Source organism: Anolis carolinensis, chromosome 5 (genome assembly GCF_035594765.1).
Source record: "Anolis carolinensis isolate JA03-04 chromosome 5, rAnoCar3.1.pri, whole genome shotgun sequence".
In the NCBI taxonomy this organism is placed as follows: Eukaryota; Metazoa; Chordata; class Lepidosauria; order Squamata; family Dactyloidae; genus Anolis; species Anolis carolinensis.
The window spans coordinates 104,618,586-104,735,228 of record NC_085845.1 but is presented as its reverse complement, the minus strand read 5'-3'; the positions used below and the strand labels follow the sequence as shown (position 1 = coordinate 104,735,228).

The following is a 116,643-nucleotide window of genomic DNA, read 5'->3' as shown; positions in this document are numbered from 1 at the left end:
TAACAACACTAGATCCTATCTGATCTTGGAAGCTAAGCAGGGTCAGCCGTGATTAGCATGTACATGGGAGACCGCCTGTAAGGCTGTAGGCTCACTTTTGGAGGAAAGAGCTAGCAAAACCACTTTTGAGTATTCCATCCCTAAGAAAACCCTGTGAAGTTCATAGGGCTATTGTATCTCAACAGACAACTTGAATATGTGCACACACATACATAATTCCAATCATAGACTATCTGAAGGCCATAATAGTTCAAATATATAAATATTTCCAGTTGGGAAAATAGCACTCTGCTCAAACAACCCATCCTATAGCCTTCCATTTTCTGTAAACCATTTTGCAAATTGAGTTTTCACATCTATATATATAAAAGACCAATTGTGTTGCCCCCTGCCGCTAAACAACAAAAGTACAAGCCCCAGAATCTAGAAATTTGGCAACACAATTCAGCATCCCTGCCTCTAGGTTCCTACAGCAAAATTAAACATCTGGACCTGAACCAGGACCCACAAAACCCAAAATACAGAAAACAATACTTTGCGCATGCTCCACACAAGGACAGGCGCGCGCCCAACACATCCCACAACCCCTCTCCTCAACCGTCACTCCCGCGCATCCTGTTTTCCCTTACAGGATGCTTACAGACATTTCTGTAGTACATACAATTTATTTGTCTCTGTTTTTATGTAAATATCTCTGCAAATGGTGCAATATGTTAAACATGTTTGTACAATGTAGACTTTGCTGCACTGCTGCAGCTTCCACACTGCCCATGACCATTCCTGAATTATTTTATATTTGCCCCTTCTAACTTAAATTGCCATACAGAAAATATATACAGTAGAGTCTCACTTATCCAACATAAACAGGCCGGCAGAATGTTGGATAAGCGAAAATGTTGGATAATAGGGAGGGCATAAGAAAAAGCCTATTAAACGTCAAATTACAGTATGATTTTACAAATTAAGCACAAAAATATCATGTTTAACAAAAGAAAAGGCAGTTCAATACATGATAATGTTATGTAATAATTACTGTATTTACAAATTTAGCACCAAAACTTCGCAATGTATTGAAAATTTGACTTCAAAAACATTGACTACTAAAAGGCTTATATACATATAAATATATATACAGTAGAGTCTCACTTATCCAACATAAACGGGCCGGCAGAACATTAGATAAGCAAAAATGTTGGATAAAAAGGAGGAATTAAGGAAAAGCCTATTAAACGTAATATTACATTATGATTTTACAAATTAAGCACCAAAACATTATGTTTTACAACAAAGCAACTGAAAAAGCAGTCGAATACATGGTAACATCATGTAGTAATTACTGTATTTACGAATTTAGCACCAAACATTGCAACGTATTAAAAACATTGACTACAAAAACATTGGCTCCTAACAAATTGACTACAAATAAAGATAGAATTACATAAAATGAACTTACAGTAACAATATTGCCGGAAGTTAAATCAATAAAAAGTTCAGTCCTTGCTGCCTAGAGAAACAGCTGCAGATCCGGGTGGAAGGCAAACTGCGTTGGATAATCCAGAATGTTGGATAAGCGAAGGTTGGATAAGCAAGACTCTACTGTATAGCCAATGGTTATAAGAATGGAGGGCTGCTCTACACATTCAGTCTTTCCCCTTCCGTTTTTCCTCTGCAGCCCTTTTGTGCCCTCCCGAGTTTTTTCAGGTGGGTCATGAGCCCTTCAAAGCTGTGGCAGGAACATGGTGGAGGTTGCAACAAAAGTGACAAATCACCTTAATCAGGCAGTAAGAGGAGTGATGGGCCTTCCTCTCCCATCCTGGGATGTTGAACCTATAAGGTTTCATTCAAAATTTAAGGTGATAGAATCATGCATTGCCACCACCATATTGAATGGGGCCAAATGATTGTGATTCTAATATGAACATTAATGGAAATGTCCAAAGTGCTGAACAAAGCCCCAAGTTGATTGATTACCCCATTGGCATGGAACCCATCATCTGCCCATGGCTGATCCCTTACTCTTCTGTTGCTGGAGAGCAAAGTATTGTATTAGTCAGCTCAGATACCAGCAGCTCTTCTCTAGCTCACATTTTATTCCAAGCTGCATAAGGATGTCAGTGTTTGTAAAGGTTGCTTTGCTTTTAAAGGAAAGTACTTTGACAAGCATGCAGTGCTCTGTAGGATGCTTGCCGTTATATAACGTGCAAATAGCTGCTTGTTAATGAGTCAGGATTCCTCGTGAGGTTAAGCAGTATACTGCAAATGAGTCTGCTTTGTAAAACGAAAAGTATATATTCACTGGCCTGCGGAAAATTGAAATGCTTCAGCTTACCCACTAGATGTGACAACCAAGGCATTTGGAATCTTATCAAATTATATTTCAAAATCCATTATCTTCATTAATTGGGCTGAATAATAACTTGTTAGGGCACCCTCAAAAAAGAATGAGAACCTTCCACACAGTGTGCTAGGGCAAGTCAATAATTATAAGTCAGAATTAAAATATTTATTCCTATAACCATGCTATTTTAAATTCTACTGTGCATTGGAGGAAGAGGACAACTCCCATGTTACAGCATCTCCACTGGCTGCCAGTTCGCTTCCAGGCTAAATACAAAGTGCTGGTTATTACCTATAAAGCCTTAAATCAGTGGTTCTCAACCTGTGGGTCCCCAGATGTTTTGGTCGTCAACTCCTAGAAATCCTAACAGCTGGTAAACTGGCTGAGATTTCTGGGAGTTGTAGGCCAAAACACTGCCCTTAATGGTTCGGGCCCAGGCTATCTAGAAAACTGCATTTCCTTGTATAAACCTGCCTGGGTTCTTTGATCAGGCGAGGAGGCCATACTCTCGGTCCCACCCCTGTCTCAAGCATGGCTAGTGGGAACGAGAGAAGGGGCCTTCTCGATGGCCACCCCCATCTTTGGAATGCCTTCCCCACGGAGATCAAAATGGCCTTCCTTACTCGCTTTTAAAAAGTAACGCATGCTCTCAAGCAGGCTGTGGCGCAGGCTGTTGAGCAGCCTGCTGCAATAAATCACTCTGACCATGAGATCATGAGTTCAAGGCCAGCCCGTGGCGGGGTGAGCACCCGTCAATTAAAAATAAAAAATAGCCCCTGCTCGTTGCTGACCTAGCAACCCGAAAGATAGTTGCATCTATCAAGTAGGAAATAAGGTACCACTTATAAAAAGTGGGGAGGCAAGTTTAACTAATTTACGACTTGGAATGAGGAAGTGCCGTCAGAGTGGATGATGAAGCAGCTGCTCCCCCCTGTGGCCAGAATCGAACATCCCCTCAGGAGAAGGTTAAATTGCGTCTGCGTCTGTCTGTCTCTGTTTGATGTGTTTATGGGCATTGAATGTTTGCTGTGTGTGTGTATATAATGTGATCTGCCCTGAGTCCCCTTCGGGGTGAGAAGGGCAGAATATAAATACTGTAAATAAATAAATATGACAAGAAGGAGGAATAGAGCTTACAACACTGATAAATGGAAAGGAAGGAAAAGGATTTGATATTCCACCTTAGCTGGCTTTTAATGGTTTAAATGTTGATTATTTAACTGATAATTATTTAAATTACTTGTTGTAACTTGTGTAATGTATTGTATTGTTTGTTGTTTTGTTTTTTTACTTTGTTTTATGCAGGCATTGAATGTTTGCCTCTTTTATGTTGGAAGCCACCCTGAGTCCCCTAGGGGAGATAAGGTGGGCTACAAATAAAGTATTATTATCATTATCATCATCATCATCATCATCATCATCATCATCCCTGTCCATAAGATGACTCCAACTTGCATTCTAATATCCTTCCTCAGATCAAAGATGCACATGTGTTGTCCAATCTTTGAAGTTTTAGTATCCTCAAAGAACCGAAGTCCCACAACCAGTCACATTATAAGAAAAACAAAAAAAAATTGAAATCAATATATTATGTGTTCTGCAGCAGGGCTGTGCAATTGATTTGACCAAATCCCAAACTAATATCAATCAGCAAAAGTCCCACGTATCTATCATTCCAGAACTGGTAACATTCAAGTCACATATTTCCTAAGCAACAGTGCTAATCTAACCAACAAACTAGAGAGAAAGAATTAGAGTATTAGAATGCTCTTATAACTTGGTATAATACACACACACCCTTTTTACCCCGTAATGTGTTCTGAATAATTCCTCTGCAGAATACATATTTAAAGTAGGCTCCTTATAATTCGCTGACATTGTTACATCTACAGTTGTACATGAAAATGCAGGAACTTGTGCATGAGTCCCAGTATGCTGGACCCCTTGCTTAAATTTAATGCCAGTTTTCTGCATCAGTTACTTAGTACAGTATGATGCACGTGAATGCATGCACATACACAGTGTGTCCTTGGGGTATACATTCCAGGACTTCACATGGATATGCAAAAGTATAGGAAATAGCTAACACCTCTGACCCTTTACGAAGAAAAGTGCTGGCAGCCAGAGCCCATAAAGGATGTTCCCAGGCAGCGGCTGACCTTTCTGGGCCTCCTGAAGAGACCTGCTGACCACCACGGACCACCACTTTTGCACCTCCTACTCACCCACAAAGTGAAAGACTAGGGGGTCATCTGGTTAGGCTAAAACCTTCAGCTCATATCATGTGGTAGTCTTAAATTCATAGGAAACCTCTTGGAGGCTTGACCAGGCTCTGGAGGCATGCCTGTCTTGGCAGAGTAAAAGGATGGAGGCCCCTTGCTCTGATGATACAGATGCAGGCAGCCTGCCAGACCTCTCCCAGTAGAGTAAAGATACAGAAAAGGCAAGTAAGGCCTTTGAATTGAGAGATACTTTCAGATGATGAGATCTCCACTGAGATCAGCCAACCACTGGTGAAGAGCAAAGGAAAACTATGAATAATGCTATGTGTAATGACACAGCTCTACTAACATTGAAAGGATGTTCAGTTCAGACGTAAAGTCCCAGACTGAATAGTACACAAAATAGGAAAATGGAATGTGAGAAGAATGAATTAAGGGGAGCTGGGAATTACAAAACTAGAAATACAATATATAAACATTTTAAAATGTGGAGTGAATGAGTTAAAGTAGTCAGAATGAAATCTTTTCCATTCAATAATTATATAGTGTTTTGCTCTGGAAATGACAACCAAAGAGGAAACAGAGATACGCCAATAGTGTGAGGAGATTTAACAAAAGCAGTTGGGGAACATCTTGCAAATTGTGACAGAATAATATCAATAAAATCTCTGAGAAAAATCTAATGATATAATCCAAATTCATGTTGCTATTTCAGAAGCAGAAGAGAATGAAACTGAAGGATTCTGTGCTGATGTCTAGGAAGAAAGATCACACACCAAAACATAATCAATAGAAAACAGAACAGAATCAAAACTCATCAGGGAATCTGGCTTAGAATCAAGAGATGAAGCAGAAAAGCAGCATTTTTCAGGTCTAACAGATGACTGCATATATAAACATCACTAGATGGATAATACAGTAATAAAATGTTGCACAGAAGATGAAAAAGCTCTATTTTCTGTGAAAAAACAGGATCAGGAGTAAATTGTAGAACTGACCATTAATTGCTAATATCAAATATAGAAAAGCTAAAGAAGTATACTAAATGAATCAGGATATCACAGTCTAAAATATCTTTGTAGAATAGAAAGCACAGGTTTTCAGTATCTCTGATAAAAATGAAAAAGCAGACAAAAAGATTTTGTCTATAGACAAAAATAAAGAGAAAGTCTTATTGCATGACAGACATAATTCTTCAGCTGCTTAAGAACAGAAAAGAAGCAAACATAAAATATGATACCCTGTTTTCCCCAAAATAAGACAGGGTGTTATATTAATTTTAGCTCCAAAAGATACTTTAGAGCTTGTTTTCAGAGGCAGTCTTATTTGTCCACAGTGAGTTTTTAAATGAATTATATCTAGGGCTTATTTTTGAAATAGGGCTTATATTTTGAGCATCCTCAGAAATGCTAAAAAAATCATGACAGGTCTTATTTTCAGGATATGTCTTATTTTTGGGGAAACAGGGTAATAATAAGGTCAGGATTCTGAATGCGACTGTTTGGCAACTTGTGTGCAGAGATAATTGCGTACAATAATAATCATATTATAACAAACAATGCAAAAGAGCCTCTTCAACAAGATCCAAGAAATTAAAGCAATATTTAAATCAAGAGTAGCAATGATTAATGATAAATTGGGGAACACATAATGTAATCAAGACAAAATTAAACAATGATGGAAGCAATACAATGAAGACTATATAAAAGAAAAAATGACAAAAGTACCTTTTAATAGAAAACTCTTAATTTTAAAAAGTGAATTGGAAGTGGCTCTAAATGCACTTACCGTGTTTCCCCGAAAATAAGACAGTGTCTTATATTATTTTTTGCTCCCAAAGATGTGCTAGGTCTTATTTTCAGGGGATGTCTTATTTTTCCATGAAGAAGAATTCACATTTATTGTTGAACAAAAAAATGAACATTTATTATATACTGTACAGTAGTTGTCATCACAAACCAGCATAACCAGACAAACTGTGAATCCTATCAAGAATTTCTTCTTACTACCATTATTTCCATGTACAACTGGTATGTACATTTACCAATCCTGCATGCTCTGATGTTCTGTTTGGCAGGCGCTGGGCATGCTTCCAAACAAAAACTGCTAGGTCTCACTTTCGGGGGAGGCCTTATATTTAGCAATTCAGCAAAACTTCAACTAGGTCTTATTTTTCGGGGATGTCTTATTTTCGGGGAAACAGGGTAGAATAAATAAATAGTTAGGAATGTGTGAGATGCAAATACCATTTTATAAGTTCTTAAAAAATCTATCCATCCAACAAACATCTGCACCAAACATGGAAACAAAACAGTGGGCTTTAGTATCTACCGTGTTTCCCTGAAAATAAGACAGTGTCTTATATTAATTTTTGCTCCCAAAGATGTGCTAGGTCTTATTTTCAGGGGATGTCTTATTTTTCCATGAAGAAGAATTCACATTTATTGTTGAACAAAAAATGAACATTTATTATATACTGTACAGTAGTTGTCATCACAAACCAACATAACCAGACAAACTCTGAATCCTATCAAGAATTTCTAGTTACTACCATTATTTCCATGTACAGCTGGTACGTACATTTACCGATCCTGCATGTTCTGGTGTTCTGTTTGGCGGGCATGCTTCCAAACAAAAACGTTGCTAGGTCTTACTTTTGGGGGAGGCCTTATATTTAGCAATTCAGCAAAACTTCTACTAGGTCTTATTTTTCGGGGATGTCTTATTTTCGGGGAAACAGGGTAAGAATAGAAGTAAGAGGTATTATAGTAACCATTGCATTAGTCTCCCAAGCAAGCAAGGTATGTTCAAGATTTTATAAGAAATGCTCTGTCAGTTTGAATTCGGGTGAGAAATGCAATGCATCGAAGCTGGTTATATAAAACAAAGATGCATTAAAGATCATATGTGACTTTGTGAAAGAATTTCATAAGAAAACTGGCCTGTGCTTTACAGAGCTTTCTAAAGGCTTTATAGGCAATGCCTTCAATTCTGTGAGGTTATAACAAACTATTGATCTCTCTAAAAGAAATATCACATTTGATTGGCCTGTTAAACATATTCTGGAATAAGAGATCATAACAGAAATAACAATCATCATCATCATCTTGTTGTGTAATAATAATAATAATAATAATAATAATAATAATAATAATAATAATAACAACAACAACAACAACAACAACAACACAGACTACAGGCAGAGGCATAATACCATTGCTCAGATGATCCATTGGAACTTGTGCCACAAATACCATCTGCCTGTGACAAAGAATTGGTGGGATCAAATGTTACAGAAAATAAACATGTCAAACTACTCTGGGACTTCTGAATTCAGACTGACAGTGTTTTGGAGCACAACACGATGGGGGGGGGGGGGAACAAAGTATGGATCATCGATGTTGCAATCCCAAGCAACAGCAGAATTGATGAGAAGCAACTGGTAAAGCTGGCATGATATGAGGATTTATAGATAAAATTGCAAAGACTCTGGCACAAGCCAGTAAAGGTGGCCCCAGTGGTGATGGGCACACTGGGTGCAGTGCCTAAAGGCCTTAGCCAGCACTTAAAAACAGTCGGTGCTGACAAAATTACCATCTGTCAGCTGCAAAAGGCTACCCTACTCAGATCTGCACACATTATTTGCCGATACATCACATAGTCCTAGACATTTGGGAAGTGTACAACATGTGATCCAAAACAAAAGCCAGCATAGTGATATTGTTTGCTATGTACTAATCTTGTTGTATATAGAAGAAGAAGAAGAAGAAGAAGAAGAAGAAGAAGAAGAAGAAGAAGAAGAAGAAGAAGAAGAAGAAGAAGAAGAGGAGGAGGAGGAGGAGGAGGAGGAGGAGGAGGAGGAGGAGGAGGAGGAGGAGGAGGAGGACGGGGAGGGGGGGAGAAGACTTTGGATGATGTGTCTTGACATTGGAATGTGTTTTAATTATGTTTTATGTCTGTAACAATTTTAATATAATTTAATTTCATGTTTATGTTTTATGCCCAAGGCACTGCACTAGTGCCATTGTAAGCCACCTTGTCCCCCTTGGGGTAGAGAAAGGTGGGATATAAATATGATTAATAACAGTAATAATAATAATAATAATAATAATAATAATAATAATAATAATAATAATAACAACAACAACAACAACAACAATAATTGATGGTCCCCAATTGTCAAACATGGCTACATTTTATCACTCCATCTGTTCAATTTATATGCAGAACATATCATATAGAAAGTGAAATTAGATTTGGGGAAAGGAAGTATAAAAACAGAGGGGTGGCAATCAATCATTTAAAATCTCCAGTTAACACTATATAATTAGCAGAAAATAACAAAAACAGGAGGATACAACTGATAAAAATTATTGAAAAAGTAAAAAGTCAAGGTTAGAGTTGAATAAACATAAAAAGCGATCATGCATTTAGTCAGTAAAAAAGACACAGAAATAATTAAAATGTTAAAGTTAAAGGGTCTCACCAGCCCTTTTAATAGTAGATGGTTTCCTATACATGGCTCAGTTAATAGCCAAAAATGGAGAATGTGGTCAGATTGGAAAGGCATCCATAAAGGAGCTAGTGTAATTCAGAATCCCCCAGACCATAGTATTAGTGATTTTTATGTATGATTGTGTAAGCTAAACAGTGAACAAAAGGGACAGGAAATGAAAAGAATTCTAAGGATACCACGTACTGCTAAAAAACAAATAAATGGGTTTTCGAGCAATTCAAGCTTGAGCTCTAATTAGAAATGAAGATGACTAAATTGAGATGGTCTTACTTTCAGTATGACTTCAGATATGATTCACTGCAAAATGCTTGGTAAAGTGCAAGACAGTATGCAGAGAGAAACCGAACTACAGATAGATTGATACAACCATTGCAAGACTCACTAATGAGCAGTGCTCTTGGAAATCTCTCATCCATAGAGGAGCCATAAGTCAAATGATGGCAAATAACAACAAAAATTAGTTGGACGTCAGTTACTACAGACACCTCGTTTCTAGGGAATTTATCCCACGCATGTGCTTCTGGTTTTCTCTTGTGATGAAGGTAGTATGTCACCATCTTTTGAGAATGTGTTGCTTTTATAGTGCTGGAAGTACAAAACACTAGAATAAACACCCGTGTATGAAGTAGGACATACAGCATTACTTTAAATGATTAGTGAAGAACTTGTGCCATCATAATGTTGGGTTACAATTCCCATCATCTCCCATTATTCGCTAAGGTGTTAAGAGCTCAACATCTGGAGTCTTATGCTTGATAAGTATCACATCTTGGTATCACTAAAGGTAGACCATTCCACAGAAGTGAAGAATTCTGCTCAAATATTATTTTTTAACTGAAAGCTTGTTACAATTAGATATGCCTAAGGAAACTCAGATCACAACAGTAGTCTTGAAGCTTCAGCATCAAATAGTCATTGAATTAGAGACATGCTATGCTATGCTTTCAAAATGTTCATGTAACAATTTCTGTCGGGGCCAAAATAGGGAACTTTGTGTTTTTGGATGTTACCCCGAAGAGGATATGAAAGTCAAATGTGCCTGTAATGGGAAACTGGTCTGAAGAGACCAAGGCAAAAATATGACGCTGACATGCCAGAAAAGCCTGAGATGGGGGTGGGGGAGAACATTTTAATACCTGGTTTAGTAAACCATTAACACACCGTTTTGATTAAGCCAGGAAATGTGTTTCTACTCTGAACCAATCCAGTGTGTTTCACAATTAAAGTGAGATGTTAGTTGTGTGTTCTGGGTCTCAAGAAGGATGATCAAGAGTCTGAAAATTAAACCCTGTGAGGAGTGTGAGCACATTTAAGTTGGAGAAGAAAAAGTCAAGGACATGATAACCATGTTTAAATATTTCAAGGAATATCTTATGGAAAAGAGAGCAAGCTTGTTTTCTCAAAAACAAACACTGAGCAGTGGATTCAAAATATAGAAAAAGAAATCTTATTTCAACATTAGGAAGAACTTCCTGACAATAAAAGTTGTTTCATCATGGAATACACTGCTGCTTGTAGGGTGGGGTCTCCTAGGACTCAAAAGCAATTGATTCCAATTACAGGAAAGGAGATTCCACCTGAACATTATGAAAAACATGAGAGCTGTTCAACAGTGGAACTCTCTGCCTCAGAATGTGGTGGAAGCTCCTTCTTTAGAAACTTTCAAACAGAGGGTGGATTGTCATCTGTCAGGGGTACTTGGATTGTACTTTCTCTGCATGGCAGAGGATTGTACTAGATGGTCCATGTGGTCTCTTCAAACTCTATTGCTCTATTATTCTATGATTTTTCTGGAGGATTGCTAAAAGCTATTCAGGCTGTATGGCCATGCTCCAGAAGCATTCTCTCCTGACAATTCACCCACATCTATGGCAGGCATACTCAGAGGTTATGAGATTTATTGGAAACCAGGCAAGTGGCATTTATATATCTGTGGAATGTCCAGGGTGGGAGAAAGAACTCTTGTCTGCCTGAGGCCAGTGTGAATGTTGCAATTGATCACCTTGATTAACATTGAATAGCCTTGCAGCTTCAAAGCTTGACTGCATCCTGCCTGGGGGAATCTTTGTTGGGAGGTGATTCGCTGGCCCTGATTGTTTTTTGTCTGGAATTCCTCTGTTTTTGAGTGTTGTTCTTTATTTAGTGTCCTGATTTTTAGAATTTTTAATACTCTAAAACCAATAAAACTGGGCTCTACAGACCAATGGATACTCCACAACAGACCTCAGAAGAGCTGTAAGACCAAGAAAAAGCCACGAGAGTAAAGACAAAGATCCACCCAGAGGAAAAGTGTTCTTACCATACTTCAAGAGAACCACTGACCGCATTGGGAAGCTGATGAAGAAACACAACCTACAAACTATCTACCAACACACTAAGAAAACCCAACAAATACTACATTCAGTGGAAGTATATTGTAATACCATGAAGCTGTGGATAAATCTACATAGGGACCACCAAACGTAGCATTGCCCAAACATAAATCAAGGAACATGAAAGGTACTGCAGAGTAAGTCAACCAGAGAGGTCAGCCATAGTATAGCACTTGATGAACCAACCTGGACACAGAATAATATTTGAAAATACAGAAATGCTGGACCACTCTAACAACCACATCAGGCTACAGAGAGAAGCCATTAAAATCCACAAGCATGTGGACAATTTTAACAGAAAGGAGGAAACCATGAAAATGAACAAAATCTAGCTACGAGTATTTTATTTTAAAAAAAACCTCTAAAATCAGGACAGTAAATAAAGAATAACACTAAAAAAACAGAAGAATTCCAGACAAGAAACAATCAGGGCCAGCCAACATCTCCCAACAAAAGATTCCCCCAGGCAGGAAGCAACCAAGCTTTGAAGCTGCAAGGCTATTTAATGCTAATCAAGGTGATCAATTGCAACATTCACACTGGCCTCAGGCAGACAAGACTTCTTTCTCCCACCCAGGACATTCCACAGATATAAACCCCACTTGCCTATTTTCCAACAGACCTCACAACCTCTGAGGATGCCTGCCATAGATGTGGAAGAAATGTCAGGAGAATGCTTCTGGAACATGGTCACACAGCCCAGATAATTCACAGCAACCCAGTGATTCTGGCCATTAAAGCCTCAACAACATATTTTCTGGAAGTTTTTAAAAAGAGGTTGGTTGGATGGTAGCTGTTGAGAGTGCTTAACTTGGAGCTGGAAGGTATGGCTTTTATAGTTTCTTCCAACTCTATAATTATATAACTTCATTTTTCTTTTAATTGTTTATGGGGAAAAGGTATTCGTTCTGCCCCACTATATGCTGATGCACAGTTATGTTAATATACAGCATGTTTTTAAAATCAAGTAGAGTCAAGAGCAGAAGGAATCTGGGCCAGGAGAAACATTTGTGGAAGTCATAGAGGAGGAACAAAGATAAGACATTTAAATAAGACCCATAGTGGAGGAAGTGGTAGTTCTAGTGTGCATACTCTTGTTAAATCAAGGACTTGTTTAGTCATATTGATCTTTTTTGCTGGGCTAACCACACTGTTCTGGCAATGTGCGTTCCGCATCTGTTCTGACAACCTGGATCTGTCTAGTTATGAAACATTTTCTCCTTATCCTCTGAAATAGATCTTCTGGACCATGCACATGTTTGTAGGTATGTAAGCATGCCTACCTTCTGCTCAAGAAATGCTAAGAAATGTGCCACATATATCACCATCATCATCATCATCATTATTATACCACACACACATTTCAGGTAGCTTATGAGGCACTGCTATTCACACATACTTAAGCTTTCCCAGGGCATTTTGCTGCCTGACACAAAGGGCAGAATTCCATGTTCGCTAGCCACATAAGTGGACTAAGAGATGAAAGTTACCTTTCATATAACTGGACTAGGAGTTGAAGGTAACCTCAGCTAACCCTTCAGCACCTGGTCACCTGAAGTAAAACATGGGAGGATAATGTGCAGGTGCTAAAATGGGTTACTAACCCCCACCCAGGTATGGCAAAGTAGACAACATTCAGGTGAGCCCGACTGTCTGAACTGCCAAAGCCTGCACTCTCCAAGCCAGTGCATTGAAATCAATGCTGTAGCTGCACCAGAATTCAACTGTATCCTTCTTACTTACAATCTCATTCATTTCAAGGAGGGTGTGCAAGGCAAGGACACTTTCATAAAGAAAACATAGGCAACACACATTTAGTTGGCTCAAATATTAGCCCCGATTCTGGGTATGGTTAATTCGCTGATTTCAAAAACAGCACCAGTTTTCCTCTGTCAGCTCAGGATTTTTGAGATACTGAACATATACCATCTACCAGTAGCCATCTGCTCACCCACAGAAAACCATGATAACCATATCTAAGAAACAAGAACTGATGTGTGTTGTTGAAGGCTTTCATGGTCAGAATCACCGGGTTGCTGTGAGTTTTCCAGGCTGTATGGCCATGTTCCAGAAGCATTCTCTCTTGATGTTTCACCCACATCTATGGCAGGCATCCTCTGAGGTTGTGAGATTAGATGGAAACTAGGCAAGTGGGGTGTATATTATTTGAGAACACAGAAATGCTGGACCACTCTATCAACTACCATGCCAGACTACACAGAGAAGCCACTGAAATCCACGAGCATGTGGACGATTTCAACAGAAAGGAGGAAACCATGAAAATGAACAAAATCAGGCTACCAGTATTTTAAAAAACTCTAAAATCAGGACAGTAAATAAAGAACAACACTCAAAAACAGGAGAATTCCATATAGGAAACAATCAGGGCCAGCTAACAAAGGATTCCCCCAGGCAGGAAGCAGCCAAGCTTTGAAGCTAAAAGGCTTTTCAATGCTAATCAAGGTGGCCAACTGCAACATACACACTTGCCTCAAACAGACAAGAGATCTCTCTCTCACCCTGGACATTTCACAGATATATAAACCTCACTTGCCTAGTTTCCAACAGATCTCATAACCTCTGAGGATGCCTGCCATAGATGTGGGTGAAATGTCAGGAGAGAATGCTCCTGGAACATTCTCAGAAAATGTTACAGCCCAGAAAATTCACAGTAACCCAGTAATTCCAGCCATGAAACTAGGCAAGATCTGAAGTGCTCTATTCAACACAATTTTCTGAATCAGTGCCCCAAAGTATCCCAGGAACAGACGCACCAAGACAACAAGATTTAAAAATGTTGCGATGTGAAATCAATCAAAATGTCATGATTTCAAAGACATGCCATAATTCATTTGATCAGCGGAATTTATTGAATCCCCAGGAACGTGATAAGCACAGCAGGAAGAAGATCTCCGTTTCAGAAAACATGAAACACATCACCTGTATTTGGCAGGAGCAGAACAAACAAAGGGAAATAATGCCCTCAAAAACACCTCCTGTGTTTTGATTTTTTTTTTCCTGAGTGAAATCCAACTTTTGCTGCTTACACAGTGAATGTACTGGATTGGGGTTCGTTGGTTTGCTCCTGCCAGTTAGGACAAGCAGTGGAAGCAAAGGCCTGGTTGGGCTTGGAAACATCTCACAGCCTTCTCTGCTTTCTGGCAGTCAGGATTTTCACCAAACCAAGAAGGTCCCAGTGGAACAGCAAAAAGGTTTCCTCTCTCTCTGACCACTGGGAGGCTAAAGTAGGCAGCCAGAGGTACAAGGGGTGGCCTTCAGTTCACAAACTACCTCGGGTGCCCTCTCCAGCTCGGGTGAGATGCAGGGCACCCCATCGAAGAACTCTGGGTCCACGGTACGGGGTCTCTCTGGGGCGAAGGAGAGCAGCTCTCGGCTGGCATTGGCCGTATCTCCAGCAGCGCTGGAGCCCCGTTGGTGGCAGCCCAAGAGGTGAGAAAAGACCCTTCGGAAGTCGGCGTTGAAAGCGTAGATTATAGGGTTGAGGGAGGAGTTGGCCCAGCCGAACCAGACGAAGACATTGAAAGTGGCACCACTGACGCAGGGCAAGTCCGGAGGCCTCTGGCAAAATGGCACCAGGCAGTTGAGCACAAAGAAAGGCAGCCAACAGCAGACAAAGACCCCCATGATAACCGAGAGCGTCTTCAGGACTTTGGCCTCCTTACGGATGGAGGAATGGGGCCGATGGTGGGGATGTTGGAGCGGGTGGTGAGGAAGAGGGGAGGCCGAGCCATGGTGGCTGCGGCAACTCTGAGCATGCTGGGCAGCCCGCTCCAGGGAGGAAATCCGACGTATCTGCACTTGGGCAATGCGGTAGATACGGGTGTAGGTGGCAATCATGATGGCCACGGGGATGTAGAAACTGATCAGCGAGGAAGCGATGGCGTAGGTCCGGTTGAGGCTGGAGTCACAGTGCTCTTTTGCAGGCAACACTTCACTGCCCTCCCCGGGGATCCAAGAAGAGGATGAGGGAGAAGAGATGGTGAAGCTGGGTGCCGAAGGGGTGGCAACAGTCTCCTGGCCCTTGTGCCAGTTGAGTTGGACGGGGACGAAGGACACGAGCAGCGCCAGGGCCCAGGCCAACCCGGCCATGGCCAAAGCCACCTTCGGGGTCATCTTCCTCTCGTAGCGGAAGGGGCTGGCAATGGCCCAGTAGCGGTCCAAGCTGATGACGCAGAGGTTGAGGATGGAAGCGGTGGAGCACATGATGTCGAAGGCCACCCAGATGCTGCAGAAGGCGCCGAAGGGCCAGTAGCCGGCCACCTCGGCCGCCGCCTTCCAGGGCATCACCAGCAGTGCCACCAGAAGGTCCGAGATGGCTAAGGAGACGATGAAGATGTTGGTGACTTTGGCCCGCAGGTGCCGCGAGCCCAGGATGGCAGCGCAGACCAGCGCATTGCCCAGCAGGGTCCACACCACGAGCAGCGACAACAGCCCACCAGCTGCCACCTTCTGCGCCACTGGGGGGCCCGGGGGAGATGCTGGGGCCTCGGAAGCAGGCAAGAGCAGGAGCGTGGGGCGAGGCGTCGAGGGAAGGGAAGGGCTCCAAGACGGTGTGGCGTTTCTGCCCCAAGGCATGGCCCCAGGAGGTGGCGTCGGGGAAGGGGCAGGGCTCTCTTCCTCCTCCTCTTCCTCCTTCTTCTTCCCCTCCCAAGGGGCGCTCCGGACCACAGGGGCGCCTCTCTCCTCCCAGCGACCCACTCTTGGCCCCATTGGTTCTCCAGCCGTCCGATGCCCACCTGCTTCTCCTCCAGAAGCCCGTGAGGCTCCTCCTCGGCGCTTCTCACCACGGAGGCGCCCCCATCCGCCTCTAACAGCTATACCTGGACGAGCAGAAGGGGATGATCCTGCGATGCCGTCGAGGGACGCTTTGCAGGGGCGCTCGCTTTCCCTTCCTCGGAGCCCACAAAGCTCCCGGTGGCGCCCCGCCTTCTGCGTATGACTCCCACTGCTGCTGCCTTCTCCGCCTCTCCTTCAGCTTGCCGGTCTCCCTCCTACTCGAGGTGGCGAAAGGCACGGCCCACGCTCAACCCAAGGCTCCAGCCCCGCCCTGGGCCACGCCTAAGACGAACGCCAGCCTCTAGCGCGGAGAAAGGCAGGCGGTGGGACTCTCTTTTGCCTCTTCCCACCAGGCAGACCTGAGTCGAGGGAGGCAAAAGGGAAGCCAGAAAATAAGGGGCTTCCCACACCGCTACCCGTCCGTTCCTCTCTCCCTCACTCCTCTCCTCCCCAGCAAGGAGCGAGCCTTTCGTGGCCCAAGGCAGCTTGGCGCTACTATTTGAAAAAGAGAGAGGCACAAAAGGTTCCCGAGCCCATGGAGGCGCCGACAATCAATGAAGACATTCACCGCCACAAGTGCATGTACCGCCGCCGTGACTAACAAAGGAACGCACTGAAGCTGCGGCTGGTGGGCGCTGAGAAGAGCCAAGCATGGAAGCAGGACCATAGCCGTAACAAAATTCGGGGGGGGGGGGGGGGACTTTTTTTGGCAAATAATAATGAGTAGACCCATAACTCAATTTAAAAACCAGGCTCCATCGACTTCAACTTCAGTAGACACTCAAGACAGATAAACTTCACTGGACACTCATGAGGATTTGGTTAATCAATTCATGAGTAAACTAGGTTTTTGTTAAACCTGAAAATTTTCGGGGGGGGGTGCGAATCCCTAACCCCTCTCCCCTTGGCTACAGACCCGCATGGAAGAGCTGAGGATCTTCTGAAGATGCCAGCCACAAATGCAGGCAAAACCCCAGGAAAAAAATGCTGCTAGAACACGGCCATACAGCCCCAAAACCAGACAACATCCCAGTCCCTTGCATTTGTTAGAAACTGCACTCATGCCAACTTTGAATCTTGAATTTGTCGTGAGCTGCCCTCAAGTCCACTTAGACTTATTATGGATCCCAGGAATGAGTGATTTCCAAGTCACCCTCCTCTCAAACTGAGCCCCATAAGTCTTGCAGATTCAGGGCTTCCTTGATTCAATCTATCCAGATTTAGAGGTCTGATATAAGACTGGACGCCTCCAGTTTTATATCTGCCTACAAACAAGTTTCCTCTTCTGAAGGTGAGCCCTTTTCATGACACTGTCTACGTAGTCTGTGCGCATTCAGAAGAAGACCTACAAGCCACTCTAAACATCTTTGCAGAAGCATAAGAGGAGCTCGGCCTCTCACTGAACATCGAGAAAACCAAAGGGCTTTTCCAGCAGTCACAGCCAATCTCTGCAATGCCAGGAATACAGGTTAATGGTGTAAAGTTAGAAAATGTTGACCATTTCCACTACCTTGGCAGCCACCTCTCCACAAAAGTCAACATTGACACTGAATTACAACACCGCCTGAGTTCTGCGAGTGCAGCATTTCTCCGAATGAAGCTGAGTGTTTGAAGATTGGGACATCCGTAGGGAAACCAAGGTGCTTGTTTATAAAGCGATTGTCCTCCCAACCCTGTTATACGCCTGTAAAATGTGGATTGTCTACAGACTTCACACTCAACTCCTGGAAAGATTCCATCAGTGTTGCCTCTGAAGAATCCTGCAAGACAGGAAGACAGATAGACAAATGTCAGTGTGCTGGAAGAAGCAAAGACCACCAGCACTGAAGCCATGCTCCTATGCCATGAATTCCACTGGACTGTCCATGTTGTCCAAATTCCCGATCACCGTCTCCCAAAGCAGTTACTATACTCACAACTCAAGAACAGGAAACATAATGTTGGTGGACAGAAAAAGAGATTTAAAGATGGGCTCAAAGGCAACCTTAAAAACTGTGGCATATACGCCGAGAACTGGGAAGGCCTGGCCCTTGAGTGTTGCAAGCTTTGAAGCTACAAGGCTATTCAATGCTAATGAAGGTGATCAATTGCAAGATTCACACGTGCCTCCAACAGACAAGAGTTCTTTCTCCCACCCTGGACATTCCACTGATATATAACCCCCACTTGCCTAGTTTTCAACAAACCTCACAACCTCTCAGGATGCCTGCCATAGATGTGGGTGAAACATCAGGAGAGAATGCTTCTGGAACATGGCCATACAGCTCAGAAAACTCACAGTAATCCACTTGTCTAGTTCCTTCATCGCTATCCTTCCAAGTCCTTCATTTCTTCCGATTTCTTGGTTGCAGTCTGCATTCTGATTAATAGCTGAGCTAAGGTATGGAAAATCTTGACATATTTCATTCTCTTCATCTTCTTCAAATTTATTCAAAGCCTATCTGGTTATTATTTTTGCTGTCTTAATACCCATCTGTAAACCTGCCTTTACACTTACTTTGTTTAATCATTCCAAGACTTTTCTATTTCTGCTATTACCGTATATACTCGAGTATAAGCCGACCCGAATATAAGCCGAGGCACCTAATTTTACCACAAAAAACTGGGAAAACATATTGACTCAAGTATAAGCCGAGGGTGGGAAATGCAGCAGCTACTCATAAATTTCAAAATAAAAATAGATACCAATAAAATTACATTAACTGAGGCATAGGTGGGATAAATGTTTTTTGAATATTTACTGTATTTCAAAGAAAAACAGTAAGCTAACTCTGTAAATGCATAAGTAGGGTCAACAAAAACAATATGGTATCAACAATAACTTTATAATAATCATCATCATTATCATCAACAACAACAACAACAACTTCCTTTGTATCCTGCTCTATCTATCTCCCCATGGGGACTCAGGCCGGCTTCCAACATAGTAACTGTGACGCCCCTGGCTGCGAGAGCACTGGAAACCAATACACCGAGGCCAATAAACAGTCTAATATCTTTATTAAGGAATTAAGAAATTAAAACGAAAACAAGCAGAAAGTATAGTCCATCAATAGACCTTTCAGGAAAGGTCAAATATAGTCCAGTAGTATATTGTCCAATATATAATACTAGCTGTGCCCGGCCACGCGTTGCTGTGGCGAAGAATGGTGGTATGGGAAATAAAGTATTGAGGAATTGGTGGTAGTTAAGGTCAAGGGTAAACGTTTTCCTCGGACATTAAGCCCAGTCATGTATGATTCTGGGGGTTGGTGCTCATCTCCATTTCTAAGCCGAAGAGCCGTCGTTGTCCGTAGACTCCTCCAAGGTCATGTGGGATGACTGCATGGAGCGGCGTTACCTTCCCACTGGAGCAGTACGTATTGATGCACTCACATTTACATGTTTTTGAACTTCTGGGTTGGCAGAAGCTGGGGCTAACAGTGGGGGCTCTGTCAGTTCCCCCAATTCAAACCTGCAGCCTTTCGGTCCAGAAGTTCAGCAGCTCAGCGCTTTCACACGCTGTGCCATCAGGGGACATTATTTCTTAAAGGTTGTGAATATGCAATATTTCTGATTGTTTTTTTTTTTGTCTGTTGGAGGCAAGTATGAATGCTGCAATTAGGAAAAATGATTAGGATGTAATGGCCTTGCAGATTTAAAGCCTAGCTGTTTCCTCCCTGAGTGATTTGTTTGTTGGGAGGTGTTAGCTGGCCCTGATTGTTTCCTGTCTGGAATTACCTTGTTTTCAGAGTGGTGTTGTTTGCGATATTTTATATGCTTCTACTGTCTGTGGCCCTGAGAAAACAGAGGATTGGCCAGACTTTGATGATGGGAATCCTTTGTTGGGAGGTGTTAGCTGGCCCTGATTGTTTTCTGTGTGGAATTCCCCTATTTTCAGAGTGTTGTTCTTTATTTAGTGTTCTGATTTTAGAGATTGTATTGTTCTGTTTTATTATACCACATTAATTTTTTTATATTCTGATTTTAGTGTTTTTGAATACTTGGAGCCAGATTGTATTCATTTTCACGGTTGACCGCAACACAATAATAATAATAATAATAATAATAATAAGGATAGTAATGATAGTAATAATAAGGACTTTGGTAATACATAGTGCTTCACTGCCTTCTCAGCTTCCTTTCTGGAAGAATCCTTTCTTGGGAGGTGTTAGCTGGCCCTGATTGTTTCCTTTGTGGAATTTCCAATTTCCTTGCTTTATTTACTTTCTTTATTTCTTTATTACTGTCCTGGTTTTAGAGATTATATTGTTCTGCATTATTCTATCCTAGAAATTATTTCATATCAAAGTAGAATCTCACTTATCCAACATTCGCTTATACAATGTTCTGGATTATCCAACACAGTCTGCCTTTTCATAATCAATGTTTTTGTAGTCAGTGTTTCAAATTCATTGTGATATTTTACTGGTAAATTTGTAAATACAGTACAGTAGAGTCTCACTTATCCAACATAAGTTGGCTGGCAAAATGTTGGATAACCGAATATGTTGGATAATAAGGAGGCGTTAAGGAAAAGCCTATTAAATATCAAATTAGGTTATGATTTTACAAATGAAACACCAAAACATCATGTTAGACAACAAATTTGGCAGAAAAAGTAGTTCAATACGCAGTAATGCTATGTAGTAATTACTGTATTTATGAATTTAGCACCAAAATATCACGATATATTGAAAACATTGACTACAAAAATGCGTTGGATAATCCAGAACGTTGGATAAGCGAGTGTTGGATAAGTGAGACTCTACTGTAATTACTACATAGCATTACTGCGCATGGAACTACCTTTTCTGTCAAATTTGTTGTATAATATGATGTTTTGGTGCTTAATTTGTATAACGATTACCTAATTTGATGTTTAATCAGCTTTTCCTGAATCCCTTCTTATTATCCAATATATTTACTTATCCTGCCGGCCTGTTTATGTTGGATAAGTGAGAGTCTACTGTATATTTCTAATCTTATATTATCTGCTCAGAACTGGATTATATGAGGCCCTTTCTTCACAGTTGTATAAAATGCACACTGAAGTGGATTATATGGCAGTGTGGAGTCAAGATAATCCAGTGCAAAGCAGATAATATAAGATTATAAATGGGTTATATAGCTGTGTGGAAGGGCCTTGAGTCTACACTGCCATATAATCCAGTGCAAATTAGATAATCTGTGGAAGAAGCCTAAGTGAGGCCTAAATCTGCCTCTCCCCTAACTGAAACCTGGCTGTCCCTTGGTTGCTAGGCAACGAAGTGGGCAGAGATTAGCCCTCTGAACTGGCAGCAATTGGATAAAAACAATTATTGCTCTCCCTCTAATTAGGACTTTATTTTTCTTTTCTTTTTGTTGTATCAACCTAGAGGCGTGGATGATGGGTTGTGTTGTCAAATTTCGAGGTTGGGGGGCCTGTAGTTTTGTTGTTTTGTCCGCTGCCCTGATGCCATCACTCTTTTATATATATAGATTAGAGTTTAAAGTTTGTAATCCAAAAACCGAAACGCACTCAAACTTCCAAGCAGTTTGAGTGGGGAAAACGTCCAAATCTTTCACTAGAGTTCAAAGCAAGTCCAAAGGCAAGGAATCGATGACAAGGATGGATACACGGCACGACTAGGCAAGGCTGGATTCACAGCAAGACAAGACAAGGAACACGGCTAGGCAAGGCACGGCAAGGCTGGAAGGTAGCGGACTTAAACGCAGTCCACACTTGGCTGGAAGCGAAGTTAATCCTCCGATTAGCCAGCGCACAGAACTTTTAAGGAACTTCAAATCTCTTCACAGAGCAGGTGTCCAAATGCTCTTTTCCCAAGGGAAAAGAACTAAAACAACGTCTTCACCAGATGCGAGAAAACCATGAAAATGAACAAAATCTGGCTACCAGTATTAAAAATTCGAAAATCAGGATGGTAAATAACTCAGCACTCAGAAAACAGGGGAATTCCTGATAAAAACAATCAGGGCCAGTTATCACCTTCCAACAAAGGATTCCCCCAGGAAATCAGGAATCAGTCCAGCTTTGAGGCGGATATATAACTTGCCTGGCTTTTAACAGACCTCACAACCACCGAGGATGCCTGCCAGAGATGTGGGTGAAACGTCAGGAGAAAATGCTTCTGGAACATGGCCATACAGCCCAGAAAACTCACAGAAATCCAGTGATTCTGGACATGAAAGCCTTTGACAACACATTATTATTATTATTATTATTATTATTATTATTATTATTATTATTAAAATGTTGAGCATCAGTTTGCTTGCATGGGAGATTATGCAATCATCCTGTGGCTACTGCAATCCCAGTGTCTCCTTTGTCGCGCATATTGAGCATTTTGAATCTATAGACCATTCTTTAGTTTTCCATATTTTTTGCCAGATTTTACTTAGAATTAGTATAGATATTCTCTCTCTAACTTGAAGCAACTCTGTTGGCTCTCATTATAATTTCCATTTCACTTTCTAAAATTGTTAGTTCATTTTTGAATGATTCCACTCTGATTTAATCTTTCATCCTTTCATTTCTTTTATATAATTCCTCAGTGTATTGTTTCCATTGTCCTTTTATTTCTATTTGGTAATGTAAGGCATCCCCATTCTTGGCTTAAGTCTCCCATTGATTTTTTTCAATCTTGCAGAAGAGATATCTTGTTCTTCCTTTTTTGTTGTTATTTTTCATTTTTCTAAGTTGATTATTATCCTACCCGCCCCCAACATAAAGAATTTAGACTTCTACCTCTGTTTTGATTTTTTTCATGTACATAACACACAGGTAAAGGTAAAGGTTTTTATCGTATCTGACTCTGGGCATTGGTGTTCATCTCCATTTCTAACCCGAAGAGCCAGCATTGTCCATAGACACCCCCAAGATCACATGACTGCATGAGCAGTCCCGCCAGAGCAGTACCTATTGATCTATTCACATTTGCATGTTTTCGAACTGCTAGGTTGGCAGAATCTGGGGCTGACAGCGGGAGCTCACCCCGCTGCCCAGATTCAAACCGCTGACCTTTTGGTCAGCAAGTTTAACAGCTCAGAGGTTTTACCAGCTGTGCCACTGGGAGCTCCCTTTACTGTTCTAATGTAGCACAAATCCTATGTAAAGTTATACTATGTATTTTTGATATTAATATCGAAATCTGAAATATATATAGAAAGTCTTATATAGTAGGAGCCCCGGTGGCAAAGTGTGTTAAAGCACTGAGCTGCAGACCAAAAGGTCCCAGGTTCAAGCCCCGGGAGCGGCGGGAGAGACCGTTGTTAGCTCCGGCTCCTGCCAACCTAGCAGTTCGAAAACATGCCAATGTGAGTAGATCAATAGGTACCGCTCCGGCGGGAAGGTAACAGCGCTCCATGCAGTCATGCCGGCCACATGACCTTGGAGGTGTCTATGGACAGCGCCGGCTCTTCGGCTTAGAAATGGAGATGAGCACCACACCCCAGAGTCAGACATGACTGGATTTTATGTCAGGAGAAAACCTTTACCTTTACCTTATATAGTAAGTATATAGAAATATGTACTAAATCTGGAGCCAGGACAGAGCATTTATGGCCAGGTGCACCCAGCTGAATTCACTGTGGCACCACATTGTTTTCATGGTTCAAGCCGTCCAACGCCATATCAGCCTTATCAGACCACCATGTTGCCAACTCTTCTCCCAGCTGGCCATGAGGATCTTTCTGAGTTCCTGGCAGTTGTGATCTCCACAGTCTGATACCAGCAGCAGGGCATGATCCACCCCTTTTGGCACAGACATCCAATCTAGACAGTAGATTAGTCTGAATCAGACTTGATCCCATTGTCCAGACTGCCTCAAAGCTGGGAGATATTCCAGAGTTTCTAGCAAGCTCTTCATGTGTTTTGGACTTGAGTTCCTAAAACTCCTGACCCTTGGACAAGCTGGCTAGGGCTTCTGGGAGTTGGAGCCTTAGCACCTGGAGGAGGGCCACAGGTTGCACTAGAGTATTCCCAACTTTGCCCAAAGCAAAGAAAAGTCAATTTCACCCTTTAAAAATCCTGCAGTACTTGGAATTGGTGAACATTGTGGAGACAGTCATCAGTAATCCAAAATGAATCTGGGGCCTTTACCCTGAGAGGAAGAAGAGCAGCATCATGCCAGCTGTGAACCCAGCAGGCAGAACTTAGTATTTAGTATGTAAGCCAATCTCCTCTCCACCGAAGTGCCTGCTTACAACAAATCAAGGAATATGGAAATTGGAGTGTCCCACACAGCCCTGATATGGCAAGTCTGCAATGTAGGTTTCCCCATAGAACATGAAACACCTGAGAACCCTAGTTGCTGGCTTTAGCCCATAAAACCCTAAACAGTTCCAGTCCAGCTTACCTGTCCAAACACATCTCCCTTTATGAGCCAGTTAGAGAGCTAAGATCAGCTGGGGAGGTCCTGCTCTCGGTCCTGCCGCCTTTGCAGGTGTAATTGATGGGGACGAGAGACAGGGCCTTCTTACCGGTGGCTCCTCAGCTGTAGAACTCCCTCCCCAGTGAGATTAGATCGGCCCCCTCCCTCTTCTCATTCAGAAAACATCTTAAAACTTGGCTATGCAAGCAGGCATTTGATGAAGAATAGCAATACCCAAGCAGCTAAAGGAAAATCATGGGATCGATGCAATGTCTAAATGTGTTAATGTTTTAATGTTTTTAGTTATGTCTGATTGTTTGTATAGTTTAAATTGATCTTAAATTCATAGTTATATATTTTGTTGTTTATATATGCAATGCACTGTTTTATATGGATGTGAGGCATTGAATTTTTGCTATTTATTATGTTGTACATGGCTTTGAGTCCCCCAGGGGATGAAAAAAGTGGTATAGAAATACACTAACTAACTAACTAAATAAATAAATAAATAAAATTTCTTAAAATTAGGAGACTGCTAAACAGAAAGGAAGATGAACGTTCCAGAATACTTGTGGTTTAGTTAAAATATAATAATAGAATTTATACCACTGATATGGAAAAGTATAGTGCTACATAGTGCACATATAGAATCCCAGTGAACATTATTACCATGCCCCCATTTTACCCAATTCAGCACTCAATGCCCTCCCCCTCCCCCCCCCCCCGCATTTTTCCCAATTCAGGACACAATAATGAAAATACGCATGCAAATTCACATATACATATGTGTGTGTTGCTGAAGACAAAGCAACATAGCTACCACATAGGAAATTCCTGTCTCACTATCCAACAAGAATTCATATAATGGTGCCATGGTAAATTTTTAAGAGGCAGCTTGGATATAGCAAAAATCTTGAAAAAGTCATTCAAGATTGAAAAAAAATCCTCTTTTGTTCAGCAACAGCAGAAAGTATAAATAAGTGATAAATTCTGTCAATTCAGTGACATAAACAGTGGCATCTGTAGAGATTCTGTAATTACCATGTTCATTGTGGATGAAAAACACTATGTAAGATGATTTTTGTTCCCGGGTTATAAATTTCCTAATTGCTTCTATCATGAAATCATGGAAAAAGTTTATTAAGTTTATTATTTGTGGGACATCCCGCAGTATATTTTGCTATAGTTTTTCAATGAATATCTCATTGAGATACTGTGACAGCCACAAAAACCAAGTTTCTGGAGTATAACAATTACTTTCAAAGTAAGTACCACACATTAAACGGGAATAACACTTTCAAACCAGACTTTCAAACAGATTTTTTTTCAAATTTTGCTACATAGTGTAGTTAGAAAATATACTACAACAATTCTATGTAATGGATGAAACTAGAATAAGCTGTCGTAGGGAACTGACAGCTGTATTGTATATAACACTACTAGATTATATGAGGGCCCTTCTTCACAGCTGTATATAATGAACACTGGATTATATGGCAGTGTGGAGTCAAGATAATCCAGTGCAAAGCAGATAATATAAGATTATAAATGGGTTATATAGCTGTGTGCAAGGGCCTTGAGTCTACACTGCCATATAATCCAGTGCAAATTAGATAGCCTAAGTCTGCCTGTCCCCTAACTGAACCCTGGCTGTCCCTTGGCTTGCTAGGAGTTGGTTGCTAGGAGACGAAGTGGGCAGAGATTAGCCCTCTAAACTGGCAGCAATTGGATAAAAAAATTATTGCTCTCCCTCTAATTAGGACTTGGTTTTTCTTTTCTTTTTGTTGTATCAACCTGGAGGCATGGATGATGGGTTGTGTTGTCAAATTGCGAGGTTGCGGGGCCTGTACTTTTGTTGTTTTGTGTGTCGCCATGATGCCATCACTCTTATATATATATAGATGTGACTTATGGGTTAGTGATGGGGAGTATAGATCAGGGAATAAAGTGATATAACAAGACAACTATTAGGCAAAATGTTTTGAAATTGGTAAATAAACCTTTTTAAAAATATGTTCATAAACAATTAATGAGTTAGGAGTAAAACAATAAGGTGACAAAGTATTCTGATGACACAAAACTATTTATTTTTGCTTCAAAAGGAGAGGACAGCAAAGGCGCCAAATGATCTCTGAGCTGCGGCAAGAAGTATCAAATTGACACGTGTGCCTCAGGGCCCTTCCAGACAGTCCCTATATCGCAAGATCTGATACTAGGTTTTCTGTTTATCTCAGATTATCTGGCAGTGTGGACTCATATAATCCAGTTTAAAGCAGAAAACCTGGGATCAGATCCTGTCTGGAATAGCCCTCAGTATAAGCAAGTGATGCATGAAAGGGCAAAAAAATCCCATCTTTGTGTATAGCAGATGCTGATATCCTAATATTTAATAGCCGTGACAGTGATGAGGTGCATGCTGAACATCATTAGGAAGGGGATTTACAAAAACATTAAAACCGTCACAATACCTTTTATGCAAATTGGTGGCACAGCGGTTTAAACCGCTGAGCTGTTGAACTTGCTGACCAAAAGGTTGGCAGTTCGAATCCAGAGAGTGGCATGAGTGTCCACTGTTAGCTCCAGCTTCTGCCAACCTAGCAGTTTGAAAACATGCAAATGTAAGTAGATCAATAGGTACCACTCTGGCGGGAAGGTAATGGCGCTCCGTGCAGTCATGTTGGCCACATGACCTTGGAGGTGTCTACAGACAATGCCGGCTCTTTGGCTTAGAAATAGAGATGAGCACCAACCCCTAGAGTTGGACACAACCAGACTTAACATCAGGGAAAACCTTTACCTTTATCTATGACATGAACAATACCTGGAATCTTCATGGGTCTTGATTGCAACATGGCAGTAGAAGTTCTGTGACTAAACAGCACTGAAAATCCTTATACAATGAGCTATTTCTGGAATTTAAAAAGATGCTGGGGGAAAAGACAAACAATCAAGAGATTGAGGAAACCTTTCCCTCAGGAAAAATTACAATGTTCAGGCCTCTTACCTTTGAAAAAGGAGAGTAGGTGGAGGGAAGGTAGTGTACTGCAGTGTAAAAGTAAAGTGTAAAGAAAAACATGTTGAGAGGTACAATTGTTCCTCCACTTTTACAGGTTTCACACATGATTTTGATTGTTTGCAAGTTTATATCAATGCACTCACTTCCTGAAGTTGGGGTTGCCATGTTACCATTCACATGGCATCCCTGTCTTTAGAAAGTGAGGTGGGGGTGTCAGAAGGCAGGTGTGTTATGTGTTTCTGTTTTGCTCAATGCCTTCCTTCCTTTGCTTGGGCAAAACCAATACTTGTGGCATGCAAGAAAATGAACAGGGATCTGCCTTCCTCCTGAGACCACAGCAGGTCGCTGAGGGACTGCAAAGGAGGTGCCCCATTCTCCATCATCCCCATGATATCTATGTTTTTTTCACTTTTGTGGGGGGTGGGTATTGCAAAGCATAATCTATTGGAAAATAACTGTACCCAGACTCTGGGGACATATCCATTTGGAAAATGTGAATTTCCATGAATATGTGGAGACCACCTTTTGAAAACCACTTGACCTTGTTAGACATCAACTCTGAAGAAGTGATATTCACAAGCATTAATGTAATTACACATGGGTAACTCAGCCGTTAAACTGAAGAACCAAGTCTTTAAACTGCCAAATACAAAGACATGCCATTACAAAAATATATGTGGTTAGAAGAGGATGGTTGTTTCTTTGCAGTTGCAGTTTTCTAAAAGATATACACTCCCTTAAAACCTTTTAGTTTAAAATATGCACTCAGATAAAAAAAATCTTCTTGGAAAAATAACATCTTTTATTAATTCACATTTCTTATTGAAGTTCAGTTATAGATAGGATGTAGTTTCTCTCTGTGTTGAGTACACAGGGTATCATTCTTTATCAATAGTCCGTAGTCTTTAGTATAGTTGTACTCATTGAAGTCCAAAATCATACTTCTCTATTGAAGTCTCTAAAGCATACTTCTCTACTGAAGTCCAAACAGCAACATACACCTGCTTGCATTGAAGTCCAAACAGCAACTGAACACAAAATGGAGTCTTGAGTCTGAACATGCTCAGTACAATCACATGTCTGTAACCCCTCCCACAACAAAGAGGTAAATCAAACTGGAAAATCAACATACACATAGAATACAGGTTAGCAAATATATACATTAACAAATAAATAGTGAAAGGCTTGAGAGGTTGCCATTTTCAACAGTGGGGGCTGCAACTCCAACGAGGAACGATTATACACAAATATGCAAGTTATAGCAAAAGTGAAGAAGAAGCTTTTCTCCCCCTCCCATATTACCAGAAGCTTATTCATCCAAAGATAATGATGTAAAAATAAGGCAAGACCAACACAAGAACGTTTTCATACAACACAAAAGCCAAACTGTGGGATTTGCTGTCACAATAATGTATTGATGGCTACCAACTTGGATCTCTTTCAAGGTTGATGACGTATGCATGGAGTCTCTCACTAATTGTTTTTCCCTCATGGACTGAGTATTGAGTGATCCAAAATTATGTAACAGCCAATTACTTCAAAGGCATAAAGATCAATGTGAGTGATTAAAAAAAATCTGAATTGTAATTATTTGATTGTGTTATGAATGGGGGAAAATATGTTGACTGTGGACCTGGAGAGCCGAAGTTTGTCCAGGAGACTATACCTTTGCATTGAGACTATACAGAGGAAGCCAAAAATCCTGAATCTGAGCCCAAACTCTTTTAACAATTGCAAGGGAGAAAATGAAAATAAGTTTTGTGCAACCCCTAAGCAAGCAGCACTGAAAATCTTATGTCCCCCATTGTGTCTTATGTCCCCCATAAGTAATATGATTTTTTTTTAGTGTGTACATAGAGAAAGAGAGATGGGGACAGCATGCTGCAGTGATTTAAGCATTGAACTGTGATTCTTGGACACTAATTGGATTCCCAATCCATCATGGAAACCCAGTAGGTGACCCTGGGATATTCACACTTTCTCGGCCTCAGAGGAAGAAAAGGCACCCCCTTTGAACAAATCCTACCACGGAAACCCCATAAAAGGATCACCTTAAAGTTGCCATAAATTACCTGAAGGCACATCATCAATTATGTGTGTTACTGTGAATTTTCCAGGCTGTATGTTCCAGAAACATTCTCTCCTGACGTTTCACCCACATCTGTGGCAGGCATCCTCAGAGGTTGTGAGGTCAGTTGGAAACTAGGCAAGTGGGGTTTATATATCTGTGGAAGGTCCAGGGTGGGAGAAATAACTCTTGTCTGTTTAAGGCCAGCATGAATGTTGCAATTGATCATCTTGATTAGCATTGAATGGCCTTGCAGCTTCAAAGCCTGGCTGTTTCCTGCCTGGGGGAGTCCTTTGTTGGGAGGTGTTTGCTGGCCCTGGTGGTTTCCTGTCTGGCATTCCCCTGTTTTTTTTAGTGTTGTTCAGTTTACTACAGTTTACAGTATTGATTCTAGAGTTCATTTTGTTCATTTTCATGGTTTCCTCCTTTCTTTTGAAATTGTCGACATGCTTGTGTATTTCAATGGCTTTTCTGCGTAGTCTGGCATGGTGGTACAGTGGTCCAGCATTTCTGTGGTCTCAGATAATATGCTGTGTCCAGGTTGGTTCATCATATGCCATGCTATGGCTGACTTCTCTGGCTGAATTAGTCTGTCCACCCAGAGGATGCTTGCCATAGATGTGGGAGAAGCATCAGAAGAGAATGCTTCTGGAACATAGCCCGGAAAACTCACAGCACCCCAGTGATTCCGTCCATGACAGCCTTTTGACAAAACTATGTGTGTGTTTGTTTCCATACATTCACTATCCAATTTACTATTTTCTGCCATTTACGTAAACCCTGTACCCTAATTTTAATCACAGTTGGTCCAATGATTAATCCAACAAAGGCATTCAACTCCCATCTTAGTTGCTATGGGCTGAAGATACACACTGACATGCTATTCCTGGTCTCCACTAGTAATGATTAAGTGCTCGAGAAGCTAGCTACCCTAAATCTGCCGCCCCTCCCAAATTGGTATGATGCCTCCTGGCTATGTAGAAACATTCTTCCATGTTTTCTGCAGATGGGCAATTTAGAATGGTTGTCGGATTCAATCTTTATAACTGCTTGGATTCTTTCAGTTATCAATTTGATTCTTGAAGGACCTAGAAGTGAAGTCCCAGGTTATGGCCTGAGGAGAGATCATCAGCAAAGTTGCAAGCAGATTCTGATTTGTGTGAACACGGGTGGCTGTCTTGACTCACATGATAAAGAGAACAGAGACACACATGTACTTCCTCATTAAAAGCCTGGAAAGAAGTAAAAGCTATTGATGCACATTGTATTCTAACATATACATTTAAATTTACCTGCTCAATGTTCTTTTATGTTCCTACTGATTTACTTGTATGTTTTGTATGCCCATTATTTCAGTAAACTGAAGCACATCTTTACACTGTGTAGCCTTTTTGTTTATTTTTTGTTCGAAATACTTATTGAAAGGCAAGTCCTGCAGAATAAAATGGAGCATACACTCAAGTAAAGACATGTGTAGCATATAATTCATTTCAATATAAAATAACTATGAGTTGAAACTAGATTTCAATGTGTGTAGCTGGGCTAGTGGAAGGGAGCTTCCTCAATGCTCCTTTCCATAGTAGCCTTGGCAGCCCCCTAAAAACAGGGGAAACATAGGCCCTTCTACACTGCCATATAAAATCCAGATTATCCACTTTGAACTGGATTATATATGTAGACACATATACTGTTGACGAGGAACTGGAAAATATAGATTTTTAGACATATATATTGTATACACATTAGAAGCACTGAAATGTAGAAAAATCATGCTCTCTCTGTACCAGGAACTCAGACACAGGCACAAAGAAGGTGCAAGGGGTCTGTGTAAATGTACAAGCTGGCAGGACAGGGAGAAGCTGGCAGGCTATTCTAGATCCAAAAGACCACTAAAGCTCAGAATAACCCAAGACTGTTTGTTTTAACCAAATGGAGAAAGTTGGCTGATCAGAAAATTCGGACTAGACATTGCTGCTTAGTCCATGCCTGGAAGTGACTAAGTTCAACACACTGTCAGATCTGCGACTGGTGAGGAAAGAAGGCGGAACTAGACCCTACCATGGCTTATCGGAAACAGCCACTCTACGTACGGTCAGATTCCAACAGAATGAAGACTCTGTGAGTGTATTAAGATGTGCATTATTGTTGAGCTTTAGTTAAATAAATGCTTATATCCCTTCAGTCATAGCATTTAAGGGGGTAATTGATGAGGAACTGGAAAATATAGATTTTTATATATATTGTATGCACATTAGAAGCACTGAAATGTAGAAAAATCATGCTCTCTCTGTACCAGGCACTCAGACACAGGCACAAAGAAGGTGCAAGGGGTCAGTGTAAATGTACAAGCTGGCAGGACAGGGAGAAGGGGGGGCTGTTATCTATACATACATTCTAGTGGTACAACTAATGGAGGGAGAGTGGACTTCTCTCTTGACAGGTCAAAAGTAGGCCCCTGATTGATGTATTATAGCTGAGCCATAGTTATCTGTAACTTGCTACAGGCTGGTTAGAGTGCTTAGATAGAAAATGCTGAGGCATGCACATTTATGCCCATGTATGTAAACACGTGAAGTGACGTACTGAGGACAAGATGTATGTAGAAGCATGTTTCTTTGTTTGAAAATGTATAAAAGGCAATGTCAACACCTTTACCCTCGCTCTGGTTTGCTTTTGGAGGAAGTTCCACATTCAGAGTCTTCAGCTGAAAATAAAATCCTTTTCAGCCTCAACGAAAGGGTCATTCTTGGTGTTATCTCTCCTATCATCCACAACACTGTAATCCAGTTCCAAGCTGATAATGTGGATTATCTGCTTTAATAATCTGAATTAAATGGCAGTATAGAAGGTGCCAGAGAGAAAGAGGACCTGCAGAAGAACTGCAAGGTATGGAGTAGGGCTCCTTCTATACTGCCATATAATACACATTATCAAAGCAGATAATCCACATTATCTGCTTTGAATTAGATTATATGAGTCTACACTGCCATATAATCCAGTTCAAAGCAGATAATCTGAATTTAATATGCAGTGTAGAAGGGGCCTACTAAAGAGTACACTTCAAACTGAGTGGAGCCATCTTACATATTGAAGATGGGATAAGGTAAAGGTAAATGTTTTCCCCTGACATTAAGTCTAATCGTTGGTGCTCATCTTCATTTCTGAGACAAAGAGCTGGCGTTGTCTGTAGACACCTTCAAGGTCATGTGGCCAACATGACTGCATGAAGCGCCGTTACCTTCCCGCCGAAACAGTATCTATTGATCTACTCACAGTTGCATGTTATCGAACTGCTAGGTTGGCAGAAGCTGGGGCTAACAGTGGGAACTCACCCTGCTCCCCAGATTTGAACTGGCGACCTTCCAGTCAGCAAGTTCAGTGGCTCAGCTTTTTAATCCGCTGCACCACTAGGGGCTCCCTGAAAATGAAGTAGCCAGGTGTATGCTTTTTCAAATATGATAAAGTCCCCCTACCCTAGGAAATCATCACCTGTATTTGAATCTATACTTTTTTAAATTTGTCATTCACACCTTAAATAAAATACATAACAAATGCCTGATAAAATGGGCTTTTATCACAATATGCAACCTTCTTACCAGTCATTTCACACTGATATAGGATTACAACTATAAGTGTGTTGAATGAATTCACGTTTTCCAAAGAGAAGGTACATGAGCTGATGCCTTAGCTATTGCCAAGGTAATATTTGAAACCACCCTTCAGCTTATATAATGCAGAGGAGGGAAATGCAATGAGCTGGAAAGCCACCTGTGAGTAACTAGAAAAACGCATATCATTCTTGACAGCTGGTACCTGCAAAGATACCGGTTTTTCTTCCTATTTGGCTGCACAGAAAGTTTGCATGGGCAGCTGTATGTGAAGGTGAAAGCTAGATTAGTTTGGTTTCACACATGAATATCATAGTCATCCCTGAAGTCCTGAAAAAGAGACAGTGTGGCGTAGGGTTTTGAGTGTTGGACTAGGAATTTGGAAGACCAGGTTTGAATCCCTGCTGAGCCATGGATGCACAAATCACATCATGTCAGCCTTAGAAAAAGGCAAGGGCAAACCTCCTTGAAGAAAGCTTGCCACAACACCATCAGTTAGAATTACCTTGAAAACAAGTGCAATGTGTTGTTGAAGGCTTTCATGGCTTGGGTCACAGGGTTGTTGTATGTCTTTCAGGCTGTGTGGCCATGTTGCAGAAGTATTCTCTCCTGACGTTTCGCCCACATCTATGGCAGGCATCCTCAGAGGTTGTGAGGCATGGAGGAACTAGGCAAGTACACTTTGTGATACACGTCTGCTGTTTGTGGGAAATCTGCCAGAACATGAAACATGACAGTTTTCCCCATGATGGAGCACAGGCATCAGATATGAGTATGCTTCATATTAACAGTATCTGAAACCTTTGTTGGGCAGATGTGAGGTTGAAAGCAGTGGCCAACAGATTAAACAGCCCTACACTTTACATAAAGATCCCATGCAATTTGGGAGGAATCTGAATTAAATACATGTTGCTTTCTACAAGAACTGCCAAGTGATACAGATGACATCACTTTTCCCATGCCCTATTTCAAGGCATGGAGAAACACCAATTTCCAAGCACATGATTGTCAAACAATAGCAATATTTATTTATTTGCTATATGCTTCGAGTCCAACCTATCTTCAAGACTGCATCTCCTTCTATGAACCAGCACGGCCATTGAGATCTGCTGGGAAGCCCTTCGCTGGATCCCATCAGCATCTCAAATGCCCATTTCAAGGCATGGAGAAGCACCAATTTCCAAGCACATGATTGTCTGTTAAACAATAGCAATATTTATTTATTTGCTATATGCTTCGAGTCCAACCTATCTTCAAGACTGCATCTCCTTCTATGAACCAGCACGGGCATTGAGATCTGCTGGGAAGCCCTTCGCTGGATCCCATCAGCATCTCAAATGCGGTTGGTGGGGATGAGAGAGAGGGCCTTCTTGGTGGTGGCACCCCAGCTCTGGAATGCCCTCCCTAGAGAGATCAGGCTAGCCCCTCACTTCAAGCCTTCCATTCCAGCTTAAAATATGGCTTTTAAAGCAAGCCTTTGATCTTACATAGGTTTTTAAGGCTTAGTTCAAGGACTTGTTGTTGGCATCACGTCGGCAATGGGCTGTGTCAATCGAAACAACTTGTTTTTATCCACAGCTTTGACTGCATTTTATGGATTTTAATGTTTTACATTGGAATTATGTATGTGTGTGATTGTAATTCTATGATTTTTATCGTTTTAGATTTATGCATTGTCTATATGTGGCACTTTGTTGTATTTTGTTAGCCGCCCCGAGTCCCTTTGGGGAGCGAATAAATACTTCATATTAAACAATAAACAAATAGAACACAAACATACAATAAAACCATTAAAACTGTTAAAAACATAACCCTAAAACCAAGGTTGTCTTTCATTCTGCTGCATTCGTGTCTGTTCTGTATTGCACTATTGCTCTATTCCTCAAAGGCCTGGTTCCAGAGCCAGGACTTACCTTGTTCCCTGAACACCAGGAGGTGTTGCTCCCCTAATATCATTGGGGAGCAAGTTCCATACGCGAGGAGCCACCACTGAGGAGGCCCTGTATCTCATTCCCACTAGTAGTGCCTGTGAAGGGTGTGTGACTGAGAGCAGGGCCTCCTTTGCGGATGTTAACACTTTAGCTCGATTGTAGGGAGATATACATTTGGATAGGTAAGTTGGGCTGGATTCATTTAGGGCTTTACAGGCTAAAGCCAGCACTTTGAATTATGCTTGGTAGCAAACTGGCAGCCAGTGGAGCTGACGTAACGGGGGTTGTATACTCCCTGTACGTCGCCCAGGAGAGCAATCTGGCTGCTGCCCGTTGGACTACTTGGAATTTCTGAACAGCCTTCAAAGGTAATCCCATGTAGAGTGTGTTGCAGTAGTCTATTTGAGAGGTAGCAAGAGCATGGACCACCGTGGCCAGGTCTGGCTTCTCAAGGTACGAGCACAACTGGCACAAAAGTTTTAATTGTGCAAAAAGACCCCTAGCTACCGCCAAAACCTGGGGCTCCAAGCTCAGCAATGAATCCAGGAAAAGCCCCAAGCCGCAAACCTGTGTCTTTGGGGGGGGGGAGGTGTAACCCTGTCCAGCACAGGCTATAACCCTATACCCTGTTCAGCCTTATGACTGACCAGGAGTACATCCATGTTGTCTGGATTCAATTTCAATTTGTTTGCCCTCATCCAGATCGTTACAGCTGACAAACATCGGTTCAGGACCTGGACAGTCTCCTTAGCATAGGGGTGACAGAGCTGGACATCATCTGCATACAGATGGCATCAAACTCCCAAACTCCAGATGATCTCTTCCAGCAGCTTCATGTAGATTTTAAGTAACACTGAACCCTGAGGGACCCCACATGACAACGGCTGCGGGGCTAAGCAGGTGTCCCCCAGCAACAGCCCCAGGGCCAGATCAGCTACATCCAAGAGTATTGAAGGAACTAGCTGAGGTTATTTCAGAACCACTGACAATTATCTTCAAGAGTTCTTGGAAAACAGGAGAAGTCCCAGAAGATTGGAGGAGGGCAAATGTGGTCCCTATCTTCAAGAAGGGCAAAAAGAATGACCCAAACAATTACCGTCCGGTCAGCCTCACATCGATACCAGGCAAGATTCTGGAAAAGATCATTAAGGAAGTGGTCTGCAAACACTTAGAAACAAATGCAGTCATTGCTAATAGTCAACACGGATTTACCAAAAACAAGTCATGCCAGACTAATCTGATCTCTTTTTTCGATAGAGTTACAAGTTGGGTCGATACAGGGAATGCCATGGATGTAGCGTACCTAGATTTCAGTAAGGCCTTCGACAAAGTTTCCCACAACCTTCTGGCAAACAAACTAGTAAAATGTGGGCTAGACAAAACTACGGTTAGGTGGATCTGTAATTGGCTAAGCAAACGAACCCAAAGGGTGCTCACCAATGCGTCGTCTTCATCTTGGAAAGAAGTCACGAGTGGAGTGCCGCAGGGCTCCGTCCTGGGCCCGGTTCTGTTCAACATCTTTATTAACGACTTAGACGAAGGGTTAGAAGGCACGATCATCAAGTTTGCAGATGACACCAAACTGGGAGGGATAGCCAACACTCCAGAAGACAGGAGCAGAATTCAAAACGATCTTGACAGACTAGAGAGATGGGCCGAAACTAACAAAATGAAGTTCAACAGGGATAAATGCAAGCTACTTCATTTCAGCAGAAAAAATGGAATGCAAAGATACAGAATGGGGGACCCCTGGCTAGACAGCAGTACATGTGAAAAAGATCTTGGAGTCCTTGTGGACCAGTTAAACATGAGCCAGCAATGTGATGCGGCTGCTAAGAAAGCCAATGGGATTCTGGCCTGCATCAATAGGGGTATAGCGTCTAGATCCAGGGAAGTCATGCTCCCCCTCTGTTTTGCCTTGGTCAGACCACACCTGGAATACTGTGTCCAATTCTGGGCACCGCAGTTGAAGGGAGATGTTGACAAGCTGGAAAGTGTCCAGAGGAGGGCAACTAAAATGATTAAGGGTCTGGAGAACAAGCCCTATGAGGAGAGAACTGGGCATGTTTAGCCTGCAGAAGAGAAGGCTGAGAGGAGACATGATAGCCATGTACAAATATGTGAGGGGAAGTCATAGGGAGGAGGGAGCAAGCTTGTTTTCTGCTGCCCTGCAGACTAGGACACGGAACAATGGCTTCAAACTACAGGAAAGGAGATTCCACCTGAACATCAGGAAGAACTTCCTCACTGTGAGAGCTGTTCAGCAGTGGAACTCTCTCCCCCAGACTGTGGTGGAGGCTCCTTCTCTGGAGGATTTTAAGCAAAGGCTAGATGGCCATCTGTCGGGGGTGCTTTGGATGTGATTTCCTGCTTCTTGGCAGGGGGTTGGACTGGATGGCCCATGGGGTCTCTTCAAACTCTACTATTCTATGATTCTATAACACCTTCTGAGAGTGGCCCTCCAGGAAGGACTGGAGGCACTGCAAAGCAGTGCCTTCAAGTTCCATTCCCGCAAGGTGTCCCAGTATACTGTGGTCTATGGTATCAAAGGCCGCTGAGAGGTCAAAGAGAACCAACAGGGACATGCTTCCTCTGTTACGCTCCCTGCGTAGATCGTCCACTAAGGAGACCAAGCCTGTTTTAAGTTCCATGGCCTGGTCTAAAGCTAGACTGTGACGAATTCAGATAATCAGTTTCTTCCAAGTACACCTGGAGTTGTGGAGAGGAGGGACAGAGAAATAGACCGCCTTAATTCATGTTATCATTAAGGTTACAGAAACTGCTCAGTTGAACAGTTTCGATGTATCTGAGATCCAGGCTGAAATCATGTTGGTCCATTATAGTATAGTTAATTAAATACTACCATCTAGTGGATAAGAAAAACAATGTACACACACTGGCGAATGTAAGAAAATGCAAAAGGCTGAATGGGACAGCATCACTGAGCATAACACAATAAAGTTTACAGGAGTGAACACTGTTCTTCACACAGACAAATGCAACAAATATCACTGAACTGAATCTCCACAAAGATGTTTTTATGTAACACTCACACAGCATTCCAGATCTAGCACTGATATGTCTTAACCCCTTCCAGTTGCTATCATGATGTCAAGCATATTTTCCTCTTTAAGCAGAATCTGTCTCCACTTCTATTCTTTTGTGTAGAAGTTCCCAGTTCCCTGGCACAGATAAATGTGTATAGTTAATCCTTGCTTCTGGGAACATTGGCCCAGTAAACCAAGAAGGATAAGGATTGAGCAATCCTTGTTTCTCCAAAACCACTGAGGCACAGCAAATGAAATGAATAAAATAAGATCACAGACATTGTCATCAAAGTTGTGAATAATTGCATACATACCTAAGAAACTATAGGTGCTTCCAGAAGTGAGCTATCCAGCAGATGGGATGGGAATCTTCAGTCTTAATGCCTATTCCAGCCCATAGAGCTCCCTCATGCATCTTCCAGTGAGACTCATATCCTTCCTGAAAATCCTACTACCTGGAATATGGAACTTTTGCTATGGATCTTCCCAACTCAGAAAACTCTCATGGAAGAATCACTCCACTATTTTGGAGATGACCGCAAGAATTCTCAACACACCATTCAACGTGCTGATTAAGATGGTAAGTGTTGTGCTCAGAAGAATTTCCCCCTTATCTCTGATAATTGATTCTTAACTTTGCCTGAATGGTTTCCAACAAGTCAACATTTTACAAGTCTCAGTAAAATGTGGGGCCAACACAGCCGAAATCCCAATACACATATTATTAAAACATTGCTTTACTTTTGTTCTTGGGAAGTCTTTGCTGTTAAAAAATAACAGAATATAAGGGGTGGAATGAAAAATAACTCCATTATTTATTGATTTTCATCTCATGAACAAATATAAAAATATACAGAACATGTACAAAACAATTCTGATGCCAAGGTTTATCATAATACATACATTTTTGATATCTGATATTTAGTTTTGTAGGTAGGTAGTCTTATGAAATATTAACACTGCTTTCAGTATTTCAAGCATTAAATTAATCATAGGTTGAATCAATATTTAGATTTCTGCATATGATGAAGGCACATTTTAGAGTCCCATTGTTTAATTATTTCCTCTTATAGTCATGGGACTTAAAAGCAATTTAAAACATAATCCTGTATCTACCAACAGGTAAGTAAGTCCCAACACACTAAACTGGACTTACTTTTAAGCCAACATGTATAGGATTGTGCTGACAATGTAGCAGAACCATGCCATACATGTTTCATTGTGGACAACAGAGCTCAACAAACTCAAAGAAAACTGCAATATAAATAAATATCTGGAATATATTTTATAGTGGACTTCAAATGGTTAGTCGATGAAAAGTTCAGTCATGTTTTTGTTAAATAATGTTGCAATCCTATGCACAGGAGTAAACTTCAGTGAACATAATGAAATGCACCTCTGAGTAATCATGGCTAGAACTTTGCTATGAAGACATAAAAAATACAGGGACAGTATTAATGATTGCCTAGTCTATCAAGAGAGTGTGACTGATGAGGTATGACGTGTTCCATGCAATGAATGTCTTTATCGTCTTCATCTTCTATTCATTCAAATGATTGCACACTCTATTTCGATAAGATCTCTATCCTGTCAACTTCTCATCCATCCACAGTATTGTATTCACGGACGTCATGTTTTGCAACTGACCTCAAAAAGGGCGGCTGCTGAGTGCATCCGATAGAAAATCGAAAAGGGCATTGCAAGGTTAACAACAATGATCCAAGGCTCGAATCCAAAAACCATTTCTTCCAATCCATTGTCATATTCAGGGCGGCAGCCAAAAGCGGGAGGAATCCAAAGCTATGAAAGAGAACAAAAGCAACAAAAATGGGTGTAATTGCTTCAATCCCCATGAGATAATAGTGGAAAAGAAATTGTATCAAAACTTTAAAGGTTTATTAGGTATAGGTTTTCATTAACTGCAGCCCACTTTATATTTAGAGAATTCAAATTATATCAGTTCAGGTGTGTCGGCCCCTGGTGGCACAGTGGATTAAAGCCTTGTGAGTTGAAGGTTGGGTTGCTGACCTGAAGGCTGCCAGATTCGAATCCAACCCGGGGAGAGCACAGATGAGCTCCCTCTATCAGTTCTAGCTCCATGCGGGGACATGAGCGATGCCTCCCACAAGGATAGTAAAAACATCAAAACATTCTGGCATCCCCTGGGCAACGTCCTTGCAAACGGCCAATTCTCTCACACCAGAAGTGACTTGCAGCTTCTCAAGTCACTCCTGACACGAAAAAAAAAGGTGTGTCGGCAGGGTGGCCTGAAAGAGTCCCAAGTCACCAGCTAATCGGGACAACCAGGTGCCAATTGCCCTTCTCTTATGTTCCGGTATGGGGAGCTGGAGCTGACAGAGGGAGCTCATCCATACTCTCTCCGGATTCGAACCGCCAACCTTCAAGTCAGCAACCCAACCTTCTGGTCAGCAGTCCTGCCAGCACAAGGGTTTAACCCAATGCGCCACCGGGGATTGGTTCCAATAGCAATTAAAAACAATTGGGCTTCACATTGCTCCTACTTTCTGATCTCTCAACAATATGTGAGCACTTGAATATAGGCCACTATTACTGCCACTATCACTAATGCCTCTCTGATTCCCCCTTTCATGGCTGGATGAGTGTGTTTGTGGGGTCACTAGTTTTGCACAGGCGTCATAAAGACTTCTTGGCAGTAGGAGTGTCTATGTGCTATCATTCAGTTTCATGATCTCATTCTTCTTTAGGTTCCCCACTCGATCGGCCTCTTCTTACACATGGATTCCATTGTTTGGAGGAAAAGCATGGGGTAAAACAAGAAGGCCCCTCATGTTGGATCTTACAAAATGTTGCCCCAACATAGTAATGAACAACACAAATGGTTTCTGGATGTCCTGTGTAGTCATACCACTTTTGAAACATCCAAAGAAAATGAATCTTTCATCTACTATATTAAAGGCCATTGAAATAACCAGATTTATGTTCTTTTTAGGATGAGTTAACAACAAAGCCATGCAGCATCTTTGAAGCTAAGCAACTGAAATGTGGTTGAAGTATACTTAACTTTTTCAAAATTGGGATTCACTGCTGAGGTCAAAGAGTATACCCTATGAATATTTCAAATACATCACATCCGGCCCAATACAGATGACATATGATTGCCTGAGGCCGTTTCTGCACTGCCCTATATGATATCCCAGGATCTGATCTTAGATTATCTGCTTTGAACTGGATTTGAACCGGATTATATGAGTCTCCACTGCCACATAAACCAGTTCAAAGCAGATAATGTGGATTTTATATGGCAGTGTAGAAAGGATCCAAGTTTCAATTAAGTACAACCATTAGTACACATTTCCTAGATACAATAATATTATGTAACAAAATTTAATTTTTTTCTGTTCCTGGTTTGAAAGTGTTAGGTTAAGGTTAAGGTTTTCCCATGACGTTAAGTCCAGTCGTGACCGACTCTGGGGATTGGTGCTCATCTCCATTTCTAAGTCAAAGAGCCGGCGTTGTACGAAGACACCTCCAAGGTCATGTGGCCGGCATGACTGCATGGAGCGCTGTTACCTTCCCGCCAGAGCAGTACCTATTGATCTACTCACATTTGCATGTTTTTGAACTGCTAGGTTGGCAGGAGCTGGGGCTAACAGAGGGTGCTCATTCTGCTTCAGGGATTTGAACCTGGGACCTTTTGGTCCGTAAGTTCAGCAGCTCAGTGCTTTAACACACTGTGCCACCAGAGGCCCCTAGTGTTATTTCCTGTTTAATCATACAGTAGTTACTCTAGAAGTAGTTGTTATACTCCAGAAACTTCGTCTTTGTGGCTGCCACAAAATATGTTGAATTGGTTCAGACTCGAGATATTCATTGAAAAACTATAGTGAAATGTGTGGCAGGAAGTCCCACAAAAACAAAGTTTTTGCAGTTTCATAAACTTTTTCCATGTTTTTTATGATAAGAGCCAATTAGGAAATGACATTTATAAGCCAGGAACAAAAATCATCTTGCATAGTGTAATCAAAAGGCATGATACATATAGCTCAGGCATGGGCAAACTTGGGCCCTTCAGGTGTTTTGGACTTCAACTCCCAGCTGTTAGGAATTGTGGGGGTTGGAGTCCAAAACACTTGGAGGGCCCAAGTTTGCCCATGCCTGATATAGCTTTTTCATCTTTTTCCCCCCTTCATCTTTCTTCTTAGCCTGTAAAAATATTGAAAAACTATAAGGTAGTAAAGGTTTCCCCTGTCATTAAGTCTAGTTGTCTCCGACTCTGGGGATTGATGCTCATCTCAATTTCTAAGCCACAGACACCTCCAAGGTCAAGTGGCCAACATGACTGCATGGAGTGCTGTTACCTTCCTGCCAGAGCAGTACGTATGGATCTACTCACATTTGCATGTTTTCAAACTGCTGGGTTGGCAGAAGCTGGGGCCAACAGCTGGAGCTCACCCCACTCCCCAGATTCAAACCGCTGACCTTATGGTTAGCAAGTTCAGCAGCTCAGTGGTTTAACCCACTGTGCCACCAGGGTTGAAAAACTATAGAACATATTAAAAAGAAATCTTGCCTGGGAATCCCAGAAAATCCCATGAATCAGAAGAATAATGGTATAATACAATCTCTGTTCAATTGAATGGGGTGTTGTGAAGACACAGAGAGGCAGAACTGCTGTACAAAATTGTCACCTTTTCACTTGTTCTCTGTACATAGCTCTGCTTTTAACAGTAGCTTGATATGTATGCTAAATAAATACCTGCAGGATAAACTGCTGTTAAAGGCACAATCAGGGGTTTTGGTTTGTGGTCCACTGGCCACTGTGTGTATTAAGTTAATTGGCATTATTGTTGTAAATTAACTTACTGAGAGATTGCACAATAACAAAAATGCAGCAATATTCATCAGGATGGTCCTTTTGTTGCTGATAGGTCGTTTCTTGCTGTTTAGTGAGAAATCAGAGGTAGAGGGAGTGACTGGCGCACTGGTGTCACTTTTTTCTTCATCTAAAGAACCGCTTCCATTGCTCTCGGGCAGAATACAGTTTCCGTTGACCACTTGTGGTAACTTGCCATTGTCAATGCCACTGGTTCCATTATATATTTCTTTGTAGGAAGGGGCTAGGGACAGAGTGCTTCCATTGGATACCGTAGCAATCCGGAGTGTTTTAATGTCATCGTTGACCTTTTCGTGTTCACGGTGTATGGATTCAATGATGAAGAGGTTCTGAATATATTTCTCAATTATGACAAGAATGGAATAGGGCAGATTGAACCATGTGTAGGCAGGATGGGTTTCAGCAAGGATAATTGCAAGAATGGAACCCCAGGAAAGAAGCCAGGATCCTGAAGCTGTTCCAACCAGTAAGTCTGCATCAAGCTTCCTAGCGGGATTTTTTGAAACATCCAGTGATTTGTTTTCATATCTGTAAATCAGGAGAGCAACTATCCCAGCTACACACATAAGTGTCAGTACGGTGATAGCATACAAATAAAACATCCTAAGTGCTGATTCACTCTTTATTTTCGAACGCCCAATCTGAATCAAATAGACAACAACAATTGCTATAGTTGTAATGAACACAGCTAGTCCCAAAATAGTGCCCATTGTTTTGCCTTGAAACTTAAAAGCCATCTTGTGTTGGTGAACATGTTCAATGTTGCGTCCAATATTCTTCCATAGCACATAGAGCACTGTGGATGCTAAAATGTGATATTCAATATTGAAGGGGTATAAGTAGTATACTCCTTGGGAAAATATGGAACAGAGGCCTTGGATGCTACAATTACAGTTTGGTTCATGATCATCCAATTCTACAAAACAAAAAAAGGAGATAGTGTTATTCAAGTGCATTATAAATATCACTTCCCTGCATCACCATAGCCTTGTGAACCTCCACGACTGGGAGTTTGACACTAAAGTAAATATTTAAAAGGAACAGTAAATCGTTCCATTCTTCAACTATGGCATCACAATAAATGTCCCAAGCTAAAGGTTTCCCTTCGACATTAAGTCTAGACAAATCTGACATTGGGGGTCAGTGCTAATCTCAATTTCTAAGACAAAGAACTGTCTGTTGACACCTTCAAGATCATGTGGCTCCATGAAGTGGTCCTAGTGATCTATTCACATTTACATGTTTTTGAACTGCTAGATTGGCAGAAACTGCAGCTAACAGAGAGAGCTCGCTCCATCCCGTGGATCTGACCGCCAACTTTCCAGTGAGCAAGTTCTGCAGCTTAGCGGTTTAATCTGCTGCGCCCAAAAAAATAAATGTCCTAGCTGATTTTTTTTTACCAAATTTACTTATAATTTTTGCCTATCTAAAATATTATATATATGCAAATTTAAATATTATCAACACATTTAACTTTTAAACTGACACTTATTGCAAATTAATCATTCCTCTATATTCACAACATTCTAAATAATATTTTTGCACAGTAATCTCTATTTGTATTATAATTTACAGCAGATACCATTTTAACCATATACATGGATTATTAATAGCCATAGAAAATAACATGTATGCACTCAGGGGAAAAAAGGATTCAGATTTCCCTAATTCCAGAACATAAAGGCAATTGCACCTATTAGTAACAATATAGTAATACAGTAATCAGAAATATGCAATAGGAGTTGCAGATTGGGAAAACAGCAACAAAGAGCTTCAAGTCAGGAAACTGTTCTATATCAATGGTTCACAACCAGTAGGGTGGAGACTATGAGAGAGTCCTCCTATTGAGAAATCATTATTTGGGTTTGGGCAAATTGGTCTTTCATGGCCTCTCTTTCTCTCTGTATAAAATGAAAAGAACAGTGATAAATTTAACTGCACTATTGTGAGAAAAATATACTAAATATATCTAAATAAATAAAAATGTAATGTGCATTTGTGAGAGACCTCATATCTCCCAAACTACTTCACTTCATGCTACAAAATTTGGTTACAATGTAGCATTTGAACTGGTGAGTGTTTAAAGATATTCACATACCTACTATTACACACTTGTCACACCTGAGACAGGTAAAACCATGCTTTGGGTCACATACAGCACCATCTGCTGGACAAACAAGCAACAGCTGCAGTACTATAAATGATTGTTTAGGAAAGGATGGGAAGGGCACATGGAGACAGTGAGGACTGAGGCAAAACTGGAAGCAGTGGGGGAAAGGGAAGGGAGGAAGGCAGTGGAGGGGAAGAAGGGCTTTTCCTTTTGCCTCGGAAATGGGGCACAATGGGAATTGTCTCCCTGCAAGGAGGCCTGAGGCCTGAGAATGACTAACTGACGGGAAGGGAAGGAAGGCATTAAGGAAGAGCCTTCTTCTGCTTCAGGATGGGGATCTTGCTTCCAAGGCAACAGCCTGAGGCCTGAGGGTGAGTGACTGAGAGAGAAGGGATGAGAGACATTTAGGATGCCCCTCCTTACACTTGAGGGGGACGTCTCTAACAACCCTCTAACAACAATAGCAATAATAAAGCACTGTGGCTCTATTACTGGGGGCATTGGGGTCGCTTTCTGGGAGGGACCTATGGTCTCTCCCAGCAGGAAAATAACATGGGGGCACAGCTCATGAGGAAGCCACACCCCTTGTCATTCTCCCCAAAGGGAGGGCAGAGAAAGAAAGAGATCTATATCCATCCATCCATCTATATTTACATACAGGGGCAATCTTTAGAATGCTGTGGTTTACATCTAGACACAGATTGCTTCTCACATAGATAATAATATGTTGTGTGTTCTAGAGTCGCCAGACTACACAATCTCTATATCTGCACAGACAATGGAACAACCACAAATATTGCCTGCCCACAAGCATTGTGAAATCACATATATCTGAAACCTGCTCTTTCTCTATCCTTTCTTTCCCATTTAACAAGACTAGGCCACAGCAACGCATGGATAGGTACAGCTAGTAATTTATAAATACTCCAAATACAAAGTTTACATAGATAGAAGATGGGAAAGATTAAATCATGGTTCCTTATAGAACTCAGTGGATTCAGTGAGAGAGAGAGATGGATACTTAATGGCTCTAATGAAAATCGAGCTTTACAATTACTAGCTTTAGATAGATGCCTGTATTTAAAATGATTGCTATAACCAACACATGATTTCTTATAAGCTCCACTGTATACAGGAGACTCTCTTTTGTGGAAACATGTATGGTGCCAGCCTTTGAAAATTATACACAGTTGCTAAAGAATTATTCAATGTTGAAGTCATATTGAGCTATCTAGACTCTTCTGGAAGGCACCTTGAATTGAAATCTGAGTTCAAGGAATAGCGTAACCAATTGGATGCCTACAGTCCACCAAGAGCCTTAAAAATGATCACACTTCATGTGGGAGCAAAACAATGAAGCCACTAGAAAAGCAAAAGGACATGAAATAGAAGTCAGTAACAAAATATGGTGTCAACAAAGAGAGGGGAAAGGAAAAGAAGTATGATCATAACAAGTGGAAGAGATCAGATAAACTGAATAATTCAAGGAACAGAGGAAGAGATCTAAAAGAAGAAACAAAATATTTATTCTATAGTTAATATTTTGCTCCCTTCCTACAATATCTAGTTTTTGTTGTTGCACACCTTCATTCTTGTCTTATAGTGACTCTAAGGCAACCCTATCACATTTTTTTCTTGGCAGAGGATATGTTCAGAGGAGAGGCTTGCCTGGAGTGACCCAGTGGGTCTCCAGGACCAAACAAGGATTTGAACCCTGGTCTCCAGAATTGCACCTCTAAGTTCAAACTGCTATATTAGACTAGCTCTCATCAATTTCTTTTTATTGATAACCGTAAAACATAAAAGTATAACTCTAAAAATTAGTAAGATTTTATCTTACCTATTGATATGTTTCTAAATCCAAGAGTAATTAATCTTTCTTTGTGATTATTAAGTTGATGCTTTGATTCTGTTAGTACACCATTTGTCCACAAAAGAAGATTTGTAAACACCGAATGGATCACGCCAAACCTAAAATGTATAGAGAGAAAATACAAACACCTAAAACTCTGGAAACAAGTTATTTTCCATACTATATTTATTTGCTAGTTTGTTATATTCTTTCAATATATAAATTTTATCATACAGTTTTATTGACAAGATTTATTCAGGGGAAGGTTGCCGTTGCCTTCCCTTGAGACTGTGTGACTTGCCCAAAGATGATCAGAGCTTTGAATTCTTGTTTCCCAGATTCCTAATCCAACACTCAAAGACCAACTTCATTGTATTTACTTGTACACAGACTGAAGGGGTTAGGGCTAAGGTAGTAATGGAAAATTACCAGCCAAAGGAGAAAGTTCATACAAGGGGAAAGTTCAAAAGGAAATACCTAGTAACAAGCAGGTGCAGGAGGAGCGATGCAGAAGGGGGAATCAGCTGCTGAGGAAAAGAAGGCACAGGAATATTGTGCTTGGCACCAGAAGGGAACAAAAAGAAGATATAGATGAAGCATGAATCAGAGAAAATAGCCTGTGCACATTTCTTTTGTACTACAAAACTGAGCTGCATCTCAGTTTTGTGTGGCACTTTCCTCTGTTCACTCTGCAGGGTGATTTGATCAAATAAACCTGTTGAATGACCTCCTTGCTTCCAGTGTTTGACTGGATAGAGAAACCCTGGAGGTTTTGGGGCCATTTGGGAATAGAGCCACACGTTAGCATTTCCCAGCATTTTAAAATGTGCTAAATCACATTTGTCTGTCAATTGGAAACCATTCAATTATTTTGTGAAGAAAATCAAATGTTATTTTGAACCCATTTCTTGAAGACCAATCCACTGTTTTTATGACCTGCCCAGTCCACAATCTTGCTAAAATCCTAAAAGCACAGGTTTTCTTCTGAAATTCTTTTAGCAAAATTCTGAAAGTCTGCATATTGATAATAATAATATTTTATTTTTGTATACTTCCACCATCTCCCCAAAGGGACTCAAGGCGGCTTACATACGGCACAAAGTGCCTAACAACAGAGAATAAAATAAAACACAATATAAAATGCAATTAAATAAAATAATAGACATAAAACAACAATTAAAAACTCAAAACAACTCTCATCCAGCGGTAAGCTACTATAAACATGGCCAAGCTGTAGACAATGCGCAAGGGAATAGGTAAGTGCAAAGCTGCAGCCATGGGACAAGGGTATAGGATGTAGTGCAAGAGTATATAACCATTGTGCAGAACAACTAGAGACTAGGCGTTCTCAAAAGCTTGTTTGACCATCCAGGTCTTCAGTGACCCATTCATTATGCAAGAAAACCATGTTTTGGAACTCTTAAGATTTTTTGCTGGGGTGTATGTTAAAATCAGAAAATCTAACAATCTAAATGCAAGGAGGGATTAAAAATATGAGATTATATAGGAGGGAGAAATGGAAAGCTAAAGAAGGCTTTTGCTAGTGTGGATGCGAAAAGAGATTTTCAAAGATGTATGTAGTTAAAACAGGGACAAGTGGAGAACTGATGGGAGTAAAATTATGGCTAGTATTTTTCAGCTTCGTTTTTATTTATTTTTTTACTTACTTATTTAATTTATATCTCGTCTTTTTCCCCAAGATGTCTTACAATATAGTGTACAGTACATTATGGGAAGGGTTTTTTTTGTTGGTATTGTATTTGGGTTTAAATGACAATTTGACATAAACATAATAGTTAAATTCCCCCTCTTCTAGTGTAGGAATTAGATTTCTTAAAGATTGATAATAACTGAATAAACACATTATCAACATCCCGCTAATGTTCTTATCTCTGAACCTACACTTTCCTGATACTACACATGCCGGAAAAGGGTTAATTTTAACACTGGTATTACCCTAAAGGTACCAGATCCCATCTGATCATGGTAGTTAAGCAAGATGAGCCTGGTTAGTACTTAGGTGAGAAGATGCCAATACATATCAGGTGTTGTAGATTATTTCAGAAGAAGGTGGCAAGACCATCTCTGAGGATTCCTTCTCTAAGAAACCTTATTAAATTCACAAGTTTGGCATAAGTTGACAGGACACTTGAAAGCACTTACAAGCAGACAACGCCATTCAGTTGGTGGCGATAGCTGAAAAAATAATGGCAAATCAGGAAATTGCAGAAAATAACAATAAAGGGCACTGCCCCACTAACTCCAGATATCATTACTGTTCAAGGAGCTACAGGGAAGACCTTAGCTCAGCCACTCCTTCAAAACCGTATTTGCAATTTGGGAACTCACCAAGTAACTCATAGGTTCACTTATATGCCTGAATGCCCTGTCTCTCTCACGGGACGTGACCTTTTGTGTAAACTAAGGGCACAATTAGCCTTTGAAGACAATGGGACTGCTGAAATGAGGACCCAATCCCCTCAAAACTTCTTTCAAGAAAGGTTTCTCAATTGGTTCTTGGTCAAAGTACCCCTTCAATGCAAATATGTGGATAAAATCCGCTTTTCGACAGTTTCATAGGATTCTAGCTGAGGGTTGCAATTTTTAAGCTAAAATGTTCTAAACAATTATTAGTAATATAGAAATGTGATGTTAATTTTACCTCTCTAGTGTTTTGAATGATTGGATAATATCCTTGGCATGGCACCATAAGAAGTACACCTGAAAATAAAATGTGAATAAGAAATAATGCATTATGTAAGGGGGAGAGTGGTACTGTGTTTCTTAGCTCAGAAGAATGTGCAAGAGATAATTAAGAGATAAACTAGTCACATGTAAAACATCATAGTAAGCAGTTGGTCAACGGTCAGAAAGTTTTTTAGACAATATTCTAATCTGAAAGTAGTATCTAAAAATAAAAACAAAAATAAAAGTTGTGGGACACATCGAGAACAATAAAGATGAAAAAATGACAACATATAAATCACTAGTGCATCTTACATACATACTTTATTCCACAGAGATAATCAAATATCAATATAACAAAATACAGAAAATTTATAAGTATAGGAGTCTTTGGAAGGCAATAATGCTAGCTGAATGGTTCTGGAAATTGTAGTTCAAAAATAAATTTATCATGTACTGGAAGGACAGTATTTTAAGTATTTTAATTCTTTGAGGAGACTGCCTTCAAGTTCAGTTAAATGGATGCCACTTGAAGTATTAGATACATCTGTCAGGGAAAAAAAAGTTTCCTTAAAGAACAGGGTGGAATTTATGAACTCAACTTATGGGAATGAGGACTCTTCAGTCTCCATACATCTGAAAAAATCTGTTCCTGGGTACATCTACATTGACCACTTAACACAAATGGCTAGCGAATCAGCTCCGTGGCAGTTAAACAATGCTAAGAACTGATCTGGGTTAATGCAGCTTTGAACCACATTAACTAAAGTCACAGTTTGCTCTGAATTCTCCCCCAGAATATGAAACAAACTGTGACTTTGGACCCATGTAAATAGTTCCAAGACAGAACCGTTTGCATGGCTATCCTGTGTTTCCCGGGCTTGGGTGATCTGGGGACACAGGATGGCACTCATACTATTCTTATTGTGATGGCCAGAGAGTTGTGCCAGTTGCTCATCACCTGGTGGGGTGCTGGCAGGGCCGGTTCATCATGGAGGCCGTTGAAGCCACCGCTTGGGGCGCAGCCCTTGGGGGCGCTCTCTAGGCAGCGGCAACGGCGACCATTGGGGAGGAAGTCCTCGCTCTTCTCACGAGATTTTGCGAAATCTTACAAGAAAGCAAGGCCTTCCTGGAGGCCTTCGGTGTTCCATGGCTGGAGAGCACGCTGCCGCTGGTATGTTGGAGAGGGCATAATTTCGGGGGGGGGGGGGGGTGGCGGCCCTAGGTTTGCTTACATAGCAAAAAACCGCCTCTGGGTGCTGGTTAAAGAGATGAGGTGATTAGAGAAGGGAGTGGAAGAGGCAGAGGCGATTCTTCTCCTCCCCCTCTCCCATCACTCTACCATCCCAGCCAATGTCACTCCAGGTGATAAATGGCTGGCATGTCACATCTGCTGGCCACCACAATGAGGAGAATAAAAGGAGATGGTAAGGGTGGTCATCTACTTCAATCAGAATTTCCTCCCACCTCTACACCAGCAGGGGTGTGGTGGAGATTTAAGCCATCCTGAGGCCATTCCACCATTCACCACTCAAGATCAGTCTCAGGATAAATTATTCATGTAGGACCTCCCCTGTAAATTGGAGGGAATAGCATAGATTATGGGGTGGGGACTGCAAATGGCTCATGGGGGGGGGGGGGACTATTTTAACGTCATGTGAATGGAGGCTAGGAAATGATCAATAGATATTCACCCCACCATCTCCCCAAACTGAATAGACCTATCACCTAAGGATGGCAGCCTAAAATTTGTGAAAGCAAGGAGGAGCTTGGTGGGCTCAAGAGCAATGCTTTCTTTTCTTCTTTCTGCTTGCAGGAATTCCCTGAATGATCGACCAGGGCTGCCAGGTTCTTCAAAAGGCACAAAAGGAAAGAATGGGAGTGCCACCAATGACAAGGATTCCTGGCTAAACCCACAGTTGCTATCATAAATGCATTGGACAGAAGAGTGTGCAACCAGGTTCTAAGGACTTCATCACAAAGGCCAGATGAAGCATCCCACTTCACCTGACTTCACCAAAAAAGGAGAAAGGTAGTGGGGAGAATCCGTCACCCCTTATACAGTTCCCTCACATGGGGGAAGTCTTGCCCTCCCTATGCTGGCTCCCGTGTTGTGGGGGAAGTGTCCAGCGACGCTTTCCACCAGTTGGGGGTGGGGCCTCTGCCGGAAATCACACAACATTTTGTAATGGATGGTGTGGGGCTCCATTCATGAGATGGAGTGAAAGCATTCTAAATTCCCCATGTCTGATGAGGTCCTACATCCTGCGCTAAAAGAAAACACAATTTTAATTCAACCACTTCCAGTTACTGTAAGCAGATAGCAGCTGAACTGAAAGATCAAGCACAAGGATTTTTGTTTTTTAAAAAAATGCATTACATGTGACCTTCCTGAGTATTGTGGCTACATTTACTGTATAACCAGATGTGTGCGCACTGGAATGAGTTTTGTTTGATCTGTTAAAAGCTGAGGAAAATAAGCAACAAAAGGCCGAGACTGAAGGGGCATGAGAAGCGGGAGAATTATAGAAAAGGTACTGGAGGAGACTGAAAGCCTTTGTTCAGTTCAAACCTAAAACCAGTAATAGGAGTGTTATTCTCTTTGCCTTAGATTCTTAGATCATGCCCTTCACTGTGATGCTGAAGTATTTGCAAGAGGTGTTTTGTGTGGCAATTATATATGGTTGCAACTTTCCCTTCCTCTGCACAGCTCTACAGTATGTAGAGAGCAGGTTAAGTTACCGCTCTACTTCAAGGTTGACTGCATACAGAAGGAAAGGATATTTCTGTTGTTCTCCTCAAACTGCAAGTACAGAAGGGCTCTGTCTGAAGCAAGGAACCACTCTTACACTCTTTTATTGCTGAGAAAGCTAGCCACTTGATATTTTCTAAAGATTAGTTTGCAAAATTGCTAAAAACTAGTTCATAAAATTAAAGACTACTGAATGTATGCAATATACAATCCCAATATACAGATCAGGAACCCAGGAAACAAACATAGTATTTTATAGTCTTTGTTGACAACAAGGCAGTACCTACTGGGAATGTATCCTCTGCCAGCTCCTCTGAAATGAATAAGAGAACAGCTACATTCTTGTATCACTCCTTGGGATATCATTACTGTTAGCAAAGATGGACTATAAGGAACACATTCTGCATATGTTGGTATTAGAGTTCAGGATCAAAACCTTTTATTTCATCATTAGAGTTGTGCAATCCAAGTAAACCTTGATCCATTTCGTGTTCTGGCTTTCAGTGGGGGCCCTGAACCCTTTTTTGGGAGCTTCTCAAATTCTGTTTTCGCTATAGGATGCCATAAAATCTTTTTTCTATCAAGCCATTATGGGGCGTGAGGGGACTTCCCAGGCTCCCATTCCCGTCATTTTAGGCATTGCAGCTGTTTATACTCTAGAGGAGAGGCACTGCAAGCAGGCACCCATGCTTTCTCTCCCAGGGCTGCATACCACATACACTTTCCAAGGCATTTTAAGGAGGTTTCCCACTTCCAGGTAAGGAAAAGTGATGACCTCCTGGAGCTCCTTATCCGTGTTTCCTTTAAAAATCCCTTTTTTCCTAGCACACTTAAATCTCCTTTCTGCTTGGGTTTAATGCTTCCTTACAGCTGTTTATAAGTGTCTACTCTAGAGGAGAGGTAACTGGTAGTAGTTTTCATGGAATGAGAGTTTTCTTTTTGTTTGCTGGGGGATTAATAAAAAAGATTAAACTGTGATGCCGAAAAGGAGAGGAGGGGCCAAGATTGGCTTCCGCTTGCTTTCATTGCTGGCAGGTTTTCATACTGGGAGGGCCCTTCCCATTTCATGCTCCCGAAGGTACCAGATGTGCCTCAGGTACCGAAGGAAACGGGATCCATGCATAACTCTATTCACCATAGTTTTTATAAAATAATTTATTTCATAGGACAGTATTTCATAACTATAATATGTATATGGGCTTCAAATACAAAAAGAGTGTATGGGTACTGAGCCAATGTGGGAAATTCTGAACATGGATTGAAAGTAAATATAGTTTAAGTGTCTCCCATCTACACAAAAAAACATTAAAGTAACAAGGTGCAACTGAAGATTTCTTTATAGCTTTGATTTTAGCTACATATTTCTTCCATTCAAATGTCTGTGAACTGTTACTGCATTTGTGTGTGTGTGTGTGTGAATGACACATTAGCTCTAGCTGAGTGTGTTCAACCAACATGAAAAGAAGGGAGTGGACTTGCCCTGTGCCTTGCTGCACCCAGTTTAGTGAGCATTTACATTCATGGTATGTAGGGAGGAGGGAGGAGGGAGCAAGCTTGTTTTCTGCTGCCCTGCAGACTAGGACACGGAACAATGGCTTCAAACTACAGGAAAGGAGATTCCACCTGAACATCAGGAAGAACTTCCTCACTGTGAGAGCTGTTCGACAGTGGAACTCTCTCCCCCGGACTGTGGTGGAGGCTCCTTCTTTGGAGGCTTTTAAGCAGAGGCTGGATGGCCATCTGTCGGGGGTGCTATGAATGAGGTTTCCTGCTTCTTGGCAGGGGGTTGGACTGGATGGCCCATGAGGTCTCTTCCAACTCTACTATTCTATGATTCTATGATTCTATGATTCTATGCACGAGTATGAACAGTGAAGCACCTTCTGATTCCAGTGCTTTTGCATACAATCCCTTGTATAGTTGTGCACAGATCCCGTTTTCCTTCATTACATCTATACTTTCATTACATTCACTATCTTCGGTAAACCCCTTCTCAGTACAAAAATCAGCTTGACATGAAAGCAAGTGGGAGCCGATCCCAGCTCCTTGTCTTGGAAAGTGCATGTGGCATGCAGGCCCAGAAGGCATGTGCACCTGCCTGCAGCCAAGCACCTCCTCTAGAGGTAAGAAGCCTACTTAAAACATACACCTGCCTGCAGCTGAGTGCCTCTCCTCTAGAGCAGAGCTTAAATGCCTAAAATGATGGGAAGGGGAGCTTGGGAAGTCACCCCCCCCCCCATAATGGGTCAACAGAAAACGGATCTTTCAGCATCCCAGAGCGAAAACAGTTATCTGTCCTCCCGATTTTGGGAGGCTCCCAAAAAACAGATCGAGGGCACCCACCGAAAGCCAGGACACGAAACCTCTGAGGGATTTGCCAGAACCTCTACCAGCCAAGAACCTGGTTTGTACATAAGGACTTGCAATGTGATAAATTCAAAATGTAATTAGTCTCTAAAATGCAATAGTATTGTCAAATGAACACCAGTCTCAAAGAGTAATACATACACAGAAATAGTCCAAAACAAAATGTTTTTACCTGCAGTAGTGTATGCACTGCATGCGTCACTGGAAAAATACCTTCTGTGACAGATAAGCAATTTGAAAATCCAATGAAGAATCCAATCTTGAAAGAATCCATGATTAACGTAATCAATGCAAATAAGGTAATTGCACCTAAACGAAATTTTAAAAGAAAGGAAAAAGTTAACCAGAAAGCTATAACATTAGATGCTGTAAAAATAAAAAAAATTACTCCAAACATTAAACATGGAAACTGTGTTGCCTTTGAATAGACAACCCTCTAGATAGTTAGCCCCAAATGGGACCAAAAATCTGTCCCCACACTTTATTACTGCTCTTACCTTCATTGCTGCCATATGATCATGCACTTTATTTATTAGCCTATCCTTTATTGCTGCACAAGTCCACTCACCCATGAAGATAACAAAAACTGATTTTGGTTGCTGGTTGATACTTTTTTATCTATTGCTATAATCAGAGCTGGTCCAACAATGAGGTGAATTAAGTGGTCACTTGGGGCGCAAAAATACAGGGGCGCAGTCGAGACTGCTTTTTCTGTTGATTTGTTGTAAAACATGATGTTTTGGTGCTTAATTTGTAAAATCTTAATATAATTTGATGTTTAATAGGCTTTTCCTTAATCCCTCCTTATTATCCAGCATTTTCACTTATCCAACGCTTTTATTTTTCAGTGATTGGTTTGGGGGGGTGGGCGCCAAAATTCTGTTCTCTTACACTTGAAAAATACCTAAGGCCGGCTCTGCCTATAATGTTATTGTTTTATTTTGTTTATATTGTTGAATTGCTTTTTTATGTAATTACATTTTAACTGTATCATTGGGCCTGGCCCCATGTAAGCCGCCCTGAGTCCCTTCGGGGAGATGGAGGCGGGGTACAAAAATAAAGTTGTTGTTGTTGTTGTTATTAAACTAGGGAAAAAATAATACTGGCTTAGAACTAAGAATTCCCTTTCCCAATGCTTCCAAATATCACACTTTTCCCCTTTGGCAGAGATACTAATGCTGATAGTGAATGATATTACTTCATTCACTGAGTAGATATTGTCAGAGTAATTTGCAGCGCAGCAGTAGTTGGATGGAGTCAGTAGAACGCAGAACGAAGAGACACCAGAGACATTGGTAAAACTATATACAAAGTTTTACTGAAAGCAGTAATAAAGACTAATAGACTTGCAGACAAATAAATGGACACAGGACTTGAGCAGACAGCACTCGACACAGAACAGAACTGAACTGATGCAATCAGCAATGCACACACACCTGTATCTGGACACTCCCCAGTTCCAGCCACACATCAAGGACATCACAGCTTCTCAGTAATTAACTCTTTCCAGACTATGTTACACTCTGGATGATGCAATCAGTATGCAATACAGGCAAGACACAAATTTCATTTAAACACTATCAATACACAAATCTCACATTAACAATTCCCCCTCTTTAAATATAATTTTGTCTTCTTAAATATATACATCACTTAAGCACATATGAATCAACTTATTGTATATTCATTATATTCAATTTTTTTTTAATTCTACATGTTTGGCGATTGGCAAAGGCTTCGTCAGAATATCTGACACATTGGACTTGGTAGAAGGTAAAGATAATTTTATTTAGACAGATTTAGCTGTCAAAGGACCTCTTGATGTGGACTTTTAGAAGTGCTTGTTTAATTGGTTTTAATTTTTTTACACTTACAGTAGAGTCTCACTTATCCAACATAAACGGGCCGGCAGAATGTTGGATAAGCGAATATGTTGGATAATAAGGAGGCATTAAGGAAAAGCCTATTAAACATCAAATTGGGTTATTATTTTACAAATTAAGCACCAAAACATCATGTTATACAACAAATTTGACAGAAAAAGTAGTTCAATATGCAGTAATGCTATGTAGTAATTACTGTATTTACGAATTTAACACCAAAATATCATGATGTATTGAAAACATTGACTACAAAAATGCATTGGATAATCCAGAACGTTCGATAAGCGAGTGTTGGATAAGTGAGACTCTACTGTATATAGATTGTTTTAGCAGTATTTTGCTTCAATCTATGCCAATGGTCCTCAGCCTTTGGGTATCCAGATGTTTTGGCCTTCAACTCCCAGAAATCCTAACAGCTGGTAATAATAACAACAACAACAACAACAACAACAACAACAACAACACTTTATATACCACCCTATCTCCCCAAGGGGACTCAGGGCAGATCACAGTACACATACACAGCAAACATTCAATGCAGTTTGAAGACAGGACAGAACAGAAAAAGACAGACAAAAGGAGGTATGTAGTCTTGAAGTCCAGTTTTTTGGTGCCTTAGAGGTTGAGGTTGGACTCAGATTCAGTCACGGGAGTGCTGTTGCTTCATTCTCTATGCCAAAGAGCCATCAGGACATCCTCCTTCCACCTTCCTCTTGGTCTTGTTATTTATGGTGTCATAAAATACCTCCCCTGCAATTTGTGGTATCTAATTTCTCTACTTACAGCTTATAAGCTGTTTTCAAACTGCTTAGGTAAACAGTGAGATGGGCTTGAGGTCAAGTGCTCACCCTGACCATGTTTTTAAAGTGGCCAACTTTCGGTTGGCAGATCTTATTACTGCTGGTGATTTACCAGCTGGGATTTCTAGAAGTTGTAGGCCAAAACACCTGGGGACCCACAGGTTGGGAACCACTGATCTATACTATAAGACACCATGCTATAAACCACAAGTAAGCAATGACATTTGTTTCTTTAGTAGTGAGCCCAAGCGGTAGAGTGATTTTAATGTCAGGCTACAATCCTGGCTCCAGCACAATAACCCACTGGTTTCTCGCATGAAAGTCATATTCCCAGGCTGGATCTACAATGTCATATAATCCAGTTTCTGCTTTGAACTGGAATATATGAATCTACACAGCCATATAATCGAGGTCAAAGCAGATAATCTGGATTCAGAAACAAGATTTTATAACATTGTAGATGGGGCCCCGGTCTCAGAGGAAGGAAATGATAGCCCCCTTCTGAATGAATCTGACCAGGAAATACCTTCACTAGAGATATATAGGTAGTCCCCAAGTTACAAACATCCGACTTACAAATGACTCATAGTTAATAATGGGGTGAAGCAACAGAAATTCAGAGGAATCTACCCCCAGGTAGGGAAATTCACTCCTGAAAGAGTTATCATGCAGAAAAGGTTTCTCCACTGAAGCTTTATCATCAATCCTTGTTTTCACAATAAGCCAATTTTTTCAAAATCCAATTTTTACACGGACAAGAAGTGAGGTGGAATCTTCTGAACAGGGACACAGACAGCAGAACAAAGGGTGTTAACCTTTCCCTATGCTAGTCAAAGCTAGCCATATAGAGAGGGGAGAGGGAGAGGTTACCATAAAGTGACCATAACTCTGATTATAGAGCACAAAATGAAATATGATTGAACGTTAATAGGCTTCCTTTAAGAGTAAAATAAATTATAGATTTCATCAGGTGTGTATTCTACTATCATTGAATACTCCATAAAACTCAAAAAGATTTGAGGTCCATCTTAGGGTCCAATGTGGCAGCCATATTTATGAATGATCCTCATAGCAACTTGTCACTTGGCTTGGTACATTGTGAAATGAAGCAAAACCTCCCCCAGAAAAGTCAAAACACCAGAATTGAACAATCACATTCCAATCTGTTCACTCACAAAACATTACAAGGGAAAGTAATACAATCTCGAATGCAATCAGCATTGCTCCAAGTGTTACACAGACTAGGCCAGACATAATGGAAGTGATTAAAATAATAAGAACAAATTGTATATGTCAGAAAACAAGAATGCAGGTGTATCAAGAAAATACCAAAGCTTAAACCCAAAAAGGGACAGTTCTTTTTTCAGATTTTGTTCTGTTTTGCCAAAATAAAAAATAAAAAGGTTATTTGCGTGGGCATAAAGGACTGGTATGACTATAACTCCTTCTAGTCCAACAAAAAGGGGAGAAATTACATCCATTTGTTGATTTCTAGTGAGAAACATGGCGATTTAGATTTCCAAATCTATATCTGAATTCAGATCCAAAGGAAATTGGGTAGCACCTGAATTGGTCCAACCAAATTGCGAAGCTGGTATGTTTATCAAGCCGACTTGTCCATAGCAACTCAACTTAGCTCAGGCTGCCATTGAAGGAGGTGTACTGTCAGGCTTTCACTTGAAACTCTTCCGGGTCTTTCAGAAGCCATCTTTCTCTGCCACCTGAGATGAATGTTGTTTGATACTTTCCCCCACTTCAGTGCTCCATAGTTTCTAAGGCCCCTTCCACACAGCTGAATAAAATCCTACATTATCGGCTTTGAAGTGGAATGCATGGCAGTGTGGACTCAGATAACCCAATTCAAAGCAGATATTTTGTGGGATTTTCTGCCTTGATATTCTGGAATATAGGGCTGTGTGGAAGGGCCCTAAGTCTGGCTGGTATAATGCATTGGAGATGTCTTGACACACATTAGAACAGGCATGGGCAAGCTTCAGCCCTTCGGGTGTTTTAGACTTCAACTCCCACAATTGTTAGGAATTGTGGGACTTGAAGTCCAAAATACCTAGAGGGCCAAAGTTTGTCCATGCCTGCATTAGAAGCATAGGACAAATGTGGATGGATTGACAAACTATGATATGTAGGGACAGAAAACATGAAGAAAACTGTCAGCTCACCACAGCCGCTCCTGAATGAACACACGAGACTCTCTGTGATATCACCTGAAACTTTACTGCAGGAAACATAAACATCAGAAAAGCCAAGAATGGGAGACTCCGGCCAACCATCCTTTATATACCCTCCCCCTCATTTGAAAAGTCTCTTCCCGCTCAGTAAAACCCCGCGCAAATTCCCCGCCAAGTCCAGCAGCCGTTTCTTCTCCGAGTCCTGAGACGCAGGTGTCTTATCAATGTCAGTGACCCTGAAACTCAGAGCCACATACAGGCTCTAGTAGCAGGGTTCTGACATGGCGTCCTCCTCCCCTTCGTCCTGGAAGGAAAAGATTAAACACAACTATTGTTCTCCGCTGTCCAGAGTTCCTTTATACTTTTTTAACAGGCTGCAATGGAATACCGGGTGTACCTTTCCTAGGTCCTTGGGTAGCCTCAGCTCATAGGTCACTTCGTTTATTCTTTTCGCTACCCTGAACGGCCCTATATAGCGTGGAGCCAATTTCTTAGATGGGAACCCCAATTTCAGGTTTTTTGTGCTCAGCCAAACCAGATCTCCTTCGCCCAATTTGTCCCCCTCTCGGCGCCTACGATCTGCAAAGAGCTTGTATTTCTTTTGTGTTTCCCGTAATGCCTCCACCACGGTCTGCCACCCTTGCTTAATTTTGGCCGGCCATTCCTTGTCGGTCTGGCCCTCTCCTTCCTTCCACTCGGGTAGCCTGGGGAAAGGTGCCACCTCCTGTCCGTATACTATTTCGAATGGGGCACGACCTGTGGCCGAATGTACGGCCCCGTTAAAAGCCATCTCAGCAAACGGAAGAAGGTCCGCCCAATCGTCCTGTCTATAATTGGTGTACATCCTCAAGAATTGGCACAGTGTCTGTTGGGTACGTTCGACCCCCCCGTTGGTTGCGGGATGAAAAGCCGAGCTCAGATTCCTTTCCGCTCCTAACAGCTGTAAGAATTTTCCCCAAAATTTTGCAGTGAATTGGACTCCCCGGTCGCTAATTATTTTGTCGGGACACCCATGTAGGCGATATACATGCTTCACATACAAATCAGCAAGCTTTTCAGCCGAGGGGAGTTTTGGCAGGGCCACAAAGTGTGCCTGTTTTGAGAATAGGTCCAATATTGTCCAAATGTATCTGTGGCCTCTGCTGGGGGGTAGTTCGCCTACAAAATCCATTGCCACGCATTCCCATGGCCTCATGGGCTCCACCACCTTCTGCAATAGCCCCTGGGGCTTCCCAGGTGGTGTTTTTCCCTCTGCACATAATTCACACTGCGTGACGTACCCCCTGGCGTCTTTCCTCATTCCGGGCCACCAGCATTGTTTGGCCAACAGTTTAATAGTCCTGGTGGGGCCTAGATGACCTGCACCCTTGTTATCGTGGCACTTCCTTAACATTTCTTGTCTTAAACATTCAGGAATATACAATTTCTTATTTACAAACACCAAATCCCCACACAGTTCTCCCTGTTCTTTGTTTGTTTGTAACCATTTGTCCGTTCCATATGCTCGCTTCAACTCTTCCTCCCATATTTCTCCTCCCCCCGTGGAAATGGCCGTACGTTTGTTTTCTTTGGCCGCTTGTGCTCGAGTCAGTACTGCCAGGCCCCATTGCTTATCTAGGAAAAGGCTCCCCTCAGATTCCTGAATTCCTCCCCCGTGCTGAGGCATCCGAGAGAGAGCGTCAGCGAGTATGTTGTGTTTCCCCTGGAAGAACTTGAGTCTGAAATCAAAACGACTGAAATATTGGGCCCATCTAATCTGCTTCGCTGATAGTTTACGAGGGGATCTTAGATACTGTAAATTTCTATGATCAGTCCACACCTCAAACGGTGTTCCACTTCCTTCCAGAAAGTGTCTCCAGCACTCTAGTGCTTTCAGAATCGCTAAGGCTTCTCTCTCCCAAATCGGCCAGTTTTTTTCTGTATCGCTAAACTTTTTCGACAGATAGCCACATGGCTTCAGGTTCCCCCCCCCCCCCTCGTCTTTCTGCAGCAGAACTGCCCCATATGCCCGGTCTGACGCATCGCAATGTAGTACAAAGGCCTTAGACATATCAGGGTGCTGTAGGACAGGCTCCTCAGTAAAACGCTTTTTAAGGGCTTCGAAAGCTTCCTGGCATTCTATTGTCCAGGTCAGTTTGGCCCCTGGGGCCTTCACTTTGGCTGTTTCTCCCCTGCCTTTAGTCTTTAACAAATCCGTTAACGGCAAAGTGAGGCGCGCAAAGTCCTTGATAAATGTTCTATAGAAGTTTGCGAACCCCAGGAAGGATTGCAGCTGCTTCCGTGTTCTAGGGGCTTCCCACCCCCTCACGTCTTCCACCTTCGCAGGGTCCATCGCCACTCCCTGGGAGGAAATCCTATACCCCAGAAAGTCTATCTGGTCTTTATTGAATTCGCACTTGGCAAGCTTCGCATACAGCTTCGCTTCCCTCAACTTTTGTAGGACTTCCCTGACTAGTTCTACGTGTTGCTCCTTAGTCCGAGACATTATCAATATGTCATCTAAAAAAATAAAGACTCCCTTGTACAATAATGGATGCAACACTTCGTTGATTAATTGCATGAACGCGGCCCCTCCCCCGCATAAACCAAATGGGAGCACACAGTAATTGAATAATCCGAAGGCGCAGGAGAAGGCCGTCTTCCATCTGTCCTCTGGTTTGATCTGCAATTTATGGTAAGCCTCAATTAAATCCAATTTAGTGAATATCTGTCCCTCCGATAACTGGGCGATCAAGTCCTTCACTAAGGGTAGGGGGTATTTATTTACAGTACTGATTGCATTCAGGCCCCTGTAGTCAATGCAGAGCCTCAGCGTTTGGTCCTTTTTCCGCCTAAACAACACAGGTGCCCCTAAAGGGGAGTTCGAAGGTTCTATGAAACCCCTCGCTAGGTTTTTATCAATGTACTTTCTCAGTTCCTCCTTTTCCCTAGCCGACATCGGGTATATCTTTGCCTTGGGAAGCTCTGCTCCTGGGACTAGCTCTATTTTCACTTCAACTCTCCGCTTCGGTGGGAAATTGTCTGCTTCCTTCTCGTCAAACACGTCCACAAAATCCCGATACTCTGGGGGTAATTTATCTGCCAGTTCTGCTATTCTGATAGAGTCTTCCTCCCCCCTTTTCCCCGGCTCCCTCTCAACTTCCTGGCTCCCTTCTTCCAAATTCATCCCGAAAATCATGCTCTTATCCTCCCAGTTGATTTGCGGGTTGGCCTGCCCCAGCCACGGCATGCCTAGTATAACATTATAGCTGGCTATTTGTGATATCACAAATGACACCTTTCCTTCCCAACTCCCTATCTTACACTTTACATCTTCGGCACTGTACCTAGCTAACGATCCTGATGCTGTGGATCCGTCCAACTGCGAAAATGCTATTGGGGATTCTAGGTTCGTTCTTTCGCATCCCAATCCCTCGGCTAATTCAGGGGAAATGATGTTCCTGGAACATCCACAATCCACAAACGCTTTGCAAGTTGCTTGTTTGCTGCCATTTTCAAGCTGAATGGGGACCACTATCATAGCTTTGTCCTGACTTACCAACCCCCCCGAATGGTGCCTCATCGGTGTTTCTTCCTCGGCGCGTTTTCCTGCCACGGCTCTTGGTTTGGGCTGGCCTCCGCTTTCCCCTTTTCTCTGCCAGCACTCGGCAGCTCTGTGGCCCAACCGGCCGCACACAAAGCAGCCACTCCTGCCGGCGCTCACGTTCCCTGTCGGCTCCGCTCTCCTCCCGGCTGGGGCTGATCCCTCCTTCCGGCTCCCCTCTTTCATCTGCGGCCATTGCTGTAGCGCTCCTCGGTGCCTCCTCGCCTGGGCCAGCGATGTCTCGACGCGCCCCGCCAGCTGAATCCATCCGCGCAGTGTGTCAGGCTCATCACGATGCACCGCCCAGGAGAGGATCTCCCGCCTGAGCCCCTCTTTAAAGAGTTCCATCTTTGTCACTGCAGACCATTCCGGCACCTTTTCGGCGAGGCATTGGAACTCCTCCGCATACTCAGATACCGACCTCTGCCCCTGGGAGACGGTCTTCAATTTCTCCCTCGCCCGGATCTGCTCCAATGGATCTCGGAAACGGGTCTCCAGGGCCCCCATAAAGCGCCGGACTGACCCCAGACATGGGTCGCGCCGCGCGTGCAGCTGAACGTACCAGCTAGCCGCTCCCCTCTTCAACACTGCACCAATGGCCCGTATCCGGCTGGATTCCGTTCTAAAAGTGTGAGCATTGTCCTCCATATAGCCCCTCACCGTGGTAAGGAAAAAATCCAGTTCAGAGGACTCTCCCCCAAACTCGATCCTTAGTTCCTCTCGTCTCGGTAGGGGTCCCTGTGGTGGCAATCCCCAATTCTCCGCCCGTCGCAAGCCCCCTTGCGGACCAGTGGGCCCTGCTGCTGTTTCTCTTTGCCCTGTGCCACGCCCGGCATTCGCCAGGGGCACTAGGGTCTCAGCTGGGAGCGTAGCCGGGATTCTCGGAGGCTTTTCCCCTTCGTCGTCACTCTCCTCCACCCGCGTCAGGCTTGTTTGGGTCTTGGGCCGGGCGCCGGGCTCCTTTCGCATTTCCCTTCCCTTCGGTGCTGGAAGGTCTGCAAAGCCCTGGCTGCTTCCCACGCTCACGTCCCACATCGAGCCAGCCCGAAGTTCCCTTCCTCTCTCTGGCTCCGCCAAAACCGCCAGGCGCTCCATCGCCCTCGACATCACTGCCAGGGTGGTCTCCATCGCCGACATCCTCTCCTCCAGAAACACCATCCTTTGTGGGCCTGGGGAAGGTGAACCTTCCTCTCCTCCGGTGCTATCTCCCCGCACCACTCCACGCCTCTGGGTTACCCCATTTGGCTGGGCATAAGCGGTGGATGACGCCAGGGCCGCCAGCTGGTGGAACTCAGCATCCGGCTCGGGAGTGGCCCTTCCCGACCTTCCTCCTCCTGCGCCCAAGAGCTCTTCATCCTCCACTTGCATGTTACACCTCACCGCTACAGCGGGATGGTGTCTATATTCTTGGCTTAGTGTCAGCTCACCACAGCCGCTCCTGAATGAACACACGAGACTCTCTGTGATATCACCTGAAACTTTACTGCAGGAAACATAAACATCAGAAAAGCCAAGAATGGGAGACTCCGGCCAACCATCCTTTATATACCCTCCCCCTCATTTGAAAAGTCTCTTCCCGCTCAGTAAAACCCCGCGCAAATTCCCCGCCAAGTCCAGCAGCCGTTTCTTCTCCGAGTCCTGAGACGCAGGTGTCTTATCAATGTCAGTGACCCTGAAACTCAGAGCCACATACAGGCTCTAGTAGCAGGGTTCTGACAAAACGTTTATCCCATTTCCTCTCTTGCATCACTACCCTGCATTGTACTCATTCATTAATGCCTTCAGTTACCTTTACATAAATCAACACATTAACTCTGCTGAGGCATTATTCTCACACATAAAAGCAGGGAGTACCTAACCCTGGCCTCCTCTATTGCCACTTTCCTCCTGTGAAAGGCAACACATCTGTAAAGCAAGCAAGTAACCTCAAAAATCAGAGATCTTGATCATGTTATTTGTGTGTGAGTAGAAACATCTCTTCCGATTCATCATTTTCCATATTAGTAAATCAACAATGGAAGGGGCAAGGTTATCTACTGATGATGTCTCAAAAGAAAATTCCTTCACATTTATATAAAAGGTGACCTCCTCTGTGCAGGTCACTTTTCAAAAATGACCCTGCAGTTCTTCACACTTTGCCCTATGGTCCCCTTTAAAATCCCTTCTTGAATTTTGGTCCTGGACTTCAGTTTTAAAATGTTTAAATATTTTAAAAAAACATTTGATGGTATACATGGATTGACTTTTGATTCAAAGTTAAGGGTGCTAGCTACTAAGGCAGTTCAACTTTATTTATTATACCATGTAGATAAGTTATGCATGAGCTGCTGACCAAAAGGTCAGAGGTTCAAATTTGGGGGATGGGGTGAGCTTCTGCTGTTAGCCCCAGCTTCTGCCAACCTACCCTGTTTCCCCTAAAATAAGACATCCCCAGAAAATAAGACCTAGTAGAGGTTTTGCTGAATCGCTAAATATAAGGCCTCCCCCGAAAGTAAGACCTAGCAAAGTTTTTGTTTGGAAGCATGCTCGCCAAACAGAACACCAGAGCAGATCGGTAAATGTACGTACCATAGAGTGTTATACATGGAAATAATGGTAATAACAAGAAATTCTTGATAGGATTCACAGTTTGTCTGGTTATGCTGGTTTGTGATGACAACTACTGTCCAGCTTATAATAAATGTTCATTTTTTGTTCAACAATAAATGTGAATTCTTCTTCATGGAAAAATAAGACATCCCCTGAAAATAAGACCTAGAGCATCTTTGGGAGCAAAAATTAATATAAGACACTGTCTTATTTTCAGGGAAACACGGTAGCAATTAGAAAACATGCAAATGTGAGTAAATAAATAAGTACCACTCCAGCGGGAAGGTAACAGTGCTCCATGTAGTCATGCAGGCCACATGACCTTGGAGGCGTTTACGGACAACGCCGGCTCTTCGGCGTTGAAATGGAGATGAGCACCACCACCACCACCACCACCACCACCCCCCCCCCCCCCCCAGAGTAAACCTTTACCTTTTTTACTAGATAGGTTAATGTTTTAACAAGTCTCAGTTTTTAGTTCCAATATGAAAATGCAAACTGAGTAATATCAGACTTACTTTCTCCATTCACTCAACAGAATCCAATACCCATCTACAGTACTTTCAAATGACTCTGTTAACTGTAGCCAACAGACTCCACCTATCCAAAGACAACTCCCTTTTAAAATATTTCTCTTTGTGCTGCTATTGGCATATTCTCAATTGTTGCTAAACATCCACTCATACAAGCAGTACACTCAGTAACAAATTTACAATCTTTGTTTTTCTTTTCTCTTTTCCCTGTTACAGCTTCACAGCCCCCTTCTCCCACAACCATCTTCTTGGAGAAGCAGCAACAGCACTATAGATGTGATAACAAACTCAGCTTCCAACCAACTTCTCTTTCAATGTGAAGTATTGATGAATTGGCATAAAAAACCACAGCATCTTGGATTGACATCTCGCCAGACCTTACCTAAAAAAACTTCTCTTTACTTCCATCTTCAGGGGAAAAGAAGGAAAGTGTATTTTTGCTTTCACTTGGGTCCCTAAAAAGAGAAATACAGTAGAGTCTCACTTATCCAACACTCGCTTATCCAACGTTCTGGATTATCCAACGCATTTTTGTAGTCAATGTTTTCAATATATCGTGATATTTTGGTGTTAAAGTCGTAAATACAGTAATTGCTACATAGCATTACTGCGTATTGAACTACTTTTTCTGTCAAATTTGTTGTTTAACATGATGTTTTGGTGCTTAATTTGTGAAATCATAACCTAATTTGATGTTTAATAGGCTTTTCCTTAATCTCTCCTTATTATCCAACATATTTGCTTATCCAACGTTCTGCCGGCCCGTTTACGTTGGATAAGTGAGACTCTACTGTAACTCCTGAAAGAGTTATTATCATGGGGGAAACGTGTCCCCATTGGAGCTTTATCATTGAAGTTTGTTTTCACAACAAGCCACTTTTTTTCAAAATCCAATTCTCACAAGAATAGAAAGTGAGGAGAAATTTTCTGAACAGGGGCACAGACATCAAAACAAACACCACAGGACTGTTAACCCTTCCCTATGCTCTCCAAAGCTTACACACACATATACACATACATACATACATACATACATACATACATACATACATACATAAACATATATATGGACAGCAATGGCTCCCAAAGTGATCCATTTAAAGTGGAATCAGGTGTCAACCAGGGATATGTTATTGCCCCAACCTTTTTCTCCATCTTTACCACTATGATACTGCACCTTGTTGATGGGAAGCTACCCACCAGCGTGGAAATCATCTATCGGACAGATGGCAAGCTATTTAAGCTCAGCAGACTGAAAGCTAAAACCAAGGTCACAACAACATCTGTTATAGAACTCCAATATGCTGATTATAATGTAGTGTGTGCTCATTCAGAAGAAGGCTTACAAGCCACTCTAAACACCTTTGCAGAAGCATACAAAAAGCTTGGCTTATCACTGAATATTGAGAAAACCAAGGTGCTCTTTCAGCAGGCACCAGCCAATCCCTCTGCAATGCCAAAAATACAGCTTAATGGTGTAACGTTAGAAAATGTTGACCATTTCCACTACCTTGGCAGTCACCTCTCCACAAAAATCAACACTGACACTGAAATACAACACCACCTGAACTCTGTGAGTGCAGCATTGTTGGTAATGAAGCAGAGAGTGTTTGAGGATCATCACATTCATAGGGATACTACGGTGCTTGTTTATAAAGATATTATACTCCCAACCCTGTTATACAAAACATGGACCATCTACAGACATCACACTCAACTTTTGGAATAATTAAATCAGTGTTGCCTCTGAAAAATCCTGCAAATCTCTTGGGAAAACAGGCAGACAAATGTCACTATTCTGGAAGAAGCAAAGACCATCTGTAAGAAATTATTATCTGCCAGCAACTTCGCTGGACTGGCAACGTCGTCTGAATGCCCAATCACTATCTCCCAAAGCAGTTACTGTACTCCTAACTCAGGAACGGAAAATGGAATGTTAGTGGACAGGAAAAAATATTTAAAGATGGTCTTAAAGCTAACCTTAAAAACTGTGGAAGACACCAAAAACTAGAAAGCCCTGGCCTTGAGAATTATAATTAGCGGTCAGCTGTGACCAACAGTGTTGTGTAATTCCAGGAGGCACAAATGGAGGCTGAAAGGGAGAAATGTGTCAAGAGGAAGACACATCAAGCCAACCCTTACCGGGAAGACCTTCCACCTGAAAATTGATATCCTCACTGTGAAAGATCACGTGGAACAAGAATAGGTCTCTACAGTCACCTATGGACCCACCGCCAAGACAGTGGGGAATAAACAAAAAAAAATAGACATCATCATCATAATCATTGGCGATTCCTCCTGTCCAAGTATGATTGCCTTCCAATCATCGCTGATCATTATGATAATGATGTTGTCTATTTTTCTTTGTTTGTTTATTCCCCACTTTCCCCCCAGGATTGGGACACAAATTGGCTAACAATTTAAAAGCAACACAATTAAAAACTGTTGTGTTGTTGTTGTTGCATGATTTCAAGTCATTTCTGAGCTAGGACAATCCCAAGACAACTTTGTCACAGCATTTTCTTGGCTAGATAGGTTGCTATCCTCTGATGGGTGGACAATTTCAGGTATCTAGCATGTATTGTTAGCAAATGTAGAAAAAACCAACAAAGATATGGGGACAGAAGTATCAATATTGTGCAGGATAGCTTACTGATGTCTGAAAGAGATTTAAAAAATCCTAAAAAGATGAGATCACTTACTTCCGGATTTTTTTTTCAACACACGCCTCATAGCCTTCTGCTGAAAGAAATATAGTGACTAAAACTGGTCTGGCTTGCTGAACTGTACCAACACCTGTCTTTTTCCCCTAATGGAGCTTCTGAGATAATGAATAATAGGAGAAAGGGCAAGAAAAAGAGGTAACCCTTCCTTGTCTCCCACAGAATGAAGTCATTTCCTGCAATTATTAATTATCGTGGTAGATCTTAATCGTATTTTCCCTCCAGACATATTTTGTTGCATTTATAATCAGAGTAAAAATAGCCCTTCTAAGATTTTTTTTTCCAAAATGATGACATTCTTCTTCTTCCAGGTTTTGCAAATTTTTTTGTATCAAGAGCAACTTGAAAAACTGCAAGTCGCCTCTGGTGTGAGAGAATTGGCTGTCTGCAAAGACACTGCCCAGGGGATGCCCGGATGTTTGATATTTTACCATTCTTGTGGGAAGCTTCTCTTATGTCCCCGCATGGGGAGCTGGAGCTGACAGAGGGAGCTCACCTGCTATTCCTGGATTCGAACTGCTGACCTGTCAATCAGCAGTCCTGCTGGCACAAGGGTTTAATCCATTGCGCCACTGGAGGCTCCGGGTTTTGCAACTGATTTAGCATAACTAGGCTCCGATGAAATTAACGCAAATAATATATCAATTAACTCAAATAACAAATAAGCAACTAATGAAACAAGAATTGTTCCCTGAGAGTTTTTTTTTTCGTGTCAGGAGCAACCGGAGTTGCTTCTGGAGTGAGAGAATTGGCCGTCTGCAAGGACGTTGCCCAGGGGACGCCCGGATGTTTTGATGTTTTTACCATCCTTGTGGGAGGCTTCTCTCATGTCCCCGCATGGAGCTGGAGCTGATAGAGGGAGCTCATCCACACTCTCCCCAGGTGGGATTCGAACCTGGCAGCTTTCAGGTCAGCAACCCAACCTTCAAGTCACTTAGTCCACTACGCCATCTGGGGGCTCCTTCCCTGAGAGTGAAATCTCAATATATATATATACTAGCTGTGCCCGGCCACGCGTTGCTGTGGCAAAGTGGTGGTGGTATCGGTTAAAACTTGTTGTGGAATTTTTATTTGACGTTATTTGTATTTTTTAAATTAATTTTATTGTCACTTATCTTTTTTATTTATTATATTTTATTATTTTGTTGTATTATTTTTAGTCATTTTGTTATAGTATTTTATTGTATTAATTATTTTAGTGTTTTTTATAATTTTTTATTGTATTATTTGTATTTATTTTTTATCATTATTTTATTAACACTGGGCTGAGTGGGTTGCTAGGAGACCAAGTGGGTGGAGCTTAGCCTTGTAACTGGCAGCAATTGGATAAAAACTATTATTCCTCTCCCTCTAATTAGGAATTTATTTTTCTTTTCTTTTTGTTGTATCAACCTAGAGGCATGGTTGTGATGTCAATTTTCAAGGTTGTGGGGTGTTTACTTTTGTTGTTTTGTCCGCTGCCGTGATGCCATCACTCTTTTATATATATAGATATTATCTTTCTTCACTGCCCTTATATCCCTTATCCCAGATTATATGGCAGTGGAGACATATAATCCAGTTCAAAGCAGATAACCTGGGATCAGATCCTGGAATATAAGGATAGTGTAGAAGGGTACATAGGGCGCACTTACACTGTAGAATGAATGCACTTCAAATGAGATTTGATTGGTTATATCAACGTATATGCAGACATATCACGAAATCTGTCTCACCCTGCGTCAGGGATGCCTCTGACCAGACCACACAGAGGACCAGGACAATCAGAGCTCAAGAGAATAAATGGACAAACATCTGACAACAGAAATGCAAGATACAAAAAGGCAGGATCAGAACACTTCTGTCTCAAGCAGCGTTACATCACTTATGTCAAGATGGCTATTGGAGCTTCAAAATAAGATCTGAACAAGCAATCGATAACTGTTTTGGGGAGAATGATACTAGATTTTGACACAATAGGGGAATACTAAACAAGAGGGAATTAAGGACTGGAGGCAAACATTTCAAGTAACTTTTTTCCTTTTGGATTATAATTGGTTGAATTTTACCTATACAGCTCCTGAGTTTTTTTTTAAAACCAGATGTAACAGTGCAGACTGAGATTTCTTGAGAGGTTCTGTCAATGGCATCACAAGGGGGTGTGGACTGCCCCTGATAACACCATCAGAGAAGGTGACACCAAAATAACTATCTTTCCCAGAGTGGACACTCCCTCCAAGCCCTCCATCTGTTCCAGAAGGGAAGAGCAACCAATGAGATGTGGATCTTTCCCCTCCCCTCCCCTCCCCTCCCTCCCTTTCCCCACAGACAGCCAAAACTTTCTCAGCTATGGTGTCTTTTGATCCTTCAGTTTCTCAAGTCACTCCTGACACTGAAAAAAAAACTCATGCAGCCTGTGGCACTGAACCAGTCACTGGCTCAATGCCATTGCATTTTTCAAATGAAAGTTTCCTGCTGTTCGGATGAAGGCACCCAGGTACAAGAGCATTTCCTTTTCTTGCTGCTACTGGAGTTTACATTTTACTTTCTTCAGTCTCGGTCCCAACCTGACCCAGAAGAGAATGGTCTTTGTCTATACTGAGACCCCTCCAGACCAACTGATCAACAACAAAAATACAATACATGCTAAATACCTGAAATTGTCCACCCATCAGAGGATAGTAACCTATCTTGCCAAGAAAATTGTCTTGGGATTGTCCTAGCTCAGAAATGACTTGAAATCATGCAACAATAACAACACAATAGTTTTTAATTGTGTGATTTAATTGTGTGATTCTTATACATTCACTTTCCTTTCTTCTCCTATACACAGTCAGTCCCAGAGTTAAAAACATCCACCTCATAGTTAAGAAAAGGGCTGAGACAATAGTAAGAAAAGTTATCCCTAGGAAGGGAAATTCACTCCTGAAAAAGTTATCATGGGGGAAAGATGTCTTAACTGAGGCTTTATCACCTATCTTTGTTTCACATCATGCCATATTCTTCAAAATCCAATTATCACAGGGACAGAAAATGAGGTGAAATCTTCTGAACAGGAGCACAGACAGCAAAACCAACACCACAGGGGTGTTAACCCTTCCCTATTCTATCCAAAACTAAAGAATATATATTTGTGGCCAGAGTTACATTTTAAAAATGTACCTGTTCCAACTTACACACAAATTCAACTTAATAACAAACCTACAGAACCTATCTTGTTTGTAACTTGGGGACTCTCTCTCTCTCTCTCTCCACACACACACACACACACACACATATATAAAAAGGTAAAGGTTTTCTCCTGACATTAAATCTAGTCGTGTCCGACTCTGGGCGTTGATGTCGAAGAGCCGGCGTTGTCCGTAGACACCTCCAAGGTCATGTGGCCGACGTGACTGCATGGAGCACCGTTACCTTCCCACAAGAGTGGTACCTATTGATCTACCCACATTTGCATGTTTTCAAAAATTCTGCAGCTTAGCGGTTTAACCCGCTGCATCATCGCGGCCTCTTGCCCATACGTATACACACACATAATCTTTTGCCTGATGAAGAAGACAGTGTGCTTTGAAAGTTTGCCTGAAGCATTTTGGGAATTTTGGCTGGCCAATAAAACCCCCTCTTTTGTGGGTTTTAGATACATGCTCACCCCCAAGGTGTTCACCACAAGGTTACATAGAAATTGTAACAAAGATAAAGTTGTACAATATTGTAATCGCTCTGTGCTGAACCATCACAAAGCAAAGGTGTCACTATCTCAACCAACCAAGTGGACAGTTATATAATGTAATGAAAAAAAAGTGCTCTCTTTATAATTTGGGGTGGGGGGGGTGGGGTGGGGTGTTACTGTTGCTGCCTGAATAGAAGTCCTTCATTATAAAAAATTGTGTTAGAACACCAACACTTCCAGCAATGGAAAAGAAATCCTTGGGGTGCATCTATGCTGTAGAATGAATCCACTTTAATTGCCTTGGTTCAATGCTAGGGAATCCTGGGACAAGGTTTTGAAGCTTCTCTGCCAAAGAAGGCTGGTGCCTCACCAAACTACAAATCCCAGGATTCCATAACATTGAGCTATGGCCATTAAATTAGAATGATTGTCCCTCAAAGAGGAGCTCCATGTAAAGCTCCTGAAGCACCTTCTCCTTTGGCTTGGGCTCAGAACTAAGATGACTGTATGACATGAATCTAATACACATTCTGCCAAAAAAAAAGTGAGCATTAGATTTGAGTCAATACACTATGTATTTTGTAGATGTGTGTGTTTCATATCAGTATGTGTTTTTAGTGATGTCATAACCAGGCTTGAGCTACGAGGAGTGGCGGGTAAGAAATATTATTAATATCTATCTATATATATAAATGTAATGTCGTTTTTCCCATGGAGTAAAAAACAAAACCAATGAACCAAATCACACCAAATTTGGTCACAAAAGACATAGTCATCCAATCTATGTCTTTCAATAATAAAAATCTAGAAATATAAAGACCAAATAACAGAAAGGCCCCAAAAACACAAAATTGCTTAACACGCATGCGCAGAGGTTCCCCAGGAACTGAAACAACTACATTACCCAGAGGACCTTGCAGCTGTGCATGGAACCTAACGCCAATGGCACTTTTAAAAGATGTTACCGTGGTGGGCGGGGCTTGCAGCTGGCAACCATTGAGAGCCACACACCCTTTCCCCCTCATCCTCAAGCCCGGCGCATGGAGAAGACCAGGTAGAGAGAGAGCCAGTTGTCAGGGCTGTTCTTCTCGGAGAGAATTCCCTCCCTCCTCACTCACACAGGAACACACAGACCTCCAATTAGAAAGCAGGAGGGGAGGATGAGGAAGAGTCATTGTCCCCCTGGCTGTCAGTCAGAAGGGTAGGCCCTGCCCCTTTTAGTGCCCCACTCACCATGTCATAGCAACCCCCTTGGCCACAATGGAGCCCGGGGGATAGGCAGGGTTCACTTAGGCCTCTTCCGCACTGCCTATAAAATATAGCTTATCTGATTTGAATTGGATTATATGGCAGTGTAGACTCATATATAACCCAATTTAACCCAGAATGCCAAGGCACATAATCCACAGTATCTGCTTTGAACTGGGTTATCTTGAGCCCACACTGCCATATAATCCAGTTCAAAGCAGATAACATAAGATTATAGCTATCATATATAATAATTACTGTGGTATAATAATACAGAACAATCTAATCTCCAAAATCAGGACAGCAAATTAAGAACAACACTCTGAAAACGGGAATTCCAGAAAGGAAACAGCCAGAACCAGCTAACACCTCCCAACAAAAGATTCCCCCAGAGAGGTAGCAGCCAGGCTTTGAAGCTGCAAGGCCATTCAATACTAATCAAAGTGACTAACTGCAGCATTCATATTTGCCTCCAAAAGACAAGCGTTCTTTCTCCCACCCTGGACATTATTCCACAGGTATGAAAACCCCACTTGCCTGGCAGCTTCCTACTAAGGGGGATCCTCTGTAGACCATCTTGAATAGCACTTAACAGCCTTACAGCTTCAAAGCCAGACTACTTCCTAACCAGAGGGATACTAACCACCAGACTATGCCACAGCAATGCATGGCCGGGCACAACTAGTATTATTATAGAATGAATTCTATGAAGATGGAGAAGCTGTGGGGAGCCCTCTCGGCCTGGTCATAGCGAATTTCTACATGGAACACTTTGAGAAACAAGCCCTGGAAACAACATCCAAAAAGCCCACTATATGGTTCAGATATTTGGAACCATGGAGAAGAAGAACTAAACAAATTCTTGGACCACCTCAACAACATCCACCCAATCATCCAATTCACCATGGAAAAAAGAAAATGAAGGAAAACTATCCATTTTTAGATGTCCTAGTCATCCGCAAACCCAATCAACAACTGGGCCACACACACTGGCAGAAATCTACATAAAATCTCCAACCATCACCTAGGTCAAAAAAGAAGCACAATTAAAGCCCTGGCAGATTGTGCAAAAAGAATCTGCAAACTCCACCTCCTCCAAAGGGAACTGAACCACCTAAATTGGGCTCTACAGGCCAATAGATACACCACCACAGACATCGGTAGACCTGCAAGAACAAGAACAAGCCACAAGAGCAAAGACAAAGACCTATCCAGAGGAAAAGTGTTCTTACCATACATCAAGGGAACCACTGACCGCATAGGGAAGCTGATCAAGAAACTCATCCTACAAATTAAACACAACTAATAACTAAAGAAAATCCAACAAATGCCAAGTTCGGCAAAGGACAAGAGGGATCATCTCACCTCTGTAGGAGCCTACCGTATACCATGCAACTGTGGACAAGTCTACATAAGGACCACCAAATGCAACAGCATTGCCCAAACACGAATCAAGGAACATGAAAGGCACTGCAGGCTAACTCAACCAGAGAAGTCAGCCAGAGCAGAGCGCTTGATAACTAACCTGAACACAGCATACTATTTGAGAACACAGAAATGCTGGACCACTCTAACAACTATCATGCCAGACTACACAGAGAAGCCACCGAAATCCAGAAACATGTGTACAATTTCAACAGAAAGGAGGAAACCTTAAAAATGAACAAAATCTGGATACCAGTATTTTTTTTAAAACAAAACTCTAAAATCAGGACAAAAAATAAAAATTCCAGACAGGAAACAATCAGGGCCAGCTAACACTTTCTAACAAAGGATTCCCTCAGGCAGGAAGCAGCCAGGCTTTGAAGCTGGAAGGCTTTTCAATGCTAAGCAAAATGGCCAATTGCAACAGTCACACCTGCTTCAAACAGGCTAGAGTTCTTTCTCCCACTCTGGACATTCCACAGATATATAAACCCCACTTGCCTAGTTTCCAACAGACCTCACAACCTGAGGATGCCTGCCATAGATGAAGGTGAAACATTAGGAGGGAATGCTTCTGGAACATGGCCATACATCCCGGAAGATTCACAGCCACCCTGTTATTGTTGTTGTTATATTACACAGGAGCCCCAGTGGCGAAGTGTGTTAAAGCACTGAAGCTGCTGAACTTGCAGACCGAAAGGTCTCAGGTTCAAATCCTGGGAGCGGAGTGAGTGCCTGCTGTTAGCTCCAGCTTCTGCCAACCTAGCAGTTCGAAAACATTAAAATCTGAGTAGATCAATAGGTACCGCTCCGGCGGGAAGGTAACGGCACTCCATGCAGTCATGCTGTCCACATGACCTTGGAGGTGTCTATGGACAACGCCGGCTCTTTGGCTTAGAAATGGAGATGAGCACCAACTCCCAGAGTCAGACACGACTGGACTTAATGTCAGGGGAAAACCTTTACCTTTTATATTACACTACTTAATAAAATTTGGAAAAAAAATTCTGTTCCTGGTTTGAAAGTGTTCTTTCCTGTTTAATTGTACAGCCTTTACTTTGACCATAGTTGTTATACTACAGAAAATCTGTTTTTTGTGGCTGCAACAAACTACTGTTTATGTGTTGTGAACGACTTTTATGACCGGAATCACTGGAGTGGTTTTCGGGCTATATGGCTGTTTTCTAGCAGCATTTTTGCCTGAAATTTTGGCTGGAATCTTCAGAGGACATTCCACAGGTATAATTCTCCGCTTGCTTGACTACTATCAGATCCTCTGAAGATGCCGGCCACAAATGCAAGTGAAATGTCAGGAGAAAATGCTGCTAGAACACGACTATACAGCCTGGAAACAACACAACACTCGTATGTTGAATTGGTTGAGCCTGGATGAGACATTCGTTGAAAAACTAGAGCAAAATGTGTTGCAGGATGTCCCTCCTGCTCGAACAAAGTTTTTGCAGTCCAATCATCTTAATGAGACCTCACAATGTCTGAGGATGTCTGCCAAAGTTATGGGTGAAACGTCAGGAGTGAATGATTCTGGCACATGGCCATACAGCCCAGAAAGCTTACAACCAAGAAAGCCATTGAGGAGCTAAAACCTCCCAACAAAGGATTCCCCCAAGCAGGAAGCAGCCAGACTTTGAAGCTGCAAGACTTCAATGCTAATCAAGGTGATTAATTGCAACATTCGCACATGCCTCCACAAGAACAAGAGTTCTTTCTCCCACTCTGGACATTCCAGATATATAAAATCCCACTTGCCTGGCTTCCAACAGACCTCATTACTTCTAGGGATGCCTGCCATAGATGTGGGCGAAACGTCAGGAGAGAATGCGCCTGGAATGTAGCCAATGACCATACAGCCCGGGAAACTGACAGCAACCCAACTTTTCCCATGTTTGAACCAATGAGGAAATGACATGTATAACCTAGGAACACCAATCCTGTTACATAGTGTTGTGACGGCTATTCTCCTCGCCTCCCTGGGCAGTCCTGGGCCCTTCTTGTCCCCTTAGAGGGGTCTTTGGCTGCCCTCCGCCCTCCTTGCCCGCCAAGGGACTCACACTTCAGCCAGCGGGCCCCGGCGTGGGTGTCCTTGCCCTGGATGAGCCGCTTCTGGGCGTTGCGGCGGCAGATGTACCAGGCCATCCAGAGGATCTGGAGCAGCATGAGGGTGATGAGATAGGCGAAGACGGCGGCCTTGGAAGCGCCCACCGCGTGCACCGCCCAGGCCAGCATCACCAGCAGCCCCGCCAGGAAGAGGTGCAGCCCGTACTGGCTGCTCAGCGTCTCCGCGTTCTTCTGCGGGTAGCCGCTTTTGGGCCGCGACGGCGGCGGTTTGGGGATCTCGGCCGTCCCTTCCAGCTCCCATCCCTCCGTCGGGGCGGGCGAGCTCTTCTTGGAGAGGCCCATGCCCCAACCAGCGTGCGGGGAACTCTCTCCGTCCCGAAGCCTTTGGCCTCCCGCCTCACGTCGGAAAACTCTCCCCAAACGGACTCCTTGGGAGTCTACACCGGGGGGCTTATAAGCGGCGGGGAAAATGATGTCACTCGCACGGCGTCGGGTTTCCACTCCCGTTTCCCGAAGTCACTGCGATTGGCACGCCTTGTGCAGGAAGTAGCCCTCGGGGTTGGCATGCCAGGAGTCTCTATAGGACCAAGGCAAGCCCCCCAGGCCACAGGCAGAGAGGCTTTTCTGTCGAAAGCCCAGCACGCCTCCAGCTTGTCCATCAAACTGGACCTTAACGCAATCAATACACCATTGAATCAATGCACGTTGGAGACTGCTTGTAACTGCGGTGACTCAGGACTTCCTATCTTAAGGTAAGGTAAAGGTTTTCCCCTGATGTTAAGTCCAGTCCTGACCGACTCTGTGGGTTGGTGCTCATCTCCATTTCTAAGCCAAAGAGCCAGCGTTTTCCGTAGACACCTCCAAGGTCATGTAGCCGGCATGACTGCATGGAGCGCCATTACCTTCCCGCCAGAGCGATACCTATTGATCTACTCACATTTGCATGTTTTCGAACTGCTAGGTTTGCAGGAGCTGGGGCTAACAGCGGGCAATCGTTCCGCCCCCAGGATTTGAACCTGGGACCTTTCGGTCTGCAAGTTCAGCAGCTCAGCGCTTTAACACACTGTACCACCACCAGGGGCCCTTCCCTTCTTAAAGGTCTTGTCAAATTACAACTCACCTCTACAGGAGTCTACCGGATACCATGCAGCTGTGGCCAAGTCTACATAGGGACCACCAAACGCAGCGCCCAAACACAAGTCAAAGAACATGAAAGGCACTGCAGACTCACTCAACCAGAGAAATCAGCCATAGCAGAGCACTTCATGAAGCAACCTGGACACAGTATATTATTTGAGAACACAGAAATGCTTGACCACTCCAACAACTGTCATGTCAGACTACACAGAGAAGCCATTGAAATTCACAAGCATGTGGACAATGTGTTGTCGAAGGTTTTCATGGCCGGGATCACAGTCTTTTGGGCTGTGTGGCCATGTTCCAGAAGTATTTTCTCCTGATATTTCGCCCACATCTATGGCGGGCATCCTCAGAGGTTGTGAGGCATGGAGAAACTAGGCAAGGAAGGTAAATATATATTTGTGGAGAGTCCAGTGTAACAAGAGTCCATTGTCAGTTGGAAGCCAGCATTAATGTTGCAGTTAATCACCCTAATTAGCATTGGAAAGGTTTGTCTCTTGCCTGGGGGGCATCCTTTGTTCAGAGTCATTAGCCATCCCTGGGGCTCCTCTGCCCTTCAACAGAAAAGAGGAAACCATGAAAATGAACAAAATCTGGCTTCCAGTATTAAAAAACTCAAAAATCAGAACAGTAAATAAGAAGCAACACTCTGAGACGTGGGAACTAGGGGCAGCTAACAAAGGATGCCCCCAGGCAGAAAGTAGCAAGTAGCTGAAGCCATTCAATGCAAATTAGGGTGATTAACTGCAACATTCACGCTAGCCTCCAACTGACAAGAGTTCTTCCCTCACCCTGGACATTCCACAGATATATATAAACCTTCCTTGCAGAGTTCATATCTCACAACCTCTGAGGGTGCCTGCCATAGATGTGGGCGAAACGTCAGGAGAGAATACTTCTAGAACGTGGCCATACAGCCCGGAAAACATACAACAACCCTTATGGGAATCATTTGTTGGCCAGGTGGAATAGCAGTGAATAGCCTTGCAGCCTCAAAGCCTGGCCGTTTTCTGGAGTAGCTGGAGTAGCACCCTCAATCAAAGAGCCACTTTGAAGCCTGGCTACTTCCTTTGTAGGGGAATCATTGTTTGGCCAGCTTGAATTGCACTGAATAGTCTTGCAGCTTAAAAGCCTGGCCGCTTTCTACATAGGGCATCCTTGCTAGGCCAGGTTGAATGGGACAGAGTAGCCTTGTGGCTTCAAAGCCTGGAGCTTTTACATCTAGAGGAAATCTTGGTTGGCCAGGTTGAATAGCACTGAATAGCCTTGCTGCTTTCAAGCCTGGCCGCTTTCTATCTTGCGGAATCTTTGACTGGCCAGTTTGAATAGCAATGAATAGTCTCGGTGTGGCAGGTATGAATGCTGCAGTTAGCCACCTTGATTATATTTAATGGCCTTGCAGCTTCAAAGCCTGGCTGCTTCCTGCCTGGGGGAATCCTTTGTTGGGAAGTGTTAGCTGGTCCTGATTGTTTCCTTTCTGGAATTCCCAATTTCACTGCTTTCAGAGTGTTGCTCTTTATTTACTGTCCTGGTTTTAGAGATTATATTGTTCTGTATTATTATACCATAGTAATTATTACATATTATATTTATAATCCTATATTATCTGTTTAGAACTGGATTATATGAGGTCCCTTCTACACAGCTGTATAAAATCCACACTGAACTGGATTATATGGCAGTATGGATTCAAAATAATCCAGTTCAAAGCAGATACTGTGGATTATCTGCCTTGGCATTCTGGGTAATATAGCTGTGTGGGAGGGCCTTGAGTCTACACTGCCATATAATCCAGTTCAAATTGGATAATCTGTATTTTATAGGCAGTGTGGATGAGGCCTAAGTACACTCTGCCTCTGCCCTGGGCACCATTTTGGCTGAGGGAGGTGCTAGGATATGAAGGGAGTAGGGCCTAAAGGCACGGGGGGAGGGAGCTAGAGGCCTTAGAGCAGGGCCGGCAGGAGAAAATTTTAAACATTAAGCGGGGGGTGAAAATTGCACCCCCCCCCCGCGCTGCGGGAGGTGTGGCCATGCATCGCAGGAGGCGGGGCATGGCCAGACCTGGCCCCACCTCCCGCACCCTGGCCCCGCCTCTCACGCAGCGTGAGAGGCGGGGCCAGGGCGCGCAGGCCGGGCGCACGGTCCCAGGGGCGCCGTGGAGGCCAGCCGGGCAAGGGCGCGCGGGGCGGGAGGCGGGCCCCCGTCTAGGCGGAGCCTTGCCTCCCGCCCCGCGCCCCCTTGCCTTTTTTTCCAGGTGGCCAGACTGAAGTGGAGGTTCCTCCAGGCCGCAATCGCGGCCTGGAGGAACCTCCGCTGCAGTCTGGCTACCTGGAAAAGGCCAGATGGGCGAGGGTGAGCTGCGTGAGAGGCGGGGCCAGGGTGCATGGGGCGGGAGGCGGGGCTCCGCCTCCCACCCCGCGCGCCCTTGCCCGGCTGGCCTCCACGGCGCCCCTGGGACCGTGCGCCCGAAGCGGGCGCTTCAGTGGCCTCCGCATTGGGCCGGCCCTGCCTCAGAGCCTACCTTTCTAACTGGCAGTTAGTGGGAGAAAGGCTCTTCCTCAGCCTCTGTAATTCGGACTATTTTTCTAGGGTTTTTTTATTGAAAGACATAGCTTGGATGACTTATGTCATTTCTGGCCAAATTTGATGTGATTGGGGTCAGTGGTTTTGCTGTTTACTCCATAATAAAGTGCCACATTACATTTATATATATATAGATTGAGCATGTGAAGCGTATTCAAGGAAGGTGCCCAGGCCTGGCGAAAGAGCCCCCTGCCCATCTCAGCTAGGAAGCAAGTCCTTGAAGCCAAGAAGAACTCTCTTTCAAAGGCAAGATGCATCAAACTACTCTATCAACCGCCATGTCAGACTACACAGAAAAGTGTGTAGCCCCACTTGCCTAGTTTCCAACATACCTCATTAACAGACTTCACAACCTCTGAGGATGCCTGTCATAGATGTGGGCAAAACATCAAGAGGGAATGCTTCTGGAACATGGCCGTACAGCCTGGAAAACTCACAGCAACTCAGTGATTCCGGCCATGAAATCCTTCAACAACACATTGATTCCAAATTATCTGCTTTATATATGGCCCCTTCCACACATCTGTATAAAATCCACATTGAACTGGCTTATATGGCAGTGTGGACTCAGGCCCCTTCGACACTGCTGTGTAAAATCCCACATTATCTGCTTTGAACTGGACTATATGTCAGTGTGGACTCAGATAACCCAGCTCAAAGCAGATTGATATTCTGCATTCTATGGCCCCTTCTACACAAATGTATAAAATCCACATTCTCTGCTTTGAACTAGATTATCTGGCAGTATAGACTCAGGTCCCTTCTCAGGATCTGGTCTCAGGTTTTCTATTTATCCCAAATTATCTGGCAGTGCAGACTCATATAATCTAGTTTAAAGCAGAAAACCTGGGATGAGATCCTGGGATATAGGGCCTGTCTGGAAGGGCCCTCGGATAATCCAGTTCAAAGCAGGTAATGTGGATTATCTGCTTTGATATTCTGGATTATATGGCAGTATAGAGGGCCTTACATCAGGCATGAGCAAACTCCAGCCCTCCAAGTGTTTTGGACTTCAACTCCCAGAAATTCCAGTTAGCTTACCAGGTGTTGGGAATTGTGGGAGTTGAAGTCCAAAGCACCTGGAGGGCTGAAGTTTGCCCATACATGGTCTACACGCTGCCAGATAGCATTATGTAACACATTTTTTGTTCCTGGGTTATACAGTGTTCCCTCACTATTTCGCGGTTCGCTTTCGCGGATTTGCTGTTTTGCGGTTTTTCAATAAACTCTAAAAGAATATTATAAATAATAAAAAATTACAATTTATAGCCTAAGGAAGCGAGAAAGGAGAAGCCGAAGGGAGAGAAAAGGACACCCAAGTGGCAACAGGAGGAGAAGGCGGCGATTTATCAGCACACGATTGGTTGATAAAGACTTAAAATAGTGTATAACTACTAAAATAATGTATAAATATTAAAATAAATATAGTATCCCCACTTCGCGGATTTTCACTTATTGCGGGTGGTCCATGATAAGTGAGGGAACACAGTAAATGTCCCTTCCTAATTGGTTCTATCATAAAAACATAGGGAAAGGTTATTAAATTGCCAAAACTATTGTTTTTGAGGGATATCCTGCAGTACAAATTGTCAAAACTTTTATTTTTGTGGGATATCCTTCAGTGCATTTTGCTATGGTTTTTCAAGGAATATCTGCTAGAATCCCCACCAATTCATATTTTGTGGCAGCCATAAAAACCAAGTTTCTGGAGTATAACAACAACTTTCAAAGTAAGTACTGCACAATTATACAGGAAATAACACTTTCAAACCAGGAACAAGAAATTATTTCTAATGTTGTTACGTAGTGCTATCTTTTAAAGGCAAGGTGCCTCAAGCTAATTTGCCCAAGCAGTGTCAACATTAAACATTAGAGGTCAGGGCTGTCAAACTCATTTCCACCGAGGGCTGCCTCAAGCTTATGGTTGCCTTCAAAGGGCCCTTGAATCCATGGATAGAGAATCCATGGATACAGAGGGCCATCTAAAAAATTTTTTTACATAGTTGTTTTGCTCTTCTGGTTTTTTTTACCCAATTTGAGTCCCTGGATGTTATTGACTGACAACTCCCATCATTTTTTATTATCCACCATGCAGACTGGGGCATCATTGGAATGGCAAACCAACAGTCTTTGTGGCTCTGAGGTTGGGGGAAAGTAAAAGGACATTTTTAAAGTCAGACACCTCATTTCCATAAGCCTTGTATCTGATTCCAACCCTACTCTCCCCCCAAAAACAGAACAAACTGCAGCATCCAGATGTTACTGTCTCCCAACTCCCATCAGTTCTAATCATGATGCCTCATGATGAGAAATCCAGGAGCTGTAACCCAACATCTGGAGGGCTACATAAAATGACTTGGCTGGACAGATTTGGCCCACAGATCTTGAGTTCGATACATATGTTATAGCGATAATAAAGGATATTTTTCACGATTCCCTAGCTGATTTTCAATTAATCATATGTTCTCACATCTGTGCTGCTTCAAGTATGTTTCAAACTTTGAGCAAATAATATTCTTGCTGTTGTTGTCATATACTGAAGCATAATCCATATTAAGCCTACAATACTTCATCTGTAATGTCCCACTCTGGTAACATTACAAAATCTACTTTTAAATGTTTTTGGATTCATGTATAAATCTTAGTCCAGTAACCCTTTGCCTTCTTGCAAATCCACCACATATGCTATTGAATATAATGGAACTTTTGTTTAAATCTTTATTAATTTTATACAGGTTAATAAAAACATTTATGATTACAGAAAAATATAAAAGCTCCAAGATTGAAATGAGAAAATTAGAAAATAAGATTTAAGTTGTGGAGTGTTGCTGATGAGATAGAAGAATAGTGAATAGAGGATAGAAGAAAAGAGGAAACAAGAAAAAGAGAAAGAAGAAAGAGAAGAAAAAAGGAAAAAAAGTATTGAGAAATAGTTTAAAAACAAACATTAAAATGACTTCCCGGCGACTTCTTCAAGGTGTTTGCCTTTTCTTTCTTGCTTACGTTTTCTTTGATTTCTTCTCCTTCTCTTCTTTTTTCTGTCTTCTCTCTGGTGGGATTATCTTTCCTTCTCTTATGTTCTATCTTTCCATCTCTTTTTTCGGCTGTCTTTCCTTCCTTCTCTCTTCTATCAGTTTTAGGTCTTCCATAATTCTGTTCCAGTTTGTTTCTTTGATTGGTTGTCCTCTATTTTTTGCTAGTGAAAATGTCAGTATGTTGAGCACCTTTATCAGCCAGTCATCTTCTTCTGGGATTTCTTCTTCCTTCTACAACTGTGCATAGCAAATTCTTGCCGCTGTTGTTAGTAAGAATAATAGTTTATCTTCATTAATTTCAATTTTCATTTCATGTATCCCTAATAAAAATATTTCTGCTTTGAATGGTATCCTAATCTCTAATATCTTTTCTAGTTTTTCGTATATTTAATATTTAATATAATGAAACTTGAGCGTTCATGGGGTCAGTTATCCACAGGGAGACTTGGAATCAAACCCCAGCAGATACCAATGGTCCATTATATAACTTGACAATCAGGAAATTCAGCCATATTTTAGTTATTGTAACTCTGAGTGAAAAGGAATGTTAAACCATCAAGATACATCCATAGTAGATTTTCTTTCCTTTTGTGTGCGTTTAGTTGCATCCCAGAACATAAGAGTCCTAGTTCAGAAGTAGGAAGCAATTTTCCAATAAAAGGCCAAAGGAAAATTAGACTGAAGGTGATGGCGGAGAGAGGCAGTGTTAACAGCAGGTGCAAAGAGAGCCCAAAGTTACTGGAGACTGCAGCATGGTAGGACTATGCAGTTCAGTGTTCTGCTTCACTCTTTTTCTTCCCACTTCCCTGTAAATTTGACAAGGATTGGTCAAGGTAGTGGGATGCCATTGAGTTAGTTCTCTTCTTTGGCATATTCCATTTATTTCATAACACAGATAACAAACCTCTAGCTGACATGCTCTCTGTGCACGGAGTATGGGAGAGATGTCCCATTTTCTGTGAATAAAGGCGTGCAGCAATTGCTCTGAACCTTTCTGGGCAAAGAAGAATTGGGAAGAAATGGCTTTATTTGAGGTGCTTTCCCACTGACATAATCTGGCCCTTGGATTTCTCCCATGCAGCAATCCTGCCTTAAGCCAAATGTGGTTCCGCAGATATTTGATGTCCCTCTTGAATATTCTGTATTTGAGTACAATTTGACATGGACATGGAAATGGAAGGCTATCTTAAGGACTAGTATGCGAGTGGAAGTAGTTGATTCTGTGCGTCAGGCAACACCAGTTCTTCCCAAACCCATTCTGCAGGGTCAGGGAGAAATGAATTCTCTTAAGACAATTGTGATAATTTTATGCTGTTGTTGCATTTGCATACAGATAGTTCTTCAAGAGTAACACAATAAACAATGTTATTTGGAATTCTACTAAGGAGATTGCTTCTGGATCCTGGTGGTTTTCTTGTTTCGATTCCACAAGCCATCTATCCCTCTCATCTGAACATCACATCAACTAAATCCATTTTGAAAAGAGGTAGTGCAAAATATTGTAACATGGTATTTGAAAAATCCCTGCTTAATTTGTTACCTACTTCTTAGTTGAGATATAGGCGAATCCTGTGTCAAAAATATGGATAATTACTGTAAATTTACCATAATATCTTGATTTTGTGTGTGTCAGGAGTGACTTGAGAAACTGCAAGTCGCTTCTGGTATGAGAAAATTGGTCGTCTGCAAGGATGTTGCCCAGGGGACACCCGGATGCTTTGATGTTTTTACCATCCTTGTGGGAGGCTTCTCTCATGTCCCTGTATGAGGAGCTGGAGTTGACAGAGGGAGATCATCTGTGCTCTCCCTGGATTTGAACCACCAACCTTCAGGTCGGCAATCCAACCTTCATGTCAGCAATCCTGCTGACACAAGGGTTTAACCCATTGTGCCACCGGAGCCTCCTAATATCTTGATGGATGGTGGAAGGACATTGAAGTTAAAAGGTTAATAGAATCCTCGCATTGGAAGGGAATCCCAGGGCCACCCAACTAACCCCCTTCTACCATGCAGGAATACACAACGGAAGCACTACCGACAGATGGCAATCTAGCCTCTATTTAAAAACATCCAAAGAGGACCCTCCAAGGCAGCATATTCCATAATGGTATGTTAATTTGTTGTAGTAAAACTAACAAAGAATCTTGTGGCATCTTAGACTGACAGATTTACACTGGATATACACTTAAGTCTACAAAAGCTTTTACTATGAATTTCTTTCTCTTAGTCTCCAAGAAGATACAAAATCTCTTTGCATACATGCTTGAGATACTCCTAACATTTCTCCCTTTTTTCTGTATATGCTGCATGAACCAGCACATTGGAACTCCTCCCAGCCTCTCTTTGAGTGTCTTCATTTTTCAGCTTTCTTTATCAGTTTCTTCTCATCTGTCTGTAATGTAGCCATTCACTTCTGCTCTGGAGGCTTTTTAGCCTGTGGCACCACAGTGACTTGCAGATGACATGTAGGCTATTTTTGTCAATAAGTGTGAAGCCTACAATAATAAAATCTACCAATCTAATGGGCATTCAAAGTGTTGAACATGGCTAGGGAAAGAGCACATTGTGGGAAATGGTGTGCACTGCCAGCACTTTACATGATGAAGCCATAGTAACTGTCTTTACCACTTAAACGTTCTTTGAGATGGAAAAATCTCTCCAAGCATACTAGGAATCTGATCTCAACCTCCACAGACTCCTGGGGATCTTAAACTATCAAAATAAAGCCCCAATCAGCCTTTGATTGGCTATCTTGGTATCAACTACAGGCAGTCTATGAACAAGATTGGTTATGTAGGTTTGTTCTTAAGTTGAATTTGTATGTAAGTCGGAGCAGGCACTTTTTAGTGTAACTCCCGTCATTCATATTGATATCTATCTATCTATCTATCTATCTATCTATGCACACACATACACTTTGAATAACATAGGGAAGGGTTGACACCCATATCGTGTTTGATTTGCTGTCTGCGTCCCTGTTCAGAAGATTTCATTTCACTTTCTGTCCCTGTGATTTTGAAAAAAATGGCTTGTTGTTGAAACAAGGATTGGTGAGAAAGCTTCAGGCACCTTTTCCCCATGATAACTCTTTCAGGAGTGGATTTTCCTGTTGTCTCAACCCTGTTCTTAATGTCATATGTAAGTCAGATATTTGTAACTCTGGGATTGCCTGTACTTTGCAATAACCATCGGATTAAATTACCTTCTTAGTATAGATTAAGCACACACCATTCGTGGCAGATGTTGTGGATGCTACATGTAATTGACATGGCTGTGAGAAGCTGAAAGAAGTTGAAATTGCTCTCCCAACAGTAGATGATGGTATTAACCAAATCCAAGAACATCATGAATTTTGTGGCATCATAAAGAAATTTTATTTAGCATAAACTTTTATAGACTCCGGAGCCCCTGATGGTGCAGCGGTTTAAACCGCTGAGCTGCTGAATTTGCTGACTGAAAGGTTGGTGGTTCAGATCCAGGGAGTGAGATGAGCTCCTGCTGTTAGCCCCAGCTTCTGCCAACCTAGCAGTTCGAAAACATGCAAATGTGCGATCAATAGGCGCTCCAGTCACGACCTTGGAAGTGTCTATGGACAACGCCGGCTCTTTGGCTTAGAAATGAAGATGAGCACCAACCCCCAGAGTTAGACTTAACGTCAGGGGATAACCTTTACCTTGATAGACTCCATCCCCATGCTGATTCATTCTGACATTTCACAAGACACTGGATATCTTTATTCTCTCCAGTTCAGGAAATGAATGAGCAAAATTGTGTACTATGTAACTCCCAACAAAAGTATTTTGAAGTGTGTGTAGGTGATTGATCTATTTCTCTTTTTGACCTAAAAATAGTGATGTTTCTGGAAAACATGATCATTTAATCAAACATGTTGACATTTTCTAACAAGAAAGTATTTTATATGGGTTTTTAAAACTATTTGGAAAGTGTCAAAAGTCCTATTTCAGCCTTATGTATTTGTACCATTGCTCTTAACAATGAATTGATATTGGAAGTTTCATTAATACTTCCAATATTTATGTTAAAATTATTTTATGAAGTCAAGAAACTCCCGCTTTACTAATTTAATACTAGCTCTCATGTAACTTTTAATGCCACAGGAACACTCATTTTGTTAATTTAGGGTGGGAGGTAAAAAAAATACCTCATCCATAACTGGGATGTGCTTTTTGCCCTTGAAATTGTTGGGGGTGTCAATCTGAAACACCTGTAGAAGCACATCCAAAGTGACCAGAAGTGATCGATTGCTTAAAATATCACTTCTGGTTACCAACTCATATTGCAGTCCATCAAGCATCCAAGGAGCCAAATTTGCCCACCAACAAGCCAAACAGCGAGGCTGGTCCAAAGGGTGGGAGGGAATCCTATTAATCCCTAACAGAGTAGCGAAACCCACACTGCAACTATTGCTCAGACCATGTGAATAGGGCTAGGAAAATGTTAACCCTAATCAATGCAGTTATAAAGACACATAAAGTTCCTCTTCCTCCTACATACATGGTCGAAATATCACAAACATGGGAAGGAAGCTGTTGTTGCTCAGGCAGATGGCATCTGCTACCTTACCCTCTATTACTGTATATACTCGAGTATAAGTCTAGTTTTCAGCCCTTTTTTAGGACTGAAAAAGCCCCCCTCAGCTTATACTCGAGTAAGGGTCCTGATCGGCTTATACTCGAGTATATTTGGTACATCTATTATTTTTCTCTATTTTTATTGATATTATTACATTTATTATTTTACTCTATTATTATTGTTACTATTACGTTTATTTTACTGTTTTTTATTACCCTCATCCTGACCAGTGAAAACTGACACATGTGTAGAACCAGATTAAAATAGTAGCAACTCCTGTATTTTCCCAACACATATTTCGGTAACAAAAATAAGTAAATAGTCGGTTGATAGCAGATATGGATCTTTGGCCTGAACAGAGCTCTTTGATTGTTCTTACTGTGAACTTTTTGTTTGTTTGTAATCAAGTTCATATGAATAAGAAACCAGTCCTTTACTATGAAATATTTATTTATTAAATAAGAATAATGAAGTAAAATGCAAATTATTCTGCAATTTATAAATGTAGTAGTTAAATATAATTGCTCCAAACCCAACATTCCATCCAAAGACAAAGCAAAGCTCTTCAAGTGTGTGCGTGCAAACACCCCTCAGTTCACTTCATTTTGAAGATAGCTCCATACATGATTCTGCTGTGTCTGTAACACACATGCATACTGAAGAAATCAATGCAGGCTTTTGTTCAGATCTCCATTGCATGCTGAAGTTCACATCTCATGGAGCTGCTGCATCCAAGCTCACCAATGGGAACCTTAAGCCACATACTAAAAAGTGTATGCATAACTGAAGGTAGATGCTGATCAGTTCTGGTAGACATCTTAGCAGAAAGGCACTGACAGATTCTGCAAGTAAAGAGGAAGAGGAAGTAAGTACAACATGTTTCCAATTTGGTGAACATTTTCGTTTTTCACAAAGGTAAAAATGAATTGCTAGCAGTTTGGGCTCAACTTCTGTGGGAAATAGCAACTTTCTACAAGTCTCCTATACTAGTTATTTGTTATGTATATAATTGAGATTGATTTACTATATTAACATTAATATATACATAATATATTGGTATGCAGTTTTTCCCCTAACTCTATGTTGTTTGAGGTTGTGAGAGGCACTACAGACCATGTGACTAGATCTGGGACTATTCAGACTGAGACTCCATATTAGAAGTCAGTACAGTTGAGTGTAGTATAGTAGTCAGTATGCATCACTCAGTCAGTAGAGTATGTAGTTGAGTGAAGTATGCTGCAGAAGTCAGTCAGTATGCATTAGAAGTTAGATGAATACAGTACACACAAGAGAGTGTTAGTCTGTATGCAACGGAGAAGAGACTGAAACATAATGCTTAAGGAACAGACTGTTTAAACTTTGAACCAATAAGCAATGTACCTGTATGCTGAATACATGAAGATCTGTAAATAAATCAGCTATGTTAAATTTTAATGAAGAGTACTTATTTTTGGTCTCTTGAGAGCATGATTTAAAATCAATATATTTTAGGGGAGAGTAGGTGTTTTTTGGGGCAACTAAAATAAGACTTCTAAAGATCTGCTATATATTTTATGCACTGGCATATCTTTGTTCCTAACAGTTCAAAGAGAAAACCAGGGATATCAGTCTAACAACCAAGAAACCTTGCCTTGCATGAATTGCCTTGCATGAACACTAGTGGATATTTATCACTAAGGAGAAGATTGACTCAAGAAAGTTTTTAACTTTTCTCAAGTCTTCTTTACAAAAAGGTTATGATTATTCCAAATAGTGTGAATGCCAACTGATCTCCAAAAAGGGTCATGCTTCCAAATGGATATGGAGATTCTGATTTTCCCAAAGGTTATGATCTCTAAAAAGAGCATGCTGTTCCAAAAACTTCAACAACTGTTGGCTGCCCTGTGAAATTCAAAACATTTAAATTCTCTCCATCAGCAATATTCTCTCTTTGGTTAGCCTGGGAACTGAATGGGAACCTTCCGGTTTAGAAAATCAAAGACACCCAGAGAAGTTAAGGCCTCGGAGCTTACTATTATACTATTTAAACTTGATGTCCTACTGATAATTGAAAATATTTCACCAATTATAATACACAAAAAGTAACAATTTGTACAAACAAGCAACAAGTGATTATGTCAATTACAAATACTCTTTCATTTAACATATTTGACTGGAAAGTCACACTAGAATGTAGTGCATCTACTGAAAGCTTTGTGTGTGTTTTATCTTTATCCTTATTAGAATGAGTTCTTCCTAAAGCATCTGCTACCTTGATCATTATGAAAAAATATACTAAACAGCCAAATGTACTAGAGCAGTTTATTTTATGTTAATTGGCTATCTAAAGTATCCTAAGATTGTAACAGCTCAGATAATGAGTAATGACAAAAATAGACACCAACTTCTTAAACAATTTAAATTTGGAAATATTAATTGAAATTGACAGGGCTTACCAGTGTACACAGCTTTAAGAATCAGGGAACAAAATGACGAATAGCCAACTTTTTTTTAATTGAATTGCACCTTGGACTGCCTTTGCAAGATCAGTATTTGAAATGGTCAAGAACTGTTTTTAAAATCCCTACTTTGTATCACGTTGCTGAAATATTAATTTGCCTGTGTAGCTGAGCAGAGGTAGGAAAGGATGGAAGATAATGTGAAAAGTACACACATTTCTCATTTTCTACAGTGATGCAAGGAAAATGAAGAGGCATGATTCTTTTATGAACTGACTTTGGGAAATTTTCTGTACATACTGAAAGAGAACTACACTAAAATACATCTGGCTTTAACACATTTAATCTTTGTTTATTAAAAATGCCACACTATAATATGTATGACCACTAAAGATTACATCTGAGCCTGAGTCTGAGCACACACACTTTTAAAAGTGTAAAGGATTTAGAAAACAAAAAACTCCCATAATTCATGACAGATTTACAAATAGGTAGGTATCTTACCAAAAAAGACTTAGCCCAGGAGTGATACAAGCATCACGATACCCATAAACTGGATGAAGAGGATCAGAGGTGTCAGAAAAGACCATATAGGCCATAAGGAAATATTAAAACTAAGAAAAGAAGACAGACATACACAATGAGTTCCAACTCATAAAACACATTCATGTTTAAAAGAGCTACTATAAGTGTTGGACTAGGACTCTGAGAGAACAGGATTTGAAATCGTATTTGACACTGGAAATTCACTGGGTAACCTTGAGCAATGGCAAACCCCTATGGTCCAATTTTGCCAAGAAATCTATTAGAAGATCATTACAAATTAGAAAGTACTGAAGGCACACAATAACAGCATCAGAAAGGGAATTGTCTGAAATGATTTGAAGTGATTGTAAACAGCTGGGGGGGGGGGGGGCAGTGTTTCCATACATAGCTCCATCCCCTTAATTGTGGGGGTTGACCGTGGTGCATTCTAGTTGACTTTGAGAACCTGAGACTTACGCCTTCTCCGGGTGCACCTCTGCTGTGCCTAGGTCACTAAGTTGTATCCAAGAGCCCTTCTATCCTTGTTATGGATTTTGTACAAGAGAGTACTGGATGCTGCCTCCTGTAGCACTCTCAAAAGTGCTAGCACAACCACTTTATGTAAACAAGACACCACTAGTTTAAATTGTTTAGTCAACATAAAAACTATGTGTTGTATAAAGATCACAAACTGTTTCACACATTTTACCAATAACATTTTGACAGGCTTCAAAACCAACTAAGCAAATCATTTGAATGATTGATTCTGGGGAATTAAGCACTCTTGGAGCAATGAACTTACCAAACTGCTGCAGCAATAAAACATGCAGTTGTGATTGGTATTAGTGCAGGGTAGCTAGTATCGTAATCCTCAATTCCATGATACCATTCAAGATACACAATGCAATAAAAGGCCACAGACAAGCTGACGACCAATAAACAGCTGCCAAGCACAAACCACCAACTGCAAAAATAAAAATAAACAACACATATAATTTTTAACAACAGTTGTTACGTTAGACTGGCGCAATGAAGGCAAGACTGCTCTTACATGTTCAAAGAAAGCAACACAACTTGTTATTTGCTGCGACTGTAATAATATTAGATAATCACATCAAACAGTTTCCCTTTTACTACAAGTTCTCATTGCACATGCAAGGCATTCTTAGCAGCATTGGGAATACTGCTAACTGAAAGCTGTAGTATGGCAGGAAAGAAAGGAGATAAAACTGCTGAGGCTAGAAAAGCTCATTGTTTTAAGTTCTCATTTCATATATAATACGGCTGGAACTCAATTTATAACTTCACTTGCCTGTTTAACAACTATCAATGAAGAAAAGACTTTGCTTTGCAAAGTTATGATTTCAATACTATTGACTGGCTATGAGAAGGTACAGTCATAAAAGCATTTTTTCTCTGCAACTGTCACACCTGTCAGCTTCCAGAAGAAATAAAACTATTTAGGATTTGCCTTTAAAAAGGTGTGGAAGAGCTTTGCACAAGAAACAATTGGTTTTTAAATCACATTTCTCATGAAGTGAGGAAAGCTCGCTGACATGGAAGAGTCCCCTAAAGTATTAAATCTGCCAGTATGCTATCTTAGAATACATCTACATTGTAGAATTATAGCCATTTTGACACCGTTTTAACAGCCATAGTACAATGCTACAGAATCATGGGAGTTGTGATTTGGCAAGGCACCACCACTCTTTGGTGGAGAAGGCTATGTGACTGTGTAAAAATACAACTCTCATGTTTTCATGGTATTGAACCAATACAATTAAAGTATTGTTCGACTGCATTAATTCTGCAGTATAGATGCATCCTTAGGCAACAATTCCATGGTTTGGCAACAGTTTCTGCCAATAATCTGTGATGTAAACACAAATTATTTGGGACAGGATGGGGACACTTGGAGAACATTTGATCTGAAAAAGTCCCATCACATTGTGCTGTTTTCAAATTTTCTGCATAAAATTGCAAAGTTTTATCCACATCTATCTATCTATATATATAAAAGGGTAATGAAATTTCAGCCTAGGACAAAACAACAAAACTACACATTCCAGCAACACTAAACTTGGCAGCACAACCCCCCATCCATGCCTCTGCGTTCATACAACAAAAAGAAAAGAAAAATAAAGTCCTAATTAGAGGGAGAGGAATAATTGTTTTTATCCAATTGCTGCCAGTTAGAAGGCTAAGCTCCACCCACTTGGTCTCCTAGCAACCCACTCACCCCAGGGGACAGGCAGAGTTAGGCCTCACTTAGGCCTCTTCCACACTGCCTATAAAATACAGATTATCTGATTTTAACTGGATTATATGGCAGTGTAGACTCAAGGCCCTTCCACACAGCTATATAGCCCATTTATAATCTTATATTATCTGCTTTGAACTGGATTATCTTGACTCCACACTGCCAGATAATCTACTTCAGTGTGCCTTTTATATAGCTGTGTAGAAGGGGCCTCATATAATCCAGTTCTAAGCAGATAATATAAGATTATAAATATACAGTAGAGTCTCACTTATCCAACATAAACAGGCCGGCAGAACGTTGGATAAGTGAATATGTTGGATAATAAGAAGGGATTCAGGAAAAGCCGATTAAACATCTAATTAGGTAATCATTATACAAATTAAGCACCAAAACATCATGTTATATAACAAATGACAGAAAAAGTACTTCCATGTGCAGTAATGCTATGTAGTAATTACTGTATTTACAAATTTGCCACCAAAACATCACAATGAATTTAAAACACTACAAAAACATTGACTACTAAAAGCCAGACTGCATTGGATAATCCAGAACATTGGATAAGCAAATGTTGGATAAGTGAGATTCTACTGTAAAATGAAATAATTATTGTGGTAGAATAATACAGAACAATATAATCTCTAAAACCAGGACAGTAAATAAAGAGCAACACTCTGAAAGCAGGAAAATTGGGAAGTCCACAAAAGAAATAATCAGGGCCAGCTAACACCTCCCAAGAAAGGATTCTTCCAGAAAGGAAGCTCAGAAGGGAGAGAAGCAGTGTATATTACCAAAGTCATTATTACTATCATTACTTATTATTATTATTATTATTATTATTATTATTATTATTATTATTGTGTTGCTGTAAACCGTGAAAATGAATACAATGTGGCTCCAAGTATTCAAAAACACTAAAATCAGAATATATAAAAATTACTGTGGTATAATAAAACAGAACAATACCATCTCTAAAATCAGAACACTAAATAAAGAACAACACTCTGAAAACAGGGGAATTCCACACAGGAAACAATCAGGGCAGCTAACACCTCCCAACAATGTATTCCCATCACCAAAGTCTGCCAAATCCTCTGTTTTCTGACAGCAACAGACAGTACAAGTTCATAAAATATCGCAAAGAACGCCACTCTGAAAACAAGGGAATTCCAGACAGGAAACAATCCGGGCCAGCTAACACCTCCCAACAAAAAATTCACTCAGGGAGGAAGCAACCAGGCTTTAAAGCTGCAAGGCCATTACATGCTAATCATTTTGCCTAATTGCAGCATTCATACTTACGTCCAACAGACCAAAAAAAAAAATCAGAAATATTGTATATTCACAAGCTTTAGGAAATAATATCCCCTGATGGAGCAGCAAGTTAAAACGCTTAGCTGCTGAACTTCTGGACTGAAAGGTTGCAGGTTTGAATTGGGGGAGCGGAGAGAGCCTCCACTGTTAGCCCCAGCTTCTGCCAACCCTAAAGTTCAAAAACACGCAAATGAGAGTAGATAAATAGGTACTGCTCCGGCGGGAAGGTAACGGCGCTCCATGCAGTCATGTCACATGACCTTGGAGGAGTCTACGGACAACGCCAGCTCTTCAGCTTAGAAATGGAGATAAGCACCAACCCCCAGAGTCAGACACGACTAGACTTAATGTCAGGGGAAAACTTTTACCCTTACCTTAACTACCACCAATTCCTCAATACTTTATTTCCCATACCACCATACTTTGCCACAGCAACGCGTGGCCGGGCACAGCTAGTACCGGTAGTTTATAAGATAAAATCCCATGAAGGTAGCAATGTTTAATAGCCCAAATGATACCCTAGATAATAAAACCCATAGTTCTTGCATATGATCATGCTTAGAAACATTATCAACAACGTAAAAGGCTTCCCTGTAATAAATAGTGAGCAACTGTGGGAAGTTAGACCACAATAGGAGAGATAGGATGTCCCTGTTTCCCCACACTTCAAGTTAACGTTTTGTGCCTAAAGTGATAGGGGTGGGACAAAAGCACAGTAAAAACCACCCCAGAGCATGTCTGGCACATTTTGTACCGATATTTTTACTGGGCCAAGCAATAAATCCAATCACAATGCAGTCACAGAGGCAAATTTTCGATTTTGTGTTGACGATTCTATCTATTACTACATGTTGAAGCAGAGTTCAGGCTCTCTTCTCTCAAAGTAATCTGGGTATTTTAGAAATTAATAGAAACATTTAGATACAAAAATGTTTACAATAATTTGTGATTTTAGCACATACTTACAATAAAGAAAAACATACCTTTCTTGTTGAAGAATCTCTTTGATAGTTTTAAAGAATTCAACATAGTATGTAGTAACTATTGATGTCAATATCCAGAATGCAGAGTGAATATTTAATCTGGGAAGAGGTTTCTCTTTCTTCTCTGTGCTTGTAGGCTCAACTGTAAATGAAACCACCACCATTCTCCATAAGTCATTAAATGAGATATTGGGTTACACCAACAAAATGAATCAAATCAACCTTGTAATCCACCCTTTGTTGCAATGCAAAGGTGAATAGCACCCACCCCAAGAGTCCTTAAAATACACATGAGTTCTCAACATGACATTCATCTTAATTATGAGAATTCTTGGATGAGCTACATCTGTGTTGGGAGGAATAATGAATTTCTGATGTGCGGTAAAGTATGTGACTTAGAAGTGGTAGGTGTACTAAGTCTCTCCAGAATTTTTTTTTACTGCAGAGAGGAAGACAAAGAAGAAGGTTTTATTTAATTTTATTTATTTTAAAAAACCCTTTCCTAGCCCTACCAACCACTTGTTAACTATTACAAGACATTCCATGTCATTTTGTAAAACATTTAGACCTGTCACCAGAAAACAAGGCTATCCTAGTATCTCTGGATAAAGGACATTTCCAGAAGATCTCAGAGCTCAGAAAGGCATATAAAGGGTAATTGTTTTTCAAATAACCTGTACCCAAACCAGAACTTTCAACTGTGCCCAAAAAATGTGGGCAACCAACGGTGTAGTTGCAATAAGGGAGTTGTGCAATCCCTCTAAACCAACCCCAATTAACAACTTGGCTACGGTTCTTTGGGCCAAATGAAGTTTCTGATCACTTTTTAAAGGCGGCCCTACATAGAGTGCATTATAGTAATCCAACTTCTTCAGAAATGGATGCAGTTGAACACTAGCTTTAATTTTATAAAAGCACTCCTGGCCACCACAGAAGCCTGGCATCTACAGCAGTGGTTCTCAACCTGTGGGTCCCAGATGTTTTAGCCTTCAACTCCCAGAAATCCTAGCAGCTGGTAAACTGGCTGGGATTTCTGGGAGTTGTAGGTCAAAACACCTGGGGACCCACAGGTTGAGAGCCACTGTTTTAGACTAAGAGCTGAATCTAGGAGTACTCCCAAACTACAAAACTGTTTTCCAAGAGAATCTAACACAGGCCGAATCCCTATTCTCAGATCTGTCTTCTGACTGACAAGAAGCAGTTGTCTCGTCTCTCCATTATACCTGAGAGGCACCAGTTCAGCACTGGGATATCTTCTTTGGAATCAGGTAGGAAAGGAGTAATAGGTTAATAATGAGTATCATTGGCATATCAATGACATATGACCCAAATCTCCAGACATCTCCCAACATTGTCTTATAGATGCTAAGGGAATACAATAAAGCCCTGAGGGGCTCTACAGGCCAATGGCGGATCGAGCAGAAATCCTCCAGCAATACACTCTGGAAAGCCCCTCCAGGAAAGGATGGAGTAATTGAAGAGTAGTGCCTCCAAGCCCATCCCTGACAGGCAACTCAAAAGGATGTAATGATTGATGGTTTCAGGAACTGCTGGGAGATCCAGCAGAACCAACAGGGACATATGCCCCCTTCCTGGTTCCCTGAACAGGTCCTCCACCAAGGTGACCAATGCTGTCTCTGAACCATAATCAGGTCTGAAATAAGATTGCAATTGATCTAGATAATCCACCTCATCCAGAAATCCCTGGAGCTGAGAGGCCACCATACACTCTAGTGCCTTGCCCAAAAATTGAAGTTTGGAGACTAGGTTATAATTACCCATTATAATTGCTACAGCAACCTTCAGACATGTTGGGACCTACCCTGATGCAAAGAGGCATCAATCACTGCCATTCGCCACTCTACCAGCCCCCCTCTGGTCTATTCAATGAGCAAGGAGGTACAAGGGTCTAGAGCACATGTGGTGGCTCTCAACTCTCCAAAGAGCCAGTCCACTTCCTCAGGCTGCACAAATTGAGAAGTGTTCATCAACACGGGATAAGCAAGTGCCAAGATTACAACCACCAGAACTATGTTAACTCTGGAATCTAAGTCAAAGCAAAGCTGAACAATTTTACCCATAAAATTATGGTTTTTTTGTTGTTATTCTTTTTCCAGCGGGCTGTGGAATGGTTTACATTCTCCTTTGAGTCAACTTGTAACAGATACCAAAAAACTTGAAACAGCTCTGATTGGTTCTGTGCTGATGCAATAGTGTAAATCAGGAAAGCCTTTTTTAATGCCTTTATTGTCCCACCATAAGCCTTCAGATTTTGGCTTGCTTCATATGGACTTGATCTGTACTGTTGCTCCAATTTCCATCTCATTCATTTAATTGCTTCCAGGATCTTAGAAAGCCAGTGGGGCAGTTTAGCTCTACCCCATAAAAAGGGAAGCTTTGGAGCAATTGTATCAATCACCTGGTGGTTTCCCTGTTCCTGAGATCAACCAGGAACAGGGAAATATCAAACTCTGCCTGGTCAGGGAAATATTACACTATGTAACAAAACAAATATCTGTTCCTAGTTTGAAAGTTATATTTCCTGTTTAATTGTGCAGTACTTACTTTGAAAGGAGTTGTTCTCCTCCAGAAACATAGTTTTTGTGGCTGCCACAAACTACTGTATGTTGAATTGGTTGAAACTCTGAGATATTAATTGAAAAACTATAGAAAAATGTGCTGCAGGATGTCCTGCAAAAACAAAGTTTTTGCAGTTTAATAAACCTTTCCCGTGTATTTATGATAGAACCAATTAGGAAATAATATTTATGACCCAGGAACAAAAGATGTGTTACATAGTGTTATCCAGATAGAGCATTGCAACTCCACCTCCCCAGATCTGACTTGCAGCTGAACAGAGAACCTTAGTGGGAAAAACTGAACAAGATAAACCCACCTCATCCAACCAGATCTCTCTCAAACTGGCCGGGTTTGCTGGACTTGAACTATTGAAATTCCAAGCTAAGTGACAGAGGCCCCTTCCACACCACTGTATACAATCCACATTGAACTGGATTAAATGGCAGTATGATCTCAGATAACTCAAATAAAATCAAAATCTTTATTACAGTCATAGACCAGCATAAGTGGGGTACGGTCTTATAGAAGCATTGTACATTAAAATCTAAAAGGCTAAAAAAGAAAGGTATGTTGAAGGCTAAAACACAAAACTGTTTAGAGACTAAACTAAACAGGGGACTAAAAAAGGGATGGAGAGGGAGGGAGTAGGAGCGTTCAGGGCACAAGTCTAGGGGACTCGGGTGGGAAGAACTGATTTACATTTCAGTTAGCTGATAGATTGTTAACATTTTGATCCAGTCATCACTCAGCGGATTTTAAGTGCTGCTACACAAAATTTGGCAGCATTGTAGGTTATAACTGGGTTGGTATCTGAGAGCAGCAGGGTGGTGTAAAATTGTCCTGAATGGCCTGGGTAATTTATTTATTTATTTACAACATTTCTACCCCGCCCTTCTCACCCCAGGGAACTCAGGGCGGCTTACAACAACCGCAAAATTCAATGCCAAATTATATAGCAAAGGCAGGATGAGTCTGGATCGAATGTCCCTGTAGAACAGGCACTGGAGGAGCACATGCTCAGTTGTTTCAATTTGACCCGAGTCATGGGGCAGTCTCTCTCTGGGTAGGGGGTCTTCCTGTATCAGCCCTATCAGGCGAGATATTTGCTGCCTTTATTGACAATAAAGATTGGGGCGTGGGCTAGATCCAATTGGCACTCTGTGTCTGAGATACGTTGTTTGATGAGTGCTTTGGCTTGATCGGGCTCCATACTGAGTAGCAACCCTGGAGTGATGAGTGATGAGATTTTTGTTGCTACAGCCTGTTTCCATGTGGACTGGAACTCATCTTCGTGGTTAGTGGGGCAAGACCAGGGGGATGGGGGGATATTTTGAACCAGTACTCTGGCCTCCACTTTCATGAATCCTGTCTCCAATCGCAGAATGGCATTGGAGATGCATTTTGGTACTTGCAGGGCCAATCTCAGAAATTTTGATTATACAAGCTCTATGGGGGCAAAATTAGAGAAGGGGCCTAGCTGGGCTCCATACAGCTGTGCCACTGATTTAGCTTCAAATAATTTGAGTGCTGCAGCTATGAAGTCCCCCCCCTCACTTGAGGTATTTTAGAATGACAAATGAGCTCCTTTGCACAGAAACAGCCACGTAGTCTCCATGGGCTCTTCTGCTACTGCTGGATTAGAGTGCTCCCAGATATTTGAAACATGAGACCAGGAATCTTGGTCCGTGCATGAATTGACAATTAACAGTTTCCACTCATACTCAGTAGGAGCAGAGCCAAGGGCTAAACATGGAAGAGCCAAAGGTGGATTAGGGATCCTAGTCTCCACCACTCTACATGTGACAACAAGGCCCCTTCCCCCACTAAAAACAAGTGCTATGGTGGTGCTAATACAATTCAAGCACCACATTCTGCTGATAATAAATGTCTACATGCCCCCAATGAGGAAGAAAGCCCAAATCAGAGCCCTATGGTTAGAACTGGAAAATTACACTTCTGACCTCATAGAACAGAACCCAAATGCATCTGTAATCATGGAAGGGGACCTCAATGCAAGAATGGGACCCAATGACACCACCCTCTACCAATGCCTTTCGCCTGAATATGACATACCTCTCCTAACTCGTTGCTCCAAAGACAAGAAATCAAACTTTCCAGGTTTATGTCTGGCTCAAACAACCTCAAGACTGAACCACCACATTCTAAATGGTGCCTTGGAAGGTGACTATCCTGCTGAATTTACCTATCTCTATGGCTCCAAAATGAGTGATATTGATTATATAGCCATCTCTAGAGCCTTCTCTCGTATGCCAAAACCCCAGGAGTCAAGCCTAAATTTGACATTTTCCTATCCTCCTCCACTTAAACTCCTTCACTCAAGAAACCTATCCAGTAAAATGCTATCAACCCCTCCTACTGCCAACAGGAAGAACCCACTGTAAAGCCAGATGGATCCCCTGTTTGAACTAAAGAATAACTGAGCTCCTGGCCACAGAACAACTATTTAACCTTCAGACTGCCATGGCAATGGCTACAACCTCTAACACTGTCCTGGAGTACTACAATAACATCACTCAAGAGCTTCAGAAGCACTAAGGCACAGCAACACTGCACCCCCGAAGCATCAACAACAACACTCCAAGCCCTGGTTTGGCAAAGAATGTATCAACGCCAAAAAAGCTCTTCCTACCACTTATCAGGCCTTTATATCCAACACTACACCAACAGCTGTACAAGACCTCCTCCAACAAAAGAGAGGCTACAAGCAACAGCTTGCCCTAAAAAAGGGAAGCCATGAAAAACACCTGGGCACAGCTCATCTGGCATACGACATCAAATGCCCAAAGATGTGACCGACCTACGATGGACTCCCATATTTCCCAAGAGATCTGGAAGGCATACTTTCAGGAACTTTAAATGGACACCTCTGCTGGAAGTAACTGCCCCAGCCTTGACACAGAAAAACTTCCACTGTGGCCACCTGTAACAGCGACAGAGATAAAAAACCGTGTTGCCCAACTAAGACCAGGAAAGGCCCCAGGAGAAGACCTTATCCCAGCAGAGGTCATCAAGAACAATCTGGATTTCTGGACCCCCATATTACTTTTCATCATCACTTTTCACATGCATCGACAACTATGGCCAAATCCCCAAGGATTGGGGGCTTGCAATCATTGCACCCATCTACAAAAAGAAAGGGAAAAAGGATGACCCCGCAAACTACAGACCAATCAGCTTCTCAATACAATCAGTAAATTATATACAAGACATCTTCAGTGGAAACTCCAGGACTGGCTGGAACAAGAAAGCATACTTGCTGAGGAGCAAACTGGATTCAGGGAAGGTCAATCCACCATAGACCAATGTCTGGTACTACAACAGCTTATTGAAAAGTACTCCTCCCAAAATATATCCTCACACTATGTCACCTTCATAGACTTTAAAGCCGCCTTTGACTCCATCTCTTGAGTTAAACTATGGGAAAAACTGGGGAGCTCTACAATCGACCGACAACTTTTCCATCTAATCTGCCTACTCCATGAAGAGACTCACTGAAAATATGATGTAACCCTCAGGGACACCTCACCAAGGCAGTTGGAACAGAAAAAGGTGTCAAGCAAGGCTGCATTCTGGCCCCTCTACTGTTTAACTTCTATATCAGTGGTTCCCAAACTTATTTGGCTACCGCCCCCTTTCCAGAAAAAATATTACTCAGCACCCCCTGGAAATTATTTTAAAATTTTTTAATAGCAATTAAACAGAAAGACATATGTATTAATGCATATGGCAAATGCACCTGTAGCCATCACCACCCCCCTGGATCACTGCAGCGCCCACCAGGGGGCGGTAGTGCCCACTTTGGGAATCACTGTTCTACATCAACTTCATGGTGGATCATCTTCACAACATGGATTTCCATCCCCCAAAACTCGCAGGAAGACATATTTCCACCTTACTTTATGCACATGATGCAGCTGTACTCTCAAGAACACCCACTGGTCTTAAGAGAGCATTGAAAGCACTAATACAATACTTCAAAGCAGATCAACTCCCAACTGAATTATAGGAAAACCAAAATCATGGCATTTGCCAAAAGACCCAAGAGTCACGACTGGAGCATAGACAGACATAAAATCCATCTCAGAAATCTGAACAGGTCTCAGATAACCCAGTTCAAAGCAGTATTATGGATTACCTGCCTTGATATTCTGGGTTATATGGCTCTGTGGAAGGGCCCGGAGAGCAGACTCTTAAGTCCCATCAACACTGCTATATAAAATCTAGATTATCTGCTTTGAACTATATTATATAGCAGTGTAGACTCACATAATCCAATTCAAAGCAGATAATCATCAGTTCCTGGGATATAGGGCAATGTAGAAGGGGTCTCAATTAACCAGAACTCGAGGAACCAGAAATTTAAAGCAACCAACAAAAATTCAAATACATAATACTCCCTCCAGTCTTCAAAGGCAATGGGAGAAAGTTTCTTCCCACAAAGTACCTAGGCAACCTAATTATCCCAAAACATAGGAGGGCTTTCTCTTTGGCTAAATTCAATGTACTCCCTTCTGCTGTACTTGAGGGAAGATATAACAAAGTACCATACAATGAATGCCTATGTCCCTGTGAGGCAGTAGAGACCGTGGAGCACATTTTGTTGTATTTCTCTTTTTACTGAGACCTTCATAAACATTTTATAAATCCAATTTTAAAGAGTCTACCAGACAGTTCTGTAAGGTTTTATGTTGATTATCTTTGGGCGGACCATGACCCCAAAATTACTGCCAAAATCGCTAGCTTTTGTGCAGCAGAAATAGTTGTTGCCATAAGATGCTGTCACAGTCTTAGAAGATTTTACTATTTACTTCAGTATTTACAATTGTCATCTTAGCATATACATGTTTAATACTATTTTAACTACCATATTCAAAACTGAATATGGTAGTTAACAGTTGCTTTTGACAGTGTTTCTTAATATCTAAATGTATACGTTCGTATTTTGACGCTTGTACATATATATATACACAGTATATATAAAATACTGCTTTCACAAAGTTGCTTTTATAATACAGTAATACTGTGTTATATTAAATTTGTCTTTATTTTCCTTAACATTGTATTTCAAGATTAATATCAAATCAATGCAGAGTTTATGATATAGTATGGGGCCTTTCCACAAAGCCATATAACCCAAAATATCAAGGCAGAAAATTCCACAATATCTGCTTTGAACTGGGATATCTGAGTCCACACTGCCATATATTCCAGTTTAAAGCAGATACCATCCTTGTGGGAGGCTTCTTGCATGGAACTGGAGCTGATAAAGGGTTGCATCCGCATGGATAATTTCTCTATATAGACTCAGGGTTCAACTCACTTTTGGGTTCTCCCCCATGTTCTAATAGCACTTTTAACTTCCTCCATATTTACAAGTCTCACTTAGTGAACTTTGATCAGCCCATTCTTATGTTTTATTGCTGTGTTTTTAACTTGTCTTATTAATGGTTTGATTTTAATCGTATGTTTTAATTTTTCATTTGTGCGTTTTCTGTATTTGATGTTTTTGTATGTATACTCTTTTGCATTTGTAAGCCGCCCTGAGTCCCTGCGGGGAGATAGAGGTGGGGTACAAGAATAAAATTATTATTATTATTATTATTATTATTATTATTATTATTATTATTAATCCTTTGAACCGGCAACCCAACCTTCAAGTTAGCAGTCCTGCCGGTACAAGGGTTTAACCCACTGCGCCAAAGGTGAGATAGTGCTTTCTGTTCTGGAGGGACTCTAATTTTTGCTTCTCATAGACTTGGCAGGGGGATTTGGTTAAGCAGTTAGAATTCATGAATAACCCAGGTTTTCTTTTTTACCTGAAACATTTCGGGGGTGGTTTGATCCCCTAAACCGCCCCCTTGGCTATGGGCTTGCTTTCACAATAACCCGTGTCCATGTTTTGTAGAAGGGCGGGATATAAATGTTGTAATAAACCGTTGCATTCACTGGACTAGTGAGAACGTAAGTGTTCCTGTCTCCTCCGCGCATGCGCACAATTCTAGAGGCTCCCAGATGAGGCCCCGCCTGTTCTCACACCGGCTGTGCGGTGAGCTAGCATCCTCTCAGCCTGGTCACAAACGGGAGAGAAAAGGCCCGGTGGCCCTTCGAGAGGGCGAAAAGCATAAGGGGGCTTGTCCTCGGGGGCGGGGGCTTGCTTACCGGGCGCTTCTTGCGGGGCCTCGCGTGGCTCGGGCTCCTGGTCGCCCCGGGGCCCCCTCTTCCGCAGGGGTGAAGGTTCCGCCATCAGGCCTCAGCGGCGCGCGGCGGCCGGGAACAAAGCGGAAGCGGCGCGTGCCAGACCGGAAGGGGCGGGTCCCTCTTATCTTTCAGCAAGCCTAGCTGCCTGTGAGAAGCATCTTCTGCCAGGAAGCTGGCTAGAGCAGCCTTCCTTCGTCAATGCCATAAGTAGCGCGGACTCTATTTTTTGTATTATTATTCTTTACAGCTGGAACACCCTTTTGTATGGCATTCAGAAATCAGAAGTACTCCAGAAGTGTTGGAAGTGGTGGCACCTTTGCTTTCTGTTAGTGCAGTGTACATAAGCTTGGTTTCATAGAATCATAGGGCCCTTCCACACAGCCAAGCCATATAACCCAGAATATCAAGGTAGATCATCCACAATCTCGCCTTTGAACTGGGTTATCGGAGTCCACAATGCCATATATTCCAGTTCAAAGCAGATAACGTGGAATTTTATATAGTTGTTTGGAAGGAGCCCTAGTTTCCAGGGCAGCAGAAAACACGCCTCCTCCCTCTTCCTTATGGCATCTTGTCATATTTAAAAATGGCTATCATATCTCCTCTCAACTTTCTCTGCTGCAGGCTAAACATACCCAGTTTTTAAGGGCCCTTCCACACAACCATATAACCCAGAATATCAAGGCAGAAAATCCCACAATATCTGCTTTGAACTGGGTTATCTGAGTCCACGCTGCCATATATCCCAGTTCAAAGCAGATAATGTGCGATTTTATTCAGCTGTGTGCAAGACACTCCCCATGGTCTCCAGACCATTGATCATTTTAGTTGCCCTCCTCTGGACACCTTCCAGCTTCTCAATATCTCTTTTGAACTGTGGTGCCCAGAATTGGACACTATTCCAGGTGAGGTCTAACCAAAGCAGAATACAGAGGCACCATGACTTCCCTCGATCTAAACACTGTACTCCTTTTGATACAGCCCAATATCTATTGACTTTTATTAGCTGCTACATCACACTGTTGGCTCATGTTCAAGTTGTTGTCCATGAAGATTCCAAGCTATTTTTCACATGAACTTTTGTCAAACCAGGTATCACCAACTATTGTATATGAAATTGTCTTACACTGCCACTGGCAGATAATTTGGGATAATCAGATAATCTGGGATCAGATCCTGGGATATAGGGCAGTGTAGGTCCAGACCTAGAGAAGGAGTGTCTACCTGTACCAAATCCTTAATTTTCTAGGTAGGCCTTTCTTCCACATATATACACTTTCAGCAGGATATTGAAAAAAATCATGAATCAATACAATAAAAATTGAATACATTATTAAGTCCTCTTTTTATAGTTGCGGAAATGTATCTGTGCTATGTATAAAAATTAATAAATCAAGACCAACTGTTAAAAAATTCCTCATTGTAATTTCCTTTTTGGCAGTCTTCCACAGTTTTTTTTTACAGTTTTTCCACAGAAGTACAAAATTAGGATAATTTTCACCAAAGAGAAACAAAACAAAATGTATTAGATGGGCACTTGCTACAAATGTGCTGGTTTTATATGTGTGAAGAAATTGTGTGGATGGGATTGCAATATTGGACAATGTCCAATTTTCCATTTTCCACATTTGATTCCCAAGCGTACCACTGTCACTCTCTCTTCTCATCCAGTTTGAATGTGTGCACACTTATAGCTGATACATTCCTTGCATCAAAAACACCATTATCTACTATTCCTACCTTAAAGGGTCAGTTCAGGGTTACAAAGTAATGTGATCCCCACTTGAGAATTCTCATTTGAACTGAACAGATTGTTTGACTTCAACTTAGATTGTGCTGCAGCATTTGGTTGCATTTCAACAGATGGTGTACTGATAAGCTCTTCAATGTGCATTCCCCTGTTTGGAGAGCATTGAAAGAGGGGAGGGGGAAACCACTGAAGAGAGAAACACATGAAATGAGGCAAAATGAATTCTATGCTATTAATAAACTGCCATTCATTGGCTGCCTCACAGTTTGGAATCTAGTCATCCCTTCTCTCCAAGATACATAATGGCATTATCTCAAAGAAGGAAGCTTGTATAAGTTTTTCCCTGTGGTTTACTTGCTGTTAAGAAGATAGCTGCTGGGAGGAATGCAAGCTATCTTAGTGATGGTTTTCCAAGTTTAGGCTTCCTCTAACAACAAAAGGATTCTGAATTTCCTCAATATGAACACATTGTCTTAAGGCAGTGGTTCTCAATCTTCCTAATGTCACAGCCCCTTAATACAGTTCCTCATGTTGTGATGATCCCCAAACATAGAATTGTTTTCATTGCTACTTCATGGCTGTAATTTTGCTACCATTATGAATCGTAATGTAAATATCTGATATGGAGGATGTGTTTTCATTCACTGCACCAAATTTGGCACAAATACCCGATATGCCCAAATTTGAATACTGGTGGAATTGTCATTTGGGAATTGTAGTTGCTGGGATTTATAGTTAACCTACAATCAAAGAGCATTCTGAACTCCACCAATGATGGAATTAAACCAAACTTGGCAACAGAAAATACTGGAAGGATTTGGTGGGCATTTTGGAGTTGTAGTTCACCTACATCCAGAGAGCACTGTGGAAACAAAGGTGGATCTGGACCAAACTTGGCACCGAATACTCAATATACCTAAATTTGAACACTGATGGAGTTTGGGAAAAATAGACCTTGACATTTGGGAATTGTTGTTATAGTTCACCTACAATCAAATGACTGCGCTCCATGCAGTCATGCCAGCCACATGACCTTGGAGGTGTCTATGGACAATGCCGGCTCTTCGGCTTAGAAATGGAGATGAGCACCAACCCCAGAGCTGGTCACAACTGGACTTAACATCAGGGGAAAACCTTTACCTTTACCCTTACAATCAAAGAACCCCTTGAACCCCACCAATGATAGAATTGGGCCAAACTTCCCACACAGAACCCCCATGACCAACAGAAAATACTGGAGGGATCTGAATTCCTAAGACCATCAGAAATAAGTATTTTCTGATGGTCTTTGATGACCCCTTTGAAACCCCCCTCCAGGTGTTTTGGACTTCAACTCTGAGAAATCCCAGCCAGTTTACCAGCTGGGTTGTTGTATGTTTTCCGGGCTGTATAGCCATGTTCCAGAAGTATTCTCTCCTGACGTTTCGCCCACATCTATGGCAGGCATCCTCAGAGGTTGTGAGAAATGCTTGACCACTCCAACAACTATCATGTCAGACTACACAGAGAAGCTATTGAAATTCACAAGCATGTGGACAATTTCAACAGAAAAGAGGAAACCATGAACAAAATGAACAAAATCTGGCTACCAGTATTAAAAAACTCAAAAATCAGAACAGTAAATAGGAAGCAACACTATGAAAACAGAAGAGTTCCAAGGGCAGCTAATGACTCTAAACAAAGGATGCCCCCAGACAGAAATAGCCAAGAGATTAACCTTTCCAATGCTAATTAAGGTGATTAACTGCAACATTCACACTGGCTTTCCAACTGACAAAGAGTTTTTCTCACACCCTGGACTTTTCACAGATATATATTTATCTTCCTTGCTTAGTTTTTCCATACCTCACAATCTCTGAGGATGCCTGCCATAGATGTGGGCAAAACGTCAGGAGAGAATACTTCTGGAACATTGGCCATACAGCCCGGAAAACATACAACAACCCTGTGATCCCGGCCATGAAAGCCTTCGACAAAACAGTTTACCAGCGTTAGGAATTGTGGGAAGTGAAGTCCAAAACACCTGGAGGGCCAAAGTTCACCAATGCCTGGTCTAAACCATAGAATTATGTCGGTTTCACATCACTTTCCCCCTTCCCCTCCCAACCACCTTAGCGACTGGTACACTGGATGGTGGAAGTCAGGGTAACCAAAGAGGAAGGTAAATGGGGATGTAGCCCAATGGGAGAAGGGGGATGACTTTTAGGGTTTTCCTGAGCAGGACCTGTGTTAGATAGACTATAAGTTAAACACAGGCTCAGCATCCCTTACTTCAAATGCTTGGGACCAAAAGAGTGCTGTTTTCCAGATTTTGAAGAACCTCTACTTGCATATGCATACATACATATATTTAAACATGACATTCATTTATGTTTCATATATATGTAATAGAGATAAGATGTATTGTCGAAGGCTTTCATGCCTGGAATCACTGGGTTGCTGTGAATTTTCCGGGCTGTCTCCATGTTCCAGAAGCATTCTCTCCTGACATTTCACTCACATCTATGGCAGGCATCCACTGAGGGTGAAACTTCAGGAGAGAATGCTTCTGGAACATGGTCAGACAGCCTGGAAAACTCACAGCAACCCATAGATAAGATACTTAGTACTGAAATAATTTCTCAGTTCAGTCCCTGGTGTTTTCAGTTAATAGTTCTCAGCCTTGGAGAGCTGGTGCTTACCAGATGAGATAGAACTGGCAATGATGGACCCATAGAATGATACATTATTCACCTCAACTTAATGTTACAAGTATTAGAGCCATGGCATAAAATATTCATTTGTATTATTTGAGATCAGGAAATAGGTAGGCTACTCTTGCAGCAATTTGATCTTGGACCCATCTCCTCTTTCACATCCTTACTGAAGCTGCAACACTCTCACCAGGAAGAGAAAATTAAAAACTTTATATAGGTTTACTTTATAAAGTTTATATTCCTTATCCAAAATGCTTGGAACCATAAATGTTTTGGATTTCAGATTTTGGAATGTCTGTATTTCCAATATATGCATAATGCGATACCTTAGAATTGGGACCAAGTCTTATTGTGATGTTCATTTATGTTTCAGAGACATTGCATGCACTCAGGCTGAAGGTGATTTCATACACAATATTTGTTGTAGTTTGTGCATGAAACAAAACTTGTACACATTGAAGGACCAGAGAGTATATGTGTCACTGAACAAGTCACATGGCAGCCTCATCCTTAGGAAGTGAGATGAGGTAGAGTCATCTCTATCATACCTGCCTCCCAAAGATGGGGCTGCAATGTGAACATCCACCCGGGAACTGTGTGTTTATGCAAATTTAGAGTATTAATCCATGGCAGTCACTTTACTTGATAGTGGAACATTGGCCAAATCATTCTTTGAAACACTAAGTCTGAAACACTTAAAGACAACAGGCTGTCAAAAGCCGTAATTTTGTTTTGTTTTTTTCTTTTAGAAAAATAGACCCCATTAACTTGTTGTACTTATCAATGCCTATCTACATGATATCTTTATTAGTTCTCCTAAAAAACTTCAAAGTGATATATAGGTTCTCTGTTCATCTGTGTTCTTGGTTTGGTAAGGAATTGATTTTATTTATTTATTTATTTATTTATTTATTTGCAGTATTTATATTCCGCCCTTCTCACCCCGAAGGGGACTCAGGGTGGATCACATTACACATATAAGGCAAATATTCAATGCCTTAGCATAGAACAAAGACAGAGACAAACACAGGCTCCGAGCTGGCCTCGAACTCATGACCTCTTGGTCAGAGTGATTTGTTGCAGCTGGCTGCAGCTGGCTGCTCACCAGCCTGCGCCACAGCCCGGGCAATCTCTGTGCAGTTTCATGCAGAACATGGGACAAATATTGACAAGTATTAAGTTCATTATCATGACTACCAGGGGTATGGTAAATGCATAAAGTGCCAGCCAATATTTCACTGATAGCTTTAATGACAGTTACATTTAAATAGTAATATATTATCTTTAAAGACAAAGCTACTTTTGTATCCCTACACCAATCTGTCAAAATAGTGGAAAATGGATGTGGTTAATTATGCAATCTGTTCGATTATTAATGCATTCCATTATTATTGGATGTTGGGTGGAAAAATAGTCTTAGATTGCAAAAACTCAAGCCTCAGTAAAGTCTAAGAGGAAAGCCCTGCTATGTAAAATGTAACATTTTAAGCCAGTTGAGGACCACAAATATATGGTAAAAGTCATAGAGCTTTTTGTTTACTTTTATTATTTTTAGCCATGTTGTTTATTTGTTCAGTCGCTTCCGACTCTTTGTGACCTCATGGACCAGCCCATGCCAGAGCTTCCTGTCAGCCGTCGCCACCCCCAGTTCCTTCAAGGTCAAGTCAGTCACTTCAAGGATACCATCCATCCATCTTGCCCTTGGTCGGCCTCTCTTCCTTTTTCCTTCCATTTTCCCCAGCATCATGATCTTTTCCAAGCTTTCCTGACTTCTCATTATGTGGCCAAAGTACTTCATCTTTGCCTCTAATATCCTTCCCTCCAGTGAACTCCCAGGCATTATTTCCTGGAGGATGGACTGGTTGGATCTTCTTGTGGTCCAAGGCATTCTCAGGATTTTCCTCCAACCACAGTTCAAAAGTATCTATCTTCCTTCACTCAGCCTTCCTTATGGTTCAGCTCTCGCATCTATAGGTTACTATGGGGAATACAATTGCTTTAACTATGTGGACCTTCGTTGCCAGTGTGATGTCTCTGAGGTTGTAAGGATGCCTGCCATAGATGTGTGCAAAACGTCAGGAGGGAATGCTTCTGGAACATGGCCATAAAGCCCGGAAAACACATAACAACCCTGTGATTCCGACCATGAAAGCCTTTGACAACACAATGTGAATGGTAATATCCACTTAGACAAATGAGAACAGATGTGGAAAACAGAGATAAAATTCACAAGATGTTATAGACTAAAAGAAAATTTCTACAAGATGACAATGTATAGATGGTACATGACCCTGAAAAGATTAGCAAAGATGGAACCAAAGAAACATTTCTTGGAAATATCATCAAAAAGAAGGAACTTTTCACCATATGTGGTATATATGTCCTAAAGCAAAAAAAAAAAAAAAAAAAGGGGGGGGGATTATAATTCATAGAATCATAGAATCATAGAATCAGAGTTGGAAGAGACCTCACGGGCCATCCAGTCCAACCCCCTGCAAGAAGCAGGAAAATCTCATTCAAAGCACCCCCGACAGATGGCCATCCAGCCTCTGCTTAAAAGCCTCCAAAGAAGGAGCCTCCACCACTGTCCAGGGCAGAGAGTTCCACTGCCGAACAGCCCTCACAGTGAGGAAGTTCTTCCTGATGTTCAGGTGGAATCTCCTTTCCTGTAGTTTGAAGCCATTGTTCCATGTCCTAGTCTGCTGGGCAGCAGAAAACAAGCTTGCTCCCTCCTCCCTATGACTTCCCCTCACATATTTGTATATGGCTATCATGTCTCCTCTCAGCCTTCTCTTCTGCAGGCTAAACATGCCAAGCTCTTTAAGCCGCTCCTCATAGGGCTTGTTCTCCAGACCCTTAATCATTTTAGTTGCCCTCCTCTGGACACTTTCCAGCTTGTCAACATCTCCCTTCAATTGCGGTGCCCAGAATTTGATACAGTATTCCAGGTGTGGTCTGACCAAGGCAGAATAGAGAGGTAGCATGACTTCCCTGGATCTAGATGCTATACCCCTATTTATGCAGGCCAGAATTCCATTGGCTTTTTTCGCTGCCACATCACATTGTTTAACTTGTCCACAAGGACTCCAAGATCTTTTTCACACGTACTGCCGTCGAGCCAGGCGTCCCCCATTCTGTATCTTTGCATTCCATTCATAAGGACATCGCAAACATCTTAAACATTAAAGTACCACTAGAGCCAGAATTCTTTCTGTTGAAACTTACACATTCAACACTACCAATATTTTTTTTCTCCTGATACTCTTTTTATACATGGTGACTGCAGGAAGGATCGTTTATGCTTACTGTTGGAAACAAGAAGAAATTTCTCCCCAAGATTTGTGGTTTACAAAAAAGTTGGTTATGGTAGAGATGGACAAATAGACTAGGCTTATAGAATTGCCTGATCATTCCAAATTCAAAGAAGAATAGCAGCCTTTTATTAACTATTTAAAAAAAGGAAAGACAATGAAAATATTGGGTTTTTTTTACAACATTAAAGGGACATTAGTAGTACAGGACTGTAGGAATACAGAGAAAAAAAAAGAAAGAACACAAAAGTGAGTGACAAGAATAAGAGAATCCCCAGTGATATCCAAGGGATACAGGGAAGTTAAACTATCAGAAATAAGATTTATGACAAAAGAATAGATTTTTGATTATGAAAGAGGCAGTAGAGACAGGGGTAGGAAGTGTTACTTAGGGCTTTCTATTCTCTATTATTTTCTTTTCAATACAGTGTACACCGGCTTTTCCATCTTTCTGTTTTAGATTAGAAATGTTCTCTTTTTTCTTTCCCTTTTTAACATCTTAGAAACCTTTTTTTGTATTAGATAACAATGGAAGATGATGATGTAAGATGTTAAAAATATCCTGTTCTATATCCACACTTGTAGCCCATCTCCAAAATATCTAATTTTATATGTATATACAAATACAGATATTCCAGATCGGAAAAATCCAACACACTGTTTTGAGCCCTACACAATAATACTTAAAGCACTACAACAGATATTTCAACAATTCTCTACCTGGGGTATCTAAAAATAGACTTTGTTTCCTTTCAGTTTCATTAACTAAAGAGGAAATTGAGAGGGGTTTTTTTGTAATTAAGACAACTATTTTCTGTATTTGTCTAACTTTTCAAAGAAAGAAGTGAGTGAATTAACAAAAACAAAGTCTGTCTAGAACACTAGACTAGCTAGAAATCTTAGATTTTGGAAGTGTCCTTAATTTAAGATGGACAATCACAATAAATGTAAGCCTTGAAAAGGAAATGAGGACTTCAAACTCTGAATCATCACATCAAATCAATGTACTATTGCAGTTGTCAAGTCAAAGGTAAGTGCAAAAAGGAAAGTTCATCATGCTGTCACAAAAGGTTACCAATATCCCCCAGAGCAATTTGTTGTTAACAAGACTTGAGTAATATTTATGCAATATGTGAAGTGTGTTTCTGAATAGAGGAAAGGTTATATTTCACAGCAACAACTGCTCACCTACTTACAAAAATTGCTTGTTTCTTCTGTTTTCCTCACGTAAGCAAGAGAGATATAAATATCCTGTGAAACGGCATTTTAAAATAAGCCAAATCTCTTCTCTATATCGTTTGAGAAATCTAGCCCTTGTAGAGGTCACCAAAATACCTGGGAGTCACTTTGGACTATGCTCTAACTTAAAAGATGCACTGCTTGACTATCAAGCAAAAAGTGGGTGCTAGAAAAAATATAAGAAAGCTGACTGGCACAATCTGGGGATCAGAACTAAACACAGTAAAAACATCTGCCATTGCGCTTTGCTACTGAGTACGCATGCCCAGTATGGAATACATCTGTATGGAATACATCTCACCATGTTAAAAGAGTGGACGTGGCTCTTAATGAGACATGGCACACCCATGTCTACACCCAACACTGCTGGAGAAATTATACTTTTTACCCGGTATTGCATCCGCCAAGAAGTAGCAGCCAGCAATGAAAGGACCAAGGCATTGACATCTTCAGCCCATCCTCTCTTCGTATATCAGCATGCCAATGACTTAAATCAAGAAACAGTTTCCTGAAATTTATGGAAATACTTACAGGAACACCTCAGTAAGAGTCCAAAAATGGCAGACTAAAACCCGGAACCTCAACCAGTGGCTGATACTGGATAAGAAACTCCCTCCTGGGCAGAAAACTGAGCGACTTGGAAGACATTGAACAGACTGCACTCTGACACTATGAGATGCAGAGTCAATCTTAAGAATGGGGCTATAAAGTGGAATCCACAACATGTGAGTGTGGAGAAGAGCAAACCACAGGTCACTTACTACAATGCAGTCTGAGCCCCGCCACATGCACAATGGAGGATTTTCTTACAGCGACACCTAAATGCATTTGAAAAGATATCTTTGATTCCAAGGTAGTTGGCCCCAAGGTCCCAACTAGAACAAATAAAGAGTGCTAATGAACTTTGGGGCATCTAGTGGAGATAAATGGATACAAACAATTTAATCCATGAACTACATGAATCCTATCTCTGATTTAATGTTTTCTTCAAACTACTGCAAACCAAAGAAAAATTATCCCTAAAAAGTACACTTTGGAATCATAAGTCAGTCATGCATTTTCAATATTTTTTCCTTAAATTTGATAAAGATGTCTAGGGATTTTTCTCATTAATTCAGGCATTTTTTCTCATTACAGAATAATCAAAACTGCTAAGATACTGCTATGTGTATTACTCTATATTGAATTGATTATTATTGTTATTTACTTCACTTGTATACCGCTCAAAGTGGTTTCCAACATAATTATGGCAAAATTTAATGCCTCACATACATAAACCTAACATAATAAATAATAACATAGTTATCAATTAAATCATAAAAACAATAACATCATTTAACATTAAAATGTAGAATTTAAAACATATCAATATAAACATTAAAATCACACAATCCAACAATTGTAGTCCAGGCCATTCCAAATATCATATCTATTGCATATAATCCCTGATCATTCCTTGTATTGCTTACTGCCCAAAGGCTTGGTCCCATAGTCAAGTTTTTTCCTTTTTTTCTGAAGGCCAGGAGGGAGGGAGCTAATCTGATTTAGTTGGAGAGGGAGTTCCTTGGCCGAGGAGCCACCACTGACAAGACACTGTTTCTCTTCCCCACTAGTAGCACTTGCAAGGGAGTTGGAACTGAGAGTAGGGTCTCCCCAGGCGATCTTAATCTCCACGATGGTTCATATAGGGAGATATGTTCGGACAGATAAGCTGGGATGAAACCATTTAGGGCTTTATAGGCTAAAGCCGGGACTTTGACTTTCTCCAAACATATGTATATGTGGGGTTGTTGTATGTCTTTTGGGCTGTGTGGCCATGTTCCAGAAGTATTCTCTCCTGACGTTTCACCCACATCTATGGCAGGCATCCTCAGGAGGATGCCTGCCATAGATGTGGGCGAAACGTCAGGAGAGAATACTTCTGGAACATGGCCACACAGCCCGAAAGACATACAACAATCCTGTGATCCCAGCCATGAAAGCCTTCGACAACACATATGTGTGTGTGTGTATCCCTTTCAACAGTCTGAGTGTTAGGACTGTATACAGTAGAGAAATTTCCACTCATGAATCCTTTTAATGGGAGAATGAAGATCCAGTAACAATGTATCTCAAAATACCCTATATTTTGTAGTTGTGTTGTTTTTTGTCTATGACTTAAAGAAATAACTACTAATAAGACAATATAAAAATGATGTAAATAAATACTATTTTTCCTGTGCTTATTCCTCCAAGTAGAAAACAGTCTACAAAGCTTGAGGAGAGAGTAAGAACAGCTAATTATTCATATCAGAAGCTGGTTACTGATTTCCCCTCCCAAACTGGTGGGATGGAGAGAAATCCAGAAAGCTATTTCCCCTTCCTTCTAGCT

At 41.6% G+C, this 116,643-nt stretch overlaps 3 protein-coding genes across 5 annotated transcripts; all 3 read right to left on the bottom strand.

The window, feature by feature from the left end:
• Positions 1-14,295: 14,295 nt before the first annotated feature.
• On the bottom strand, positions 14,296-16,826 carry drd5 (dopamine receptor D5). Its single transcript, XM_003224152.4, has one exon. It carries the CDS (start codon positions 16,177-16,179, stop codon positions 14,689-14,691), a length of 1,491 nt encoding a protein of 496 aa, XP_003224200.2. The 5' UTR covers positions 16,180-16,826; the 3' UTR covers positions 14,296-14,688.
• A 22,231-nt stretch (positions 16,827-39,057) lies between these two features.
• On the bottom strand, positions 39,058-78,096 carry otop1 (otopetrin 1). 2 transcript variants are annotated; one of them, XM_016995578.2, is made up of 7 exons: positions 77,597-78,085; positions 55,081-55,217; positions 49,767-49,825; positions 47,582-47,661; positions 47,093-47,223; positions 43,112-44,058; positions 39,058-40,066 (listed from the first exon to the last, which is right to left on the bottom strand). In XM_016995578.2, exons 1-7 carry the CDS (start codon positions 77,902-77,904, stop codon positions 39,896-39,898), a joined length of 1,833 nt encoding a protein of 610 aa, XP_016851067.2. In that variant the 5' UTR covers positions 77,905-78,085; the 3' UTR covers positions 39,058-39,895. The 2 variants fall into 2 exon arrangements, with proteins under 2 accessions (XP_016851067.2, XP_003224201.2); XM_003224153.4 differs by lacking the exon at positions 47,582-47,661 and having other exon boundaries at positions 77,597-78,096.
• Positions 78,097-89,386: 11,290 nt separating this feature from the next.
• Positions 89,387-105,397, bottom strand: tmem128 (transmembrane protein 128). Of its 2 annotated transcripts, XM_062982074.1 has the most exons (6): positions 105,238-105,397; positions 96,478-96,619; positions 92,720-92,881; positions 91,897-92,006; positions 90,335-90,357; positions 89,387-89,796 (listed from the first exon to the last, which is right to left on the bottom strand). In XM_062982074.1, the coding sequence occupies exons 1-4, from the start codon at positions 105,320-105,322 to the stop codon at positions 91,907-91,909; spliced, it is 489 nt and encodes a 162-aa protein (XP_062838144.1). In that variant the 5' UTR covers positions 105,323-105,397; the 3' UTR covers positions 89,387-89,796; positions 90,335-90,357; positions 91,897-91,906. The 2 variants fall into 2 exon arrangements, with proteins under 2 accessions (XP_062838144.1, XP_008114107.1); XM_008115900.3 differs by lacking the exon at positions 90,335-90,357.
• Between the last annotated feature and the right edge of the window lie 11,246 nt (positions 105,398-116,643).

What these genes read in the sequence shown, in the direction of transcription:
- tmem128 (XM_062982074.1), bottom strand. Translation starts at nt 105,322, where the DNA reads ATGGCGGAACCTTCACCCCTGCGGAAGAGGGGGCCCCGGGGCGACCAG. An exon ending in GGCCCCGCAAGAAGCGCCCG is followed by an intron (nt 96,620 to 105,237) that starts GTAAGCAAGCCC and finishes TTTCATTTACAG; the next exon opens with TTGAGCCTACAAGCACAGAG. An exon ending in TTTATTGCTGCAGCAGTTTG is followed by an intron (nt 92,007 to 92,719) that starts GTAAGTTCATTG and finishes TTCTTTTCTTAG; the next exon opens with TTTTAATATTTCCTTATGGC.
- drd5 (XM_003224152.4), bottom strand. Translation starts at nt 16,179, where the DNA reads ATGGGGCCAAGAGTGGGTCGCTGGGAGGAGAGAGGCGCCCCTGTGGTC.
- otop1 (XM_016995578.2), bottom strand. Translation starts at nt 77,904, where the DNA reads ATGGGAGCTGGAAGGGACGGCCGAGATCCCCAAACCGCCGCCGTCGCG. An exon ending in CGGGGCCCGCTGGCTGAAGT is followed by an intron (nt 55,218 to 77,596) that starts GTGAGTCCCTTG and finishes AATTTCGTTTAG; the next exon opens with GTGCAATTACCTTATTTGCA. An exon ending in TGTTATTGTGCAATCTCTCA is followed by an intron (nt 40,067 to 43,111) that starts GTAAGTTAATTT and finishes TCTCTTTCATAG; the next exon opens with CTTTGGATTCCTCCCGCTTT.